Below are 106,845 nucleotides of genomic sequence, written 5' to 3'. Positions count from 1 at the left end.
ATTGAGCATGGACAGGAACTCGGGTGAGTCCAGGAGGATTATGGTGCGGAGCTCATCCTTGGGGAGCTTGTGAGCGGTTGCTGATGTGGCGAAAGCGATGGCGGGTCGGGTGAGTCGGACCTGGTAGGCGATCTCGGAGTCGGACCCGATTGGATTAGCGGGCGAAACGACGACGCCTAAGGCGAGGAGGGAGAAATAGAGCACGGGAACGTGGAGGGAAGTAGGCGAGAGAATGAACGCCACGTGGCCTTTGGAGAGAGCGGGGGCAAGGGACCGGAGGGAGACAGTGAGGGAGTGGACTTGGCCGATGAAGTTCTCGTACGACACATGGCGGTCGGAGGCGGCGTCAATGAGGACGGTTGTGGTGGGCGCGACCGCAGAGGATTGGAGGAGGGAGAGAGCGAAATGGGTGATGGAGAGGGGTTGGGAGAGAGGCGGAAGTGGGACCGGAGGTCGGAGAGTGTGGAAGGTCTTGGTTTGTGGACAGTAGCCGCTCTTGGGATCGATCCAACGGCTGGGATTTGTTTCCTCCGCCATGGTTGATTAGAATTGGAGCTCAGCCACAGCCAGCCAGTATCATGGTAGGTAGTTGGATCTTGAGGATCCATTATTTTATATTTGAGTTGTGCTCGGAACAGTCCCATACGCATGGTAGTGGGCGCCACTTAATCATTGACATAATTATGCAGGGTTCGTAACAAGGATTAAATCGTCCATGCGTGCTCATGCGCCCATGCCTTTGATTTGTTTACTTTTGGAGCTTCAGCAAGGGCTTCATCATCACTGTATATGTAGTTGGAAGTGAGTTATATGGAATTAAGTAGATATATGATATTATAAAGAAGGAAAATAATAAGGTGTGGAGATTTTGGTAAGAGTAGACAAATCAAATGACCAAGTCTTGGTGGCAGGCTTCACCCATCTCTAAAAGCTCTACGCAACAATGTACGTACATGAATACATCCTTACCATATGCATGCACCATATTGTTACGTAATCCGTTTCCACAGTAATCAGATATACTTTTCCAGCATTCTGCTGCTGTTGCTGTTGTTGGTGTTATTATTGTCACAATCATCAACGACAAAATTGTATAGCATTTGGATAAACGTTGTCGAACCTTTTTCACTAGAAGTCAAGAAACTTCATGTTAAACGCAGAGAGAAGGGCCAACGAATTACTATCAACAACACCGATATTATCCTCAACTCAACTTAATCATCTATAAAATCCAATAGATGTAGAATTTTATCACAACAGGCATTGGTGTTATTAGTAATAGAACCATTCATTATATTTTGTATTTTATTTGGTCAAGTTTCAGATGTTGAACTCATACTCTTTAACACTTCATAGAGTTATAAAATATGTATAAAACAAAGCAGGCTCAACATTAAATTATAGGGAGCTCATTGCAGATGCTGAACTCAACATTATTATTTTTTAATTGAGAACATGTATTACTATACTTTTTAGCTTCTTGCTATTATTAATTATGTGAGTTTTTCTTTTTTAAATTTGCTAATTTTTAATCTCAATTACCAATTTCTTTATATAAAAATATAATATTTTCAATTGTGACTACGTTAATTTAAAATATATGGCCTTGAAATTATGTAAGAGCTGTTTGATAATCAAAGTATACATTATTATTTAAAAATTAGAACAATCAGAGTCCAATCCAAACGTACAGACCAAATACAAAATCGCAATATTTAAATTATTCAACCTGTTTTTTTGATGCAAAATTATTCAACTTCTTAGTCCAACACTGCACCATAATATATGATAAGTTGGCCAATCCAAGTGAATCCAGTGTGGTCCCTACAAAAATTCCCGTCCAAAAACACAAAACTGAGGAAAATAGGAAATGTACGAATACCCTGCAGGAAAAGGGTAAAATCTTCCTGAAACCATGATGAAGCTGTAGGCAAAGAAACAGCAAATTTACCTAATCGACATTTATACGCCAAGTATTGATCCATTTAATAAACACAAAAGCAAATAACTAACTAATTTATTTACTATTCATCAACGGTTGGAAGTCTTTAATTTATGTGATCAGTCTTGACACTAACAAATACAAACGCAAATCACTAACTAATTTGCCTGGTATTAAGTTAATAATAATGGCAAAATTGAACAACATTTATCCAAATGTTATTATAATTTTATTGGTGATCCTCGTGACAATAATAAAAACAACATCAGCAGCACCAGCAGTTGCAGCAACTCCGACCATTTCTGTATCGGATTCGGAATGCCGCAAGAGAATCACCGATTACTGTGGAAACGAAATATGTAATAATATGTTGTATTGCGATGATGTAAAAGTGTATATACATTGTTGCATGGAGCTTTGGGAGATGGGTGAAGCCTGCCACAAAGAATTGGTGATCAGTGCAGCTCTTGCACCACCTCCTCCAAACGTAAACAAAACGAAGGCTTTGACTATTAGCACATCACAATGGGCTCCGTATGATCATATCTCATCTATCTTTACATAAACTCCCCACATTATGATATCTTCAAACTAAATAAATGGGAGGCTTTGACGAATTTTATCAACACAATTGTGTGTGTTTATTTTACATCTTAGTGATCGATTTTGATTATATATTTGAAAGCAATATAAATATGTGATGGATTATGCTTAACCCTAAACCAACAATACATTACTAAGCCTGAACACGTCAGAGATTAACTATAGCGTCTAAAATTAACAATACAAATACAACTTTTTAACTCTCGCAAGTAACAAACACCCAACCCACAAAGAGTTGATGCGATTATTATAACTTAAGAAACTGTAAACACACAAAAATAAAAAAATAAAAAAAAATTACAATTCGATGATTTTTTATTATTTTATATATAAATAAATTAGTCATGAAGATTGGAAGGAAAAAAAAATCCCTCACACAACTAATAGCAAGAAACTCACAGTAATTACAACTCGGAAATAATTGCAAGGGTGATCTACGAAAACACATTGATATTAAAACTGAGTGGTTGAAGAAACATTATTATTAAAATAAATAAATTAGTAGTTTAACGTTTTGAGAGATGTCTCCAATTTTGCTATATTCCTATGTCACAGTCACTGATTTCTTCCAGAAGTTTTTATTTATTTAAAATCAGGGGTATTGTTCCCTCAGTGCATACAGTTATGGATCTTTTTTCAATTATTGTCTACTGTTGGGTCTTGCACTTTGCTTACGTGTACAACAAAAGGAAATGCAAGCATGAGATCCTTCGAAATGAATAAACCAACAGCTGAAGTTGCTTCTACTGGTTCTTCAAAAACATGGAGTGCAGGTGGTGGTGGCAGTATCTTCTGTTTTTGGCAATGAACCAGGAAGGGAATGAAAGAAGCAGCAAGCTACTGGGACTCCGGTTCATCCTTCTTCTGGGTAAAGTACCTATAATAAAGCAAGCAAATAACAATAAATCTCCGGATATTGTGTTTTTAGGCAATTGACAACTCAACTAAAGAAAGCAATTTGTCATTTTATCATATATTTACAATAAAATTGATGATAAAATCAGCTAGTCACTTACCCCTGACCCCTTGCCCAGCGAGAGAGCTGATAGAGTTGGACAGTCTCATTTGAGACATGGCATGCCAAAAGTAGATAGTTGCGAGGTTGTACCATCCATGCGAATCTCATAAACAATGCAGAATAAACGCACATTGCTACAGAACCAAATCAAAAGTAAATTATACTCCTGCCACATAATATATACTGAAAGTAACTTATATCCTTGAAAACCAGTTATTTTGGACCTGCTGTCATGTTGCCAGAAATCATTTCTGGAGGTTTGTTCATATCCGCCAATCCCTGTTAAATCAACCCATTATGATCAGAATTAGTCAAAAAAGCAAGAAACCTCATTTGAAATCAAATACATTCTAGAAATTATGGAAGTGAAGCATACAGCGGCAACGAAGCCCCAGTTTGCAACAGGTCCCCAAAAGTGAGTTGTTTTTGGACCAACTGGACTGTTCAAGAATGCTCGGAACGCCATATTTGATAACTGCCGCTTAGAATCTCTGTAAAGTTGGAAGAAGAAAAAGACAATTCAACAACGACAGGATACAGTGCCAGGAGCACATATGGGTAAAATCTGAAAATAGGCCTCGTTTGGCATGCAGGATTGGATAGGATTATTACATAGTACTATATTATACGGGATCATATTTAACATCTTTAATCCTATCTTATGATTGGTGTTACATGGGATAAAGAAGTTGGATAATCCTAAAAATTGCTATTTCAGACATGAAAATTGAAGCTAACAAACAATGGCTAACAAACAAACTTTTCAACTGAGGAGCTAGCAAATCAGGGTGTTTTAACTTAAAACCAGTTGACCATACTAGCTATGCCAAATTCTTAACTCCCGGACATGACCCCAACCGATCTCATATAGCAAGTATGCGAAAACATAAACTCACTGTGAGAAGGAGTTTGCCTATTTCACAAGCTCTTTTTTTTCTCTCCCAGCAATTGGGTTAATGCCGTATCAATCTTTGATCCACTCTGTGAAGAACAAAACCACCATATGAAAATTTTCATTTTCACAACAAGAATTCAACTTTCATGTGTCGAAACAACGAATGCATTAGAGCATCAAATGCATGATTAAGATAATGATTTTGCATCAAATTACTGTTTAATTGCTTAAATGAACATCAGAAATCATTGAAGCAGTTAAAAGCCAAAACTAGGACTTCAAACGATATACCCAATTGCAGTCTCAGTCACACACGCATGTACAGACATTTAAACATTGCAAATACCCGTGAAATGTAAAAGGGAAACAAACCCAAATTCAATATTGTATGATCAAATGAAAAATTCAAGCTTTATCCTAACCTAAAAGAATCTCAAATATTGTCAGAGAATTCAATCATTAAAACTCACATGGCAATAGAAACAAAACGCAAGATCTTAATCGGCGAAGACGATGAAGGAGAAGCACAGGGGACGAAGGAGACACCGACCACAGAAGAATCACTTATGACGAAGAAGTCCAGAAAAGAAATAAGAGATCGGAGATGACATGGTTTGAGCCAGAGATGGGTGAGGTTCGCTGGAAACAGCTCAAGTTCGCCGGAGGTGATTGGTGAAGAACCTAGTTTTATCGGGGGTGATATGATGAAGACTGGACTGGAGGGAGAAGGCTCGGTGTGGGCTCGAATCCAATTCAAGCCCACCAAACAGGCCCATGACGATTAGAAGTGAATTTGCCACCAATCTGCCTATAACGAAACTTGCTCCTGAAAACTCAGCTAAGAAATGCTCTCACTGGCCTGAAAACTCAGATGCAGACGGTACCTACTCCCACCCCTAACCCTAACCCTAATTCTAAAACGCCCACAACTACCGTGATGATGGTAATGATTGATATATACGTCAGCTATGTCTATATGTATGAGAGGCGTACCTTATCGGAGAAATAGCCGGAGTGATTGGGGTCGATCGGCTATTGAATTACAGAGAAGGGTCTCTGGAGGGAGATACCGGTAAGCTAACAAGGTCAGAAGCATGCGATTTTCTTTTTAAAAGTCTAATTTAATTTAAACATTTTTAATTTTTTTGGTCAATAGAAGCAGGCGATTGTTAACAATATGAAATGGTACTGTTATTCAGCGCCAATGTTATTATGCCACGTGTCGAAGCAAAGATTTTAACCAGTGAAATACCGCTCTATCTCCATCATCCAGTATTCTTGGAGTAGCTAGTTTGTAAACATATGGTTTGCACAAATGGAGTCCTAGCTCTCAGGCTCAGCTGCCTGCCCCATTTCCACATTGGCTCAACTCAAGCAAGAATTTCCTACTTTTTGTTTGAATTTCTTACTTTTTTTGTTCATCTGATGTACCATAGAAACTTCTGGAAGGTATTTCTTATAGACACACCCCCACTTTACACTGCTTGCTTCTCCTCAATGGCAGTTTTTTTAGCAAAATGATTTGAAATGAAAACTCAGCTAACCTAAGACATGCTTTTAATTTCTACCTTGGATTCTCTAATTCTCTGTATTATTGTGTTGATCTGATTGAAGAAACTACAGAGATTTATGTTTGCTTTCATTCTTCTGTTTCCGACTGCTTGAATACTTCAAGAAGCAAACTCTGCAGCTATGTTTAACTGCATTTTCAGACAAATGTTTATGTAAATTCTTGCTTGAACATAGTAAAAACAGACGCATATACAAAATATTTCACAAATGGCACTAGAAAATGCCTGTGTTGTGTTTACACATGCACTCAGGCACAAGGTATGCAATCACATCTCGGTTTCTACTGTTACCCCTTGGCTCAGGTTGCCCCATAGACTTCCTATGCAACTCTCTCATGATGCTTCCAAACTCTGCATCACCAATGGAGGCAGCATCGATCGCTTGTTAGGCTTTATAAACTGTGTGTATCCCACATAGGCATGGTGACCCTGTCAAGTAGAAAATACAAAGCAAAGATGAGGAACATTTAAACAAATGTACCGATTCAGGGTTAGTTTCACGCAGAATTATCAGAATGAAAAAGCTTTTGAATAATATCTTACCTGCATTCTCGGCCCATGTTTCCACCATTTGAAGGTACAAAGACATCACTGCTCAGAGAGACAATGTAGTCAATGGCAGCCAGAGCTGAAGTTCTCCGTCTCGCCCAACATCTACTTTGTCACTCCCCAAATGCCTCACCTCCTGCGCTGTATATCCATGCACCTCTTGGAGCTCCTAGAGCCTTAAGAAATCTGCATTAGCACAACTTGTGAACATGCCACTGAAAAAAAAAACAGTACTTCGAACTGTAAAGTGGCAACTCTGCAGTTCTACTACTATACCTTGCTATTTCCAATGCATTTAGAGGGCAGAGTCCAGGAAGTCGTTGCTGGATGTAGCTCATGTTCACTCATCCAGTGAGGTATTCGGTTTGAGACTACCGAATCTTGGTGATAATGTCATCGTATTCGGAGCCTAAACCAGTGAGGCATCCGGTTCTGACCCACACATCCTTCTCTAGCCAGAGATGGAGTGCAATGTAAGGCCCTTCAATCCACATTTTCTTTGCACGGTGCTGCAAATCTTAATGCATGAAAAGCTACCTGAAAAATAAACAGGAAACAGAAACAACGATCTCATGAACATACAAATAGTAGTAGGATACAGATATATAAAAGATGGCCTTCTGCTGTGATTTTGATTGTGCTGATTAATTTCCTTGTGTACCTTACATCGAAGCTTCTGCAGATCAGGAGGAAGACTCTTGGAGAGCTTAGAATCCAACCCTTTTAACACAAGAAGACCTTCTCTCTTCAGCTGCATAACATCCCAAACAAAATTTGAGGAAAATGATTTTTCTTTTGTAGTTCAAATCAGTTCTGAATTAGAAATTGCTTCGAAAACAAGTATCAACTTGACAAAGATTCCCTTACTTGATTAAAGAATCTGATATGGATCCATTGTGAAGACATCATGTGGAATCTTGTTTTCAATTGTCTGTCTTGACTTGACATCAAAGTGTGTGGAGGGAAGAGATGACACAACTCGTACATCAGCTTGTAGTCTTCTCGACTATATATTCAAAGAGTCAAGCCGCGCGGCTATACTATTTAAATATATTTGAAGGGTAAAATATTTAAAGGGTATAGCCGCGCGGCGTTTTAATATATTAAAATATTTAAAGAGTATAGCCGCACGGCTATACGTTTTAAATATAAATATATTCGAATATTTAAAAACAGTATGGCACTGAAGGGATTATAATATTATCTGCTTAATTGCATAACTCATGATTATATGATGAGAGCAATAAAAATCTGTGATTAAATTCTATCACAGTCATTGTTTTTATTTGTCTTTGATTTGGTCACCGTTTTGTCCTCTTGGATGGATGCATGCAAAAGGAAGTTATTTCATGCCTTCAAGATGGTGATAAGTGCTAAAACAAGAAAGAGTTAAGATAGTTCACCAATTTCCCATCCAGAAATATAAGGGTTCTTTTTTACTCTACTTCTTTCGGCCAGACAAAGTCTGCAGCTAAGCTTAACTGCATTTTCAGACTGTTGATTATGTGAATTCTTGCTTAAACGTGCAGTCCAATCTTAGTGCTACAATGAACAGAAATTTTCATTATAGTAAAAACAGACAGATATACAAAATGTTTCTGAATTAGCACTAGAAAATGCCTGCGTTGTGTTTACACATGCACTCAGGCACAGGGTATGCAATCACATCTCGGTTTCTCCTGTAACCCCTTGGCTCAGGCTGCCCCTGAGACTTCCTATGCAACTCTCTCATGATGCTTCCAAATTCTGCATCACCAATGGAGGCGTCTTCGAAATGAGGCAGCATCGCTCGCTTGTTAGGCTTTATGAACTTTCTGTGTCCCACATAGGCACGGTGACCCTGTCAAGTTGAAAATACAAAGCAAAGATGAGAAACATTAGATCAAATAATGTCCTGATTCAGAGTTAATTTCACACAGAATTATCAGAATGAAAAAGCTTTTGATTAAGATCTTACCTGCATTGCTCGGCCCATGTTTCCACCATGTGAAGGTACAAAGACGTCACTGCTCAGAGAGACAATGTAGTCAATGGCAGCCAGAGCTGAAGACTTGTTCATGTAAGGAGAGAGTTCTCCATCCCGCGCCAACATCTCCTTTGTCACTAAATTTGGAAACTCTGCCACAAGTGGCTGCAGAGCCCTGCTGTCCCCAAATGCCTCACCTCCTGCCCTGTATATCCGAGCACCACTTGGTGCTCCTAGAGCCTTAAGAAACCTGCATACAACAACTTATGAACATGCCACTGAAAAGAAAAAATAAGGTACTTAAAACTATAAAGTGACAGGCCTGCAGTTCTAATACTATACCTTGCTATTTCCAATGCATTTAGAGGGCAGAGTCCAGCAAGTCGCCGCTGGATGTAGCTCATGTTTACTCGTCCTGTGAGGTATTCAGGTTGAGACTCCCGAATCTTGGTGATAATGTCATCGTATTTGGGGCCTAAACCAGTGAGACATCCGGTTCTGACCCACACATCCTTCTCTAGCCGGAGATGGAGTGCAATGTAGGGCCCTTCAATCCACATTCTCTTTGCAAGTAGATTTCCAAGTTCTTGAACCGGTGATGCAAATCTTAATGCATGAAAAGCTACCTGAAAAAACAAACAAGAAACAGAAACAACGATCTCATGAACATATAAATATATAGTAGTAGGATATAGATATACAAGAGATGCCCTCTGCTGTGAATCTGATGGTGCTGATTAATTTCTTTGTTTACCTTACATCGAAGCTTCTGCAGATCAGGAGGAAGATTCTTGGAGAGCTTAGAATCCAACCCTTTTAACACAAGAAGGCCTTCTCTCTTCAGCTACATAACATCCCAAACAAAATTTCAGGAAAATGATTTTTCTTTCATAGTTCAAATCAGTTCTGAATTAGAAATTGCTTCGAAAACAAGTATCGTGACAAAGATTCCCTTACTTGATTAAAGAATCTGGTATGGATCCATTGTGGAGTGACCTCATGTGGAATCTTGTTTTCAATTGTCTGTCTTGACATCAAATGTGTGGAGGGAAGAGATGACACAACTCGTACATCAGCTTGTAAAGTCTTCTTGAAATGCGCCACATCGAAAATATCCGAGAATTCACTGCAATTTCAACTGAAACAAATTAATTCATTCCTAAAATTTCATGTACACCAATTATCATCAGTGCAGAACGATTCTTTCTGTAGAATGAGACCATGTTAAATTAAACAAGAAACTAAGCCCAAAGTATACAAAAGAAAAAACTAAAATACTCAAAAACCAATGTACCCAAATTGTAGAGGCATTCATTATTTGCATTAAAAGGACCAAGAACATCAAAATTGATTAAAACAGAAAGCCAAACCTCTCATCTCCCCAAATGAGATTAACCTGCAAGGTTGGTACAACCAATGCAGCCTCAAGAATTCTCGCAAGAACAACAGCATCAACAATCTGATTTCTCTGCTGGTTCAAACCCCCTGATGCCACCACCACCAAGAACCTCCTTTTCTCCTTGGAAATCCTGGCAGACAGTTTTCGATATCCGAGGCTGAAATCCAAGCAAGGCTCATAGCCCTCGCCATTGGGCTGTTTCCAGAACTCTCTCTCAGCCTCTGAAACATTCCCAACAGCCCCATGAGCTGGGAATGGCACCATGGCGCTGGTTGACAATCTTGGCTGATCATCTTCATTGTTGAATGAAACTGTGGAAAAAAGTGAGGCAAAGAATGAAGGAGAGAATGAAGACGTGGGAGATGGCGTTGAACAGGGAATGGAGTCGTGGAAAGAGGGGATGAGGGTGAGAATGGAAATTCCCAAGAAAGTGAAGGAAAATAGGAGAGAAAGGTAGAAGATTGGGAGAGTTAATGGGTGCTTGGAACAGAGCTTGGGGTGCCTTAAACGGTTCGTCTTGGGGGAGAAGAGGAGGGTGGTGAGTGGAGTGACTGGAAGTAAGTGAAAGAATGGTGATGGTGGGTTTGTGGTGAAGGTGGAGGTCTTCATGTTCCTTGCTTTTGCCATGAAATGAAAGCAGAGCTTTAAATCAAACAATGGCGTTTTTTGTGTAGTTGGGATTTGGAAGATTGCTCTGCTTCTCTGAAAATGTTGAGTTTTTGAGTTCTAGGAGAGAGAGAGAGAGAGAGAGAGAGAGAGAGAGAGAGAGAGAGAGAGAGAAGAGGGAAGAGTGAGAGGTTTGAAAGATTGTAAGTGAAGAAAACAAATGGGAATTGGATGAAAGCAAGAGAAGCTTGGTATGGAAGGCGAATTCTTCGATTCTTGGTTTTTAATGTGAAATGTCCAGTTTGCCCTTAGTCTGTTGCAAAATTAGCGTAGTGAGAGAACTATGCGAAGAAATTCATAAAAGGGTGTTTTGGTAATAATGCAACACACCAGGAAATCGACGGTTTTTCCGTTTTGGTTTTGCCCGGGGAAAAAAAACACATGTTAACGCTTGCTGGCATACAAAAGGTTCAAAGTGCTTCTTATAATCTAAATAGTAGTTATGTTAGTTTTTATTTATTTATTTATAATTAATCATGATCAACCACAAATTATTTTACTTTCGTAGAGATCATTTAAAGGCAATTTATTTTATTTTATTTATTTGAGAGTGTGCTTATTTGTTATGTGATGTTATTAAAGAATATTGCTTTGATTGACACGTGGGGAAAAAAAAGAAAAGAAAAAGAAAAAGAGAAAGAGAAAGACAACATGGCTCATACATTTGGAATAGAATGAAGGATTCAAAAGAGAGCTTACAAGTCATCGGCAAGATTGGATTTGGAAGCTTACATTACATACATACACCGCCAATGGAATCAAAGGGTAGCTGTAAATTAGAATAAAGAGTCATTCATTCTAAAATCTAATAACCTGTATTGTACTCATACATCCTTAAGTTACATAAATTCTTCATTTTTTTAATCAATAAGAGAGACAACTTAATAATTTTTTAGAATGAGAAATATTAACGGACGAATGGAAAATGCTAGAAAGATCACATTTATAGACCCAATGTGTTGGTAGGTCACAAATGGAACCTTGTGTACCACACATCTCTAATATTAGTGAGACTCAATGTATTAGTGAGTCATGAATGGAAAATGATAGGGGGATCATGAAAAAAAAATTTACCAAATCAGATTAATCATAACAATCCCATATCACCAAAAAAAAAAAAATTTAATAAAGAAAGGAATAGAGATGATATGCAAGTTAAATGATAAAGTATACGTATCAAGTTAAGGGCGTAACCCGTGACTATTCCGGTGATATACAAGTTTTTCTAGTAGTAAATTTCTAAAATGATAACTGAAAAATGGGTCAGTTTGGATACGGGCCTGTACAGCCCACAAAGAATCTGGTTCAGTAAGTAAATCTCACGCAGAATCGGAGTCCCATTGAAAAACCTCAAAAGCTTGACAGCTGCTTGAAAGCCAGAAATCTTGGAATCTCCAAATACATACAAAATAAGCTGAGAAAGAGAGACTTTACCATCAAGAGAGAACGGAGAACAGAAACAGAGATGGCAAGGCAAGAACCGAACTGTGAAGGAAGCTCAGTCGTCTCTGATCTCATCAACTTCCTCAACGCTTCTCCCACTGCTTTCCACGCCGTCGGTAATAATCCAAATCTCTCTCTCTCTCTCTCTCTCTCTCTCTCTCTCTCTCTCTCTTCCATCAGTTAGTATTTTCAATCCAAAGTTCGTTGCTTTTGTTGGTTTTGAGTTTGAAATGTGGTTTTTTCAACTGTCTGACTTTGTTATCTGCTTCGATTTCTTTTGACAGACGAGGCGAAGAAGCGCCTGCAAAACGCAGGGTACGAGCCAGTTTCAGAAAGAGAAGATTGGAAATTGGAAGCTGGTAAAAAGTATTTCTTCACCAGGAACTACTCCACCATTGTCGCTTTCGCAATCGGTAAAAAGTACGACTTCTTTTCATCGATTTTTTCCTTTGTTTTGTAGTTCAGTTCCGGCCTGCTTGCTTTCTTTCATTGATTTAAGCTCGGTTTTTAAACTTAAAGATTCAGTTTTTCAGAAAGCTAATTTTGCTCATATTGTGGAGCTTATGTTTAGATATGTTGCTGGAAACGGATTCCATATAGTTGGTGCTCATACTGATAGTCCTTGTCTCAAATTGAAACCCGTCTCCAAGGTAATATCTTTTTCTTTGTTTTTGGTATTTGAATATAAGTATTAGGCAAATGAGCTGATGAAAAGTGGACACACTTTGGAAACAAAATTGAACTTTGTTTTGGAATATGGGAGATTTGTGCAGGTAGTTAAAGGTGGGTACTTGGAAGTGGGTGTCCAAACCTATGGAGGTGGCTTGTGGCATACATGGTTCGACCGTGACTTGACGATTGCAGGAAGGGTGATAGTAAGAGAAGAAAAAGATGGCTCTGTTTCTTATTCACATAAACTTGTCAGAATTGAGGAGCCCATAATGCGGATCCCTACTCTGGCAATTCACTTAGACAGGTAATCTTGCTGTGCTCAATATGCTATTCACATGTTTGATTGTTGAGTGATTTATGATTGGGACTGAAATATGCGTTGGTGATTCTTTTTTTTCTGGTTAAATCGTGCTCAATTACCTTTGTCAAATTTTGTATATAGAAATCTATATTTTCATTGTCTTTTGTCAGGGATGTCAGAGACGCATTTAAGGTGAATACGCAGAGTCATCTTCTTCCTGTCTTGGCAACATCAATCAAGGTAATCTTGGACTTGTGCACTTTTATAATGTTGTTATACCCATGAAAGACAAACCACCCCCCCCATTTCATAGCGCCTGGGGAACGCAAGTGTGATGTAATGAGCATGGTATTTAATTATTGAAATTGGAGTAGCTAATTTTTTTTCTGGCAAAGTTTATCTTAGAATAGAATCAATATGCCTTCCTTTCTTTTCAATGTTGCTTTCTTTCACTCAATGAACTAACTTTTGTAGGCAGAGCTCAATAAAGTGGTTGCTGAAAATGGTCAGGCCGATAGCGATGCTCAGACTCATGGAAAGAAATCTAATGAGAGAAACACCTCAAATAACTCAAAGCATCACTCACTTCTACTACAGGTTAATTTATTATGGAACCTAGGCTTTCTTTTCAATGTTGGAGGATCAATTGATTTTTTGGTTGATTTCAAATTACATGAACGAGTTAGCTGGATAACAAGACAACTAGTACTCTTTTAGATGGTTTCAACTATGGTTATGCTTTTATGGTGATTATATTGTTTATCTTCTTTCTATCCTTCCAGCTGCTTGCAGATCAGCTTGGATGTGAACCAGAACACATAAATGATTTTGAATTGCAAGCATGTGATACTCAACCAAGCGTAGTAGCTGGTGCCACAAAAGAATTTATTTTCTCAGGAAGGCTTGATAATCTCTGCATGTCATTTTGTTCTCTGAAGGTAGGAAATTAATAAAAAAAACTTGTTTATGCTTTCTTCCTCTGCCAAGATTTTAATTGTTGGTTCATACTTGTGTTCTCTGCAGTACATTACCAGTATTGATTTCTTTTTCTTTTCCTTTAGCAGAAGAGAAAGTATATTGTATTATGTTGTTTCAATTTGGAGTGGCAGATTCTTATTTCTGGCCTTATTGTTTACTTGCAGGCATTGATAGAATCTTCTGAAAGCAACCTGGAAGATGAGACTGGTGTTAGATTGGTGGCTTTGTTTGATCATGAGGAGGTTGGATCTGATTCCGCCCAGGGGGCTGGATCTCCAGCCATGTTAAATACTCTTTCACGAATTACAAACTCCTTTACCGCAGATTCGAAGGTAGTGAATCTTGTATGCCCTTTTAATTGTATGGTATTCTCGCCCTATTGGGTTTGTTTTGATACAGAAAGGATTGTTAGTTGCTGCATTTCTTTGGTCATTTAGATGCACCAATCATTTGTGTCATAGTAAAGGGTCCAGTGCCTTACGACATGCTCAATGGTTGTTTATTAATAACTGTGTTTTAACCTGGCTTGCGTATTTTTTTTGCACTGCACTGATATCTTTCCAGCTGCTTGAGAAAGCAATCCAGAGGAGCTTTCTTGTGTCTGCTGACATGGCGCATGCCTTACATCCTAATTACATGGTATGTTGTTTGATGTACTAATGAATTTTCCAGTGCTATTAATTTTGCTCCTTATTAATATAGGGATCCATTTCAGGACAAACATGAAGACAATCATCAGCCCAAGTTGCACGGGGGACTTGTGATCAAACACAATGCAAATCAACGCTATGCAACCAATGCTGTGACTTCCTTAATATTCAGGGAGATAGCAAGGAATCATAACCTGCCAGTCCAGGTCAGCCTCTCCCTATTTTTGGTATTCGGGTTTTGGAAATTTTAAGGTACTTAATTTCTAAGATAACGTAAAACATCATTCAGTACATGCACTTGATGCAAAATGCAAGGATAGTAGTACAAGGAATTGGAAAATTAAATAACTAACTGAAACCTAGCATGCTTTTTGTTAGTGGTCCAGAATCAGTCTCTGGTGAGAGATCTGATATGATAAAAGAATTGATGATATCAGAGCTTTGCTTCAAATGCAGGATTTTGCGGTTCGTAATGACATGGCATGTGGTTCAACCATCGGTCCCATTCTTGCAAGTGGAGTGGGAATACGTACAGTTGATGTAGGAGCACCGCAGCTGTCAATGCACAGCATACGAGAAATGTGTGCTGTTGATGATGTGCAGTATTCATATGAGCATTTCAAAGCCTTTTTCCAGGAGTTCTCTCATCTGGATGAAAAGATTACAGTGGATGCGTAGGTCTGCAGTCCTGCATTCTTCATCTTCTGTGAAGTTCAGTTGAAAGGAGTCTGCCAGTTGCTCTTGTGAGGTCTTTGCTTCCTCACCGATGGAAAACACAGTAGTTGACTTAGGAATAAGCGCTATGAGTGGTTACTTTTGCGTTCATGCATTGTACTATGCTTGGAGCATCTTTTAATTTATTTTTCCATTTACTTAATCGTGCATTACATCTATACTGTCAATCTCTGAAATTCTCACCGGATCGAGAAAGTAAATCATAAAAAGCGAAAAAGCTTACTGACTTATTGTTCAGCCTCTCCTACATTTTAACGCCGCCGCCTTTGCACTTGGAGATAAGCGAGTGTTCTTGCTGCTCTATCTGTGGCTTCTCACGACAATTTCATCTCTGTCTAAATCCTAATGCCGTCTCATTATCCTTGTTTCCTAGGGGCACATGATGCTAGTAGTCCGGTTTAAGGCTTACCCTCATGTCGCAAAAGCATGCATGGACCAACCAGGTTTACCTTCATGTCGCAAAATCAGGTATGGACCAACAAGGGCTTACCGGCATGTAGAAAATTTGAGTTCAAGGCTAATTCATCAAAATTTAACATCAGAAAAGCTTTTTATGGTCCATAGGAGAGCAATATGCGCTGTAAGGAAAATCCCCACATGAGCTATCAGGGCTTAGAGCACTTAATAAAGAGCATCAGAAGTTCCAACTAATTTATGTTTAAACTAATATAAGCAGAGCGGTTTTTGCAGTACAAGTAACGGTACATAGTGAAAAACATTGCACTCTAACTATGGTTCAGTCGCACACTGTGCTATAAAAAAGTGATTCCATAAATCTTATTTGACAAGTTACTCCTCTCATTGGACTATCAAGAGTTGACAACAGCCGGTACTTTCAGTTTGAAATTCAATAAAATAAGCAGAAAATCGGCAGATTCAATTGTATATCAGGATGCAGATGGACAAAAATACTACAGTTTTTGGATATAACATCCAAGTTGAAAAGGGAAGGGACCCTTCTATGAAGAGAGCGCTTTCTGAACCTCGACAGTGACCTCTTTGGGAGGTTTCTCGGCTTGCAGATTGGCAACAATGCCTTTCTGGGAATAATAACCAATAACCTGCAAGTCAAAATAATGAAACCCATTACAGAAAACAATGAAAAACGAAAGGAAACCATACAAAACATCAATTGGAGTAATAAACAAGAAAGTTGAGAAATAGATAGCACTTGAACAGAAAACAAATAAGATTTTGACAGGAAGCAAAGAATACAACATTTCAAAGAAGGATATCATCCCAGAAACAGTGGCTGAGATATGTCTGCACAACTATGTCCTACCAAATCCAATGTTTCAGGCACTTATTGCCTGAGGTTTTCAGATTATCTATCACTTAACTCACTACAGCTCTACAAGAGAACAAACAATAAAACAGATGCCTCAAAAACAAAAACCACAAGTAACACAGATGCTTCAAAAAGAAAAACCACACACATACGCATCATCATCATCATCATTGCAACCTGAAGACGAATCATAACACACATTTTACACAAGAAAACCACCTAATAATAATATCACCATTCCAGAATGTAGATCATGCACAATTATACAAAAGGGATAACTGCATTAATTATTTTCTCTTCCAAATTTTTCAAGACAAATATAAAGAAGCCGTACTGGTTCAGTTTGCTTGTGAAATGCTTCCAGTCTTGACCTGAGAACAGCTGCAGTATCATCCTTTCGTTGAATCAGAGGTTCTCCAGTTACCTTGAACAAAACAAGAACCAAGTGAAGCATGATTTTTCGGCACAAATTCATCTAAAAGCATAACTGAAGCTCATACATACAAGCAGATTGACATCCACTACTGGCTTACCTACTAAATATTTAACTTCCTCATTACACCTGCCATTAATATGCTGTTTTTGTTTCTATAGCCAATGTTTCTTGTCTGTCTCTCTTTTGATATTCTTAGATGCATGAACAATGTTTTTCAAACCAAATGACCAAAAAACAGAAAAGAAATTTGCCTCCTTACATCATCAACACCAGGAGTCTTGGGTGGTGCAAATTTCGTGTGGTAGGTTCTACCACTGGATGGGTGTATCCAGCGACCAGTAATCCTCTCTTCCAAGATTGCGTCATCAATTGCAAAGTTGAGCACCTTATCAACTTTAGCTCCCTGCTTTTTCAGCATCTCATCTAGCTGCATTAAAATGAATATAACCATACTTACTGTTAGAACATAAGGGCACACCAACACAAGACACTTTTGAACATGAGAAACTCAAGAAGTGTTGATTGCAACATGTATTCAGATGCCAGAGAATGGAACACCTTCTCTGCTTGGACCACAGTCCTTGGAAATCCATCAAGAATGAAACCTTTTTGACATGAAGGCTTCTTCATTGCTTCATCTATGATGCCAACAACCAAGTCATCAGAAACAAGCTCTCCCTGAAAAACAGTTACATTATAACATATCAGCAATTCTGTGGGAGATAAAAGAACACAGTACAAAGGAAAAATCTTACGGTATAAAAACATACAAAGATGAGTTTCTACCTTATCCATAGCCTCTTTAGCTTTAATCCCAAGAGGAGTCTTTGCAGAAACAGCAGCTCTCAACATATCACCAGTGGCCAAGTGGCACAAGCAATAGTCATCCTTAATTATAGGTGATTGGGTACCTTTTCCTGACCCAGGTGGGCCTGCACCATACAACTTGTATGATTACACACATGAAAACAGCCAAGGAAAGAAAGAAAACACTCCTAGCATGAAACCCAGCAAACTGTGAGAAAAATTTCTTAAAGCCTGGAAAAATTTGGTGCTTCATGTATCACCACCGTAGGAAGCAACATAGGAAAGACACGTCTAAAACTCATAGATTTCCCTATTTTCTTTTCAGGGAAGGAAGGCGGAAATAAGATCTCAAATTAAAACAAACACACTGATACACACAGGGATACCTACATGTGTATACAATGTATTAAAGGTGGCATGCAGGCATGCCAGAATTCGTCAGCATGACATCCTTTGGGAACGAATGTCTCAGCATTTTACTGCATAATAGAGAATACAATAGGAAGAGAGAGAAAGAGAGATGAATAGACAATTGATCACCCTATCCGTCTACAGCTTAAAAAAATGAAAACAAACAAAAAAACCAGGATCAAACCATCAAAAGTCTAAAATCTCAATCACCATTTGGTTTATAGGTACTGAGAGCAAAAGGGCAATAACTGAAAGACATAATTGAACTGTCAACCGAAAAAGAAAAGAAATAATTGAAATATGATTCCAACTATCCATAGGATTTTCCTACATTTTCTCAGTAACCAATCAAAGGAAAACAATAAATCGAGGGGACAGTCGCAAGGACATCTCAGTCAGGAATGAGAACAAGACAACGAGAAACACATAAAATAAGCTAAAAGGCACCAAAATTTTGAAACATAAACACATCGAATTCTCGGATCTGGGCGGCTATTAAAAATCAAAACTTGACAAAAAACTGAGAACAAAATAAAAGCTTTAAACTCAAACAACACAAATATATGCATATGAAAGAGTATAATGAAGGATGGATAAGTAGGGATTCACCAATGAGAATGAGGCGTTTGTCAGGCTTGGTGGAGCATTTCATACGACGAAGGAGCTCGGTCATGAGATCAACGGAAGGCACATCTTCCAAGTTAGCTGCCGCAGAAATGCTTGCCATGGCTGATTTTTTTCTCTGTGCTTAGGGTTAGGGTTTTTTTTCACTCTGGAAATTCCGCTAATGGAGAGAGAGAGATGTTTAAGGTGAGGTGGTCGTTGCACTTGTTCGGACTTCGGACCCTCCAATGCTTCAAACACAAGCAGCGGTTTTACCTACCAGGTCAATGAAATGACTGTTTTGTCCCTGACCCTTGGATCTGCTATGAAAATCTGAATGAATGAATGGACAATTTTCTTTTTTCTTTTTATATTAAATTTTGATAATGAAATAAAAAATTCTGAATGGGCAAATGGGGCATTGCTCTAGAGAGTCAAAAGCACAAAAGCATTGTCAAAATATGATTTTCTTAAAATTAAAAAAAAAATAGAGAAAAAGTCAAATTGTGATTATTTTTTCCCTTCCTAATACATGCGAATCCGGCCGATGCTTCGGATTCAATCCATTGAATAATTAACAAAAAAAGGTAAAGGTAAAAGGTTAAAAGAGAGGCAAAAACAAAAGAGAATTAATTTTGACACTTCTTTAAAGTTTTGTTCTCTGGGAAAGTTGCGGCTAGGAATTGAGCTTACATGCCTTGCTTCGGCATGAAGGGAATCACATTACAAACACTTGGCATACAATCTTGAACACAAACAGCTTTATAGAACGAGAAAATCGTCGGAAGCCTGCATTGTACTACAATTTCTATTGTCTGCACAACTATAATATGATCCTAAGATCACAACCATTGCCAAATCCGCAGAACACAGATGTTAAAAATAAATTAAAATTAAGAGAGTGCAACTAGAAAGGTTACTACATAGGCGAGTATTCAACATGGTTCATATTGATAACATAAAAAGCTACCAAGAAACTGTAGAACAACAAAACAGCATAATGGCAGCAACCCAGGATATATCCACATGTCCCTCAAGCCCCAGAACATTCGTCAAAATTTAGTCAGTGTCCTCACTTCTTGATTTTTTCTTCTTCTTCTTGACTTCGCTGGCAGCCTGTAGATCCTCTCCATTTTCATGTTTACTCTTCTTCTTTTTCTTCTGTTTGGCTGCTCCATCCTCCTCAACATGCCCATTATTCACATCCTCCATGGGTTGATCCTCCTGATCCAACTTCCGCTTGTCCTTCTTCTTCTTCTTTTCAGATTTACCCTCACCAGCATCTCCATTTGTAGTCTCAGCTGGTTCATCCACAGCCATATCATCACCATTAGCTGCAGCCTTTGACTTCTTCTTCTTGCTTTTCTTCCCTGAAGCTTCGGTAGGAACTTCTTCTGTCTCCATCTCTGTGTTACATTACAAGTATAATATCAAAATTACAGTAACAAAAGCCAGTCTATAACTAGGAGCAACAGCAGGGTACTGTCCCAGTCCTCATATTATATCATTGACAGAATTCATCTGCCGCCAGAAATATTGCATTCCTATGCTTGTACTGATGTAAAAATCTAGCACTAAATTCTCTTGGTTACGCACCTTTGCTTTGAGTATTCTCGATTGCAGATTTCATGACATCAATGTTTTTGCGAGGTGCAACACCCTTGTCATAAAAGTCAAGTCGCTCCTCAACTTGCTCACGAAGTTTCTCCCCAAAAACAGTAGTGCTACTATCTGTACCACGGAAGGTTACAACAAAATTATTTATGCAAAAAAAAAAAAAAAAACTGCAACGCATAAGAAAAGAAAAGTTAGCCAGCCAAATATTTGTATGAGGAAGGCTCAAACTCACCAGCAAAGCAATCAATGCGAGAAGCAATAGAGCACTTGTTTGCAAGATAACGAGCCATTCGGCCCTTGTTCCTTGCAGATGCTCGACCAATAAAAGATGAATGAAATATCAGTCCATATTTGGGTGTGTTTCCCCTGGTTTTTAATGCCCTGAGGAGAAGAACAAAAGAGTCAACCTACAGACTTAAAAAACAATCAAGAGGATTTTTTTTTACTTCTTTATGTCATACAGAAGTAGCAGACCCAACTTGTATGTAGCGTCTTTAGGAAAGGCAAAGTAAAAGTACCTGAAGAGAGCTTTCTCTGCCCCGAGGATCTGAAGGGTTGAAGAAGGGCATTTAGCCAAATTTGTAAGACTACCAGCATGAGAAATCAAACGCGCTCCAACTACTTCACCAATTAAGGAGGCCAAATTGGGTGCAATGTCATTCATTTTAGTAACCAGATAATCATAAAGCCTTTTCCTGTACTCAGATAGGTCCATCACCCGCTGTGCAAATTGCTGAACATTAATCAAGTCAATTGGAGACAAATCCTGACCTGTAAAAAAAATTAAAACAAAAATAACAATAAGAATGATGAATAAGTTGATAGAGAAACACATAAATGAAAGGCAATACATCATGAAATTCTACCCATGGATGCTTTGGCAGCTTCTATAATCTCCTTTGCCTTATCTTCATCTCCAACAATGTCAGTCAATTCTGGAAGTTTGTCTTCAGACAATGTTGACTTGTCCTCTATAAATTTTGACACTTTAGCATAGAGATAATTGTCATTGACAATCTTCACCAATTCAGGAAAATGCCAAGAGTACCATTCTCTGCAGAGAAGTGATAAATAAGAATACACAAAACTATTATTTCTTTTCTTTTCAATTTCATACCCAAGCTTTATCAAAATAATACAATTAACAAATTCTAAAGAAGGATATAACAGGTTGAATGTTTTGGAAATTGTTTAAGGTAAGAAATCATAATTCCAACTACTGAACTTATAATATGTGTAAATGCCAGTATCATACCTGACTCTCATGGAGAAGGAATTGACATCCTTATCAAGGGTATCTAAAAGGAAGATTGCTTGAATCACCATATTGTCAACTCGGTTCACATTGAACTTGACCTTGGCCCTGCTGTAACTGTGCCCTAGACCAAGCTGGGCTTTCTCTAAGTCCCCAGGCTAAGGTGAGGAGAGAAGGAAAAACAAAAACAAAAAATTGAATTATGAAAAATATTAGAATATTGTCTTCAAATATTAAGCCCACCAAAAGAAGAAGAAAAAAAAAAGGCAAACAAGAAGAAGAAAGAAATTTATTGTGAAAAAATAGGATGTGTAGATAAGAAAATTCAAACCTTTAGGTCCTTGATAAACCTATCAAAATGTAGCCGCACTCCACGAATCAGCTCAAGGACAAAATCATTACTTTGGCAAGGAATTTTTGTCGCTTCAAAGATGTGAGACCCGATCTTAGGTTCAGCCAACCCCAAACTGAACTTTGGCTTCTTACCATCCTTCACTTTTGGGAGATTAATTTCCAAAAAGTTTCTCAACTCATCAGTCATAACCCCTGAAATGCAACCAAAATTAATAAGCAATACCCTTTTAGTTGACAGAACCTCACCAAAAACCAAATTAAAAGAGTAAACGTCATTTAAATACACCAAGCAACCCAAGAGATGCAAAAGTATACTTCAACTATAAACATTCTAATATATTATATAATCTATTAAGCTAGTTCCAATTCACATATGCAACATGAGATACTCTAGCAAGTTTTTTGGGAGAAGAAAGGAGAAGGGAAAAAAGTTGACCTTCAGTACCTCAACACAACCAGTTAGACCATTTAAGCATTCCCCATATAGAAAACCCAAACAACCCAATCAGCAAAATCTAGAGCTTCAATTTTTGCAAGGTTTTCAATAAACCAGGCAAAATGCAAACTGATTTAGTTGGGTCGAATTTGTGATCAATTTCTTGAAAGTTGAATGTGGAAACAAAAGCCTAATGTATGCATAAATCATTTCCCTTCATATTCCCATTCAACAAGGGATTAAAAACAAACACACAAGCAGAATGACATTCAAACTTGAGCATCCATGAGTCACCCCAACTACGCAACTTAATCAGAATCAAACAGAAACAAGGTCAATAAAAAATGAACCTAATTAATTACATGCATAAACAAAACCAAAATCTAAACGAGCTTCATTTATCTACCTTCAGAGATTGAGTTGCATTGGTTAAGGGCATCGAGGGCAGACTCAAATGGGTGGAAAGCTGTGAGCTGGACCACCTTCCCGAACCGGTTTAGATCAGAAACGGAGCTCCGAACCGCGTCGGTGTTCTGACCGATTTCGTCGATGCCATGAGCTAGGAACAGAGAGTAGCCTGAAGCTGCTTCATAGAGCAGGTAAAGCGCCATCGAGCAGTAGAAACGCAGGCGTTTAGAGCTTCAACTTTATCCGTGGAACCCTCTCCTAGTTTCTCTAAAACAGTCAGTATCGGCGTTCTATAGAGAGGGAAGAAGAGCTGAAATTGGAGGGGGTTTAGGGTTTAGGGTTTTTTCAGCGAGGAAAAGTGGGCTTTGCTTATGTAGGTGGCGATAAGTCGTTCTGGTCCGTTGGATGTATATACCGAGCTCCACTCTTGGTGAATCCAACGCTTTGTATGACATGGAGAGGTGTGGGTCCCGAGTGGGGAGCTTGTTCGTGTGTGTAGGGTAGTGGGGATGATGGTTTTTCATTTTTATTTTTTTATACAAGCTATATTGAGGGTGGAAAAATCGAATTTTCTCCCTTTAAAAAGTAATTATTTGGGTTTTGCCCATTTCTCCCTCAACTTTTCATACTCAAATTTTAAGTCCGCAACTTTGTTAAATTGTTTAAGAATGGTTTAAGTCAAATTTTTTTTTTTAATGGATAACTTTTTTTCATTTAATCTTTTTAAATAACTTCACAGCTTAAATTTTTTTTACAAAAATTTGCCTTAAAATTTTGAAATTCTACAAATATAATTTTTGGTAGATTATTTGAGAAATGGGTGGGTATTTACAGAATTTGGAGTGAGTTTTGGGGTTGGATCTGATTTAGATTAATTTAAAAATATTATTTTGACCTTTGAATTTAAATTTTAGCCGTTGGTTTTTTTTTTTTTAAATTTACAATTAAAATAGCTTGAATTTAATCTAGATCGTTGATTTAGGTTACTATTGAAATATAAAATTTTAAAAATGGGGTTCTTTCAATTGTGTCGTTGGATTCCAACAGCTACATCATATGCACCTAACACATGGAGCGAGGAGGTTTGCTGCAGCAGCGCGAGCCCCTTTCACAGTTGCTTGCACATGGCCTACGTCAGCTTTTAGTGGGCTCCACCGAAAAAAATTCCAGTTCAGGCAATAACTGGACTGGTGTTTAGCCCCAAGCTTGGGTTATCCCAAATTTTGGCTCCTTAATTTTCTTGGGTCGGAAGGGGAATTAGGCTAAAATTTGGGATATTTTGGGTTTGGCCTCATGGGTTGGAGATTAAAGTGCAGGATTATAAGTAGGGGTGTTAATGGCGTAACCGAAAACCAGCCTAGATCTTGCAGTATAGCCAAAATCTAAACCATCGTCGAACCGCACAATATCTGTTATCGAGGGTGATGGTTATCGTGGTGGCAATCAATATCGGTCAGTTACTAAATTTGCAAAAAAAATTAATAAAAAAAATTGAGAACATAGAGCGAGAGCAGCGATGTCGTTAAGGCAAAGGGGAGGGTGGATTATGGACTTGGTTCGGCGTCATTGTTGAGGCAGAGAGATCGAGATAGAGAGTGGTGGTAACGTCGTTGAGACAGAGAGATTGAGACAAAGAGAAAGAGAAGAGGAAGAAGACAACCGAGAAAGAGAGAGAGAGAGAGAGAGAGAGAGAGAGAGAGAGAGATTGTTTGGTGAGTTATGTTTGTGTATTTTGGATAGGCATATAGGGATTGTTTGGTGCCTATAATATAATTGGATTAGATACGTCACTAAATCTAAGGTAAGAAGGAAATGACAGTAGAGGTCACCTAGGCGAATGATTTTTCATTTTGGAGGGATTATGCGGGATAAAGTGTTGATATCCTACCATTTTGTGAAGATGATACATAATATATTTATTTTTTGGGACATTTTGGAAAAGACCAAAGGAGAGAGAAATATTTTTAAAAGAAGCTGAAATGGACAAAAATACCCTTATTTATTTTTGGATTTCCTAAGGAATCCTTTACATTTGCATGTCTTTGGTTTGAAAGTTGAGGGGTCTTTCTATCTTTTTTGGAAAAAATTTGGTTTTTTTCAAAAGTGAAATTTTTTTTATAACTAAAACCTAAATTTACTCATAAATATTTAGAAGCCAAGCCAGTGCGAGTCCACGCACAAGTAAAATTTGTAAAAGAAAGCATAACCCAACAGGTCCATGCTTCCAAAGCTCCCTGTGACCCGTTTGGTCTCATTGTTGGGCCTTAGTTTCTTGGCAAAGCATTGCTTGGGGCCGATGGCAATGGGTTCTTCTGGGCGTACTGTTATTTATTTATTTTAGTTATGATGATGATAAAAGCTAGGGCATATTGTCATCCTTTAATATTATAACTCTTATCACTAACATCCTGTGAGGTTTAAAAAATTACATGAAGACCTTGAGGTTCAAATTATTTCTTAAAACTCATTTTTATTGATTGTTCGTCTAAAAATTGATGATTTCATACATAAAAAATTTAGTTAAATTAATGACATATTTAACCCCAATGAATGTATGGCAATCTAATTTCAAAGGCTAACTTTGTCATTAGGAGAAATTTTTTATATAAAATATCAATCTTCGAACAAAAAATCAACAGAAAGGGATTTTACGAAAAAACTGAAAAGCTCAAGGGGTGTTAATTAGTGTAAATAACTCATATCATAATTCCATCAAATGCTCATTTCTTAAAGATCTTCCTTGATGCTAAAGGTGTATGAAATCATGAATTGGTAGGTCCCATCTTGAAAGATAGATAGATAGATAGACAAAAATATGAAAATGATATACATATGTATAGTCAGTATTGTCGTCTCCAATATGGCCATGCCAATGCAACTATTTATCCCCATCCAAAAACCTCTGTAAGATTCATATAATTTATAACATTTTAAAATGCTGCTTGCTTCGCTGTGTTGTTACCTGTCTGTGTTGGCCAGGCCAGTCTGAGTCTGAGATGAGATCAGGGTTGGCTTCATATTATTATGGATGAGATGAGATGAGATGGGATGGGAGGGTGGGACAGGCTCTGGCTCTGCTCTGTGTAGATAGATATGGTTTTCTTTTCACATGGGGTCTCATAATAATAAGATGTCGTACTAGATGCGGTTCTTCTTCCACTCATTGTCGTTTCATGGGGAGCCCTCATGACATGGCCAAGACTTTACCTAATTACTTTCCTTTGCATAAATTCATGTGGGGTTTTCCTTTTTTTTACTTTTAGTTTAGTTTTTAATCACATATATATCTTACTTAACGATGAATCTACTGTTGATTAATAATGCATAATGATGAAAAAATGATATCTATCAGCTGTATTTTCTTGGGCTAGAGGGGAAACAGAAAATACGCCTGCATGCACCAATCACGTTGGGCAAAGAATGTCTTGGCAGTCTTGCTATGATGAGCCTTCTCATGTTGCCAAGTTTGAAGATGCATATTGTCATCGTCTCTAATTGCTGAATGCTTATTATAGAAAAAGTGAATTTTTATGCTACGATCAATCACCTACGCATGCATGAGTGAATCATAACTATTGATGCATGCATATATAACTCGCAACATATTAGAGGTCAAAATTCATCAACACACGTGGGCATGCGCGACTACTCCATCTTGGCGTGTACCGGGTAGTGGGCAGAGGGGTACTTTTTCTGTTTAAGTGGTATATATATATGAGTCTTTTCTGTTTAAGTGGTATGTGGAGGTTTATGTTTACTCTAGATTTTCCAATAACTTTTGATTGACTGAATATGTTTGATGGTTATAGAATTGGTACCCACCAAGCATGTGGTATTCGAAATATGATGTAGGCTCATCACACAAAGCTGCTTTAGGTAAAAAGACCTTTAAAGCCGTCTACGACCAGTGGGAGAGCAAATCCTGACATGTTGTTTTGAGGCTTATATATACCACATATATTTACTTGAAAGTGCTAGCTCGCTCTCTAAAAGATGCAAACAACGCCATGTAGTGGTTCATGTTGTATTGACTTAGTCAATCTTGCAAGTTGTTCATTTCATTTTAGTCCCATTTCCTCTGAATCTGAAGCTGGGCTTATTTTGTGGTGCCAAGAGATGCTAATCTATATCATAATTTGAGCTTCTACTTGTCAATATCTTATCCCTTGGTTGTGATATTATGACATGTTTATTTACTAAGAATGAGTGAAGTAAGGAATTTTGGAATTTTGGAATGGGAGAAGTAATAGGAATTAGTATGAGAAGAAGTCATTCCCATTAAATCAACACATGAATGAGAATTCTAAAATTGAAAGGTTATTTTTGGGAGGACATGAATGGGAATCGGATCAACGACCCCCGCTAGTTGATATGATTCCTAATTTTGAAGTCATGTGATTATGGATTTTATTATGAGACCCACATATTTATTCATTCCTTATGTGTTAACAAATGTGGGAAAGTCGAGAATCCGAATAATTCCATTTCTTCCCAAATTGTTTTATCCATAACTGCTTAGTCAGAGAAGCACCTAGTCATATTAAGTACAACAAATATCAAAAGAATTTTAAACTTTAGTAGACACCAACTGACATGAAAGGTGATTTTACAATGCTTTTTGTTCATATCTAATCCCATCATATGATAATTTTCCAATCATAATGTATAGCTAAGAAAACTTCTGGCAACTAGTCTAGTATTATTGTGCCCTTGTATTTTCAATGATCTGCTGCTGATATCGTTTGCTACACAGCCTGTAAAGTTATATGGTAAGTTGTTGCAACCACAGGTTCCAAGGACATGCATTCCTTTTACCAATCTACCCTTGCAAAGATTAGTCATAATGCAATTAAAAGAACAAAAAGAGAAAAGAAAAGAGCAGTTGGAACACAAACATCTGCGTAGTGTCATCAACCTAATGAAAAAGAAAGAGAGCAGAAAGCTAGGTAAAATTACACATGCAGCTATAAAACTTATAACTTAAGAACTCAACTTTTTCGTGAGCCAAAAACAAGGTGACGGACAGATGTTTCTACGTTTTCAAGTTGCTGCTGAAAGAGGGCAAGAAGACTGGTTTGTAGAGTATAAGAAGTAAATCCTACTCCATTAATGCTGCAGACAGAGAGCCCTGATCTTCAAGAAAGAACACCATGTGGGAAAACTTTAATGCCATAAATTGAGGTACCCCACTTTCTCACTTCTTTATACAACAAAACCTTTATTAGCAGCAAAGCAAGTTTCTGGTATAATTCAAAAAAAAAATTTCAATGGTTATTGCATTCATTTTACATGCTGCTCAAATATATATTTGTTTTTCCTTCGTGGGTTTTGCTTGTTTTGCTTGAATGCAGTGAAATAAGTTGAGTGATCATCTTGGGACTTCAAAGCTTCTGCCTTTTCTCTGTCTCTGCCGTGCTTCATATGCTGCGTGGAACTTTCTCAAATGCTTGAGGAATCTTTTGTCTTTTAGCTTGTACGGTACTTGCTTTTTTTGTCTTTTCCTCTGTTTCCTGATTTATTGTAGCTTCTCTATACCTCCACAACTGTATTTCTGTTTCAGCTTCAATAAGCCATCCCCTGTTTCCACTCTGTTGGACTAATAATTTTTAGCCTTATTAAGCATTGGGTTCTTCTTTTATTTTGGTGCAGATTTCAGACAATTTCTTCATGGGCATTGTTAAGAAAAGGGAATTTTTCATGGGGTGTTGTAGATCATTTCTGCTATTCTGTTTTGCTAGTAGTTTCTTTTTTCTGGGTACTCATCAACTGCAGTCATCTCAGACCCAAGTGCTTCTGCAGCTAAGGAAGCATTTAGAGTACCCAAGGCAACTGGAAATTTGGAATGATCACACCATAGATTTTTGCTCTATTTCTTCACTTTCACAAGTACACATGACATGTTTGGACAATCTTGTCACTGAGCTCAGAGTTGTGGGTGATAAGCCAGCAACAGTTAGTGACTTTAATGGGTTTTCAATTCCAAACCAAACTTTATCAGAGGCCTTCTCTTTGGATTCTTTTGTGACTACTTTGGCAAGGCTAAACAGTTTGAAAGTCCTCAGTCTTGTGTCTTTGGGCATCTGGGGTCAACTTACAGATAAAATTCATAGGTTGTCTTCCCTTCAATATCTGGACTTGAGTTCAAACTACCTCTTTGGCTCAATTCCACCCAAGGTTTCTGCAATGGTGAAGCTTCAGACTCTTAAATTTGATGACAATTTTTTAAATGAAACTATGCCCAATTGGTTTGATTCACTCTCCAATATTACAACTCTAAGCTTGAGGAACAACCAGTTGAAGGGTTCATTACCAGATCTTAGTAGCTCAAGCAGCTTACATGTGCTGGATTTGAGTGGGAACAAATTGAATTCTAAGCTACCCTCAATGCCAAAAGGGTTGGTCATGCTTTTGCTCAGCAACAACTCCTTCTCTGGTGAGATTCCTAAGAAATATTGCACACTAAGTGGGCTTCAACACCTTGATGTGTCACACAATGCAATCAGAGGCACACCTCTTGCTGCACTATTCTCTTTGCCCAATATGAGTTACTTGAACTTGGCTTCAAATTTGTTGAGTGGTTCACTTCCAGGCCACCTAATCTGTGGAAGCAAACTTGATTACATTGATATATCAAATAATAGTTTGACAGGTGAGTTGCCTTTTTGTTTGAGAACTGAATCAGAAAAGAGAATTGTTAAGTTTGGTGGGAATTGCTTATCCATTGGTATGCAGCATCAGCATGAACTATCATATTGCAAGGAAGTGAGCCCGAAGGAAAAACAATATGGAGGAAAAGATGTAGGGATCTTGGTGGGTGTGATTCTAGGATTAGTTGTGCTTACAGTGCTTTTGGTTTTAAGCTTTATCATTTTCTGTAGAAGATATTACCCTCGGGGGATATCGGAGCAGCATTTACTGAATAAATCAGTGGAAGATAACTCAGCAGTAGGGCTCTCCTCTGAGATTCTAGCAAATGCAAGTAGGTCAACCACTAACAAGAATGTAGATTTCTTTTTTTCTCATTTTCTGTAGACAGATCCTCATTTAAAAAATGGATGAACATTTACGCTAGCCAAGTTGGTTCTTTTATGTTCTTCAGGGTATATTTCACAAGCTGCAAAAGTAGGTATACAAGGTCTCCCAGTGTGCAGGACATTTGCTTTAGAAGAGTTGATGGAAGCTACCAACAACTTTGACAACTCTGTCTTTTTGGGTGAAGGTTCATATGGGAAGGTATAGTTTCATCTCTGTCTAAGTTGAGCCCTTTCAATCACTTTAAATAATGATTGTGATGCCAGCTTAACTAAACCAACGAACCATTAAAACTTTAATCTGCATTATAAGCTTCTTTCCTTTGACATTCAGCTTTACAAAGGAAGACTATACAATGGGACTCTAGTTTCTATAAGGTGCCTGCCATTGTCAAAGAAGTACTCAATTCGAAATGTTAAACTCAGGCTGGATCTACTTGCCAAGCTCCGTCACCCGCATTTGGTATGCCTTTTAGGGCACTGCCTCCACGGAGGTGTACGAGATGATTACAGTCCAAACAAGGTCTATCTTGTATCTGAATATGTGCCAAATGGGAACTTCCGTGCTCATCTCTCTGGTAAATTTAGAAAACTAAATATGAAATATTTTCTTGGTGCATTTGAAATGTGCACCTCTTTTTGCATGTGTTTTCCAATATGATTACTTCTTGATATTTGCTTGCATATGTTTCAATTCTCAACTAAAGCAGCCCATGGGACTGCACTTGGCATGCTGATTCTTGCAATTATTAATATGGTTAAAGATACAAAATTATCATCTTTTCATCATGTTGAAATAGTTTATGTACATGAATGGGTACTAGATTCGACAAAAAAATGGAATCTTTTCGAACTCAAGTCAAGCTCATAAACAGTTTGCTTCAAAATTGATTTGACCTGAAAGTTTTCTTTCATCATATTATTCTTTTTGGAGAACAACTTCTTTATTACAACAATGTATGTGTAGGGAATAGTCCTGGAAAGGTTCTCGACTGGTCAGAGAGATTGGCAGTTCTAATTAGTGTGGCCAAAGCTGTGCAATTCTTACATACTGGAATTATTCCTGGCTTCTTCTGCAACCGATTGAAGACGAACAATATCCTGCTAAATGAGCATGGCATGGCAAAATTGAGTGACTATGGATTGTCCATTCTTGCAGAAGAAACTGATAAATCTAAGGTACGTCTCGTCATAATAAAGAAATGATTGGTTGGCCCTTCAATTGTGTAGTTCTGATTTGTGTTCTTGGTTTGTAGGCAAACGATGGCCTTTCATCATGGTAAGATTTACATCATATTTTGCTGTGTATTGCTGCCTGTTTTCCGTAGTGAGTTATTTGATTGTTGAATTTTAACCACAAGGTTGACTCTAATTATTGTGTTCAGGCAAATGACAAGTTTAGAGGATGATGCTTATAGCTTTGGATATATATTACTTGAGGCTCTTGTTGGACCTTCCAAGTCTGATAGAAGAGAGGCTTTCATGCAAAATGATATGGTAAGTAAATTAATTTCTGGCCTAATGCAGATCTTATTAATATATGCTACTATCAACAATCATGCCCTCTTTCTGATCATAGATGGATATTGATTGATCATAATTCTGCAATTTTTTCACAGGCATCTCTTAATAGCCTAGACGGCCGGAAGAAAATAGTTGAACCAATTGTTCTAGCTACTTGCTCACAAGAATCTTTATCGATCGTGATCTCTATAACAAACAAATGTATTTGTCCAGAGTCAAGCCGTCCATCTTTTGAGGACATCCTTTGGAACTTACAGTATGCAGTTCAAGTCCAGGCCACAGCCGATGGAGACCGAAGATTTGACTCTGCATCACATCAATATTGAGTTGTAAATTGTAATTTTGTTGCTACTCCAAATCATTGCCATTTCAGTATTGTAATTTTCAATTTATAGCATACTTCTGAGGCTAAATAAACAAAGGAATGTGCCTCAATTTGGTAGTTTTTACTAGATTTGTAATTGGGATGTGTATCTCATCTACTCCCTCTAAATATGAATTGTGTTGGATCAGGAAAAGAAACTAGAATCGACTGAACAAACTACTTTCTTACTGTAACTAGTTATCACAAACATTCCTGCACCCCATTTATCTCAAAGGCAGTCTTTGTTCAAGCTCTCTCCCACTCAACATAATATAGGTAACTCTTTATGCAAGGAGGCATGATCAACCATCTAGAGCTTTATTATGTCTAAGATTTTGAACACATCAAGCCTGACCCTTTTGGAATTTAGGGAGCCACTTAGCTGACACTTTAGGAATGCGCTTGAGATTGTCTTTGTAATAGATATAATAAACCCCGAATCTTGTGGTATAGCCATTCCCCCATTCAAAGTAGTCAAATAGAGCCCAGTGGAAATATCCTTGGACATTCACACCGCTCCTGCAGCAAAAACAGAAATGACAATTAAATGGAGCATCCAACTCAAAACCAATTGACAATGGATGGAGATGCCCAAGATCTTTAAGCTTTTGAGTTAATCTTCCATGTAAGAAACTCTCAAAAGCAAACATGCACCGCATTCAACTCTTGACAAGTTGATCTTGATCAGTACTTAATAGAGTAAATAAGTTAGTCACTTACTTGATTGCCATCATGATCTGGTACAAATGCTGAAGAATGCATTGAATTCTATGTGGATCCTTAAGTGCTTCATCAAGCCCTAGTTTATCGTCCCTTTTTTCGGTTATTCCATTTTCAGTAATTTAGATTTTAGGGTCTCTGTACTCTTTCTTAATGAACTCTAGAAGTTTCTGCAGACCTTGTGGATAACTGTAGAGGAACTTGCTTCCTGAAGCCTGCACCGTAAATGAGTTCTAAGTTTTGCTACATTTATATATATATATATATATATATATATATATAAAGCTGGAAAGAACCGTCCAATTTATTAACATAACAAGTTTTGTTACAAAACTGCAGAACTATCCAATTTTTCTTACCAGAGGACCAATTTGGATTCCATCCACATCTGCAACAAACACGAGTAAGAAAACCATGTTAGGCTTGAAACTTTCCACCTATTATTAACACACAACAAGCAGTAGTGGTGAGATAATATAAAGTTTACTTTCAGTCCACAACGAAGCTAATTGATCGTTGCTATAGGAAATTGGTTTTCCTGAACTTGCAGGCTCATTTCTGCCATATCTGCTGGTATAATAGTTGATACCAATAAAATCGAAGGACCGCTTGACCATCATCGTCTCTTTCTCGGTGAAGGTGGGTAGCCTGCCCTTGACCAACTGTCTCATACTCCTTGGATAAGCTCCATACACTAATGGTTCCACAAACCTAAATAAGAAACACCATTATTGGTCTAAGTAATATGTAATATGCAAGGGGAGGCCCTGGGCACAGGCGGGTAAGGCGGCCGCCTAGGGCCCCTAATTTGTACCAAGCAAGTAAATTTAGGATCAAAGTGGAATATACTAACCATCCAAGTTCAAAATCCAAAATTCTTTTTGCTGCAGCTTTGTCTTCTGCTGAATCTGAATAAGGCTCAACATATTGTCCCACAAGACTAATTCCAATTTGTCCACCTTGTTTTCTCTATAAAAAATATATATATATATATTAGCCAAGACAAAAATGATCCCATAAATTTGAGACATGCAGAGGACAAAGCTCCATCAAACAAATTCAATCATGGACTGAGAGTGTGCCTCTCTCACCTGAAACTTCTCTCTGTAGAGCTTAACAGCACCGGCATGCGCAAGGAGAATGTTGTGGGCAACAATGTAAGGCTCAGTGGCTGAATTACCACCAACACTACATGGATATGCTGTTTGAACAGAACACCTTGCTGGTGGATCAACCTCAAGATCATACCCAAATTTTGCAGTAATTAATGGCTCATTGATTGTAATCCAATTTTTTACTCTATCTCCAAAAAATTTAAAGCAAAGTTCACTATAATCCTTGAAATCATTCCTGTAAATTGTGATATATGGAAGATATGAGTAGTATTTTTTTTTTTTCGCAAACTACGAGACACGAAAAAATAGTATAATTAAGAAGGGGTGTGTGCTTACACAAAGGAGCGATTTAGGAGGCCTCCATACTTGTCTGTCAAAGCTTGTGGTGCATCAAAGTGCAATATAGTGACATATGGTGTGATGCCTGCATTAGAAACATAGGATGGAAATGTCATTAAAAAAAAAAAAAAAAAAGGAAAAAAGAAGTGGTGGTTCAACTGGTCTCAACCCATCAGGCAATTTGGGTTGGTGGAGCACCGACCCGTTATCCTTCCACTGCCGTGAGCGGGAGGTTTTCGCTGCTCTGTGAAACCAGCCTCACGCTGTACCCTCCGCTCTAAGAGACACGCAGCCCAAGCCTTCGCATGGACCACATGACCCAACTCACAACTTGGAATGGGCGAGTCAGCAGATTGCAACTGCCAACCCTGCCAGATGAGTTGAACCATAGTTCTACCACTTCAATACCCTCGCTTGAGTCACAAGCTAGCGCAACATAGCTCGGCGAAATAAGTGCCATGTAGCTGGGTTTATGAGCTGTTGTTTCTATTTTGCTTTGGCCGATGTGGGATAAAGTGGTGCAATTGGAACAAGGTCCAATTGGCTTATATAAACACTCATTTTGTGACTGCTAGAATAGATATTGATAATAAATAATAATAATAACAGCATAGCTTCTTACCATTCTTGATTAGTTCATCAATCAGGTTGTTTTAGTGATCAATACCTTGTTGGTTTACTCCACCACTCAAGGTTCCCTCTGAAACACATCCAATAACAAATTTGCATATGACTTTGTGAAAAAAGCACAAAAACAAAGCTATAGTTTCCAGCTACACAAAGAGAATAATTTAGATATCAAATTATAGTATTTCAAGATAAGCAACATATAAACACTACTACAAAATAGCTAAACGACGACACAAACAGGACGACGGTTAGCACAGAAGCATTTTGACAAGAAAAACAACAATTAGATAAGATGTTTACTAGGAAGAATCCTGGTCCAAGAGATGGAAAATCTGTAAGACCCAACTCCAAGGTTCTTCACAGCCTTCACATCTTCCTACAATTACAATTGTTTATTGGCCAAATATATGTCAAAAATTAAAAATTCACATCTATGCAAGGAATAGCAAATGAAATTTGATGGGAGAAATTTAATTATCACAGGCTCCTCTTGCAATGCACCTTGTATCGCTTGTATGAATCGAGGGCCGTAAACATGTTGGAGTGATCTGCAATCCTTTCTGAATGTAAAGGAAAATATCACAGATAAAAAGAGAATGAACATGATACTCTGCCGGAGAAAAGAAATCCTGCATTATATTATGAGATATGATTATGAACCTGGGAATTTCTCAACATAGTAGTCCCAAACACTTGGTCCTCTTCCTGCTTCTTTTGCTGATCCTTCAATTTGCACCCAACGTAGTTATAAATACACCCATATATGTATATATGAAGTTAAATAACATAGCAGAAATTATTATGCACCTGTGTAGCAGCAGTAGAGACTCCAAACACAAAATCACCAGGGAAGTCAGACCACTTGACTTCCAATTCTTGAGGGTTGGATGCATTTACAGGACCTGGAATATCATTGTCTTTTTCTTTCTTTCTTTGATTCAAATATAGTCCCGAAATATTAACTAAAAAATATATAATTAATTACAAACCTTGTGTTAAACAAGCAAACAAAACAACGGCACACATCCCTTGTAATATCCTTGACCATGGCAGTGAGAAATCCATGATCCGCAAACGATTTTTGCCTTGGAACGTTCTCTTTCTTAGGTGCATTAATAAAAAGGTCTAACTCAAAGAGAGTTATTTATGTGACTAAAATCAACTCAAGGACAAATACGAACAATAAATGTGGAAGAATTTGTTAGGTATAATTCATCACAAATTCAATAATAGAATTGTTTTAATAAAAATCGATTTTGGTTTCAAATGAGTTGTTGAATTTTGTACATCTAGATGACAGAAAATAACTGAATTCGCCGTTATGAAGTTAATGAGACTACGAAAATAACATGTTTCGGTCAATTTAAACTCACATAGACGATAGTTTTATACTAGAACCGTTGTCTGAATTGTTAACATACGATGGTGAAAAAAATGTCGTCTTGCAAGAGACAACGCTCACTTAAACGATGGTGTTGCATCACACAAGAGGACGGTGGATCACAATTTGTTCTAGTGGGGGGAGATTAGGCAGGCTTTAACTGCCTAGCTTTGAAGGACTAGGCTTTTTTGGCTAACGTTGACAAAAATTAGAAGGTATAATCGATAGGTTTTCTAGAGAAATTTAATCATTTCTATGTTGATACAAATTTTGAAAAATTCTATAATTCGAGTGTGTATGTTGGGTGTTGAGGATATTTTGTGACGAATTAAAATTTTTCTTTTTTCAAGAGTAGATTTCCCTTATTTATTTGAATTAATAAATAAACTATCGAACAAAAATAAATATATAAATAAAACAAGTAGCACATATGCGAGTGCCTTAATCTAACTACTTGTTCTTGTGTTTATTAAAGAAGGGAATTATAAGTTGAAGCCACAACTTAATTTTTGTTCAAACCACTGGCTAACATTTATATAAGCTCACTCCTTGGTTCTAATTCTAACGCCGCAAATAAAACTAAGACAGCCATTGAGAGCCTAGCCTCATCCCTCAAGAGTCAAGCATTGCTCGCACCCTAATGGGAAGGCCGTACAGCCTAATGAACCCAGCTGCATCAGCTTGATCATATACATCCCCACTCTCAAATGACGAGATGTCTTGCCTGTACAGGCTGTACGGACTCTTCCTGCTGGTCACAGTAATCGAACCCTTGTACAACTTGAGAGTCACTGATCCTGTGGTTGTTTTTGAGATTTCCTCCATGAATGAATCCATAGATTCGCGAAGCGGGTCGAACCACCTGCCTGCATACACCAGCTCCGCGTATTTGAGTGCTAACGAGTCTTTAACCTGCATTGTTTCTCGGTCCAGTGTTAGAGACTCCAGCTCACGTGCAGCAGCGAAGAGGATGGTGCCTCCGGGAGTTTCATACACTCCACGGCTCTTCATACCAACGAGTCGGTTTTCAACCATGTCCACACGGCCAATTCCGTGTCTTCCACCAATCTGGTTTAGATGATCAAGTAGAGATGCCGGTGTCAGATTCTTCCCATTGACTGAGACCGGAATCCCGGAAATGATCCCGATATCTACATACCTATAGGAAATGAGCATGGGCAAGATACGCAAGAAAATGCACTCAGAACACAAAGTAAGAGCTAAAATATATAGATTCAAAGTGGGACTTACTCAGGTTCATTTGGTGCGTCTTCTGGATCGACTGTTAACATGAACATATCCTTCTTAGGCTCATTTTCCGGGTCTTCCAATATATCACCCTTTGATCAATTCCATAAATACATACACAAATGAGAGAGAATTATAGAACTCAAACAGCAAGCTAGAGACGAACCAAAAAGATTTGATATGAAAAGATAGTAGTTATCCAGACAAAAGAAAAGGCTAATAGAAGAGATTAAAAAATTGTACCTCATGACTAAGGTGCCACAAATTGCCATCTCTGCTGTATATGGATTTCTTTGTCACCGGGACAGGCACATTATGCTTCTTAGCATATTCAATAGCATCTTCTCTACCTGTAATATCCCACTCCCTCCAAGGAGCCACAACATTTAGTTTGGGATTGAGAGCGAAAAACGTTAGCTCAAAGCGAACCTAAGCAGACAAGAGAGGTTGTGTCAGAAGAAATACATGAGTTGGTATGACCAAAGAAAAAAAGAAATACATGAGTTGTTGTAATATTAAACGCTGAGTTGCAAGGCATGCCTGATCATTTCCTTTCCCTGTGCATCCATGAGCTACGGCATCAGCTCCAACTTCTTTGGCAACATCAACCATGGCCTGTTTTCAGGAATGTCATTGTATGAAGTAATCATTATGATATTTTTTTTTCAATGAGAAAAGTAACAGATATATCATGATGTGGACACGAAAAGAAATATAATAAAAGTTCTAAAACTAAGTAATTAAGGAGCTATACTCAGCTCTATCTACCAGAATCAAACCAGACAGAACAGACCTTGGAAGAGCATATGCATTTTTCAAGAACCTATTCTTTACATTTGTCTTGGCTGTGTAAATATCAATCCATAAAAGTAATGAATTTATAACTAAAACAACATTCCAAGCATCAAATTGAGAGATCACCTTAGCAATAACAGGGCGGGCCATTGAAGTCCCCAGCAAGTATTTCCTCTCATAGATTGCACCAGCTCGCAAGCAAGGGAATATATAGTCTTTTACAAACTCCTCCTTTAGATCCTTAACTACTAACTGAGAAGCCCCACTGGCCTTGGCCTTCTTTTCCAGACCTTCCAATTCTTTTAAACCCTGATAATTTTAAAACAAGTAGCAAACACGCAAGTCAGAACCAATTATCATGGTCTTAAAGAACATTGCAGAAACAAGAAAATTTTGACTTTGAAGTAGATGTTGCTACTCCTAACTTACTTGACCAACATCGGCCGTGAAGCAAACAACATCACAACCATAGTTCTCCCTGCAAGTAAAATATTGTACAAAACCATAACGAGAAAGTAAATAATCAGAAGTATAAGCTAGTAAGGTAACTGTGACCTTAGAAAACACAAGAAACGACACATGCAATATTCATCAATAGGCATTAACATTGAGTCTAAAGAAATGGTGCCTGGAATACATAAAACAGGTTGTATGCTGCACACAGAAGAGAACTATCCAATAAGGGGATTTCACTAATCTTTAATCAGACAGTATGATAATACAGGGGGAATACCTTAGCCACGGAACAATGACTGATGTGTCTAAGCCACCACTATAGGCCAGAACAACCTTATTCAACTTGCCACGTAATCCTCTTTCCTTCGTAGATCCAGATACTTCTGTCTCACTATAACTGGGCAGCACTGCTCTAATAACTGCATTGATATGAAGATAACATTAGCATCTTAGACCTCAAATATTAGTATATTACAGAATCAGTGGATGGGTGAATTTAGAAAATAAAATATCATATAATGGCATCTCATTTAAACTCCTTTATCTCTCAAACAGCAACGTTCACTCCTTGGAATGTGAATATGTTGTGATCCAACAATTCTAAATTTTCTGTGGCTAAACATATTCCTAGGTATCCAATGACAGTCAAATTGCAAGAAGTATCTGTAGATACGGTATGACTTAATTAAAGGGGATTTCAAAACCTCATCACAAAATAAATTCTAGAGGACACAGGTCTATAAAGTTATTGCATGCTTAAAATAAACAATCATAGCAAACATACCTGTAGCCATGGTTTAACAGTAAAATAAAAAGAACACTTCAAGCTCGGAAGGGCCTTTTCTACCTTATTATCTAATTCTCTATATTGAGGGCTCAACTGAGTTCAGCAGCTCAGAAATAAATATCAGTGGAGGCAAGGACCTGATGTTTTGTTTGCTCTTCCGATGGGCTGAAATGCTGGCATTAAACTAGAATGCCACCTAACATACCCAAGCGTCTTTACAGAAGAATCCTACATATCATCCCCTGATTTGGAAGTTCTACTGTCTAGATGTGCACATTCACGGATATGCACAACATGTATACAAAATTCTAATTTGCTAAACTTTTCACAATAGTCCAAATGTTTCACTAATGTCATCTCACCATATCAGATCACCACAATGAACTCATTAAGTACACTTTAATAACTGAGATGCCACAAAACATATAATATACACATGTGTGGGTGTCAGTATAAAAAACACAAGAAAAACCAGACAATTACAACATGCATAGGTTCAGATCAAATTCCATAGCCAAAACAATTAAACATAAATAAAACAAAACAACAGCGGTAACATCCAAAATCAGAACCAAGGCCAACGTGTGAAAGAACCACTGACTAGGCAACCCCACCTTGCTTGTCATGAGCTCTAGTTACACTCCCATTGCCACTAGAAACCGCAAATGCATTCCCCTGTAGCTCACTCTTTCTTGCCCCCAACTGCAGAAACCAGTTATTTGTAAAATTTATAAATTGAAAAAAAAGGTAAACAACCCAGGAAGAAACCAAAATCAAGTAATCAACAACAGTTATAAGGAGAGAGAAAATTGATATGTACAAGGCATTATGGATATAGGTATAGCTACCTCTTGAAATGAAGATAATTTCCCTGGACAACAAACTTTGCCATGATACGGAAATGACTCTGCTCAAATAAACAAAAGATGTGATACATGTTGATATCAGAATATATATATATATATACCATCACACTGCAATCCAACTATTTTTCCATTAAAAATTAAGTAGTGTCTGGGTAATGTTAATTTCTCCGCAAATTTTACAAAATCCTTAATCATCAATCTGAAATGAATTCTGCTTTCTCTAAGAACAAATGGAACCTATTTTCTTCTAGAATTCTATGAATTTGCTTTTGAGAATATGTACCATCTCTGATGAAAAGAAAGAACGTACCTCTTTTGGGACGGTGAAAAGCGAGGTTGGAGGATGAGAAAGCGGAAATGGACTTCAATTGGGCCATGGTGGCAGTGGCTGAGACCAGAGCAGAGTGTTTGTCTGTGAAGGAATGTGAGCTATGAGTCTCTATGTATGTATGCGTCTCTGAGTGTCAAGGGTTTTGAGTTTTTATGGAGGTTTTTGGTTTTGAAAATAGCCAAATTAACCAATATTTTTCCGACCAAAAAAAGAAAATTAACCAATAGAATATTTTTGCTACTCTGACCAAAACGCCCATCCACCCAATGGTGATGTCACCAACGGGGCAGACTGCGTTTGGAGTATAAGAGGGAATCTGTCCTCCATGTACATAACTTATTCAACTTGTGCCCGCATTTGCTTCGTCTTTTTTTTTTTTTTGGCCTTTTCTTTTGGTGCGGATTTATAAATGGCGAAAATACGAGGGCATATTAAATATTTGTTGGTGAATTCTTACTTAGGTAGGATTTTGTTACATACAAGTTTATTTGTCTTCTTGTAATTGAGATTTATTTTTTTGTTATAATTTAAATTTATTTCCTATTATATTTAGTCCTTTTTTTTATTTTTTATAATATAAGCGATAGTTTTAGGGGGAGAGAAATTTTTTATACACAAGCACTACCAAAGTATCATGGAGATTGACCCTTTGGCTTAACATTTTCTTATTTTGTCCTTAAATGTTCAATATATACACTTCTTGTTAATAAGAATAAGAGGGCATATTTGACATTTTCTATGTTCAAGTTGACAAAGGAGAAATTTCTTGATGGACAACGAGTACATTGATACAAGAAGAAAGAAACAGTTTTTAAGTTAATCACAATTATTGCAAGGATAAAAGAGAGCAGCCAAGCAAAAACTTGCAAAGTTGGTGCGTTCCTATTGCACTATAGACAAAAGGAGGAAACACATGTGACATGGGATGGGAACAAGATGAGTTGAGAGGATTATGGTTGCTCCTCTCCCTGAAATGGGGGACTCTCATCAAACATGCGAGTCTCTCTCTTTTTTGTTGGAGGTGAATCCATTTCAGTAGACGTGGACCGCAACAATCCGCTCTGCATCAAGTCTAACAAACGTGTCTGCAAATGCGTGTTCATCTCCATCACATGTTTTGCCATTCTTGTTGCCCACATCCGGTGCTCTAGGCTGGTTTCCAACTTCATTTGCATTGCTGCAGGACTGAATTCTTCCTGCCCAAATTTGTATGACAAATAATTAAGATGTCTCTTGATTAATTGGTGCTTAGGCATATAGCACAACATTACTAGCTGAGTCATATACCCTTTTTCTGTGTGTGTGTGTGTGTGTGTGCGCGTGTGTCCTAACGTTACGCGCGTATATGTATGAGAGAGAAAGAGAGAGACCTCTGTGTCACATATTTGTTGTTCAGAATGAGTGGTTTGGTTTCCTTTGAGGAAGTGGCATGATGAAAGAAGAGGCATTTTCTCCTTGGATGAGTTGGGAGGCTGTGGATACTTGTCGAGCGAAGAAACACCAAACGCATTGGAAACTCTCCGATGGTTTGACACAGAAAGCAATGAGGACTGTGGAATCACTGCCAGATTAGTTACAGCCCCTGGTAATAGAAGAGAGCAACAATCTTGATCATATAAAATAAAATTCAGTCTAGTATAATCTGCATTAGAAAGCAATTGCACATAATACGTTTTTGCAATTATAGGCATGCCTCTCAATCAATAATTACAAAAGCCCTTATAGTTTTTTCTACTGTATGCCACTTTTGAGCAACCAATTGGAGCATGGACAAAATGCCTTCAACAAAATAAAAGTTAGATACATACCAAGAGAAATAAAATTTAGCTCACTCAAACCTCTCCAAGAAAAGGGAACAGAATAAGGCTATAGGCTACGATTACCTTTTTTATGGTCGAATCTTCGGATGATTGCCCAATTGGTGATATCCCAGATGCAGATGGTGCAGTCCTCAAATGCAGATACCAGACCTGCTTGACTGAAGGTTAATGCAGTGACAGCTCCCCTGCAGGGATTATGGGTCTTTCATCAGCAGACTAGAGAATGTAAAGAAGGACAAAAATCAATAACTCATATTTGAAGATTTGACAGAAAATGCACTCTGCTTGTGTGAAGAGTCTGAAGAGCATGTGCATGTTTATCTCCAATACAAACCCATAAAGCTCAGCCATGTAATAAAAAAGACATTCTTGAGATCTTATAACTATTTCTGTTGAGAAAAAGGACAGTTTTATCTCCAATGATCTAAAAAATCTTGAAACACCATACATTACTTGTGTCCTTTTATCACAGATTTTTTATCTTCAGCAGCAGCCAAAGAATTTTCGACCAGTCCGATTTCAAGTTTGTTCACAAAAATTCTTCCATCTATACTTCCAGAAAAAAAGAGCTGCTCTGCTGGGTGAAGAACAACTGCAGTTATTGCTAGCGGATAAACTTGAGTTTGCATAAGCTTTCCCAAGACTAAATCCCATACCTAACCACAGAATAATTTTCTTTCAGTAATAAGATATATCAGTCAAAAGATACAACTGTTAGGAGCATGAATAAATATGAGTTTGATAACCTTGCATGAGCCATCAAGTGAGCTTGATATTAAGACTACATTTGAGCTGCCTGATGTAGTTAACAGGCCAGTTATAGAGGATTTATGCTCCATTGAATAATGTAATAACGAGGGAAAGCTTTGAGAATCTTCCATGTCCAGCAAACTTCCATCAAAATGATCAGAAATCTTATTATCTGAAATTTTTTCTAGCGTCTAAAAAGTGACAACGCCAAAATCCAAGTTCAGTTATTACCCGACCATAGACCACACACATATCATCCCATCATCTGAAGCAGAAACGAGAAGAGAGCCGTCATCAGAAAACAGCATACAGTTCAAAGATCTATGATGTCCACGCCAAGTTTTGAGCAATTTTCCATTGGCAACCTACAGATCACCTGAAAGCCATTAAGGTCTTTATTGGAATGTTTCTGAACAGAGGAATTGATGACAGTGATTACAAACCTCCCAAAGGTAAACGTTTCCAGATAGGGCACCACCTGCAAGATATACACCATCCTTTGTGCAAGAAAGTGGCCCAATGGCCTCTAGAGGGTAGCTCCGAATAGGCTGCTGAGGCTGGGAAAATGTTGCATACAACAGACCATATTTGGTGAGCGATGCCATTGGGAGCATCATGAGTATTAATTCACACAAAAAAAATCATGGTACTATTTCCTATCTCATTTTTCAGGATGTAAAATTGAATCAAAAGCATCAGAGTTCTGTGAACATAGAGGTGAGTGAGTCAACATAATACGATTCAAACCTATGCTTCAATGATCATAGACAAATTGCAAAGGCTAACCAAATTTCCTGGTGTAAAGGTGGTATTTTGTTACTGAGATCGTATCAAGCTTGCAATTTTAAACACCAACTATCTGTTTGGACGAAGGAATTGAAAATTGCATAGAATTCTGGCAATTAGGAAAAGTAGACAACAGAAGATTAAATACACATCTGCCATTTGGGGTTTTAGAAATTTGCACATAAATGGTCATAAAGCCAAAATTTACACAAAAATGAGAGATCAATTACAAATTTCAAACCAACATGGGATGGGAATCAAATTCCTAAACCGATTTATTTACAAATGTTCCAACACAAAAATTGATATAAACCCCCAAACAATCTGAGTCTAAGCAGTGAGAATTACCTTGTTCAAGGGCCACATAGAAATGGCCCCTCCTCCAACAGAGCCATGTTTGTGAATCTGAGAAGCTACAAGGAACTGGTTTCTCAGGCACACAAGACCATGAGGAGCAGAAGCACAGGTTGGTATGTGAAGAAGACGATCCCCCGTGTCTATGCCCCATATAGTTATCCCTATTCCCATGCTCTTGTCGCTGCACACAACCACTGCCTCGCCACCATTTTTAGCCATCTCTTTCTCTGTTGCTCTGCTTTTCTCTGTGCTTGAAATTGCGAGGAGTGATATATATTATAAGCTGTAAAGGACTTCTGCTGTGTGAACGTGCATGGATTGAGTGACGCATGGCACGTAAAACCGTGAAAGAGACAAAGGCAGTTGAAGAATTTCGCACCTTTCGATTGTCTTGCTCATTATAGCACCTGGGGAGTGAAGAGGAGGTTTCGTTCTATTCTATGTTATGCAGGCGGTCTACATGCACATACATGATCCGTTGGCCATGGCCAATGAGGAGAAAAACTTTGTTGCAAAAGAGGATGATACTTTTTTGTCATCTAGTTCAATAATGTTATGTTATGTGGAAGTATTATCATGCATGTTATAACGTTGTTGGTCGGAATAGCAAAATAGTGTTATTCTCATTTTATGAAAGTCTTTCTCGCCAATAAAGGTGGAGACACATTTGTAAGCGAGTCTCGAATAAAGACAAATTATTTTGAAATTTCTTGTCGAGGTTTTTTAATTTTTTTTAATAAAAACAAAATAAACTAACACGTAACATGTTTACTACGTCATGAATAACAACCTCTAAAGATAAATTCATTACTATGTTTGAAGAAGAGGGGACCCTTGAGCTATTTTTTCTTTTCGGTTACAACCTTGACATGATTTGAACCTAATAAATTAATCACAAAACTCGTCTTATGAAAAACGTGCATAAATGTTACCTCACCAACTAATTAAGTCATAAACTAACATATATTGATAATTAAAACTTCGTGCTTCCCCAAAAGATAGAGCCTTGACTTGTAGATTAGAGGTCTCAGGTTCTAACCCCCATGACATCATAGTTGTGTATGTATGTGAGAAATCCTCATTCTCTATAATTTAGACTATCGCTTGTACTAATTTAAAAAAAAAGAAAAAAAGATAGAGCCTTGATGTAAAAAAACGATGTAGATAGTGTGGTTATACGATGTAATGTAACAAACATAATTCTATTCAAAGATGTGGATTCTTTATAATTTAACTATACCAAACTCTTATCAGGAGTTAGCAGGGTCTAGCCTAATAAAAAATGGCCTTGAATTACACACCAGTAGTCTTAAGTTTGAATTTAAATGATACCTTGGTAGTGTGTGCATGAGAAAACACCATTCTCCTTCCTAATTTAACAAACATACAAAACCCTTTACAAGGAAAAACTTTCATTATTTATCATTTATCTATGTCAAACCCTTACAAGAATGAAGAATGAGAAATGAGAAATAGAATTTAGATTGACCTCCCTTTCAATCACCTAGGTTGTTGAATTTAGATTGAGTCATTGTTTGGGTATATTGAATTAGAGTTTAAATGAGAAATGAGACTTGAGGTCTTTTCAATATTGGGAAGAAAAAATTATTAAACCAAAAGCTAATTTATATATATTACCATATTAAACCAAAATCGAACTTGAGGTCTCTTCAATATTGAGAACTAATGGTTTGAGCTTTGAATTGTCTCACACTTTGATGTGTGTTTATAATATCTTTGGCCCTGTAGTTTAGATTATCGTTTTCGCCGGTATTCATTCGATCGTAAAATTAATTAATTAGATTATTTTCTTCAAGGCCGCTGGTACGTGAGTAAATAACTAAGAGCATTTCCACCAGTTAGCCCCTTGCCATGGCAAGGGGAGCCCTAGGGCAGCTACTATTCACGTGAATAGTGGCTACCCTAGCCCCCTCTAGCAAAGTGTATTTCCAGCAGTTTAGGCTTGTCATGGCAAATACTATTCATTTTTTGTTTTTTTACAACTTTGTTTACTTAAACAATTAATTTGGATAATATTTTCGGATAAGATTTTTGGGTTCCTACGTGTCAATACTATTCATATCGGATAAGATTTTCGGTTTCAAATTTCAGATAAATTTCAGATAAATTTCAAATTTAGATACATTTCAAAATTCAAATTTCAGATAAATTCAAAATGTCAAATTTCAATACATTTGAATTCAAATTTCAGATAAATTTGAAATTTGAAATTTCATTTGAATTTCAAATTTCAGATAAGATTTTCACCCTCTAAGATTGCGCCGCGTGTCATATCTATCTGTGTACATTTTTCTATAAAACCAGAGGTTCAGCTCATACCTCCCACACCAGTTCTTCTCTACATTTTCATTTCTCAAATTTTAGATTTCATTCTCCATTCTCAATGGCAGACATGCAAGAGGTTTTGGAGAGGCAAGAGCGAGAAACTAGAGAAAGAATGCGTAGACGAGCTGCAAGCAAAAGGGCGCAGAGAGAACTAGATGAGCAACTTGGCATAGCAGTTGCTTTGCTGGAGGAAGAAAACCAGGGTCGCCGTGGTTCACGAGAAGGCCGTCGCCCAAATGTGGACATACATAGACATTCTCGGGGTAAGAATCTTATGGAAGATTATTTTATCCCACAATCTCTGTACTCTGATGTTCATTTTCGAGGGAGATATAGAATGCAACCCCATTTGTTCAATAAAATCATGCATGATATTTTCAATTATGATGAATATTTTGTTCAAAAGAGAAATTGTGCTGGAAATTTGGGACTTCTTCCAGAGCAGAAGTTCACAGCTGTGATACGAATGTTGGCGTATGGGTCATCTGCTGATCAGGTGGATGAGATTGCTCGGATGGGGAAGTCCACTGTTTTGGAGAGCTTGGTGCGATTTTGTGATGCAGTGGAAACTCTGTACACCAGAGACTACCTCCGCAGACCTACGCCCAGGGACCTGCAAAGGCTTCTCCAAAAAGCTGAGTCTCGAGGATTTCCTGGCATGATTGGTAGCATTGACTGCATGCACTGGCAGTGGAAAAATTGTCCAACTGCTTGGCAAGGGGATTACGGAAATAGAAAAGGGCAGAAAAGTATCATCTTGGAAGCAGTTGCTGGTTTTGATACATGGGTTTGGCAAGCCTTCTTCGGAGTTGCCGGATCTCAAAACGATTTGAATGTCTTAGGTCAATCCCCGGTGTTCAATGATGTTTTGAGAGGTGAAGCCCCAAATATCACATATGAAATTAACAATACCATCTACCAGAACGGGTATTATCTAGCTGATGGCATCTACCCGAGGTGGACAACATTTGTGAAAACAATTCCACATCCCCGATCCCATAAGCAAAATTTTTTTGCTCGCTATCAAGAGGGGTACAGAAAAGATGTTAGAGGTGCTTTGGTATCCTTCAAGCCCGGTGGGCTATTATCAGGGGCGCGGCACGTCTATTTGACGAGGAGGTGCTTAGGAGTATAATGATGACTTGTATCATCCTCCATAACATGATTGTGGAAGATGAATATGATTACGATGCTGATGAAGTGTATGAACCAAATCCCATGGACACGGCCCTAACACGAATTTATGAAAAACCAGTGGGGCCAAATGGAGAACCAGTGCAGCATGAACCGTTGGTTAGAGACGGTAGTTTCATGCCCCGTATGATTGATCGCTACACGGAGATGCAATCGTCGTATATTCATGAACACCGTCAAGTTGACTTGATGGAGCATTTATGGGCGGTGAAAGGCAATGAAGGTGAATGAAGTGAAGTGAAGAAGTTTTTTTTTAATTTTTATTATGCTTTGTTTATGTTGTTTATTTTTTATGTTGTTTATTTTTTTTTTTTGTTTATTTTTTATGCTTTGGTTGTGGGTTGTTTATTTTTTATGCTTTGGTGTGTGGTTTTTTTTTTTTAATGCTTTGGTTGTGGTTTGTTTTTTATGTATGGAATGTTTTGAATAAAAAGGATTTTTGTTGAATATTTTCTTTATTCACTAAAAGAAAAGCAATACAACTAATAAAATAAAATACTAATAAAATAAAATACATGAATTAAACAAAACAAAAAATACAATGAAATCAAAGGCAAGTAAACTAAGACATGAAAGGCAAGCAAACTATTTTAATGGTTTTCATCATTTAACCAATCCGTGTTGCTAGGTCCATCGTCACGAAAAAGTCTTCGTCTCATAACATCCCTTCGTTCTAGCTTCCAAAATTGTTTTGTTTCAGGGGACATATGGCTTGTATCCATGGCCATGGTTTCCCGATCTTTTTTTTCAATGTTTTGTTCGCGTACATACTCCCTTTCTTTGCGTACATACTCCCTTTCTTTTGCATATTCTAGTTGAATAGCCATATCGTGCTCTTGTTGTTTCAAGTCCATTTCAATTCTCATGGCTTGGTGCTTTGAAAGTTCCTCCAAAAATTTAGATGCATTCTTGCTAGAATTACTCCCTCTCTTCGCCTTCGCCGCCTTCCTCCCAATAGGCCTTGGCTCCTTTTCAATGGGTGAGCCTTGACTCATCGGGGAATCCATAGGTGAATCCGATGCCCGCGTCTCATGAAGTGGAGTCTCGTTCAAGACTACCGTCGGACCGGTTTGAATAATTTGGAATCTCTTACAAGTCTTCACCACCTCCCAACAATGGGTATGGTTGAAACTTTTTTTTCCCTTGCCCAGTAGCACCAAACCACATTTGTGCTTGCATAATCTATAAAAAAAAAATTAAATGGAAATGCAAGAAACTTTATAAAATATTGGCAATGCAACATGTAAAAAAAAAACTAATGCAAATTCAATAAATTTTAAAAAAATGCAACATGTATAAAAAAAAAAAACTAGAGACATATTAACAAAATATATAAATTGCAAGAAACATTTAAATAAAAATTAATATGACATAGAAATTAATAGAAGGAAAATGACAAATAATTTACCTCACTGCTAAGGTTTTCTCCGCTTCGATGGTTGTCCATCGCTTTTGCTAAGGCATTTCTCCATTTCGCCAACTCTTTATTAAGAACTTTCCACCTACTGGATAATGTCATTTCTGTACGTGTAGAACCAATTGCCCTTTCACAAAATGCTTGATGAATTTTTTTCCACATATGAGAAAATTTAATCTCATTGCCCGTTACGGGACAATGACTAACTTGGACCCAAGCCTCACACAAGCTAACATCTTCCATCATGCTCCATGCCCCTCCATTTTCAGTAGAAGAACCCATAATATGATAGACAAAAATACAACTTGAAAGTGAAAAAAATATTGACTACAAAGTGAATAAATATTGAGGGGAAAGTGAATAATAGTAGAAGGAGAAGAAAATGTAAGAGGATTTGGTGTTAAAAGTGAAGAGTATTTGTTAGTATTTATACAAAAAAAATTCAATAATTTTTGTGTATTTTTTAAAAAAAATTTCAATTTTTTTTCAATTTTTTATTGCAGAAAAATTGGCTGCCATTGGATTGAAGAAAAAAAAAGAATCGGAGAGCCAATACGCTGCCACGTGGAAAGTAGCCGTTGGCGGCTACTGTAGCGCGTCGTTTGAAATTTTTTTTAACGTTGGCGCGTGCAATGCACGCGCCAACGGTAAAAAAAATTCAAACGCTGGAGGGCTGACGCCAACCTGGCGTCAGCCATGACGTCACTGCCCTCCGGCCCAAGCTCGGGCCTAAATCGCCTTCGGGCCTGCCCAGTCTCGTGGCCCCCACCGCTTGCCCGGGCTGCCTCCAACTGCTGGAAACCCATTTTTTTCCCAAAGCCCCCAGCCCGAGTCCAGCTCCTGCTGCTGGACTTGCTCTAACTAAACAGACCTATTTTCGGAAAACCCGCCACCTAATCTTCAGCACAGGATACAGCAATCACGAAGGAGCTCTCTCACTCAGAGTGAAACTGAAACACTGAAAGCTTCACCTCCACACTCGCTTGCCCCGATCCCAAAAAAACCCACCGTTATTTAAGTTCCGAATACCAAAATGGGCGGTAAATTCCCCATTCGTTGAATTCAAAAGTCCATTTAATTAGGGTTTGAAATGGCATTCGAATTTTGATTAACCGTTGTTTGGCAATGCACAGGTAAAGAATCAGCTTTCTCTTGTTCGAGTTTATGGTTAGCTCCCAATCCAAGCAAGAGATGGGGGGAGGTCTTCTTCCTTCTCTACACTCCTTTCTGGCTCACTCTCTGCTTGGGAATTGTCGTGCCCTTGAAGCTCTATGAGGTTCGGTTTCGTTACCGTCTGATTGGTTACTGAGAAAAAAAATGAAGAAAATGAATGAAAAGAGTAGTAGAAAAAGAAGGAAATGTTATTTTGATGAAATTGTTTAATTTCTCTGATTTTTGTATATGTATTGACTAAGTATCTACCATCAAATTTGATCTGCGTCTGTGGCAGAGCTTTACGGAATTGGAGTATTTGCTGATTGGATTGGTTTCAGCAGTCCCTGCTTTCTTGTTACCAATGCTCTTCGTTGGGAAGGTAACTACTTCAACTTTACAAAGTTCAGTTTAGATTTCTTATTAACGAACGGTTGTCAACTAAGCATGTGAGTTCTTGCTAATATTTGGGTTTTGTACTGATGTGACTTTTGACACCCTTGTGCTTTAGATGTAATTCATTATTTCAGATAAACAAGTTCAATCTAGTCCAAATTTTGCTTGAAAATGGTGTTCCCGAATAAAATTGTTGTCAACTTACTGTAATTTCTCATTTATAATGGGGTATTCAAAATAACATTCAAAACTTTAGATTTGAAAAAAAAAAAAAAAAAATGATGGTTAAATTAAAAATTCCACCAGCACTCAAATTGTGTTACTAACTCTTCTTTTTGCTAAGACTCACAACTTATTTTCTGTCATTGTCTACAAAACTTCATTTATCTCTTGAAACTAGTAGTACTTTGAATCTATTTTGTATCTAAAGATAAAAGGAATATATGAGAGAGTAAATATACACCGATAGAACCGTCATATGGTTTAGCAGTTGGAAAGTCCAATAGAATGGAATGTGTTACCCAATATTTGGTTATTTTCTAACCATTTTTTTGTTTCTTTAATTTGTTGTGAGTATGATTGCAGGCAGATAGCAGCTTGCCTTGGAAGGATCGTTATTGGGTCAAGGCAAGTGTTTTCCTGGGGTAAAATTCTTTATATATGTCATGATTAGGACAAGGTCATCAGACAATGGAACTTAAACTTTGGTTTATTAGTTTCTTTGCTTATTAATCATTTGTTTTTTGTCAATGACTACACCTTCATGCTGGACTTATCGTTTATTCTAAATGCTGTGTATTTCTCTGTTTGGTACTTTGTATTGCACTTAATGTGCTTATATGATATCACACATTTTATCAAGTTGCAAACGTGTGATAAAAAGGATTTTTTTTTGGGTTTAAAATGTAGTTTTAGTAGTCCTGTTCTTGTCTTTTGAAGGTTCTTTTCACTTCATTGCCTTACTGCGCCTGTCAATCCATTAGCACTTGTCATCTTTATTTACAACTTTATGCTTAGCCTGAACCATAATTTAATTTTTGTTACAGGCCAGCCTGTGGATAATAATTTTTAGCTATGTTGGGAATTACTTTTGGACCCACTATTTCTTCACAGTTTTGGGAGCTTCGTATACTTTCCCATCATGGAAAATGAACAATGTAAGCTAAAGCTAGAAAACTAGAAACACTCTGTAATAGACTACTTATGTTTTCTTACCACTTTTTTTTATTTCTGTGCAGGTACCACACACTACCTTCCTTCTTACACATGTTTGCTTCCTATTTTATCATGTCACATCAAACATAACGCTTCGCAGACTACGCCATTTTACTGCTGAATTGCCAGAACGAGTTCAATGGGTTACTGAGGCTGCATGGATTTTGGCTCTTTCTTACTTCATAGCATACCTGGAGACTGTAGCTATTTCTAATGTATGTTATAACACATTTGTGATATCTTTCATCTAACAACTCGTAAATTTTGACGAATTTCCAAAGTTAGCCTATCAATATGTTAGGTTCTAGATAAGGTAGAATGCTGAAGTTCATATATACGTTGCTTCATGTCCCTCTAGTCTTAGTCTTGCTTATCCCTTGGAATTCCATTTGACCCCTATACCCTCGTATCAAGAATCCCAGTAAACTTGTGATGAGAATCAAGTCAGCTTTAATAAGAAAATTTATATAGTAGTAAAGTTTCTTGGTCACCGTAACCACAAAAATAATGTCTGGAGTGAGTCTGTGATCAGTATTTGTTTATCTTTTACTGGTTTAAAGAGACAGCTTTGTTTCAGAAATTCTCTGTTGATAGGTAAGACCTCTGCGATATAATAGACTTCATCAATGATTTATACAACCTGTTCCTTTGAAATGCCTCCAGTTTAAGGATTTGTTAATATTTTACAATATAACTAGCCCACGTCAATGTGAATAGATTCTGTTACAATGATGTTTTGTTTTGAAAATGTGCAGTTCCCTTACTATCAGTTTGTCGACCGGTCATCTATGTACACAGTTGGGTCCTTGTTTTATGCCATCTACTTCATTGTTAGCTTTCCCATGTTTCTAAGGTAAGAAGTGGACAGTTTTTTGGTGTAACTTAGTGATCAGAAACATATATGGGATCACTCAGAATTCATATGATATTTCTTTGTTCATGTTAAAATTTTTATTAAAATATCTTTCACTTGCATAATTTTTTTTATCCTTTCCATGATGACCAATTCTAATAATCTCTTTTCTTTCTTTACTCAATGTTATACGAATTTAACTGCTGGTGATTCATCCATGTACTCAGGATTGATGAAAAGCCTGGCAATCCATGGGACTTGCCTAGGGTGGCTATCGATGCTTTGGGTGCTGCAATGCTAGTGACTATAATATTAGATCTGTGGCGCATCTTTCTGGGACCTATTGTTCCAATCCCAGAAACAAAACAATGTCTTCAACCCGGACTACCATGGTTCCCGGGACATGATGATCAACGTTGACACCTACTTGCGCAAACCAGGACCTGGGAGTTAGATCCCGGCCCGAGAAGATACCATGCTCCAGGATTTCTTGTAGTTGTTGATGGCATGGCAATGGTGTTTGTACCATATTGAATGATTGTTGTAATTTCCATCTTCAGGACATAGAAAGAATTTGGTAATGCGTACGGTTTTACATTCCACCTTTCATAGTACATGCGTCGTTGTAGCTTCATAACTAATCTGAATGCTGCTTTCTGAAAGCTGTGTTAACCTAGTAGCGTACACAACTAGAATTCTGCTTCTGCAGTCTAAAAGCCAACAAAAAATGCATGGCGTTTTGCCATTGCTTAAAGAAAAATAAATTGAAGATGAATGTGTAGAATTTTCAAACATGCTGACTCAAAAATTGACACTTTGGATATCCAACCACTGATTTATTTATTTATTTATTTTATGTAAAGAAAAAAAAAGGATATTTAAAACCTCTCTTGCATCAAAATTGTTTTGTTTTTTTCTTTTTCACTCAAATAAAATAATATCAGGAAAATAGAGGCAGTATATATAAGCATATACTAATATTCTATACAAAATAAAAATAGGTGGGAAAATGTTTTAAGCAGGCCCGTTCGCACGTGCGAGTTCCTTTTATCACTTCTGCCGTTGTCTTCTTCCAAAAATGATAAGAAAGATATTTCTGAAGCCTACAAAAATCCTCTAAAAACTCACTTCACTGGCCACTCTGCACTCTCTCTCTTTCTCTCTCTCCTTCTCTCTCCGTTTCCCGCTTCAAACAAAGCTCGGCAAACCCCAAAATCCTATCCGGGGGTTTCGTTTCCACCGTTTCGGCTCTCCGAAACCTCCAACTCGAAACTCATGCAATTAGGGGTTTTGGGGGGTTTATCTGTCCACCATTCTCTATGCTCCTTTAGACCAAGCGTCTCAACTCAAATGGCCGCTTTCGGAGCTCTCTCTCCTTGTCCGTACAGCCTCCTGTGGCGGCCGAAACCTACAAACCGCTGCGTTTCGTGCTCTGTTGGCTCTTCTGCTGTTACAGGTAGTAAAAGTTCAAAGAACATCATATTTTACGCATTTAAAATAAAAAAGTTTTCTTTTTGGTGCTCGGAAAGTTGAAGAAAATGAAAATGGGAAGTATAATGAAATTTATTGGTTTGCTTCACTTAGGTACACGTGGGTCGAATGTTAAAAGATCGGGAAGAATGGAAGGGCCTCGGAAAAGCATGGAAGACTCTGTTCAACGAAAGATGGAACAATTTTATGAAGGCAGAGAGGGCCCACCAATCCGTGTTTTACCAATTGGTGGCCTGGGAGAAATTGGGATGAATTGCATGCTGGTTGGGAATTATGATCGCTATATTCTGATTGATGCTGGTGTCATGTTTCCAGAGTATGTGTTTACTATTGTTTATACTCCTGACAGAATGCATCTTGGTGATAATTAGATGTAATTTTCAAGTATGAGTTTATTTATTAGAAGGTTTCTTCTGTCCACATTTTTACTGTTATAGGTTTAGTTTATTCTAGGAGAATTGACAAATTGTGTAATACCAGCATAAATGTACTCTATGCATTTGGAACTGCTAAAAAGGAATTTCTTACATGAAAAATGGATCCTTAATTGTATTTGCTTCTCTGAATCTATGCTGAAAGTGATCCTTATTTTCCTTCTCTTTTCTTCCGCTTATGCATTGACCCTAGATCATATGTTATATGTATTGCAGCTTTGATGAGCTTGGAGTCCAAAAGATTATACCTGATACCACATTTATCAAAAAATGGAGCCACAAAATTGAAGCAATTGTTATTACACATGGGCATGAAGATCACATTGGTGCGTTGCCTTGGGTAAAGTTTCCTTCTGATACTTTGGAAATGCCATTTTGACTGAATACCACACTTGTTACTTCTATTAAGTTCCTGTCATTGACACCTACCATTAAGATTTTGTAATAGGCTTGAAAGCCTGGTGTTCGCTTACATACTATGGTAAGTGGATTTGGAGTCCTGCGGGGCTTGCGTGAATTTTGGTGGAATGCATATTGGTGCCTTGGGTGATGGTGGAAATGCTGTAATATAATGAGTTGTGCGAAATATCTTTTGACAACCATTAGTTGTCAACGTGCACAGTTGGTCCCTGGCCTATGGCATGCTAAGGTAGTCCTGAATTGTTGCGACCTACGGTTGTAGCTTGCAGACAGAGTGAGAGCAAAGTGGGTGAAATGAGAATGTCAATCACCAAAGCAGCATGCACACATAAAAATATATACCAGCAGTTAATAAATCTACTGCATTTTTCATGTTTGTAGAAAGAAACATCATAAAAGGACTGATTCCATAAATTAATTTTCTTTTACTTCTAGGTGATTTTCTAGGTGAAGATGAACTTAGATTGTAAATGTTGTTTTAGTACAAAAGGGTTGTATAATATGGTAATGTCAAAAAAATATGGTAATTGCATCAAAATCTCTTTTATGTTCTTAAAAGAATGGCACTTGCACCACCTATATTGAGAGACTTACCAACTAGTTTGAAGTGCCTACCTGAAATCCTTGGAACTTAAATTCTCTCCTATTCGTATTTTATTTTAATTAAATGTTCTCCTGGAAGTTTATTATTTTGGGTTTCATGTAATTTAGTTGCTGCATCTTTTTTCTCTGAACAGGTGATCCCAGCTTTAGATCCCCGTACACCAATATTTGCATCATCCTTTACCATGGAGGTACTTGTGTAACTTTAATTTGGCAGCCAAAAATTTCTTTCACGATATGTAAATTTCAACGTACTTGTTTGTTAATGTTGACCTTCCATAGAATGTTCGTACTTTCTTTGCAGCCCTTAACCATGTGGTTTTGAGGGTTTTTGTGTGATGAAGATGCTTGTCCTCTTGAATTCCTGGGTTCTTTACAATTTTGTTGCTACCATAATGTTCAAAAAGTTGATATTGTTCTTTTAACAGCTTATTAAAAAACGCCTGAAAGAACATGGGATTTTTGTTCCATCTAGACTTAAGACATTTAGAACAAAGAGGAGATTTATGGCTGGACCATTTGAGATTGAGCCTGTTCGGGTGACACATTCAATTCCTGACTGTTGTGGATTAGTCCTTCGCTGTTCTGATGGGACAATTCTTCATACTGGGGACTGGAAGGTAAAATTTTCTTACAGGTGTAGTATCTTCTCTTCTTTGATTAAGTTCTCAAGCTTAATAAAGAACTATGTTAAACAGATTGACGAATCACCATTGGATGGTAGAGGTTTTGACCGTGAAGCTTTGGAAGAACTTTCAAAAGAAGGAGTAACCTTGGTATGCCTCTGAGTCATAGTAATCATTTATTTCTTAATTTCTTATATTTTGGGATCCACTTGGACTTGGTAGTGAGATTGGGATTTTCCTTGGGGACAAAATAAGGGTTAATTGTTGGGGCTGCTAAATCAAGAATATGAAGTCATATTGTTACTAACCTTGGGTGAGGCATATTTTATATGTTGTGAGTATAAAATATCTTCTCACCATGTGTACGTACACTGAAGAATTAAAAATGATATTCTAAACTGGGATGGAAGTGATCCACATTTTTGGTCAAAACTGTTTTTCATGGAGGAAAAGATGAAAGTATCATTTAATGCACATTATTTTTCAGATGATGAGTGACTCTACAAACGTACTATCACCTGGAAGGACAACGAGTGAAACTTCTGTGGCAGATGCGTTGTTGAGGCATATTTCAGCTGCTAAAGGGAGGGTTATTACTACTCAGTTTGCTTCAAACATACACCGACTTGGAAGTGTGAAAGCTGCTGCTGATTTTACCGGCAGAAAATTGGTAGGTTCTTCCGACCTTAATCCAACACAATCCAGTGTGTTTTTTTCTTTAAAATACCCTCCACCTTAGTACTATGAAAACAAAATGTGTCTGAGTAAGTGTTATATTGTGATCTATTAGGTATTTGTTGGTATGTCCTTAAGGACATATCTTGATGCAGCTTGGAAGGATGGGAAGGCACCAATTGATCCATCATCCCTGGTAATAATGCATAAAGGTTCTGTTGTAGTGTTGTCTAGTTCTCTTTTACATGGGTAGACGCAGATCCTGTTTTCTTTTTCTTCCCCATCTCCGTGTGTATGCATGTTTGTGCTTATCTTATGAGGTATTGTGTTGCTCCATGTCGCGTGAGGGTACAATTAAGAATTAGTAGCTAGCTTCAGCTTCTATTGGTTGAGGAAAATTGTTTTCAGCCATAAGCTAAACAATGGACTGTGCCTAGACAATTTGACTCCCGTCATTTTTACATTCAACCTTATTTCAACTAAATGAGCTAGTATGTGGAAGTCCTAGTTCTTTCCAGTAAACTCTATTATGCGCAACATCCTCTATTAATTTATTATGTTGTAAGCCATTGACTGGGTGCCTCATGGAATTATGCTGGGATTGGAGTTATGTGTGGTTATCGTTTAAATCTCTACATCAGTAATGGCATTTATTCGTATTTCTTCTCTCTTTAGTGAGAGATCTCATCATAAAGTTATGTTTTTTTATACTTTGAATTAGGTGAAAGTGGAAGATATTGATTCCTATGCTCCAAAGGATTTGCTAATCGTCACAACTGGCTCTCAAGTAAGTTTATAGATGGCCTCCTATGGCCGCCTAGTTTCATAAAGTAAAACCTTTTGCTGGACCTTTTTGCTGGCAAATGATGTATGCTATTGTGTCAGGCAGAACCACGTGCTGCTCTAAATCTTGCATCATTTGGAAGTAGTCACTCCGTCAAACTGACCAAAGAGGATATAATTTTGTATTCAGCTAAGGTAATAAAACTTGATATAATAAGCATCCGTTTCTAATTGTGTTTTCATATAAGTTACATCTATGAGTTTTTAGCATAACCAAATTTGTTTGGACAAATACGAATTTATGCATCCTCATTTTCTTTTGTTAATTGACATATAGTTTCTATAGACTTTTAAGTTCCCTATACTTGTGGTTAACAATTCTATTCATTCATTGAAAAAGAAAGAAAGTCCAAAGTTTAATTTCAACATGGATGCATAGAAAAAATATGAAATTCCCAAAATTGGAAGTTGCACACAGATCAGCTAAATCTTTTGGAAATCTTTCCAACTCTTTCTTCTGGTTTTCAGCATTCTGAGATCTACTTCGATAGATTTTGTGTCTGCTTGCTGTGATTTTTTTGTTTGGTTATTTTGACCTTGTTTACCTTATAGGTAATTCCTGGTAATGAATCTCGGGTTATGAAAATGTTAAACCGCATATCAGAGATTGGGTCCACCATAGTTATGGGTAAGAATGAGGGGCTGCACACATCTGGTCATGGGTATCGTGGAGAACTGGTAAGTCTTTTGCATCACAAGATTTTAATTTCGAAAGGTCTTAATTTCTTATGTGATTAGGTCATATTCTAATCTTCTCAAAACTGATGATAAACTTAATATTAATGTCACTATCGCATCTTCTTATCAAGGAAAAAAAACAGTAGTGTATCATTTGTGCGGACTCTGTGCAGGTTCCCTTGCTTTTGGAAAAATGTAGGCATGGTTGTCTTTCTATGTTTCACCTTGTTTCATATTTTCTATTTTCAAGGACTAAGTTGTAATGCCATAATGGTTATTTTCTAGCTAAAGAAGCAGCAGGTGAACTGCATTTAGCCATGTGTTGGGATCTGGTTATTGTTCAGTATTTAGTTTGCAATGATGTTATGCATGGGGAATACCCTTTTTTTACGTCACTTTTCAATAGATTGACTCTTATAGAAGATGTAATTTGTATGTTATTCATCTGATTTATTTGTAACCTGATATGCCTTTTCATTTGCAATTTTCATTTGGTTTTGTTGTATATATTTTAACTGGGAAAGAATCTAATTTTCTCTTAAAGGAAGAAGTGCTTCAAATTGTGAAGCCACAACATTTTCTGCCCATACATGGAGAGCTCTTGTTTCTCAAAGAGCATGAATTGCTTGGGAGATCAACTGGCATCCGGCACACCACTGTGAGTCAATCTGTTTATCTTGTTATACTGATGAGATATCACTGTTTATGTCTGATAAGTCTGATTCAACTATGTTACATGAAAGAGCAAATGGTTCGTACTCGACATAGCTATTACTTGGAACTTTATAATCTGATGTCTTTATCACAAAGTCATCTAGTATTTTCTTATTTCTTTCTTTGTCTTTAAAATGACCCATATACATTTCCAAATTAGCAACAATTAAATTACATTTGCATTATTAAGGAGGCATTTTTGTTATTAATATCGAATTTCCATACCGCAGCTTATAGTGTTTACAGATTTACAGATTTTTGGAATTGAAATTATATCGTTTCCTTGTATCAAACAACAGTGGATTTTATTTGTCTCCTTGGTGTCAGCCTTGTACAAGTACCATTTAAAAGTACATAGCATTAAGATGATATTTTGTGCAATGTTGAGAAGTTCTAATATTTTTGATACTTGTTACCTAAAACTACGAAAGGAGTAACTTAAAGTAACCTGCTCCATATTAGACTTTATTCATACCATTTTCTAATTGTTCCCCAACTCAAGGAATTTATCCTGTCAAACTTGCCTTGGTGCATGATATGGCCCAATGATATGTAGTATGCATGATAGTGGTTAAAATTTTATTATGTGGTCATAATCCGAAGGGAATTATGGTATTCAGATGATAAGACATGAAATTTTTTATGCATCAGGTTATAAAGAACGGGGAAATGCTTGGGGTTTCTCATTTAAGAAACAGAAGGGTACTTTCTAATGGTTTCACCTTGCTTGGAAAAGAGAATTTGCAGGTTGGAGTTGTTCCTTAAGAAGTTTTCTCTGACTATTATGAGAAGTTAATCAAGCAATTTCTAATAAATCTACTCTTCTATTACAGTTGAAGTTTAGCGATGGCGATAAAGCATTTGGTACATCAAGTGAACTTTGTGTTGATGAGAGACTAAGAGTTGCCTTAGATGGCATAATAGTGGTCAGGTAGATCTCATGGATTCTTCAATGACACATGCGTCCTAATATGAGTTTCTATATGATAGCATCCTGATTTTTTATTTTTTATTTTTTTCCGGTTTTAAGCATGGAAATTTTACGCCCTCAAAATGTAAATGGTCTGACTGAAAATAGCATTAAAGGGAAGATAAAAATTACTACTCGATGCTTATGGCTTGACAAAGGGAAGCTTATTGATGCACTCCATAAAGCTGCCCATGCTGCACTGTCAAGCTGCCCCATAAATTGTCCTCTGCCCCACATGGAAAGAACAGTGTCTGAGGTATTGAGAAAATTGGTAAGAAAGTACAGTGGTAAGAGGCCAGACGTAATTGCCATTGCCATGGAGAACCCTGCAGCAGTTCTTGCTGATGAGGTCAGTGTAAGACTATCTGGAAAATCCCATGTTGGTTCTGAGATGTCCACATTGAGGAAAGTAATTGATCGACATCCATACAAGAGTCAGTCAACTAGGACACAAGCAGATGAAGGCAAGGACAACGCACGTTTGCAGAGCACTTCGCAACAAGATACGGAAGGTCCTTTACTCTCTCTCTCTCTCTCTCTCTCTCTCTCTCTCTCTCTCTCTCTCTCTGCACAGGCACCTCTGTGAATGTCATACACCTTATAGAAATATGTTCTGTACTTTTCCCTTTCCAGCACAGAATGGTCACGGAGTGCTGTTGTTAGGGTGCATAATATTTCGTTACTGTCACCTCAATGTCAGTCTGATATATCTAAAATATATTCTATCCTGGACTTGTGATTTCTAGAATTGACGTCAGGTATGTTTTATTATTTTATCTCATCAGATTCTGTACTTGAAGATGATGGCATTGAAGTCGAAGTACTCCTACCTGAGGAAGATTCTGCTACCTCAAATTCCAAGTCAGAAAAGCTTTCTTCTGATTCAGAGAAGTCAGATGATTTTTGGAATGCAATCGTTAGGTTATCAACTGTTGACAAATCAGTAGAAGATAAAAATGGTTTGGCTGTGCAACAGGAACATCTAAAGAAAGATGGTCCTGACAACAGTGAAATACCAAATCCCTCAAAGCCGGTGAAACGCAATAAATGGAAGCCCGAGGAGGTTGAGAAGCTTATTAAAATGCGCGGGAAACTGCGAAGCAGATTTCAAGTTGTGAAGGGGAGAATGGCCCTCTGGGAAGAGATATCTAGAAACTTGTTGGTTGATGGGATCAATCGAAGCCCAGGACAATGCAAATCTCTGTGGGCATCCCTGGTTCAGAAATATGAGGTTTGTCCACCTCCACCCTAATGCTGGTGTTGCTTCATCCCTTTGTGCTTGTTATGTTGTTTTATCATAGCGCTAAGTGTCTTTGTGAAACAGGAAAGCAAGAGTGGAAAAAGAAGCCAAAAGAGTTGGCCATATTTTGAGGAAATGGATGGAGCTTTGTCTGATTCTGAGGAAATGGCAACAAAATGATTGGTTGAGGAGAAATGGCAACAAAAGCCCCATGAACTTCTGAAAGATCCCAAAAACAATATTTAATCTGATAAAGCTGGAGGAGCAGCCAAATGATAATTCACCAAGACTCAAGGTTTGGATGGTTGCCAGATCAAAGGAATGGGAAAAAAAAAAAGAAGAAGTTAGGTTATTTTTTCTGTGTACCCACATAGCCTAGATGTATATCAGTCAAATCAGATAGATAAGCAAAGGGGTAAGGGTGGAATTTTTGTAGCGGGGGAAATCTTTGGTTCTATTATTTTTATCCTACATCTTGTTTTCCAATATTCTTATTATTGTTTTATGAATAGTGAAAGTAGGAAAGGGTTATAATGCTTCTTTTTGGCTGTCATGAATTCTACTTATTTTTGACGCTATCATCCTGATCAAATACAGGAGCATGACTGTATTGATTACATTAAAATTGTGAAAATAAATTGCGCCACCTTCACAAGTCAACAAAGAAAGCAGGTCACATGAAGGATTGACGCTGGTATTCTTTATAAATAGACAAGGTGGATCAATGTAAACAACAATTGAATTTTCATATAATAACGCATGGAGCAACAGCGTTCTAATAACTTTGTATTTTATAATAAAGTTCTGAAAAATGCTAAAAAAAGAAACCTCCATCCCACATTAAAAAAAAACCCATAATATTGTATAAATTTCACATATTTGTATAATGTGTAATAATGTGTAAATTTCACCCTATGTTTTGTCATTCAGCTTAGACCCATAAAATTCATTTTAAATCACCTACAACTCTTTCTTTTAGTTTTCTATTTAAAATACCTAATTTTTTTTCAAATAATGCCCGATGATTAGGATCCAACTAAGCAAGTTACCTAATATAACTTAAAATCTGATTTATTGTATTTTTCGGATTCCAAAACTACCCCTGTTTATAAGTTAATGTGTTATAGGAGGTGTGACGAATGACACATTTGGAAAGAACTCCAAACAGTTGTAATGGATGTATGAACTAATTTAGAAACTTATTTGAAATTAAATATTAAATTCCACATTAAAGTATCAGTAATCTATTTTTGAATTAATGGTGTTTTTCTTCTATGAATTACGTCTAGTAATCTATTTAAAGTATTAGTAATTTAAATTCAATATTAAATTTAGGAATTAATGTTGTTGTCTTTTATGAATTATAGGACCAATATTCTTTTTTATTATAGTTTTATGAATAAGAGTGTACATTCTAATTATGTTGAAAAATAATTTGATAAACTATTTTTTGTTTTGTTTTTAAAACATTTTTTTTAATGAACCTATTTTTTCTCCAAATATTGTACCTATTTTTTTTTCTTCATTACTTGTTTTATGAAAAATTATTTGATCATCTTTTTATTGTTTTTTTTATAAAAATATTTTTTTTTAAATGAGCCTATTTTTTCTCTCAAAATAATGTATCTAGTAAAACAATTGACCTAGTATAATGAACCTATTTTTTTCTCTAAATAATGTACCTAGTTTTTTTTCTCCAATAATCTATACCTAGGAAAACAATTTACCTAGCATAATGAACTTATTTTTTTCTTCTAAATAATGTATGTATTTTTAATTTATAAAAAATGTGCATAAATTTCAATTATACAACGTACCTATTTTCTATAAATTATTGTGTACCTATTTTTAATTTATGAAAAATGTACGGAAATTTCAATTACAAAGTAATTGACCTATTTTTGTTAATTTTTTTGGGTAAATAATATACCTATATTTTTATACGTATATATTTATATTTATATTTTTCATATGTACATTATTGGATATGTAATTTACATATTTTTTTTATTTGCAATTTTAAGGGGCCATATGTTAGAGGGAATGGCAACCAAAAGAAATGGGGTGATTGATATGCTATTAATAGGGAGTTTTAATTACAATTATGGCAGTTAATGAAATGCTTGGAATAAATTATAAATAAAATATGAAGTCTGATGGCAATGATGTAAAAATATAGGAATACTATGACCTCTTATATCCTACTGGTCATTTAAGTTTGAAATTGGGTTTTACACATAAATTTATAGAATAATGGGTATATGTCTAGGAAATAGAAATTGTAGGGACCTATATTGGACAAGCTCAATGTATATATTTGGATTGGATTCGGAGCAACTATGACGGTAGAAATGAGTTATAGAAAAGTTATTTTTAAGAGTGACTCTGTTCAGATAGTTTGAGCTCTTCAACATGTTCGAGTCACTCAAGGAAGATTTTATCCATGTATGTCATACTACTAATGGAATGACTTCATTTACGGTTTTCTATTGCCTTTTATAAATACAAAAAATTGTGTAAAAAATTTCTTGAATCAACGGAGAAAATGAGAGTTCAGATTTGCAAAATCTTTTTATCATTGGATATAAAAAAATAAAATCTAGACGTCTATAGGAGTGCATTCGAATCCGCATGTTACGTCATGTATTAATACACAATAATTTCCCGTGATATAAGCGTGTGCGCGACGCAGTACCAGTGTTGCATGTGAGACATTACCCAGTCAATAAGTAGGGGGTAAAAAGTCAGAAGGAGCAAGATGTTGACCATCAACTATAGTCTCTTCTAGAGCGTTGAACTTGTTCCATCTTCTTCCATGTAATCTGCTTCTTCGTCTCTTCCCTTTTATTTTGCTTACGACATAAAAAATACATCACACATGACCTGTGAGCCACCGCACTCCCCGTCTCTTCTCGTTTTTTCCTCCCTTTTTTGAATTCTTCATTTCATTCGGGATGTCCAGAAAACTCACAGCAGCTTCTACCCAGGATCATGGAACATGGGAAAGTCGGTTCCAACACCTCAACACGGCCTCCAAGTCTATATATAAGGCTGCATGCTTGTTATTGTTCCATTGCAATCAAACTGAGAGTTGGGTTTCTGTTAGGTTAATTTATATATATACTAGCTAATCCATTTTGCTTTGTGTTTTGCCATTGTAAATGAAGACCAACAGAGGATTTGATCGTGTGCTCAGCTACTTTGATGAAGATGGAGATGGAAAGATTTCGCCTTCGGAGCTGAGGCGGGGACTAGGCTTTATGGGTGGAGAGTTATTGCAAAAGGAGGCAGAGGTTGCAGTGGAGTTGCTGGACTCAGATGGAGATGGCTTGCTGGGTTTGGAGGATCTTGTGTGCTTGATGGAAGGTGGGGAAGAAGAGGAGAAAGTGAAGGGATTAAGAGATGCTTTTCAAGTGTATGACGTGGAAGGATGTGGGTTCATTACACCCAAGAGCTTGAAGAGAATGCTTAGCAGCTTAGGTGAATCCAGGTCAATTGATGAGTGTAAAGTGATGATCAATCAGTTTGATTTGAATGGGGATGGTGTGATCAGCTTTGAAGAATTCAGAATAATGATGCAGTGATCATATTGATCTTGTGGTTGCGGTGCTTCTGTATACTGTAGATACTTATTGGTTCATTCTTTGTTTCTTTCCTTTTTTCTAGGTATAAGTAGTTGAGATTTTCATCGATTGAGCTGTGCTCTAATTTTTTTGTGTATACATGTTGGAGTTTTCTACCTGGGAATTGTGATGTTATTTTTCAGAAGTGGTCAAATTTTAGGAGTGTTTTGATTTGGTTGTAGTTGCAAAATAAACTCCTTTACCGCATACATATTAAAGTCGTAGTGCTGTCGATTTTTGTTTGTAAAGAAAAAATATAAAAACCTTACAAAGAGGATAATCCATTCACATAACCCCGAAAATCTGCTTATGAATTTTTGCATTTTTGGGTTCGGTGAGTTGATAATATATTAAGGAACACTAAATTACGAAAATTCATTTGTGGAGGGCGGATCCACAGAGGAGCAAGGGCGGTCAATTGACCCCTGCAACCTCTGAAATCCTCCATTAGAGCAGCAAACTTGACCCTCGCAAAGTGTTCGACGAAATGCCCCAAAGGGGTAACCTGTGTGCAGCTGGGTGGGGCTATAAGTGCTGGGTTTTCGAGGCAGGGAGATGGAGAGGAGGGATGAGATGGAAGAAGAGTGTCTCATTTGGTGGTGGTGGTGGAAAGCAACAGCTGCTGCTTCTGGCTGGAGGTCGTGAGGGCAAACTGGTATCAACAAAAAAAATAAAATGAAACAGACATACAGAAGTATTAAGAAAAGAAGGAAAGAGAAGGTCAAATAAAATTTTAAAAAATAGCATAATTAAATAGGTAGGTCCAATAATTATAGCCCAATTCGTGTAGGGCTAGTTACCTTCTGTCCAAATAATTATAGCCCAATTCGGGCTTTATTTTTTATTTTTTATATTTTTTTGGTGGACGTGTAGGGCTAGTTTGTATGTTTTTTGAATTATTTGGTTGATGATTATCAGCGGCATCTATTGCGAGCGTCGAGTATAAGCCTTATTGCGAAATCTTATGAGGTGCAAGTACTGAGAGCTCAATTGGTGACAAAGCGGAATTTGGTTGATGAGTATCAGCGTGACATCAAAAAATTGAAAAGGGATAGGACAAAGATGGCAAAGGAGAACCGACGCCATCTTCAAATATTACAGGAAGAGAATGAAAAGCTATCAAAGATAGTATATTTTTATTCTAAAGACATGCAAAAGCAACTAGAGGCCTTGGAGAACCTAGGGAAGCGCAAGCGAGATGACGAGAGGAGTTCAAGAGAGAAGTGTGTGATCGTTAGAGGCTCAAGTGATGAGCCTCAATAAGCGATGTGTGAAAACCCAAGAGAGGATATCGAGAGGGCCAAACTGAAGTCTCCTACTGTGGGAAAATGAAGCTTTGATTTCTTTACTTTAGAAGTGAATGGTGTGGTTGATTATTGTTGTTGTTGTTTTTTTTTATTTTTATATAATGTGGACAATTGTAATGTGGTTTTTTCTATTAATTAAGAATTATAATATTATCGTTTTATTTTTTATATATTATAGTTTGTATAGAATTTTTTTTACCTTTTAAATGTTGACCCCTGCAAGGAAAATTCCTGGATCTGCCAAAATGTGAAAAGACATTAGCACACCAAAGAACGAAAATTCATTCACCCAACCCCAAAATCCAGAATTTATTCATGAAATCCCGAATGCTGAATGTTAAAATTTTGTAACGGATCTGAAAGGCAAAATTTAACTCTTATAACCCGGAAATGTGAAAACTCATTCATGAAACCCAAACAGGCGAATTCATTAACAAAACCGTAAAATGTGAAAAATACATTCACAAAGCCACAAAATGAAAATATTCATCAGCAAAACCCTGAAGCGAAAATCCATTCACAAAGCCTTGAAAACCCACTTATGAATTCTCACTTTTATGGGTTTAGTGAACTGCAAATAAGAAATCCGAATTGACAAAATGTATTTGCAAAATCCCAATATGCGAAAATTCATTCACAACCCCAAAATGCAGAAAATCATTATAGGGTTGTGGAGGGTTGTGGGCATATAACATCCCAAGAGCTTAAAGAGAATGCTTAGTAGATTAGGTGAATCCAGTCCCGTGATGAGTACACTTTAGGCTTTTGTGATGAAATACGAAACTTCAAATTACCAAATTCATTTATGAAACCCCAAGATCTGAATGTTGAACACGCAAATTCAAACTTTTGAGGTTCACAAGGTGGAGTGTTTGCATGTTTATAACACCCAAGAGCTTAAAGAGAATGCTTAGCAGATTAGGCGAATCTAGGTCCCTTAAGAGCACTTCCAGCAGTTTGCCGCTTGTCATGGCAAAGGGGAGACTAGGGCAGCTACTATGAATAGTAGCTCCCCTTATAAAAAGCATGTGTATTTCCAGCAGTTGCTATTTGCCTTTTGCCATGGCAAATACTACTCATTTTTTCGTTTTTTTCACAACTTTTTTTTACCTGAATAATTAATTTGGATAATATTTTCGGATAAGATTTTTGGGTTCCTACGTGTCAATACCATTCATATCTCATAATCGAATAAAATTTTTCGGTTTCAAAGTGAAGAGTATTGGTTGGTATTTATAGAAAAAAATATTCATTAACTTTTGGGTGTTTTTTTCATTAACATCTACAATCAGCTCAAGACCAAATGCTCAAAACTTTAGAAGCTAATCTCACTTTGCCTCTCTGCAGGAGCAACGGATTGCCACAAAGAACGGAATGTCTCAATATTCGCAACATCAACACCAAGGGCTGCGAGATTACGGCCATACTCCTGACAATAATATATGATAACATTAATCCTATTGCATCAAATCAATAATTTGCTACCCAGTTGCTTGAGATCCACCAACTCAGCAGCATATATAAAATTAATTTTACATCATAGGGTATAAACCAGTGTAACAAAAGAACATTAATATGCACTCACAGTGACACAACACAACACACAAATCTTGTCAAGGAAAATTTGAATGCAAATCTGTAGCCCAGTTCTTACCTGAATGTCAAGGAAAATTTGCATGGAAATCTTGTCAGTGTCCGAAACATTCTGATCTGAGACATCTGAACTTGCTCCACCTCGTCTTTGTGCACCTTGCCTTATTCTCTGGAGTGAAGATGCTGTTCTCCTAGCCTGGCAACAATAGTTAGGAGTTAAGAGTTTTGCAACTATGAATCCTAGAAGGTTATATATTTTAAGGTTCATCTCAGAATCTGGACATTTACCATACTGATGACATTATCAGCTGTCTCATAATAGTGACCGGTAATCTCAGTTGCAGCACTAAGCAGCACCTCATGCTTAGTATCACTTGTCAGATACTTTGTAGCTCGTTCTCCTTCCCAAAAAGCCTGGGAGTTGTTGGCAGGTCAGTATAAAATTTATAATTTGGAGAAAATATTCTGAAGCTCAAAACATACTGCATATTTTACAGATTAATTGTCAATCTAAACCACCGTCAAACAGAGTGATGTTCCAGTTGGTTGCACTAGGTAAGATTGTTTTATAGTTTAAGAACCGATTTTATTTAAAATAACAATAAAGGTTAGGACAGAGATCCAATTAATCATATTCTTTTTCTCTTTTCGGAAATGGTACCTTTAGGGTCTAATAACTAGGAAAATCAACATCATCACATTAAAACATGTGATTTAGTGGACGAATTAAAGATGTCTCCATGTCCTAAGGTTTGAATATTAGATGAATCTGACACCTCAATACACACCCCGACTGACACTTTACCCCACCTTATCTGAAAAACCCAGTTTTGCATCACAGTTCCCTAGAATATCGTTAGTCTAGCAACTGCATACCTTCAGGGGACGCACTACTGCTGCCACATAAGGTGAATGTCTGACAGGACGAGGTTTATTAGTCATCCTGTAAGTTGCAGTTATTCCCTTTAGCTGTTCCACGCCCTACATTGTTTAGGAAGATAGCATCACAAGGCAGGTAACAAGAAATTGTGCAAATTAATTAAAGACCCAGAAATTGTCACAAAAAATTAAATCCATCACATAATTTCACGTTTTGAGAGGGTACATGCGAACCCAAGGGGCCTGGTCTTATTGCATTGCATGATTAACCCAAAATATATTATTAATCAATCAGAGCTTACCTCGTTAGACTTTTTAACTAGTGCCTCTACAATTGTGTTGATAACTAGAGGTACTAAATCATTCAATAAGTTTCCTCCTTGTAAAATGCTCGGTTTTACAAGATCAAGAACATCAGCAGGACAAGAAGAAAGAAGCTTAAGTACATGCTCGAGGAAGTCTCCACAAACCCTCTTGTACAGAAAATCTATGTCATGAATAATCTGCAAAGGCAACAACATATATCAGTTCATGGGTTAAAATTCCTTTTTTTTCCTTTTCAAATCAACTGACGTATATGGTTAAGATGTGGCAAGATCCAGCTACATTAGAGCATATGTGAAGTCTTTTTACAGGTTTATAGTCCGAGAAGATTTGTACTCTTATGTTTCCCTACCAGCTATGCATGGATTTAGTGCATTGAAGTCGTTAAAACCAACGGAGCAATTTATGGACATATCATATTAGTAGAATCAAGAAATGAAGCATACATATATAAAGTCGTCAGGGACGGCTGAAATAGCCCATTCACGGCCAGGGATAGAGTCAGTACTACCCTTCTTACGAGCAGCCAGTCCAGATGACAACCAACTTGAGTATCTATGATACATTCACAAATACGTCGTCAGTAATAAAACAGGGGTATAGACTAGAACACAGAACCCAAGCTCTACTATAAACTGACCTTGAAAGAAGCTGTAATGACAAGCGAAGAAACTTGTCAGCACAAGAAAGAACAGCAACATCTTCTCTCCAACAGGATTCCAAGCACTCTAACAAAGTGACACTTTGCTTTAATGTTAAATCTGGAGAATTTCCTTGATCAGAATGTACGTTGTCAACAGGGACAAGACTAGCGGCCACAAGTACAGAATCTAGAGCCCCCGCAATTTCCTGAAACCTGAGGTAATTCTAGTAAACACTTCAAAGAAAAGTCCACAACAAAAAACCTCAATTCAAGTTCAATAAAAACAGCAACTACCAAGATTTCTGCCAAGTACCTCAAAGAGAAATAAACCCCAAAGTTCCATTGCTTCATGAACTCAATATAAACAGCTTCTGCTCGAAATTTGCAAACAGCTGATCTGGACGGACAGTAGCCTTGCATGACAATACAATGTTATGTGCACTTAGAACCAGACCATCACTGAGCGTCAATTCAAAAATGGATAAGCTATGCCAAATTTTTAGAACTTCAAAAATATAACGGGGGGAACACTAATCTCTACCTTCGAGATGAGCCAAGAAGTCTAGGCTAGATTTGTAATTTTTCAAAAATTCTGTTGGTCTTCCAGGAGAAAAAGCACCAGGTTTTCCCTTTTTGATTGCTGAGAGAACCTCTTTGAGGATTGAATTTGCCAAGAAGTCAAACACATGCAAACCAGAATTTTCTGGGAAAGAAAACCCCCATAAAAACTGTTAGTTGACTTTTCCATTTCAAATATTAAAAAGTATAATTTGACCTTCTTCATGTTACCATGGATTGATTATCAATGAGTGCTACATCAACATACATGCTTTATCTATAAAACTAGGGTGCATCTGACAAGCATGAACCCTGAAGAAACGCATATAAAATGAAGCAATGAAGTCGAAGAAAGACAAAGGAAATGAAAATACCATGAAAAAGCAAACAAAATATGGTGCATTTTTGTAACATGATGACACAAAGGAGTAGCAATTGATTTTGGGCTACATGGACACACATGCTTTATCCATAAACATATACAAATGAAACAATGATGTGGAACAAGATCCTAGACAAATGAGTTACAGATAATAGTAATGAAAGATGACTCTGTTTTCATAAAATGATCGCTGCAAAGGAGAAGTAATTGAGTTTGCGACGCTAAAACAACCAGGAGAAGATCCACAGAGCATAGTTTGAGGTAAGAAAGGCCAAAGATAAAACTATAAGGCCCAAAATAAGTTCAAATGACACACTATTTCTGTAGAAACCCAACTTTAATATAAAGCTCTCTTAAGTTGATGGGAGTGAAATAGCAAATATATAAGGAAGATGGTAATACCTTCAAAAGAAATTTCCAACAAAAACTTGCAGTTGTTATCAATACATAGCTTGATTTGCTCATAATCATTCTCAAGGTCATCTCCAGAGGGCCTTGTAGCTGCCAATGATGTCCTATGTGGAATAATGTTTTGTATCAATGGAGTCATTATAGTTGTGCGAAAAAGTTCTTCTGCACTCCTTGTGTTATCAATGGCAGCATATGCACGTAAGCAATTGTAAATTGCATTTGCATCTCGATGTTCCAGCCCATCTACAAAGCAATGTCCCAGGCTGGCATCTAATAATAGGCTTGCACTCTGAATCCGCTTCTCCATGTTTTCAATGAAAGGCAGGTTCTGTATTGACATAATAGCGAAGATAGATGAGCACAAAATGTCCAAGTCCCTAATAAAATATTTTAACGCTCACTGATTATTTACCACATTCACTGGGTAAATATTAGATTTTTACTATGATAAATAAACAAGAATTCCATACGAGGACCAACCAACAATTAATGCAGCTGGGGCAGGTGGAATACAAGATCCAGGGCAAGAAATTTTTAACTTTATAATCATTAGCATCTGAACAAAATTAAATTGCAAACCTAGACTCACCATTTTGCATGTCACCTATATAAAAATATGAAATATTTTAGCAGCAGAACTCCATTCCCTTGGAACATAATTTATTCTTCAGCATCTTTCCCAAGCCTCATTCAAGGAGGGAGAAAGAATAAATATATTTTTAACCTTTCAGCACTGCTTGACAACCAACAACCACAAAAACCAGCAGATATGAAATTCATGACTGGAAAAGGAAAGTAGAATATAGACCCAACAAGTTTGAATTGAATTTCAGCTCAAATGTAAAGAGAAGCTGCAGCTAAGGACATTCAAAATTGGATGTAATAAAAAATGATTGCAAGAGAGAGCAAAAGCAACCTGTGCATGAGCAATATAGAACTTCAGCCGATTCATCTCACTGGCGATTCTCTCCAACAGCATGCTTTGAGTATCTCTGAGATTTGTTCCATTCTCCACATGTTGTAAGGAAGTTCCGTTGGTAATAAAATTCTTCTCTGCCAAATTTACATCTCCGTTCAACCAATCAGCAGGCACACTGGGCAGCTCCTGTATTAGCTTTTCAACCTGCATTCAGTAACATTGATACTATGAACAGTTACTATTACAACATAAGTACGAGAATGGATGGGAACTAAGATCAACACAACATTGTGGCTAATCGAGGTTAGCTTTCCACTCTGTTCATCTTATCTTCTTTCTAGAAGCTCTCAAATCAGGAAACCCAGACAAGGTCATTGAATAAGTTTTCATATCCAAAAAGAAATCAACTAATATGAGTCATTCATTATACAAACTCAAACTAAATTCTGAATTCCGAAGCCATCAAATTCCAGAACGAAAGAAAAATAATAATAATGTTCTCTACAGTCCCAATCTTTTTCGACAGATTTGGTCAGTGGAATTAGAAATTGCAAACCAATTCCAATAATAATAAATCAACCAAGCAATGAAACCAACACTAAGTCCTCCAATCTCCCTAAATTAGCAAACCAAAGCTAAAATCAAATTGGCATTACCTTAGAGACGACATGAAACGTGTCGAGCAGAAGCTCTAAGACCTCCCTGGCCTCGTTGGCCTCTGATCTCTGCTTCAAGCCGTTGGTCAAGGCGACGAGCGAATTCTGGACGGAGCCTCTGAACTGCTCGATCTTCTCCCTGAGCTCGACCAGCGGTGCGCGCATGCGGACGACGGCGGAGTCGACGTCGACAAGCTTGGTGCTGAGGTTGACGAAGTCGGCATAGTCGCGGTTGATGAGGTCGATGAGCTCGTGGTTGAGGGAAGCCAAGTAGGACTGGAGCTCGGACCGGAGCGTGTCAAATGGGACGAAGGTTCGGAGGTCCGATATGTACGATTCGGAGTCGAACTCCGGGGAGAGGAAGAGCGCGGGCTTGAACCAGAGAGGGTGGGAGTCGAGTGGATCGGAGAAGAAGTCCGTGGCGGTTCTGTGCGGTGCTGGGATTGGATCCGCCATGTGTTTGGTTGCCTAGCCGAGAAAGTACCAAGAGGGAGGAGGTTACGTGTCTTCAGATCAGACACAAGGATGTTGGAGGTTGAAGACGAGTAACTGCTAGTCACTACGGATCTGGGGTTTCCTTATTTTTACTTGGGCTTCATTTATACGTTACGGACTGTGAATCCAACTAATGGCAAACTAACATCTTTCTTTTTGGGTTGAAATCTTAATGACAAAGTAAAAACGTAGCCCAAGTAGACCAAACACAAGATGGGCCTAGAGAACATTTGCTTCCTTTTAGGTGGATTCGAATAACACCCAAGAATTGTCTCTGGACACTCAAATTCTTTTACAAGTCTACACTTCTCTAATATGCTAATTGGGTGGGGGGTTTTGACTCGGATATAAAAAGACGACGAACACACTGTATTGACCGACTGACCTAACCACATCTGCCAATTCTTAATATTATCCTAACCACATCTGCCAATTCTTAATCTGCCAATTCTTAATATTATCCTAACCACATCTGCCAATTCTTAATATTATCTGTCCTGTCAAGAGGGAATTCTTGGGTGTTTAGGGATAACCCTTGGTGTCATCTGATAAATTACTTACAAAATTCAACATTCATCAGCATATGAACATGTTGTAATTAAAAATACGTCAGGAAATGTTTGAAGGGAGGAAATGCGGGAGAATAAAACAAATGTGAGACCAGAAAATCTGGTGAGCCAGCACCTATTATACATTTGATACTTCAAAAAAATCACTTCATAGTGAATGGTTACTGAAAAATGACTTATTGTTCAATTCCGACGAGCGCAATAAAACAATGACTATATGCACATATGGCCATTCCGTCTTTGGCTTTTGTTTTTCACTCTATGATCACCACAGTAATTTTTGATTTAACTGGCACCGTTCTTTGTGCAGACAAAAGGGATGATGGGAAACAAAACACAAGCAGTGGAAGCCAAGCCACTTCTCCTTTTAGAAGGCTTCACTTCCCCTGTATCCGCCACCATCAAACTAAAGGACAAGGGGAAAAAAACAGCTTTGATAAACTGAAATTCATTTTACAGACAAAATGATTCTCCAGAAAGCCTGAACTAAGATGTGGACAAAATTACTTCGGGCTCTAGGAGAACTGTAGATGATTGTAGGAGCGAAAATTTCTAAGAAAAAAAATGATTTAAAAAAAACCCCTTTTGTACAAAGGATGCCTTCACATGAAGTAGCTAAGGGCCTTCTTTCTTCTAGAACCCCCTTCGCCGTATAGTTCATTCCATTGTAAAAGCTCAGTCATGTTGACGGACTCCGATGAAACACTAGCACATACCTATTTCCAGATAACAAGTTCAAAAATTTAAAGCCGCAATAATGAGAGAGAGAGAGAGAGAGAGAGAGAGAGAGAGAGAGAGAGAGAGAGAGAGAGAGAGAGGGAGGGAACAGAAAGAAGGCATGCTAATGGTATTCAATATGCGATTTACCCGCTCATGAGCATCTTTGAAATCATCCATGTTCAAAGACCGTATATCAGCACTGCCACTCAAAGCTGGAGCAGGTTTACCTTCTGCCACAGCTACAGCATGCTCCTGTCACCAGTGGAACATATGAGATTAAATCAACAGGCACAACTTGACTAAGTACCACGTTTGGTCTAATGATTTTAAACCCAAAAAAAAAAAAAAAAACCCAAGGAAAAAAGATGAACCTTTTTTTCCTTCTCCAAAATCTCTTTGATTGGACGATGTGCAGCAGTTACACAAAGATTCTGCAATATAACAACAATTATTGATATAGATACTCAAATATACCCGATAAAGAAACAAAAAAACTACCAAGAAAAACAGTATTGCATTTATTACCTTAAGGTCACTTCCAGAATATCCATCTGTCATGCTCGCAATTGCATCAAAGTCAATACTGGGAGATAAGTCTTCTTTTGCTAGTATGACTTTTAATATCTTTGCTCTATTTGGAGCATCTGGCAAATTTACCATCAACCTGCAGGAGAAGAATCATTATAAACAAAAAAACATCATATAATAAAAGGGTAGCAGATGTGTGGGTTGAAGTGTAAACACAGGTGTCGGAATAGGTACATGAAACTATTGTTCCAATTAGGACGTGATGTTTACCTGCGCGGCAACCTTCGAATGACGGCCTCATCAAGGTCAAAAGGCCTGTTTGTCGCTGCCAGTACTAGAACTCGTTCTGCTTCTTTTGTTCGTAAACCATCCCAATTTACCATAAATTCATTTTTCATCTTACGCATTGCCTCATGCTCCCCTGGATTTTCCCGCCGTCCCAACATGCTGTCAACCTATTACCACCACCAACAATGAGAGCATAAGTTTAAAACAATAACACAAAATAAATTTATTGTTTAAGGGATAAAAGAACCTTACTTCATCAACAAATACAACACTAGGGGCAATTTTACTAGCTAGCGAGAAAACAGCTTTCACATACTTCTCACCCTCACCAAACCACTGCACCAAAGAAGATAAAATGATTTAAAATTGTGAAGTGAAATCACTTATGAGATTATACTATAGCCAAACTATCCAAAATGCCAACCTTAGATGTGATACTTGACATGGATATGTTGATGAAGTTTGCACCAGCTTCTGTAGCCACAGCCTTTGCAAGCATTGTCTTGCCTGTTCCAGGGGGGCCAAATAACAGGATGCCTTTGCAAGGCTGCACACAGAAGACATATAAACATGATCTACACTCACCATCAGATGCTTAAAATACTCAAATCTAAACATGTATCAACCTAGTACTGAAAAATAAACAAGTTCATAGATGACAACCTGCATCTCAGACACAGTAAAACAACGCACTATCAGAAGTCTATCAGAAGTAATTCATATAAACAACAATATTAAATATCACATGCATATACAAGCCGTACAATTTTAAAGCAATCGAATAAAGAATCATATTTTCTCTGAATACAGATAAAGCTTTAAACCTTGGTTAATTGCCCCTTGCAGAAAAGCTCCGGCCTTTGTAATGGAAGCATGACCAATTCCTTCAATGTATCCTTCACATTCTCAAGGGCTCCAATATCATCAAACGTAACTCCAATGTCACTAGGAGGAATAACATCAGCCAAAAGCCTTTTCTCAAATTCATTTTCAGTTACAACATCCTGATTTCAACCAAAAAAAAAAAATCACTGTTAAGATTAACATAGAATACCTTGTAAGGAAAAATGAAGAGTTATTTCAAATCTTGGAATAATTCCACTCAGGACAAAAAAGGATGCTTATAAAAGTTATTGGAAACAAAAATCCAGCTAACTACCTTAAGTGACTTCTTCAAGCTCTTCGTTTCATTCTGGATAGCCTGTAAAATTTCAAGTCCGTACTGGATGCTGCCAGAATTGCAACATGGCATTACAACTGTGTAATATCCATCCAATAACTGATATTTCAGCTAACAATTATTCATGAAGATGGCAAGAAATGAGCTGTCAATTACCTCTCACCGGACAAAGCTACTTTTTCTTGTGGATCAGCTTCAGGATTCTGCATTAAATGATGGCTTAAAGCCCATCCAACTACCTTCTCTGAACCTGCAACAGATGAAACAAAACATAAGTCACAAAATATAGCAGAAACAAAACAAAACCATAAGCAACTATCGATATCTTTGATATATCAGAAATGGCGCATACTTTCATTAGTAAGTGTTTGATCCTTGATGCATAGAGTCTCAAGTCCTTCACATTCAATTCCACATCGACCGAGAACCTAGAGATGAGATAGTGCACCATGATTATCATCTTTATAGCTCACCAGCTGTAACCATACACTTCCATGACAAAAAGGAAATAGAACTCAAGACAGCCTGAAACCCCAAAAAGACAAAAGCTTACAGTGCGCAAGAGATTCAGGTTTCCCTTCATTTTAAGGGTTTCAGCATCTCGATCCAGTTGTTGCTTCCATGAGACAAGAAGTGCTTCATCCTGAAATGGTTAAACTTTCATAGCATGTTAAGGAAAGCCCCGCCAAGGGAAGAAAAAAAACCTCTATTCAACAGGAACCCAATATACAAACCTGCGGCATATGAATGGTTACTTTGTTAGGAAAGAGTTTGGTCAGAAGTTTTGTTGCCTTGGGAACCTCTTTCCCTCTCTCATGTAGTCTTCCAAAACTATCCTGAAACCAGGAAGAATCCACGGTCAGAGTAACAAAAGGGCTCCATCCAGACTTCGCAAAATTTTAAGACAGATAACTAAACTAAGCCGTTATGCAAAAGGTTAAAAGAAACATCAAATGCATAAGCAAAAGCATATGTTTGTTAGAGTTCTATAAACATTACCGGGAAAGCCAAATCAAGAAGAGCAGTTTGATTGCTACCAAACTTCGTGAAAAGCAGACCACCAGGGTGTGACTGCAAGAGAAAGGAGGAGAACATTTAAGATAAACCGTAATCTTTTCCAAGGCCATCTAATCCAAGGTTGGAGTTCAAAAGGAAGCAAAATAAACATTCAAGTTCAAGCAATCTTACAGCCTCCCCCCACTTTCTAGTGATTTAACTGCCACAAGTTTTTACCACCTAATCCGTCTTGCATGGTTACACACCTAATGCTATTAAGTCGATATATACATGGTTATCAAGAGTGTTTCTTTAAATTCAATATTGGCTCAAAGTATTGAGCATCGGCTGGACGACAGTACCTAGAGCAGAAAGAAATGCTAGCAAGATATACTTTCGATTTCATTGTCTAAAACATAGGTAAGGATGGTTTTATACATCAAAAAGAAAATTTCTGTACAATCAACCATACTGTTGGTTCCTATGGACTTACTCTCTTTTACATGATAATAAACCAGATCATGCATCTTTGGTGCATACATGCATATAATTGATGATATAGCATTGATGATATAGCATTGATACATAGGTTTATACATTTCAAATTCTATTGCAATTTCCATTTGTTCATTTAAAGTTGAAAGTTCTTAAAAGATCACATAGCTAATTCCTCATATCATGTATCAGATTGAAGAACAAATTGCTAAAACATAAATTACCTTCTCCTTACGATTGTCAGTATGAGTATGAGAACCAATGACAACCACATTATCTGGAAGCTTATCAAGTCTGGCTCTGAATGTGGAAAATGAATCTGAATTTCCTACAAGGGACTTCTCAGCATCTTTCATGAACAAAATGAAAGGAGAACTCCTGCTCTCACTAAGTACAGCCTTTGAAAAAAAAAACGTAAATAAATTCATAAGGAGAAAATAAAACTAAACCAAAAGTAAAAAAATAAATCAGTCTATGATGGAAGATATGGCACCTCAAACAATGTGTTGATAAGTAACTTGTCCAAATCTTCCACACCATTGTTTTCCAGTCGAAGATCAGAGACTAAAGAGAGAGAGAGTAAGAAAAGTTTTACATATGTACAGACCTAAAGAAGAAAAGAAAACAAAGGTACAAGTCTATGGAACTGTTAATGACTGAATTCATACCATTGCAGAAAAATCCATTTCCTTTGCATAGACCCCCAAGATCAACACCATCAGGTATTGGTTTATCAAACCTTATGCCAACTTTTGACAGAGGATTGTCCTCAAAAAGCAGTACAACCTCTCCCCGGGTTCCACTTGCTGGGCCCCTGTAGCATATATACCAGCATCAGTGCAATAATACAACACAATACATGGACCACATTGTAGATTATAGGAGCGGCCAAAGTTTACAGTATCGTAACATGATACAATATTACACTCGGTTGTAAGTGAAGAACATGTATGTGGCGAATTTATACACGTACATTGAGAAGAAACTATAGTATCAGTATATAATACATTTCAATAATACTGCTGGTAAATATTCCAAGAATTATTAACTAACTGATATAGGGAATACCATTATTCCAAGGAACCAAACACTAAATTCAATCTATGCTACAAATTTTATGTACCTCCTACTGTAAAGAAACAACAGGATACGGATCAAGCCGTTTCAAAATTGCTAGAAACAGATCATACAATTAAACAACTGGTAGATAAATGTAGTCCTAAACAATATTACGTGATATAAAGTTCAAACTCACACATTACACCAGTATAGTAGGAAATTTCGATATGCATAAATCAAGTTCAATTCAAAACCACACATTCTCAAAACACAAATAGTATCAACAACAGAAGCATTCCACTAATGTTTATAATTATAGTACCGTGAAGAAGATGCTGCGGTATACAAGGCACCGGAAGATGACCCAATAAATTTTACTCTGTCACCTGCATATTGTAGTTTTTAAGAACCATGTGAAGTTACATATATAAGTATAAAAATGAAAAAGAAACTTTTAGTCTGGGAGAGAGCAGCAGAAAGATATCTGCAAAGTGCAAACCTATTTTAAACAAGAAATTCTTCGATGTCCCTGAGGAAGAGGGGATGGTGTCAATCTCCATCTTTGGTTGGGATTCCAGGCCATTCGAAGGTGCATTTGAAGAGCTCGGTGCTTCTGTTTCGGAAGCTGATGCATCAGTGTTTTTAGCCACATCCGTGGGTGTGGGGCTTTGTTTGGTCAAGCTGCAGAGCTTTTCTGCATTAAATCCATCCTTCAGCAGCTCAGCTTCCTTTGATGATAAACCCTATAGAACATTTTTTATTGGTAATTCCCTCTAATTAGCTCTGGTAAGCTATAATTATAGACAGAAGTACAAAAGGAATATTGATAATGATACTAAAGCAAAATATTATAATTTTACTCAGTGGAACAAAATGAGAATGATTATATCCCAAGAATAAGGAAGTATACTAGAAGTGAGTACTTAAGCAAATGCTAAGAAGGTGCCGTTTAGCTTACACCCAAAAATGAGTGGCTATCAAATATGAGCAACTTAGCCCCAAAATATTGTGCAAGGGCCTTTGCCAGCATTTCCTGATATATCTCAGACCCTGTGAAAGCATTCAGAAACAATAATTTTCAGTTCCGAGAACAAAAACCAAATATCATAAATGGGTTATTTTAGAATGAACACAGCAATATCCATACCTGCAGGACCAGAGAGCAAAATGCGAGGGTTCACAGTAGTAAGCTCTGAGGTATACTTCACATGTTCCTTATGTTTCAAATGTATAAAGGAAGCTGCAATCAGCACATTCTTCGTATTCTCACTGAAATCAGCAAAAATATGAACTCCATAAATTACTGGTGCATATTTTAATTAACAATCATACTGGGTAGAAATCAGTCGTAAAAGAATCGGCATACTAAAATAACAACTACAGCACTCAGCAGTATCAATTTCATAATCACCACAACACTAACAAGAAACATACACACTGAAGCAAATATGCATCAAATAAAAGCATGAATAAAGAGTGGACAGAACTAATGACATGACATCACACTTTGCAGCTTCAACCAAAACAAACTTGACTAAGGTCCAGCTAACCCCAAATTTCCTTCTTCATGAGTCAATCTAAAGACACATTCCTACAAATTTCTTTGACGACAAATTTCAACATTATATGTCACTAGATTACTACAGAAAACATAAGAACAGAAAGCAAAGTACAGCAAAGAGAGAATGCAGAATATGGAATCACATATTTCATATCTAAAATATATATGCAAAGATGCATGGGGCTGCAGATCCAACCGATGACAAATATATAATTTTTATTTTTAGAAGAACAAGAACTGCTTCGCTAGACCACTTGTTGCATGATGGTCAACAAAGAATGTACTGTATAGCTCAAATTAAAAATAAAGTTGGCGAATAAAGCATAAATTAGATGACTATTTCTAATTAACATATTGAAAACTGTCTTATTACCAAATAAAATAAAGAATACCTCAAATAGTATGGGAAGTTATCAAAGGAAACATCTATGCTTTTTCCATCGAGAATGCCTGCATGAATGCCGTCTTTAAATACAGCACACCGAAGAGACATGCCTGACGTTGATGCTGACTGCGAATCCCTCGCCCACTCGTTTCTTTCTTCCAATACCTGTTTACAGATACCTTTGCTCAATTTTAGTTTACAACTAGGTGATCGAGCTAACATCCTCAATAAAGGCCTTAGCAAATCATTCATCCCAGAGAGTTTTACATTGCCTGCCTCTATTCCAGAATCGTGGTTGGAGTCCAGAGTAAGATTCTTGTCTATTGCTCCAATATCTTCAGCTTTGTCAGCCGCTCTGTTCGGAGTCGAGCTACTTTCCAGGCCATCGAGCTCAACTTCGTTACCATCTTGAACAACAGACTGAGCTGGTACATCAGCACCTGGGTGAACTTTACTGGTGGTCTGAGCTGCAGGCTTCCATCGTGATGGTTCCGGCCTCAAACTAAGAGAAGCCAGTATGGAAGCCCCAGCCACAGCTGAAGGATCTCCTGCCCTCCTTTCCATGTGCAGAAATTTTCCAATACCACTTTGAACCTCTGAACTCTTAACTGCAGCCTCAGTCAGAAGTAGTTGAAAAATCTATTGATACAAGTTAAGGAAATTATCCATAGAGACACAAAAACACGTATAGGCCTAGAAAGTTACACAAGTGACTGAAAGTGATACAGGGACTGTACAGAAATTAAGACTGGAATATCAGAATAGAGAAGTAGAGAAGTAAACCACCGAGGAAGGATACATAAGCATGGTTGCCCAGCGAACCAAAGACCACTTCATCACCCGGGTTAAGCATACAGCTGTTGCCTTTCTTGACATTTGTCCCGTTTACCTGCACTGATCCCTTGCTTCCCGTACTTTCTAGAACAGCTACAGCACCGCCCTCATGCTGATCATGTCCAGAAACAATGAGTGGTCAAACTGCATGTACATATTTTAATGAAACCAGAAAATGAAAACCAGTGACTACCCAAGTAGGTCACTACAGCTCTCAGTTCCACTGGGAAGCCCTGATCATAACCTAGTGATGAATGAAAGTCGCTGCATGCCTCTGCGCGCACTAGTGTTGTAAATTACGAACAAAATGTTAGAAATGGGACTCTCCAATAATACCTGCGTGCGCTTGATCTTGCACAGGAACCCACTAATGGTCTGATCCTTCAAAGAAAAATTGCACTGTCTGTTTGCACCAATTGTGAAATTCATTGTGCAAATAGGAATATTTATGTTCTGCAGTTTAAAAAAAACCGATAAATAAACGTCAAATACAGAGCCAAAGCAAAACACTTAAAAGAGTAGTCCAGTCCAAAATCACAAAACAGGTTCTAATTCAACATTTGTAAGATAAGCACGAAATACCTGTCCAGACTGTGACAAAAGCTTGCACCAAGGTGTCGATGTCTCGAAACTAGGACTCTGCTTCTGATAAAAACTCCAGGACGAAAATGCGCTCCTCGGCTTTTCCACCACAGGCGTAGACCCTTCATAAACCACCAAACCAACATTTCCAATTTTTCAAATTTCAATGAAACCCATACCCCATAAACACAAGTTGAGGCAAAACAGAAGCTAAAGAACAAAATTCAAACATTAAAGAGAAAGAAATGAATCGTCGGAGTGCCAAGACCCTACCTTCGGCGATCGGCGGCGTGACCGAGACAGCTTGCGTAGCAGCGTCGGTCTTCCCAGAAGTTACGCCGTCTCCGGCGGCCGGGACATCGCCGAGACCACATTCTCCGGGATCGGCTGCCGCCGGAGGAGGCGTACAGAGCTCCTTCGAATTATCCACCTCCGGCGTCACTTTCTCTGAAGCACCGCCATTTTCGACCTGCAAAATTATCCCAAATCAAAACCCTAAATCTCACGATTCACGACCCCAAAAACCCAATCTTTGACCCTCCCGAAAAAACCAAACAAATGAAAAGAAGAAGAAAAATCCGATTTTTCTATGCCAACAAAAACCTTATGTCGTTTTGGTGACGGAGGCTTGTCCTCGGAAGACGACGATCGTTTGCTGTTATTTCCAGAGAGAGATCCACTTCGCCTCGTTGAAACCATGGCTCTCTCTCTTCGTTTCCTTTCTTTTTCTTTTTCTCAGCTAGAAATGCTATAGAGAGAGAGAGAGAGAGAGAGAAAGATAGAGATTTTAATTATTTTTATGGTCTTGTTTTGTACATTTATAGTTTGTGTTTTTCAAAAGTGATAAAATATTATTTTCTTTTCTTTCTTTGTGTTCGGTTGGTGCATGGAAGATTGATGTCCCCAAGTTGGATTTTATAGAGGGAGACGACGGCGTAGGCTAAGCAGCGCGATGTAGCAACTAGCCACGACTGACAAGGACTTGGTGTTGCACGTTAGCAAGTTTTGTTAGGTTGTTCCTAAAATGCGCCGATGGGTGTTTTATAATGAAGAAGAGGTTATGATTTTAGAGGGGACTTGACTTGAGGGGGTTTGGTTCTTCAATGATCAATCTAGTGGGGGGTTTTTGTCTTTTTGTACTTGCATTTATACTTGTAGAAGTGACAAGGTTTTATATAAAACTTAAGAGCAACAACTCATGTAAGGAGGCTCCTCCTAAGCCCTAGTGTCTTGGTTTCAACCTATTATGTTTTGGCAAGTGGAATTTGGTTGATTGAATTTCTTAAATTGATAGATTTTTTTAATAAAATTTTTAAGTGAATAATGTTAACATCTTTCTCACGCACACAATAACAATTATTTAGTGATACATCAATTAACAATTAAGAGTTACCAACAGCGCACAAACTGATTATATTAAGTAAATCTCTTTGAAATACATTAGATATGTATAATATATTCATTACACACAAATTGTATGTATAACCTATGCATTTGTGGGAGTTGAATAAATTTGATAGACTAATTACTTATATATTTACAAGGATATTTTGTGATGAGAGTTGTATTATTATTACTATCATAATTAAACAAAGAATTTAAGAGCTTTTATGGAATCATGATGGGTTTTGTGTTGTGATTTATAGTCATGGATGTATTATAAAATGTGCACGTGAAGGTACAAAGTTTATTTTCTACAACTTATAATGTTAGTGAGTTTAAGTAATGAGTAAACAATTATTAACTCACTAACATTGTTATACACTTGACTTGACCAACTTCATAAAGATGCAGCCTTTATTCATGCACCACGTCAGCTTTGCTTGAACAATCAGCAAATACAAGAAGGCACACCTCTCCAACAATTTTCTCTCTTCCCATGATTTTTCTTAAATAATTTCTCATCTTCCACCTCAATCCCATCTCCACTCTCATTCTCACTTTTATTCTCCCATTTTTTACTCTATACTCTAACACAAAAAAATTAAAACTAAAAACTAAAAATGAAATCGTTATCAAACGGGCCCTAAAGATATCACTATCAATTAAAGTATCTATCGTCTTCAGTTCACAGTTTTGTCGTCGGAAACAATGTACTCAGGGCAAACAGAGCTTGAAGGAGTCTAAACAAGTTTCACATTTTCATATAAGATCCAAGAAACAATACAAGTACCATAACATTTCCAACATGAGGTTTAACAGAACCACAAGGTTCTCTTGCTACTGATGACAACAAAGAGAAAAAAACCCCAACTCATAACATCTTAAAGTAGGTCATCATTGTTTAAGAAGCAGCACCACTGCGTAGAGTTCGACCCTTCTCTGCTTTCCTACTCGCCAGCTGAGTCTCAGGCTGCATAACCAACAAACAATGTAATAACGTCAATGAGGGAATCTTAAGTAATACTACTCGCAAAATCCGATGAATAAACAACCCGCAACCTTTTCCTAGTTAAAATAGGTAACAAACAAATATTCAATTACCTCTTTCTTGACAGGCTCCTCCTTTTCTGACAAAATCAACTCAATATGGCATGGAGATGACATGTAAGCTGCCAAAGGAATTTAAATGTCACTATTATGAAGGTTGAAACACTTAAGAAACTGGATGGTACTCGGAAGATTAGAAACACTCACGATTAATTCTCCCGTGAGCACGGTATGTGCGGCGTCTTTGATTCTGGGCTTGGTTTACCTGGATATGAGATACATAAAGCGAATCCACATCCAAACCTTTCACCTAGAGAATATGTCAGCAGAAAACATACATGCTGTAAGCATATGTTAAACAGTAGTGACAAAAAAAACAAATATAAGTACAACATACCTCTGCATTACTCTCAGCATTCTTAAGTAAGTCGAGAATAAACTTTGCAGATTTAACAGGCCACCGTCCCTGTCCATTTGAATGGCGATTCTTAGCCTGACCAGTTCGCCCTACTCCGCGACAAAAGCGACGGAATGGAATGGCTTGCTTGTGGACCAAAACATCCTCCAAATACCTTTTAGCCTTGATCAAAGGCAGCTTGCGAATAGCATGGGCAGTCTCTCTTGTGTTCTGTAGAGAAAATAAATGATAATTGTAGCAATATATTGCAGGAACTTAGCAGGTGAAAACGGAAGTGCTGACCAACAAACAGTTATATAAAACATAAAAAGCACATAGAAACATTCTAACTTTTTAAAGCACTCCAAAAATTTCAGTAGCTATCACAAATTTGATGATATAAACTATAAAGCAAAAATGAGGGGAAAAAAAACCAATAGCCAAACAACTGTGAACATATATGACAACCCACATTGTATTCATTAGAAAAATTGGCACAGAAAATTTGCATAAGAAAATTTCATCAATCATGTTCCAGTCAACCCCATATGTACATCAAATTTCGTCTCCGTACCTTAAAATGCACTCGGAGATCATTGCCCTTTGCTTTGCAGGCTGATTTAACAATTGCAGAATAATACAATTATTAGATTTTGAAGAAACCCTAAACGATTATTAAAAAAAATGCAAACTTCGAATCTAAACTAATCTCTGCTCAGCTACCAAACAAAAACTTAATTAACACTAAATGAGAAGAAACCAGTAGTTTTAACAAATAATAGCAGGTACTTACACTTGGTATGGTTGTCTGGCTCTCTGGAATACTTCACCTGAAAAAAAAAAAAAAATTCAATTCAATTCAATCCAACATCTCATAAGAACTCAAGAAACCAAAGGGAAGATTTTTATTTCTGAAGTGATTTCTTCTTTGATGTCAAAAAAACAAAACTTTGTTCCAATTGCATTGCTTTGAGAAACAGGAACACAAGAATCAAATCCAAACAACTCACCATGGCTGCTCCCACAGGCTCTGCTAGGATTTTCCTTCCCAGCTCGCAAAGATTAACGAAGCCAAGGGTTTTAGAGAGAGAGAGTAGGGTTTTTTACCAACTGCTTGTGGGTACGAACCTTTTATTTGGGCCAGAGCCCACCCTAACACTTGTAATAAAATGGGCCTTTTAAATTGGGCTTTCCTCTAATATTGGAATTCACCCACGTGCTAATCTAACAAATATACAGCCAACCACTAGATTCCCGCCACGCGTTAACAATTTTACAGGCCGTCGTTTAAAAAAGGGCACTTTTGTAACTTCAACAATTGCAGAAAGCCACAGGGGAGAGAGAGAGAGAGAGAGAGAGAGAGAGAGAGAACTGGTTTTAGCTCCGGTGCCGATCTGAAAGCAGCGAGGAGGAGAAGCAACAAAAGCTTTAGTAATAAGTAAGGACATGTCGTTTGGTTAATTATTTGCTTATCTAATTCTTGTCGTATGTATTTTATTTCCTACTTCTCCTTTTCTTTTCTTTTCTTTTATTATAAATTAATTAGCGTCTGAATTCTGGTAAACAAGATTAATTTGAATTAGCACAGCCTGTATAAGCTTTGAACACACTAGCTCGTCTGTGAGTTTTAAATGCTCAAATTGGGTTCAAAGTGCGCTGCTTTTGATTTTTGAATTCTGGGCTTCTAAAATTAGGGTTTTATATTCTTGCACAGAAAAATAAAGCAGGGCTTCTGCAAATTCTTGCTGGGAAGTTTGTGCATGCTCAATTGGAGCTCTTTATAGGTGCAAATATCGTGAATTTTTTAGGAGCTGGAGGAGAAAGCTTGGTAGAGGCCAGCCCCAAGTTTGAATTTTTTTGTTGGCATATGGAAGTTTGGGGGTTTCAGAGGTTTCAATTAGGGTTTTATTGGTTTTTGATGGAATAGTTTGGTGTTAAAGATTGTGTTTTTAGATAACCAAGTCGATGAATAATAATAATCAGGCCAAGAATGTAGGGGTGCCACCCCATTTTGGTAATTCTGGGGCAGTGCCACAACCTATGGCCATGAACCACCAGCCTCATCTTCTATCTCAATCACAGCCTCAGACTCAAGGTGGGTCTCATTTTCCGGGTCACTTTCAGTTGTCAGAGCCCCAAGCTCAGGCACTTGCACAGGCACAGTACGTGAATGCTCATGCACAGGCCCAAACTCAAGCTGCTCATGCCCAATTTGTTCAGTTGCAAGCTCAAGCTCAGTCCCTTGCCCAGTTGCATAGTGCCAATACTAGTAATGCTGGTGCCGCTTCACCCTCCATAGCAACGCCTAGCACGGGCTCTGCCAAGCGGGCTAACCAGAAGCCACCGTCTCGGCCTCCAGGTTCATCTAATGCCAACACGGCTTCACCATTTAAAACCATGGAGCTCACCCCAGCTGCTCGTAGAAAGAAGCGGAAACTACCTGATAAACAAATACCAGACAAAGTGGCTGCACTTCTGCCAGAGTCTGGTCTCTATACTCAATTGCTTGAATTTGAGGCTCGTGTTGATGCTGCTTTGGCAAGGAAGAAGATCGACATCCAGGAGTCCCTTAAATGTCCTCCCCGTGTTCAGAAAACAGTTCGAATTTATGTCTTCAACACCTTTGCAAATCAGACGCAAACAACTCCTGAGAAGACAAATGCAGAACCCCCTTCTTGGTCACTGAAGATAATTGGGAGGTTATTGGAAGAGGGGAATGATCCTGTGGTGGCTGGAATGACACAGAAATCAAGGGCAAAATTTTCATCTCTGTTCAAGAAGATTACCATATACTTGGACAAAAGCCTCTATCCAGATAACCATGTGATTTTATGGGAAAGTGCTCGTTCACCCGCTCTTCATGATGGCTTTGAAGTCAAAAGAAAAGGGGACAAGGAGTTTAATGCAATAATAAGACTGGAGATGAATTATGCACCTGAGAAATTTAAACTTTCCCCGGCTCTGAATGAAGTTCTGGGAATTGAGGTAGAGACACGGCCTCGAGTTATAGCTGCTATTTGGCACTATGTGAAGGCCAGGAAATTGCAGAACCCAAATGACCCCACTTTATTTGTGTGTGATCCACCTCTTCAGAAGGTTTTTGGGGAAGAGAAGATGAAGTTTTCTATGGTTTCACAAAAGATATCTCAGCATTTAACTCCACCACAGCCTATAAATATAGAGCATAAGATAAAACTTTCAGGAAATTGTCCAGCTGGAACTACTTGCCATGATATACTGGTTGATGTACCTATGCCATTAGAGAAGGAGATGTCTGCATTCTTGGCAAGCACCGAGAGGAACAAAGAGATTGATGCTTGTGATGAATTGATTTGTGCATCTATCAAAAAAATCCATGAACATCGTCGGCGGCGGTCTTTCTTTCTTGGGTTCAGTCAATCTCCAGCAGAGTTCATTAATACTTTGATTGCTTCTCAGAGCAAGGATCTGAAGCTTGTTGCTGGAGATGCTAGTCGTAATGCGGAAAAGGAGCGGCGCTCTGATTTCTACAATCAACCCTGGTAAGCTTGTGCTCTGCATTTTATGCTTACACTTTTTATGTGTTTCTTTTGTATGCTTGCTTAGTAGGATTATACTGCTCAAATAACTTCATGTCACTATTTAGAGCTTGCCAACTAATACAGTTTGATTAGAGAAAACTAAGATGGGCCAGTTGCCTTTCAGTTCTTGGATTTCCATGGTAACCTTTATTTATATAAAATCCCTAGGTTTACCTAGCGTTTGTATTAGTAATACAATCCCTACTCAGTGAGCATAACGTCAACATCTAATACTGTATCTTCTATTTTGAAATAGAAATTCCCCGCATCAATTTGAAAAAAGAATTGTAATTCACAGTTTCTTGGTCTGATATATAAACTAAGCTGCCTAAAATGTCTTGAAAATATTGCAGAATTTAATTTTCTGTTAGTCACTTGCCCCTACCGTATAAGATTTACCAATTCTAGCAGTATATGATGTTAGTTTCCCTACATGTAGCAAATCAGATATGGTAGGACTTCAACCTTTGTCATGGAAACTGAATAGAGTCAAGGCATTATATGTATAAATTAGGAAGTTTGCCATCATTTTCTCAGAATTAATTTCCATTGTGGTGTTTCTTTTTTCAGGGTTGAGGATGCTGTTATTCGTTACTTGAACCGTAAGTCGGCGGGAAGTGATGCTCCTGGAAGCACTTGAAATAAGGAATTGCCTAATTTTCAATAAATGGCAGTAGTGTGCTTTCCAAAATATCTAGGTCTTGTTGTTTCCTCTCATGTTTATTTCGTTTCTTGATTTCAATCTTTTCCCTTTTTATTAGGAGAGTATTGAAATACTGTAGACAGAAAGCATACGTTGAGTAGCTTTCTAGTAGAAATTCTTCTTAATTGTATTAGATTCATGATGATATACGACCAGCTGTGGAAAGAAAAATATATATATATATATATATTTTTCTTTTTTATTAATGGGAAACATAATGTTGTTTCTTCGCCTGAATTTTGCTTGGTGATGCTGAGTGTCTGGACTTGTAGACCTTGTTCTTGTGATATGGCTGAAAGACTTGAAACACCTGGGTTGAGGGTGGTGTTTTTGGTTATTCTATAGGGTCAATTATTGTACATGGTAAAAGGTAAAAGTCAAAATTTGTAGTCTTCCATTCCATAATAGAAAGAAAAAAAACTTTATGCAAAAGCTTCATACCCTAACTCATCTGCTCTTGGTTGCCCATAATTTTGACGTTGTGTGTCCCAGCTTTGGCTTTGACGTTACATGCCAAATAATGCACGCATTCGGTACCAGCCCCCAGGGTCAGATGTCATGTACATTTCAGAAGGTTGAGTGGGATTTGCTTTTATGGTACAAGAATGGAATCTGCTTCTAATTATTGACCCGAAAAAAAAGCCCTAACTTTCACGTGTGCAATTGTTGTATTTGTTCTTTTTAATAATATGATATTCTAAATTACTAATCTAATTTATGGAAAGAGAATTCAAACTTAGGCGAAGTGGGTGGGCAGACTGGAACTTTCAATTATTATGGTGTGTTTACTAATTATGAATTATAATTCTCATTATGAATTGAATTCCACCTATAGAGAATTCTTGTGTTTACTTCACATTAAGGAATTGAAAAGTAAGGGGGACTAACTCATTATGAATTCATCTTTTTTACCCATTATATTCTCATACAATTTTAAAATTTTTAAATTTGTCATCTACTTTAACCTAACAAAGAGGACATTTTAGTAATTAATACCACTTCTACCTCAATTCCATATGATTTAGTAAACAACTTCAATAAGAATCCGAAATCTAACTCTCTTCAATCCATATGGTTTAGTAAACAACTTCAATAAAAATCCAAAATCTAATTATCCTCAATTCAACTCCGCATCAATTCAATTTCTCATAATCCAATTAAAAATCAATACACATGCCATTAATAGATGTAAAATCTATTAAAACTTCCATCAAATCACATAGACATCGCACTCGACGTCAAATCAATCAGACTCAAACGTGGCCCGGGAAGTTTATGTCAATGGAGGACGGTCAATCATTCATCAACAAGGAAGGTTGATAGAACTCTCAAAGATGAATTACACGTGGCACCTACCCATTTGCATTGTCCAGGCAGGTGAAATCCATTGATAATGTTGTAAACTTGTAGCTCTCTAAGGATTCCACATGGGTTTTTGTGGCCATCTAAAGTTCTGCTTGCTGAAAATGAGGTGAACATGGATCTTGGAACTCCACTGTAGAATTTTCGCTTCATCTAAATGGGGGTTTGTACCTTGTACTACGTTCCCTTTTTATGAATTGAATTTCAGGGTCAGGGGGTAAAAGGTTTTTAAAAAAACCAGTTCAGATTGGTATATTCTTCTGAAACAAAGAAAGCATGTTGTATTGTAGCTGCAAATATATTTGAACAGAGCTCCTCCACATGCACGTATATGCTGTCTAGTCTGCTAGACTTCTACTTACATTATTAGTTACATGCAGCCTAGTTTGGGAGCCACACTTCTGACATCTCACATGTATGCCGCTTTATTCATACGCGCTTTGATTTTTTTTCTTTTCTTTTTATTCCTTTCTTTCTTTCTTTTTTTCTCTTTTGGTATCAAATTCGATCAAGATTAGGTCAAATTCAAGTTGTCAACATCCCGGAATTTAACCTAAACCTATTGGAATCTTTGATCTTTAGTTTGCATATGTCAAATTGATTTACAATGGGTGGGGCTTTAGCTCAATTGTATAAGTTTGGACTTGAGTTTATTTGAACTGAAAAAGCAAGTTAAACTTGTGTAACTTCTTAAAATGAACCATTTATGTCAATATTATCTTGTTATAACTATCATTTTTCGAAGATATGATTTTGTATTTCAACAAATTTAACTAACAAAAGAAGACATTTCAAGTTTGAATTCCATCGTTAATGAAAAAAACAAAAACTAACAAAAGAAGTACAAATGTGCACAAAATATTGATTGATTAAATGAGTTTACATAGAAAGTTTTGTATTGCCATTCTAATTTCTTTTTCGAACCAAGACCTTCAACCCACCAGCCATGTGAGCCGTCAATAGAGGAACAAAAACCGGCTGTTCCTTCTCACAAACCGGTTTGATCTCAAACCGCCTCAACACCGAAGCAATCACATACTTCATATGAATAAAAGCCATTTCCTTGCCAAGACATACTCTTGGACCGGCCTGAAAAACCGGAAACTTGTATGGACTGATGGATTTCAGAACCCCACCATCATCACAACCGGGTTCTATATCAAACCACCGGTCCGGATTAAACTCGAACCGGTCTTTGCCCCACAACTCCTCCATCCTCCCCATCCCATAGGGAAAATAAGTGACTCTATCCCCCTTCCCAACCCAAGTACCATCTGGCAAAACAGTGTCCACCTCAGCATGCTTTGAGTCCCATGGGACTGGTGGGTAGAGCCTCATAGACTCGCACAAACAAGCCCTCAAAAACCTCATTTTTTGTAAATCCTCGAAACCTAATTTTTCAGTACTAGTGTTTTGTCCTAGTACGTTTTCAACTTCATTCACAATCTGGTGGTTTATGCTTGGATGCTTGCTGAGCAACCAAAAGAGCCACGTCATGGCTGCTGATGTGGTGTCTCGTCCAGCTAGTATGAAGCTTATCACCATGTCTCTTACTACTTCCTCGCCATGCCCTGCTAATAACAAGCGTGACAACATGTCATGGCTTTCACATCCTTCATCTTTTTCAAGAATCTTCTTTTTGTTTTGGATGATTTCTGCAACAAAATCAAATCAAAGAATTAACTATCAATGGCCAAAGAAACCAAAAACGACATATTGATTAACAATCTACAGTATCTAATATGTTATCAATATGTGATCGATATTATTAAAAATTGAGAAAATATTGATAATACGGATAAATCGATACCTAGAACCATGAACAATCTTTTTTTGGTCGAATAAATAAATAAAAATCAGGATATTATGGAAATTTCATACCATGAACCGAGCCATGAACGAGTTTAACAGCTTCCTTGAGCTTGTTTTCAGACCCAATGTTCAAAGCACGCTTCACCTTCCACATCAAATACAAAGGAGCCGTGGCACGCCTGGCACTTATCTCGGAAGCACAGTCAAAAGCTTCCACAAGAGGGGGCACGGGTCGGGTCAAGTCCAAGCAAAATGGGTCGGATCCCAGAGACACCTTGCACACAGTGTCAAAAGCAAACCTCCTCAATATCTCCTGTAAATCCAACACACTTTTGCTTGCTGCAGCTTCCTCAAGCAGTGGGATGAGTCGGTGCTCCACTTCTTCTTCAAGAGTCTTCACCACAAACTCTCTCAGTGACTTTGTGCTGAACTCGTGGCTCGCAAGCTTGCGCTGAGTGGACCACAAATCGCCGTCGACGTTGAATATGCCGCAGCCAAGAAGATCGCCGAGGAATTCAGTTAGCGGTTTGCCTTTAGGGAAGTTTGTGAAGTTTGTTTTGAGAACGTGCTCCACGTTGGATGGATTCGCTGTCACAATGGTACGGCGTGCACCTATTCGGTGCACGACAATGGTTTGTGACGGCGAGTTTGAGAGAAGACTGGTGTACCAATCAAGAAGGTTGTGCTGGTTCTTGTAGAATGAGATTAGGCAACCAATTATGGGATAGGAAGGAGGGCCATGAGAATTGATCAAAGGTGATTTGGGTAAGTTTGTATGAGATTTTGGGATGGTTTTCAAGAAGTAGAGAAGGAACAAAAGTAGAGACCAAAGTAAGAGGAGAGTGATAAACATGGCTGCCTTGACGAGAAAACTTTGGTTTGGAAATGAGAGTTTTTGAGTATGAAGGATGAGGGTCAAGAAGGGGGGTATTATATATATGCGTAGCAGCGTAGGTGTACACTTTTAATAGTTTATTGTCATAAATTTGTGAGGTCTCCACTCAAGCGTAGCTATAAGGTCTACATCTTGAGATAGTGAAGCCGTCCCTACTCTACTTGTTTACAATGTGCAACAATAATAATAAGTCGTTTTTTTTTTTTCTTTCTAAAAATAGAAAATTTAGGTTTTTCCCTTAAACTCTTTTGTTAATACGTAAAACATATCATATTTATTTTTCGTGACTTAAATCCGATAACTAGGATCCAACTAAACAAATTTTGTTAAAAAAAACTTGATGTTTTAGATTTTTTTTTGAATTTCTAAAATAACCTCTCAATTACTTTAAAAAAAAAAATACATTTAACATGGTGTTAGAGTTAGTATTGTTTTGAATTCATTATTCAATGCCAAATTCATGTCTATTTAATTCGGCAAACTGTGCTTTAAATGAAAAAAAAAAAGAAAAAAAAAAAGGAACGTCCCCATTATACTTAACACATATTATGGGATGCTAATGGGTCTTAGCTCAATGGTAGAATTATTGGCATGCAAGCTAGTGGTTTGCGGTTTGCGGTTTAAATTTTATATTATAATACACAAAGAAATATATAGCATTAGAAGTCTCATGTATTAGTTGAAATGATCATACGAAGAATATGAGGAAAATAGTAAAAATATTTTCAAGACTCAGGTATGCTCTTCAAATGTAGAGGTTCGGAACTCAATAGTTTATGATAATTATGGAGTTTTTTAATGATTGTGACGTAAAGAATAATATAAAAAAAGGTGCAGTGAATGACCATAACATATATGATATATAGAAGCTCTTCATAGCATTGGCTGTGAGATATAGTAATCACCAGAGTTTGACCTTAATTTGAGTAATTAAATTAGCAAAGGACGTGCCACAGAATAATTAATATAGTAATCACCAGGTTTAGTAGCTTTGGTATTTACTTTACTATAATATCATCAAATCAAAATTCAAAGTAGTCTGAAAGATTTTGAGTCTCCACCTTTCATACACAGACTCGAAATTCTCCATCAAATTCTGAGTTTTGACTTCGTCGTATAAAGTATCAATTCAAATGGAAAAGAAGAAGAAGAAGAAGAAGAAGAAAAATAAAAAAACAACTGGGCTACCTATTATTAAACGTGGCTTTATTCTCTGCCGAAATATAAAAAAACCCACATGGAAATTATTAAGCACGTTTTTGTTTTCCCAAAGTGGAACTAGCACTTGGAGAACAATTAACAACCGTTCAATTCAGACTTGCCTTATCTTATTTGGTTTCCTTTCTCAGCATCAAAGATACCATTAGGTATAAGACAACATCAACAAAGATTTCCCGGGTCCAAGCCAAACCTGTATTTGAAGTAAGAATAATGACCTTCAAATTTAGATATTTTTAAAACGGCTAAGAATTAAAGTTCTCATTTGAAGTCGAGACAAGAGAAAAAAGAATTAACCGACAGTCATCAAAGAATTAATGAGCAATATGAGATCACGATCATTTGAGGCGGGACTTGTCTATCTCAAATTATTTGAGTAATACACACCGTCCAGTTAAAATCTATTATAACTTTATACATAGTCATTACAAATTAAAATTCAGTGAGCATCTCCAATAATACGTAATAACAAACTAAACTCTTCAACCGATTTGGGATATAATAATAGGGCATATGGTCATGTGTGAGCCAGCTCATCATTTTGTTTGGTGGGAAACTAGCCTTGAAGCTGTTCCTCTTTATGGGTAAAGATATTGACACATTTGTCAGCCTCCTCTCTTCTCTTCTCTTATCTTCTCTTCGTTACAATAAAAGTGAGAAACCATCAAGTAATAGTGTGACAGCAACCAATCATTTTCCTTCAATATCATCAATACGGCGCCCGTATTCCCAATGAGGACAAGCCTCAAGTAGGGTCCACTTAGGCTTAGTTTAAAAAATGGGAACCATGTTTATAACTTGGAGCTTCCCATAAGTCAGATTCTCTTATCAGAAATTATAGTGAACCAGTTCAAAATATAAAGGGACCTCTGCAGTGTGCTGCACCGTCCAAGCTGCGAAACACCAATCATTGATGCACGTGGTTTGAAATGTTTTATGTAAATTAACGGCTCACTCACAACTGTTTCACACATTACAAACGAGAATTAAGTCACTTAATTTGCATAGAATGTCTATTCTTTTACATTTGAGTTCGATTTAGCTCACAACAACGTAAAAATCCTAATAAAGACAAAAAGTCGATTCTCTCCTCCCCGTCCCCTTTCTTTTTATTTTTTAAGTTTGAGGAAAGTTTGAATTGAATCCGTCGTGGTAAGTGACGACAAGTTGGGAGTAGTATAACTTTGAAGCATAGTTTTATGTATTCTTTAATGTTATAGTTTTATGCATATTTAAGTCCCATGTTCATAAAGAGATGATTTCTGGACCCCTTGCATATCTTATTGTGATAATACAGTTCGTTTGCAACTACTCCGTTCTGGGGCCAATTGCATCTTGTCAACTAGTTTGGGTTATGGGCTCTGGGCCCATAGGGCTAGATTGCATATCTCACCAAATTTGTCCTCTCTGCTCTCTCTTATTTCTTTTTTAGTGCTCTTATTTACACCCTCTAAACTGCCGAGCACACCCCTTTGTCCTTTCTCAAGATTTTGGCAAAATGTTTCAACATTTTCATTAGCAGCAGCTTGACACCATAGCCAGATTTGTTGCTAAAAACTCTCCCAATTCCCATGCAGCTCCTGAAGGAAGCAAAGCATCTCTAGCCTTCGCCACTGATTGAAGAGATGAATTCCTCACAACAGTTCCTGTTATAACTTCTAATCAATAAGAACATGTATGCAGTTCACTATATTGGGAAGTTATGCTATAAAAGAAGCCAAATGTAATTTACAGAACACGATGTCTTGACCAAAAAATTTATAGAACATGATGATACAAAATGCATTTCTCAGTCTCTAAGCTTGTCATTGTCATTTTAAATGATCGATAATTCCAGCTTACATCATTCCTAAGTTACAAATATAAATTATATAAAAAAAAGCAAACCACTTTCCTTCCCCTAGAAGAGTACACATACAGAAAACAGAAATTGATACCCCACCGTCTGAACTACGATCAACTAGAGCTTTTCAGTCGTGCAATCAACTCATCCTGCAAGCATTATTTCATGGATGAATAAAGTCAGATGAAGGTTTTGTCTCTGCTAATAACAACTAAAACAATAATAATAAAGCTATCGTATCTGAATTGCCAATGGTCCACACACCATAAGCAACCCAATTTGGTTAATATATAAATAGGTCCTTTAAGTATATACTTAAGAGCTGAGATTAGATTGTCTTGATACTTGCCTTCTTTCCCTTTAAAGAAAGACCTTTAGCCTTCAGAAGGGCACGGAGCCTCTCTACAGTTAACCCCTGGAAGTCCCTACTAGATGCTTGATTGCTGCTTGATCCCTCTGCATGTTACAGCAATTACAAACTCAAATAAGATTAATAAATATCATTCATTTTGTGGGAAATTCAAAAGAATTAAGCATGTCCAACAGATAATAAGAAAAAAGCGCTTGAATTTAAGAATCATAGGGTCCTCCAATGAACAATGAACAGCTCAAGAATCATAGGGTCCTCCAATCAAGAATGAACAGCTCGATCCACTTTACATAGAAATTACAGATACAAATCCATCTATAGAATGTGATAACTAAATCAGACATGTCAACACAAGCAACGAAAATTCAATCAGTACTATGATTTCACATTGTACACACAAGTAATAAGACAGCAGAACCTTTGGAGTCAAAACTGTACAAGAATTGCATTAAAATAAAAATCCCTGCTCCACAACAATCAGTTCGATTAGTCATCATCTCAAACCACGATGAAACCGTACAACCATGCAATTGGCCATAAATTCCCATATGATAAATTCCCACCGTTCACAAGCTATAAACTCGATAAAATTTCAAGGTGAGGGCTTTACAAGATAATAAAATTATGAACAAGACACATTAAAGTTTTTTATTTGGTCACTGGCAAATAGAAACATTAAAGCATTAAATATAGACTTCAAGGGACCATCACACCAATACACTTACAAATGAGTGACGTTTGTGCAAAAGCCAATGCAATATAAAAACGACAGAAACTTACCTTGTCGAGAACTACTTTGACTAGCGGCTCTCTTAGCTGAAGTTTTGCTATCCAAAACTCTTTCAGCAACCCTAAATGATAAAAGATAGAAGGTAAATGAGACTGCACACAATCTTCTTTACCAGGTCCAGTTAAGACTGAATACAATGATAAATACACGTATGAGTAATAAAAAACTATAAACCAAGGAATGGTAAGTTGGTAACAGACATTGTCATTTGCTAGTAACAACAGTCTGTGACCTGAAGCCTACAACTAAACCCTCTCAATAATTTGGTCATTGGAACACAAACACAGAAGTTGATCTTGTCAAGAAAATCCATACATCATTCATCCCAAAAGGAAAAGGTAGTCATACCTCTTCCTAGAACCTTCAGCTGCACCTGCACCCTTCACATCCTTTGAACTGGATTCTCCCTTCTGTTTCTTAAGCGTAAGTGATCTAATCAATATGTTTTGTTGGTTTGTCTGTATATGTTGATCCTCTGGACAAACAAGAGCAAGTTGTCAGGTCAGAAGTGGAATAAACTGAATATAGAGTGCTAGTCTCGCATTTATTGTTTTGGAGCAAAATAAATGAAATTTCAAAAACTTAAAAGCACATGTAAACCTGGGGGTGATGTGTCACGGACACAAACATACACGCGCATCCCACCCTGCAAAAGTTTTTCATAATGTAAGCAAAAGAACAGAAATGAAGCAGACAAGAAGATCATTTGTCCACATATATGTTCAAATCATTCATTAATTTCTAAAAGCACTTGTGACTTGTCAGTATCCAAATGAGTGAAACACAATAAGAAATGCATCAGAGAGGATTTGTTTCTTGAAACACAGGCTTGATCGAACTGACTTCTCATATTAGAGAGCAAAGCTAGATACAGAAAATTATAACAACCACCTATAACTTTCAAATTTTTAATACCACTTCCGGCATTGGTAAGTTATTGTTATTGGTGGTAGCTAACCAACCCAGCCTACCTATAATGCTCTCCATTCTACGGAAAAGAAACAGACTTTGATGTAATTGAAAAAAAATGAAGCAGTCACATGCATACTGATATATACATGATCCATTTTCAAACAACCACATACAATGTGCATTGATGCAATCTGAATCAACAGTTGTACCATGTATACAACAGGCGAATTGGTACATTTCCCAAATCAAAATATAATTTTTCCACATATACAATCAATAGGGTCTACTTAAATCTACTTCCCCATGTAAAATTTAAAACCCAATGACTAATTCAAGTACAAGCCATTATTTTTGTTCCTGAATTATAAAATTACACCAAGTTTACTCACAATCGACTACATAAACATGCAAATACAAATTATAAATTTCATCTAAACCCAAACCAACCATTAAAAATCGATAAAAAAAGAAAATCAAAATTGAAGTCTATACTTTTGAATTCACTTCCAAACAAGTGTAAAACCCTAACAAAACTATAACCCAAATGCTCATTTTCAGTCTCGTTTACATCAAAACCATGTTAACTGCCACCAAACCCTATCTGTAAATCACAAGCCGATGAATTCAACACTTCTCACAATATATCGGCAACCCAACAAAAAAAAGCGAGAAAAAAAAAAGGAAAGGAAACGAGAGGGTCACCGGATTTGATGAGAGGAAGGTGGAGGAGAGGAGGCCGCGAGAGGGAAGGTTCTGGAGGAACTTAAAAGCGCCAGAAGCCGTCTGATTTGAATCAGAGGGCTGAGAAGAGGAGCCCTCCATGGCGGGTGAAGAAGCCTCGGTAACTATTCACAAAGGTAAAGCGAGGGAGGGAGTCAAATCAAACTGGTTTGTGAGTCTGTGAGAGTCTTGGCCGCGTGTGTGCGCTTTAGACTTGGATTCGTGATCGTACTCAGTTTCGCTATATTCGGTAGTGGGGCCCGCCCTTGTAGTAATTTGGCGGTACATTTTGGGAGGAATAACTCATAAGGGAATTTAAGGCTCTTTTGATAACCTTGGATTTAATTTTATAAATTTAATAACAGATTTTAAGTCTAAAGTCACAAAAAGCTATTTAGTATGCCCATTTTTAAAAACTCAAAGTTACTGTCATTATTAAAAACAAAAAAAGTGAAATTTTATAGTTTTTTTTGTTTCCTTCTCGTCTCTCTTTCTCCCATTTATCCTAGGGATGGACACGGTTCGGGTTGAATTAGTTTTTGCTTCAAATTAAAATCTTTTTGGTACTATTCATCCATTTTGGTTCGGTTCGATTTTAATAAAAAATTCAAAAACTATTCGGTTCGAGTTGAACCGATTTTGGTTCCAGTTCGATTTTGAACCGAATTATAAAAATTATTTTTTAATACAATTCTCAATTGAAAAATTATTTTTTCACTTGAAAATTAACAAATTATTCAATTTCATATAAAAATAAATATTAAAGTTAGAAAAGAGAGATATTTTGAAATTGAACTTGGATAAATATTAGTTTTTTTTTGTGAAATTAAAAATATAGCATTAAATATAAATATACATTAAAAATATATATTTTTTAACTTGACTGGTTCGGTTCGGCTGGTCCAATTTTTGAAGACATGGAACCGGATCCAAAATAAGTCCAAACCGGTCCGGTTTGTTTTTTGACCGATTGTTGACTTTTTCGTCAACTTAGTTTTTTTCGGGTTTGGTTCGATGCGGTTTGGCTAGGATTTCTAGTTCGCCTGTTTGAGTGCCCACCCCTAGTTTCTCCCTCTCTCTCCTTCCTCTACCATCTCTCTCTCTCTCCTCCCTCTACCATCTCTCTCTCTCTCTCTCTCTCTCTCTCTCTCTCTCTCCTTTTATTTTGTTAATTTCAATTTATGAATTTCAATTTGGAAAGCTAGGGTTTCTAATTTTAATTTTAATTTTTTTAGATCTTAAAAATTGTTTGGAGTTCAATACCAAACAAAATTTTAGATCTTAAAATCATTATTTGAAAACTTATGTTTTTAAAAAGAACCATAGTTTTTGAATTTACTTTTTTAAATAGGATACTAAACATGGCCTAAATTTTTAACTCGGAAAATAGTAAATATGATCAATAATTCAGTCACATGTATATATTTTAAGAAATTGGAATTGTGAAAATGGATCAAATTGTAATGTTCTTTTTTAAAAACAAAAATTGAATTGTGATAGTAAAAAAAAATCAAATTACAATGTTGAGGGCTGTTTTGTACCATTTTATTATTCAGTGTGTTGTGGTTTATCATTGTATTCCGACTTGTGCTGGGTTGGAATGAATCCCGTGTTCTATAAGAGCAACTCCACCCATTTGCCCTTAGCCATGGCAAGGGTGGAGCTAGGGCAAGCACTATTCACGTGAATAGTGCTTGCCCTTGCAAATAGTAAATTGTGTCTCCCCCCGTTGCCCTTAGCCATGGCAATTACTATTCATTTTTTTGTTTTTTCCTCCTATTTTTTAATGAAAATAATTAATTTGGGTAATATTTTCAGATAAGATTTTCGGATTCCTACGTGTCAAGACTATTCATAATCAGATAAAATTTTCGGATAAGATATTTGGATTCAAATTTCGGATTAATTTCAAAGTTCAAATTTCAGATAAATTTTTGGGTTCAAATTTCGAATGAATTTCAAAATTCAAATTTAAGATAAATTTGGGTTCAAATTTCGGATGAATTTCAAATTTCAGATAAGATTTTCATCCAATAAAATCAAGCCACGTGGCATGTCTATCTTGCCAAATAAAATACATGAATTATAACAACTTTAATAGAAAACAACTAAAATACAAATACATAAAAGATATGCTAACTAATTTAATGGTTTCCATCATTTAACCAATCCGTGTTGCTAGGCCCATCATCCCGGAAAAGTCTTCTTCTCATAACATCCCTTCGTTCTAGCTTCCAAAATTTTTTTGTTTCAGGGGACATATGACTTGTATCCATCGCCATGGTTTCCCGATCTGTCTTGTCCATATCTTTTTTGCGCAAATACTCCCTTTCACGTGCAAACTCAGCATCAAGGGCCAACTCGTGCTCTTGGCGTTTTTGCTCCATTTATATTCTTATGCCGTTTTGCCTTGCAATTTCCTCCAAAAATTGTGAATTTTGATTGCTTGAATTACCCTTCTTCTTTGCCTTCGCTGCCTTTCGGCCAATGGGCCTCGGCTCCTTTTCGATGGGTGAGTCTTGACTCATAGGAGAATCAAGAGGTGAATCCGATGTCATTGAATCACGGAGTGGCGTCTAGTTTAACACAACCTCCGGACCCGTTGGAATAATTACGAAGCGTTTGCAAAATTTCACCACCTCCCAACATTCATGATGGGTGAAACTTTTTTTGCCACCCCCAGTTGCACCGAACCACATTTGTGCTTGAATCATCTATTGAACAAAAAAATGGAAATGCAATAAATATTTAAAATATATTGATATGCAAGAAATATTAACAACATATTAAAAATACAAGCAATATTAACAAAATATTGAAAATGCAAGAAATATTAACAACATATTGAAAATGCAAGCAATATGAACAAAATATTGAAAATGCAAGCAATATTAACAAAATATTGAAAATGCAAAAAAATGAACAAAATATTGAAAATGCAAGCAATATTAACAAAATATTGAAAATGCAAAAAATATTAACAACATATTTAAAATGCAAGCAATATACACAAAATATTGAAAATGCAAGCAATATTAACAAAATATATATATTAGGAGATTAAACTTAATAAAACAAAAATTATAAAATACTTACCTCGTTAGTACGATTTTGCCCACTTCTATAGTTGTCCATCGCTTTTGCTAGGGCATTTCTCCATTTTCCCAACTCTTTATTGAGAACTTTCCACCTACTGGATAATGCCATCTCCGTACGAGTAGTCCCCGGAATTTTTTCACAAAACTCGGCATGAATTTTTTTCCACATATGAAAAAATTTCATCTCATTGTCGGACACGGGACAATGACAAATTTGGAGCCAAACCTCACACAAGGAAACATCTTCCATGGTGCTCCAAGCCCCTCCGATTTCGATAGAAGAAGCCATAAAAATATGAAATCAAAATGATAGATGAAAAAGAGGAAAATGTTGTGTAAAAAGAGTGAATTATAGTAGAAGTATAATGAAATGTAAGAGTATTGGTGTTGAAAGTGAAGGGTATTGATAGGTATTTATAGAAAAAAAATATCAGAATTTTTTAGAATTTTTTAGAATTTTTTTCATATTTTTTTTCACCCAAAAAAGCCTCAGCCGTTGGATTAGAGAGGAGAAGCAGATCGGAAGGCAGCGAGCGCGACACGTGGCAGCCAACCGTTGGCGCTGGCGTCGCGCTGACGTCAGCGCGCGCCAGTTTAAATTTTTTTACCGTTGGCGCGTGCAATGCACGCGCCAACGGTAAAAAAATTTAAACTAGCCAGGGCTGACGTCAGCGTGACGCCAGCGCTGACGTCAACAAACTCGTTTTGGACCTGGGGCTGGTTTGGCCTTCGGGCTGGCCCGAGTTGGTGGGTCCCACAGCACCCCCGGGCCTGGGCGCAACGCTGGAGCGCGAAATTTTTTTTGGCCCGCCCTCGCCTCGGGCTGGGCTGCACCGCTGGAGGTGCTCTAAAAATTGAACCGCACAATGGCTAGGGCTGTTCCAAAAAAAAAAAAAAAAGGCTAGGGCTGTGATAACCCGGAACGAAGGCCCGGGTCATCAACGAGTCAAGTTGGGCCAGCTCAAAGGCTGACTAGCGGTTTAGACCTATCCAAAATTTACCCGAAAACCGTAGAAAGCCCAATATGGTAAGGTCGACGTTGGCCCTGGCATAAAGTAGGTCAACGCTCGCCGACTCATCAACTAGTAACCGACAACGGTCAACAACAAAGCTACACTCATGTAAACAGCAACCACGTGTCCAGCATAACGTCCACGTCACCAGTTAATCCTCAAACCCAGGTGCGCAAAGTGCGCTACGGCGCAAGATAGAGTCGCCCACCAGTGTGGCCAGCATTGAAAACCGGATAAGAACTTTCCCTAAAACAATCAAGCGAATGGGATATACATTACCAAAGCCAGCACCTCGTTTATTGAAGCCCGTGTCAATCACGAAATATGCACTCTCTTCATCACAGCCCTCAACGTGTCCCAAAACACTCCCTCTCACTAAAAGTATTTAATTCCGACGCTCCTGATTTATTTTGCGAGATGAGGAGAGTGATGGGTATGATATTTGGTTAGTTTGGACGTATTTGGCGTGGCTTTCAGTTTTCGTAGTTAAATATTGTCAGTGTGTGTCTGATTCTGAGTAACGGGGAAAGAGAGTTCTAGAGAGAGAGAGAGAGAAAGAGAGAGAAAATTGTAATTTGTGTGCGTTGAGAAAAAAAAATGGGTGTGCCGGCGACGACGACGATGGGGGAGAGTGAGAGCCCTCGGAGCCCAGAGGCAAAGCTTGGGATGCAAGTAGAGGATTTGTGGGACGTGCAAGAGCCACAGCTAAGTCCAACTGAAAAGCTCAATGCTTGCTTTGAGAGCGTCCCTGTCTCTGCCTTCCCTCCTGCTCCTTCTAATCAAGGTACCATCTTTACATACATACATACATACATACATATACAAAATTACAATACATACATGCATACATACATAGATTTTCACATTGGGGTTTGGTTGATTTATGCGTATGCTTGTTGGGTAACGTTTTCTTGGCAGATAACATTTATATAAAGTGGATCATGTTAAGTTTTTTGTTATATGGTGATGAACAAATGATTAGTCAATAAGAATTTGATGATTATGAATGTTATTAGAAGAAGAAAACAAATAATTAACAAAGAAAAGTAAGACAAATCATTTTCTGTTGGAATTTGATGAAGGTTCTGGAAAATTTGAATTATTATATTCAGGATTGGAAATTAAAAACCTTTTTGTTTGCCTCATAACAACTATGATTGATGTGTGTGTCTAATGTTTATTGGATTATTAACATTTTAAACGTTTGTTGTATTCAGTGATTGAGATAAAGTCAGACACCAGTTTAGCTGAAGCTGTTAAAATCCTGTCCCAACACAAAATTCTTAGTGCACCAGTGGTGGATGTCGATGCGCCTGAGGATGCTAGCTGGATCGACAGATACATCGGTATCGTTGAGTTTGCCGGGATTGTTGTGTGGATTCTGCATCAGGTTAGCTTGTGGTTCGAAGCTCCTGCATTGAAACATTTGCTCATGTTACTATAAATGCATTTTCTTTTCTCATGTGCCCACAAAGTCATATTTGACAAGTTGAAAACATGATGTTTATGTTAATCTTGACAGTCAGAACCTCCATCTCCGAGGACGCCAACCAGCCCGTCGAGTGCAACCGCGATTGCCGCAGCAGCTAATGGACTGAAAGGTCTTGATATTGCAGGATTGGAATTGGGCTCTGATTTTGCTGCAACAACTGCAGGAAGTTTCTTTGAGGCTTTGACCTCTTCTGAGTTTTACAAGAACACACAGGTCATACTATTGGCATAAACATGAGCCTCAGTAGCATAAGCCTTACTTTCATTCCCAATTCCCATGATATGTATTAACGTTTGAGCATACAGGTTCGAGATATATCTGGGTCCTTCCGCTGGGCTCCATTTCTTGCTTTGCAAACATCCAATTCCTTTCTCACCATGCTTTTGCTACTTTCCAAGTACAAGATGAAGAGCGTTCCTGTTGTTGATTTGGGTGATGGAAAGATTGATAATGTCATCACACAATCTGCGGTGATTCACATGTTGGCTGAATGTGCCGGACTTCAGTGGTTTGAGAGCTGGGGAACCAAGAAACTATCCGAACTTGGTCTTCCCATGATGAGTGCCGATCACATTGTCAAGGTGCATACTTTTTACGCTTGCAGCATTTGGTCTTCCTAGATAATTTTAATAGTCAGAGAATTTAGTAAGGTTGGGTGCACAAGAGAAGAATAACCCTCGAGAAGTTGAAGTTGTCGTATTAGACAGTTGCTTCTGTTGTGCGGAAGCGTCAACCAACTGGGAGTGAAAAATAAATAACAACAGGCAGGAGAAAAATTGAACAAAATAATCAACAAGAACAACACCAAGATTTATACTGGTTCGGCAATTGCCTACATCCAGTTTGGAGACGATAGAGTATTCCACTATAATCAATGGAGATATACAATAGTGTTTACCACTCAATTTCCCAAAGACCCAAATACACCCAACCTCTCACACTCACAAAGGAAGAGAAAACAATGATACAAAGCAAAGAACAACTAGAGAGAATTTGTTTCTCTCTTTGGCAAAATGCCTTTCTTGCTATTTTTCTCTTCTACTCCACACTTGGTTAGATCCTTGGTTGGATGCTTCAAATGAAACCATTTGCTTCCAATTTATAGCCAAAGATGCAAGAGTGTGAATGCAAACTCAAACTATTCATATGTTGGCTACCAACCATGGATGGCTACCAAACAATCCACCCATTTTGACAAAGATAGCAAGCCAACATTGATTCACATGGGCAACTAACATTGACACACATGGGCAACTCCAAAATTCTTCTACATTTGAGCCAATTTTCAACAATCTCCACCTTGGCTCAAAACCTCGAAGCAACACTCTCAATGGTCGTCTCCCAATCCCCCATGGGGCAATCAACAAACTTTACAAATGCCAATTAAGTCTAAGCAATGCTTAAACTTGATCAACGAAACTGGCTTTGTCAACATATCCGCCGGATTGTCAGGCTTTGTACACACCATAGCATACATCAAACTACCAACAGCACTTGCATATGGAATTTGAGCCATGTAATGACTCTCTTCACCAGGTTTAGGAGACATAGAAGCACTAAGTTTGAAATGAGGGGCAAGAGGTGTACTAACCGGTTTTGAATTTTCATTCATCCCGAAACTCTGTAGTACCTTCTTCAAATACTGCTTTTGACACAGACTAATCTTGCCCTTC

The 106,845-nt window shown here is 37.4% G+C and overlaps 18 protein-coding genes, 1 long non-coding RNA gene and 1 pseudogene across 25 annotated transcripts in view; 7 read left to right on the top strand and 13 right to left on the bottom strand.

The window, feature by feature from the left end:
- Positions 1–3,043: 3,043 nt before the first annotated feature.
- Positions 3,044–5,239, bottom strand: LOC117629068 (the record flags this gene model as incomplete). The annotated part of the gene is made up of 5 exons (XM_034361588.1): positions 3,044–3,422; positions 3,562–3,697; positions 3,788–3,842; positions 3,940–4,054; positions 4,929–5,239. Coding segments are annotated over 5 exons (657 nt in total), but the record flags the coding sequence as incomplete, so codon positions are not given.
- A 2,948-nt stretch (positions 5,240–8,187) lies between these two features.
- LOC117628595 (O-fucosyltransferase 37) lies at positions 8,188–10,570 on the bottom strand. The gene is made up of 6 exons (XM_034361081.1): positions 9,915–10,570; positions 9,502–9,670; positions 9,299–9,388; positions 8,887–9,170; positions 8,536–8,794; positions 8,188–8,418 (listed from the first exon to the last, which is right to left on the bottom strand). The coding sequence occupies exons 1-6, from the start codon at positions 10,568–10,570 to the stop codon at positions 8,188–8,190; spliced, it is 1,689 nt and encodes a 562-aa protein (XP_034216972.1).
- Positions 10,571–11,928: 1,358 nt separating this feature from the next.
- On the top strand, positions 11,929–15,625 carry LOC117627770 (probable aspartyl aminopeptidase). Its single transcript, XM_034360002.1, has 11 exons — positions 11,929–12,168; positions 12,337–12,472; positions 12,624–12,702; positions 12,826–13,028; positions 13,196–13,265; positions 13,500–13,622; positions 13,808–13,963; positions 14,168–14,335; positions 14,568–14,642; positions 14,719–14,859; positions 15,110–15,625. Exons 1-11 carry the CDS (start codon positions 12,075–12,077, stop codon positions 15,329–15,331), a joined length of 1,467 nt encoding a protein of 488 aa, XP_034215893.1. The 5' UTR covers positions 11,929–12,074; the 3' UTR covers positions 15,332–15,625.
- Positions 15,626–16,123: 498 nt separating this feature from the next.
- LOC117627771 (adenylate kinase 4) lies at positions 16,124–19,272 on the bottom strand. Its single transcript, XM_034360003.1, has 6 exons — positions 18,940–19,272; positions 17,899–18,044; positions 17,671–17,790; positions 17,372–17,539; positions 17,011–17,100; positions 16,124–16,449 (listed from the first exon to the last, which is right to left on the bottom strand). The coding sequence occupies exons 1-6, from the start codon at positions 19,055–19,057 to the stop codon at positions 16,348–16,350; spliced, it is 744 nt and encodes a 247-aa protein (XP_034215894.1). The 5' UTR covers positions 19,058–19,272; the 3' UTR covers positions 16,124–16,347.
- A 402-nt stretch (positions 19,273–19,674) lies between these two features.
- Positions 19,675–23,360, bottom strand: LOC117627769 (nucleolar protein 56). The gene is made up of 8 exons (XM_034360001.1): positions 23,002–23,360; positions 22,137–22,351; positions 21,806–21,963; positions 21,417–21,604; positions 21,069–21,321; positions 20,783–20,931; positions 20,530–20,664; positions 19,675–20,339 (listed from the first exon to the last, which is right to left on the bottom strand). The coding sequence occupies exons 1-8, from the start codon at positions 23,204–23,206 to the stop codon at positions 19,993–19,995; spliced, it is 1,650 nt and encodes a 549-aa protein (XP_034215892.1). The 5' UTR covers positions 23,207–23,360; the 3' UTR covers positions 19,675–19,992.
- A 4,544-nt stretch (positions 23,361–27,904) lies between these two features.
- On the top strand, positions 27,905–32,096 carry LOC117627767 (probable inactive leucine-rich repeat receptor-like protein kinase At3g03770). The gene is made up of 9 exons (XM_034360000.1): positions 27,905–28,184; positions 28,355–28,476; positions 28,653–29,982; positions 30,103–30,236; positions 30,369–30,612; positions 31,002–31,213; positions 31,291–31,313; positions 31,420–31,531; positions 31,654–32,096. The coding sequence occupies exons 3-9, from the start codon at positions 28,671–28,673 to the stop codon at positions 31,882–31,884; spliced, it is 2,268 nt and encodes a 755-aa protein (XP_034215891.1). The 5' UTR covers positions 27,905–28,184; positions 28,355–28,476; positions 28,653–28,670; the 3' UTR covers positions 31,885–32,096.
- Positions 32,097–32,167: 71 nt separating this feature from the next.
- LOC117627768 lies at positions 32,168–35,791 on the bottom strand (annotated as a pseudogene). Its single transcript, XR_004585830.1, has 13 exons — positions 35,716–35,791; positions 35,541–35,628; positions 35,387–35,463; positions 35,228–35,286; positions 35,027–35,102; positions 34,719–34,796; positions 34,094–34,181; positions 33,734–33,992; positions 33,496–33,611; positions 33,130–33,353; positions 33,002–33,030; positions 32,643–32,857; positions 32,168–32,441 (listed from the first exon to the last, which is right to left on the bottom strand). The product of XR_004585830.1 is annotated as a beta-glucosidase 24-like (transcript).
- Positions 35,792–36,490: 699 nt separating this feature from the next.
- LOC117629410 (argininosuccinate synthase, chloroplastic-like) lies at positions 36,491–40,858 on the bottom strand. The gene is made up of 10 exons (XM_034361994.1): positions 40,570–40,858; positions 40,242–40,300; positions 40,008–40,095; positions 38,884–39,025; positions 38,580–38,628; positions 38,277–38,459; positions 37,896–37,970; positions 37,599–37,784; positions 37,359–37,447; positions 36,491–37,266 (listed from the first exon to the last, which is right to left on the bottom strand). Exons 1-10 carry the CDS (start codon positions 40,634–40,636, stop codon positions 36,720–36,722), a joined length of 1,485 nt encoding a protein of 494 aa, XP_034217885.1. The 5' UTR covers positions 40,637–40,858; the 3' UTR covers positions 36,491–36,719.
- Positions 40,859–41,337: 479 nt separating this feature from the next.
- On the bottom strand, positions 41,338–44,728 carry LOC117629409 (protein ROOT INITIATION DEFECTIVE 3-like). The gene is made up of 8 exons (XM_034361993.1): positions 44,295–44,728; positions 43,604–43,717; positions 43,392–43,525; positions 43,157–43,301; positions 42,864–43,066; positions 42,474–42,595; positions 41,961–42,172; positions 41,338–41,786 (listed from the first exon to the last, which is right to left on the bottom strand). The coding sequence occupies exons 1-8, from the start codon at positions 44,520–44,522 to the stop codon at positions 41,541–41,543; spliced, it is 1,404 nt and encodes a 467-aa protein (XP_034217884.1). The 5' UTR covers positions 44,523–44,728; the 3' UTR covers positions 41,338–41,540.
- Positions 44,729–50,094: 5,366 nt separating this feature from the next.
- On the top strand, positions 50,095–53,485 carry LOC117629408 (cycloeucalenol cycloisomerase). 2 transcript variants are annotated; one of them, XM_034361991.1, is made up of 8 exons: positions 50,095–50,300; positions 50,394–50,536; positions 50,711–50,794; positions 51,394–51,435; positions 51,855–51,965; positions 52,047–52,238; positions 52,779–52,876; positions 53,104–53,485. In XM_034361991.1, the coding sequence occupies exons 1-8, from the start codon at positions 50,294–50,296 to the stop codon at positions 53,294–53,296; spliced, it is 870 nt and encodes a 289-aa protein (XP_034217882.1). In that variant the 5' UTR covers positions 50,095–50,293; the 3' UTR covers positions 53,297–53,485. The 2 variants fall into 2 exon arrangements, with proteins under 2 accessions (XP_034217882.1, XP_034217883.1); XM_034361992.1 differs by lacking the exon at positions 51,394–51,435.
- A 468-nt stretch (positions 53,486–53,953) lies between these two features.
- LOC117629407 (ribonuclease J) lies at positions 53,954–62,110 on the top strand. Of its 2 annotated transcripts, XM_034361989.1 has the most exons (17): positions 53,954–54,332; positions 54,461–54,683; positions 55,018–55,141; positions 55,959–56,015; positions 56,253–56,444; positions 56,523–56,600; positions 56,938–57,120; positions 57,241–57,321; positions 57,847–57,912; positions 58,011–58,103; positions 58,521–58,646; positions 59,191–59,304; positions 60,012–60,107; positions 60,194–60,291; positions 60,391–60,842; positions 61,116–61,561; positions 61,655–62,110. In XM_034361989.1, the coding sequence occupies exons 1-17, from the start codon at positions 54,152–54,154 to the stop codon at positions 61,748–61,750; spliced, it is 2,706 nt and encodes a 901-aa protein (XP_034217880.1). In that variant the 5' UTR covers positions 53,954–54,151; the 3' UTR covers positions 61,751–62,110. The 2 variants fall into 2 exon arrangements, with proteins under 2 accessions (XP_034217880.1, XP_034217881.1); XM_034361990.1 differs by lacking the exon at positions 53,954–54,332 and having other exon boundaries at positions 54,555–54,683; positions 55,018–55,127.
- Positions 62,111–64,359: 2,249 nt separating this feature from the next.
- On the top strand, positions 64,360–65,402 carry LOC117627913 (calcium-binding protein CML38-like). The gene has a single exon (XM_034360229.1). The coding sequence runs from the start codon at positions 64,732–64,734 to the stop codon at positions 65,152–65,154; it is 423 nt and encodes a 140-aa protein (XP_034216120.1). The 5' UTR covers positions 64,360–64,731; the 3' UTR covers positions 65,155–65,402.
- A 48-nt stretch (positions 65,403–65,450) lies between these two features.
- Positions 65,451–66,789, bottom strand: LOC117627914. Its single transcript, XR_004585851.1, has 2 exons — positions 66,700–66,789; positions 65,451–65,845 (listed from the first exon to the last, which is right to left on the bottom strand). It is a non-coding gene; the product is annotated as an uncharacterized LOC117627914 (long non-coding RNA).
- A 916-nt stretch (positions 66,790–67,705) lies between these two features.
- Positions 67,706–73,494, bottom strand: LOC117628741 (conserved oligomeric Golgi complex subunit 2). The gene is made up of 12 exons (XM_034361253.1): positions 72,866–73,494; positions 72,207–72,413; positions 71,282–71,618; positions 70,481–70,642; positions 70,253–70,352; positions 69,937–70,152; positions 69,743–69,851; positions 69,275–69,475; positions 68,970–69,074; positions 68,382–68,507; positions 68,155–68,289; positions 67,706–67,929 (listed from the first exon to the last, which is right to left on the bottom strand). Exons 1-12 carry the CDS (start codon positions 73,319–73,321, stop codon positions 67,816–67,818), a joined length of 2,268 nt encoding a protein of 755 aa, XP_034217144.1. The 5' UTR covers positions 73,322–73,494; the 3' UTR covers positions 67,706–67,815.
- A 521-nt stretch (positions 73,495–74,015) lies between these two features.
- Positions 74,016–83,336, bottom strand: LOC117627190. Of its 4 annotated transcripts, none has more exons than XM_034359134.1 (28): positions 83,161–83,333; positions 82,831–83,026; positions 82,558–82,679; positions 82,312–82,428; positions 81,941–82,087; positions 81,409–81,780; positions 81,149–81,306; positions 80,343–80,464; positions 80,154–80,245; positions 79,695–79,938; positions 79,518–79,581; positions 78,805–78,950; positions 78,630–78,700; positions 78,361–78,534; positions 77,645–77,716; positions 77,380–77,481; positions 77,199–77,288; positions 76,998–77,073; positions 76,802–76,895; positions 76,625–76,694; positions 76,290–76,469; positions 75,890–76,012; positions 75,718–75,801; positions 75,448–75,632; positions 75,175–75,313; positions 75,021–75,080; positions 74,797–74,901; positions 74,016–74,645 (listed from the first exon to the last, which is right to left on the bottom strand). In XM_034359134.1, the coding sequence occupies exons 1-28, from the start codon at positions 83,254–83,256 to the stop codon at positions 74,532–74,534; spliced, it is 3,615 nt and encodes a 1,204-aa protein (XP_034215025.1). In that variant the 5' UTR covers positions 83,257–83,333; the 3' UTR covers positions 74,016–74,531. The 4 variants fall into 4 exon arrangements, 3 of the variants coding, with proteins under 3 accessions (XP_034215025.1, XP_034215027.1, XP_034215024.1); XM_034359136.1 differs by having other exon boundaries at positions 81,418–81,780; XM_034359133.1 differs by having other exon boundaries at positions 81,149–81,780.
- A 1,334-nt stretch (positions 83,337–84,670) lies between these two features.
- Positions 84,671–86,504, bottom strand: LOC117628027 (60S ribosomal protein L17-2-like). The gene is made up of 7 exons (XM_034360374.1): positions 86,395–86,504; positions 86,178–86,214; positions 85,959–85,999; positions 85,385–85,615; positions 85,195–85,297; positions 85,042–85,109; positions 84,671–84,910 (listed from the first exon to the last, which is right to left on the bottom strand). The coding sequence occupies exons 1-7, from the start codon at positions 86,395–86,397 to the stop codon at positions 84,842–84,844; spliced, it is 552 nt and encodes a 183-aa protein (XP_034216265.1). The 5' UTR covers positions 86,398–86,504; the 3' UTR covers positions 84,671–84,841.
- A 206-nt stretch (positions 86,505–86,710) lies between these two features.
- LOC117627093 (SWI/SNF complex component SNF12 homolog) lies at positions 86,711–89,966 on the top strand. The gene is made up of 3 exons (XM_034359003.1): positions 86,711–86,822; positions 87,099–88,905; positions 89,515–89,966. The coding sequence occupies exons 2-3, from the start codon at positions 87,350–87,352 to the stop codon at positions 89,582–89,584; spliced, it is 1,626 nt and encodes a 541-aa protein (XP_034214894.1). The 5' UTR covers positions 86,711–86,822; positions 87,099–87,349; the 3' UTR covers positions 89,585–89,966.
- A 1,881-nt stretch (positions 89,967–91,847) lies between these two features.
- On the bottom strand, positions 91,848–93,705 carry LOC117627092 (cytochrome P450 94B3). The gene is made up of 2 exons (XM_034359002.1): positions 92,891–93,705; positions 91,848–92,664 (listed from the first exon to the last, which is right to left on the bottom strand). Exons 1-2 carry the CDS (start codon positions 93,672–93,674, stop codon positions 91,916–91,918), a joined length of 1,533 nt encoding a protein of 510 aa, XP_034214893.1. The 5' UTR covers positions 93,675–93,705; the 3' UTR covers positions 91,848–91,915.
- A 2,970-nt stretch (positions 93,706–96,675) lies between these two features.
- On the bottom strand, positions 96,676–99,780 carry LOC117627091. Its single transcript, XM_034359001.1, has 6 exons — positions 99,552–99,780; positions 98,538–98,583; positions 98,286–98,412; positions 97,928–97,998; positions 97,127–97,233; positions 96,676–96,926 (listed from the first exon to the last, which is right to left on the bottom strand). The coding sequence occupies exons 1-6, from the start codon at positions 99,669–99,671 to the stop codon at positions 96,891–96,893; spliced, it is 507 nt and encodes a 168-aa protein (XP_034214892.1). The 5' UTR covers positions 99,672–99,780; the 3' UTR covers positions 96,676–96,890.
- Positions 99,781–104,187: 4,407 nt separating this feature from the next.
- LOC117627196 (SNF1-related protein kinase regulatory subunit gamma-1) overlaps positions 104,188–106,845 on the top strand; it is a 7,580-nt gene continuing 4,922 nt past the window's right edge. The window contains exons 1-4 of the mRNA XM_034359143.1: positions 104,188–104,464; positions 104,898–105,070; positions 105,203–105,385; positions 105,478–105,753. Of these exons, the coding sequence (XP_034215034.1) occupies positions 104,278–104,464; positions 104,898–105,070; positions 105,203–105,385; positions 105,478–105,753 (819 nt within the window). The 5' untranslated portion in view covers positions 104,188–104,277. The remainder of the gene's footprint in view (positions 104,465–104,897; positions 105,071–105,202; positions 105,386–105,477; positions 105,754–106,845) is intronic.

This window comes from Prunus dulcis, chromosome 5, assembly GCF_902201215.1.
Source record: "Prunus dulcis chromosome 5, ALMONDv2, whole genome shotgun sequence".
Taxonomy (NCBI): Eukaryota; Viridiplantae; Streptophyta; class Magnoliopsida; order Rosales; family Rosaceae; genus Prunus; species Prunus dulcis.
The sequence above is the reverse complement of the archived record's forward strand: the minus strand, read 5'-3'. Positions and strand labels throughout refer to the sequence as shown.

Bases quoted from the DNA above. Each gene is read 5' to 3' on its own strand.
- LOC117628595 (XM_034361081.1), bottom strand. From the start codon at position 10,570: ATGGCAAAAGCAAGGAACATGAAGACCTCCACCTTCACCACAAACCCA. The intron at 9,171-9,298 runs GTAAACAAAGAA...TTGTTTTTTCAG, and splicing joins TGCAGAAGCTTCGATGTAAG to GTAGCTTTTCATGCATTAAG. The intron at 8,795-8,886 runs GTATAGTATTAG...TGTTGTATGCAG, and splicing joins AATGCATTGGAAATAGCAAG to GTTTCTTAAGGCTCTAGGAG.
- LOC117627770 (XM_034360002.1), top strand. From the start codon at position 12,075: ATGGCAAGGCAAGAACCGAACTGTGAAGGAAGCTCAGTCGTCTCTGAT. The intron at 13,029-13,195 runs GTAATCTTGCTG...GTCTTTTGTCAG, and splicing joins CTGGCAATTCACTTAGACAG to GGATGTCAGAGACGCATTTA. The intron at 13,266-13,499 runs GTAATCTTGGAC...TAACTTTTGTAG, and splicing joins TCTTGGCAACATCAATCAAG to GCAGAGCTCAATAAAGTGGT.
- LOC117627771 (XM_034360003.1), bottom strand. From the start codon at position 19,057: ATGGCAAGCATTTCTGCGGCAGCTAACTTGGAAGATGTGCCTTCCGTT. The intron at 17,101-17,371 runs GTAAGGAGGCAA...GTTTTGTTCAAG, and splicing joins AGACTCCTGGTGTTGATGAT to GTAACTGGAGAACCTCTGAT. The intron at 16,450-17,010 runs GTACGGCTTCTT...TTTGACTTGCAG, and splicing joins TTCACAAGCAAACTGAACCA to GTTATTGGTTATTATTCCCA.
- LOC117627769 (XM_034360001.1), bottom strand. From the start codon at position 23,206: ATGGCGCTTTACCTGCTCTATGAAGCAGCTTCAGGCTACTCTCTGTTC. The intron at 21,964-22,136 runs GTTTGAATTTTC...TCCTCACCTTAG, and splicing joins GGTTTATCAAGGACCTAAAG to CCTGGGGACTTAGAGAAAGC. The intron at 21,322-21,416 runs GTAGAATTTCAT...TTTTTTTTACAG, and splicing joins AGCTGCCAAAGCATCCATGG to GTCAGGATTTGTCTCCAATT.
- LOC117627767 (XM_034360000.1), top strand. From the start codon at position 28,671: ATGGGCATTGTTAAGAAAAGGGAATTTTTCATGGGGTGTTGTAGATCA. The intron at 29,983-30,102 runs GTAGGTCAACCA...TATGTTCTTCAG, and splicing joins TGAGATTCTAGCAAATGCAA to GGTATATTTCACAAGCTGCA. The intron at 30,613-31,001 runs GTAAATTTAGAA...ATGTATGTGTAG, and splicing joins CTTCCGTGCTCATCTCTCTG to GGAATAGTCCTGGAAAGGTT.
- LOC117629410 (XM_034361994.1), bottom strand. From the start codon at position 40,636: ATGGCCCAATTGAAGTCCATTTCCGCTTTCTCATCCTCCAACCTCGCT. The intron at 40,096-40,241 runs GTAGCTATACCT...TGGTTTCTGCAG, and splicing joins AATTATCTTCATTTCAAGAG to TTGGGGGCAAGAAAGAGTGA. The intron at 37,267-37,358 runs GTAAGTCCCACT...CATTTCCTATAG, and splicing joins GACGCACCAAATGAACCTGA to GTATGTAGATATCGGGATCA.
- LOC117629409 (XM_034361993.1), bottom strand. From the start codon at position 44,522: ATGGCTAAAAATGGTGGCGAGGCAGTGGTTGTGTGCAGCGACAAGAGC. The intron at 43,526-43,603 runs GTTTGTAATCAC...GGTGATCTGTAG, and splicing joins GAAACGTTTACCTTTGGGAG to GTTGCCAATGGAAAATTGCT. The intron at 42,173-42,473 runs GTAATCGTAGCC...TTCTATTACCAG, and splicing joins AAGATTCGACCATAAAAAAG to GGGCTGTAACTAATCTGGCA.
- LOC117629408 (XM_034361991.1), top strand. The intron at 50,537-50,710 runs GTTCGGTTTCGT...CGTCTGTGGCAG, and splicing joins TGCCCTTGAAGCTCTATGAG to AGCTTTACGGAATTGGAGTA. The intron at 50,795-51,393 runs GTAACTACTTCA...GTATGATTGCAG, and splicing joins CAATGCTCTTCGTTGGGAAG to GCAGATAGCAGCTTGCCTTG.
- LOC117629407 (XM_034361989.1), top strand. From the start codon at position 54,152: ATGCAATTAGGGGTTTTGGGGGGTTTATCTGTCCACCATTCTCTATGC. The intron at 59,305-60,011 runs GTGAGTCAATCT...TTTATGCATCAG, and splicing joins CTGGCATCCGGCACACCACT to GTTATAAAGAACGGGGAAAT. The intron at 60,108-60,193 runs GTTGGAGTTGTT...CTTCTATTACAG, and splicing joins TTGGAAAAGAGAATTTGCAG to TTGAAGTTTAGCGATGGCGA.
- LOC117627913 (XM_034360229.1), top strand. From the start codon at position 64,732: ATGAAGACCAACAGAGGATTTGATCGTGTGCTCAGCTACTTTGATGAA.
- LOC117628741 (XM_034361253.1), bottom strand. From the start codon at position 73,321: ATGGCGGATCCAATCCCAGCACCGCACAGAACCGCCACGGACTTCTTC. The intron at 70,643-71,281 runs GTATTACCATCT...TTTCTTTCCCAG, and splicing joins GTTGGAAATTTCTTTTGAAG to AAAATTCTGGTTTGCATGTG. The intron at 69,075-69,274 runs GTAAGCTCTGAT...TAAACAATGTAG, and splicing joins TAGTTAAAAAGTCTAACGAG to GGCGTGGAACAGCTAAAGGG.
- LOC117627190 (XM_034359133.1), bottom strand. From the start codon at position 83,256: ATGGTTTCAACGAGGCGAAGTGGATCTCTCTCTGGAAATAACAGCAAA. The intron at 76,896-76,997 runs GTATGCGCCATT...CATCTGTTGCAG, and splicing joins TCAAACACTTACTAATGAAA to GTTCAGAGAAGGTAGTTGGA. The intron at 76,470-76,624 runs GTAGTTAGCTGG...GGTTGAAATCAG, and splicing joins GCTTGAAGAAGTCACTTAAG to GATGTTGTAACTGAAAATGA.
- LOC117628027 (XM_034360374.1), bottom strand. The intron at 85,616-85,958 runs GTACGGAGACGA...TTTTCTCTACAG, and splicing joins ATCTCCGAGTGCATTTTAAG to AACACAAGAGAGACTGCCCA. The intron at 85,110-85,194 runs GTGAGTGTTTCT...TTCCTTTGGCAG, and splicing joins TGCTCACGGGAGAATTAATC to CTTACATGTCATCTCCATGC.
- LOC117627093 (XM_034359003.1), top strand. From the start codon at position 87,350: ATGAATAATAATAATCAGGCCAAGAATGTAGGGGTGCCACCCCATTTT. The intron at 88,906-89,514 runs GTAAGCTTGTGC...TTCTTTTTTCAG, and splicing joins GATTTCTACAATCAACCCTG to GGTTGAGGATGCTGTTATTC.
- LOC117627092 (XM_034359002.1), bottom strand. From the start codon at position 93,674: ATGTTTATCACTCTCCTCTTACTTTGGTCTCTACTTTTGTTCCTTCTC. The intron at 92,665-92,890 runs GTATGAAATTTC...ATTTTGTTGCAG, and splicing joins CGTTCATGGCTCGGTTCATG to AAATCATCCAAAACAAAAAG.
- LOC117627091 (XM_034359001.1), bottom strand. From the start codon at position 99,671: ATGGAGGGCTCCTCTTCTCAGCCCTCTGATTCAAATCAGACGGCTTCT. The intron at 98,584-99,551 runs GTGACCCTCTCG...AAACTTTTGCAG, and splicing joins CCTTCCTCTCATCAAATCCG to GGTGGGATGCGCGTGTATGT. The intron at 97,999-98,285 runs GTATGACTACCT...TTTATCATTTAG, and splicing joins GCTGAAGGTTCTAGGAAGAG to GGTTGCTGAAAGAGTTTTGG.